Raw genomic sequence first — 110,354 nt, 5'->3', positions numbered from 1 at the left:
GGTTTGTTGCCGGCGCCACGTGATAGTGAGGCTAGGAATAGGGAGAGAGCACAGCTGAACACGTGGCTGCAGGAATGGTGTAGGAGAGAGGGCTTCCAGTTCTTGGATAATTGAACTGCATTCTGGGGAAGATGGGACCTGTTCAAACAGGACGGGCTGCATCTGAACCAGAGGGGCACCAATATCCTGGGAGGGAGGTTTGTTAGTACTGTTCGGGAGGGTTTAAACTAGTTTGGGAGGGGGATGGGAACCGGACTTGTAGTCCAGGGACCAGTGGGTCCACTCAGAAAGACAAAGAGTGTAGTGAGGTATTGGGGAAGGTCGCACTGTCGCAGAGGACAGATGGGCACGGAGAAGGGTTAAAGTGCGTATACTTCAACGCAAGAAGCATCAGGAATAAGGTGAGTGAATTGAAGGCGTGGATGGGCACTTGGGACTACGATGTTGTGGCCATCACTGAAACGTGGATAGGTGAGGGGGAGGAATGGTTCTTGGAGGTACCTGGTTATAGATGTTTTCATAAGATTAGGAATGGTGGTAAAAGAGGTGGGGGGGTGGCATTGTTAGTTAGAAATAGTGTAACAACTGCTGAAAGAATTTTCGAGGAGGATCTGCCGACTGAGGCACTGTGGGTTGAGGTCAGGAACAGGAAAGGAGCAGTCACCTTGATGGGAGTTTTCTATCGGCCCCCCAATAGCAGCAGGGAGGTGGAAGAGCAGATTGGGAAACAGATTTTGGAAAGGAGCAGAAGTCACAGGGTAGTAATTATGGGGGATTTCAACTTCCCAAATATTGATTGGCAACTCTTTAGATCGAATAGTTTGGATGGGGTAGTGTTTGTGCAGTATGTCCAGGAAGCTTTTCTGACTCAGTATGTAGACTGCCCGACCAGAGGGGAGGCAATATTGGATTTGGTACTAGGTAATGAACCAGGGCAAGTGATAGAGCTGTTGGTGGGCGAGCACTTTGGAGATAGTGATCACAATTCTGTAGCATTCACTGTGGTAATGGAGAGGGATAGGTATGTGCAACAGGGCAAGGTTTACAATTGGGGGAAGGGTAGATATGATGCTGTCAGGCAGGAACTGAGGAGCATAAGTTGGGAGCATATGCTGGCAGGGAAGGGCACGGTCGAAATGTGGAACTTTTTCAAGGAGCAGATAGTAGGGGCCATTGATAAGCATGTCCCTGTCAGACAGGGAAGGGATGGTCATGTGAGGGAACCGTGGTTGACAAGAGAGGTTGAGAGTCTTGTTAGGAAGAAGAAGGATGCGTATATAAGGTTGAGGAAAAAGGGCACAGGCATAGCTCTGGAGGGATACAAGATGGCCAGGAAGGATCTGAAGAAAGGGATTAGGAGAGCTAAGAGATGGCATGAAAAATGCTTGGCGGGTAGGATAAAAGAAAACCCCAAGGCCTTTTACGCGTATGTCAGAAATATGAGGATGACTAGGGGGACCGTAGGTCCGGTCAAGGACAATAGCGGGAGACTGTGTGTTGAGCCGGAAGAGATAAGTGAGGTTTTGAATGAGTACTTCTCTTCGGTATTTACGAATGAGAAGGGGTGTATTACTGAAGAGGACGGTGTGAAACAGACTGGTAAGCTCGAGGAAGTGCTCGTTAGGAGGGAAGATGTGTTGGGGTTTTTGAATAACTTGAAGATAGACAAGTCTCCCGGGCCTGACGGGGTATATCCAAGGATGTTATGGGAAGCAAGGGATGAAATTGCAGAGCCACTGGCAATGATCTTTTCATCTTCTCTGTTGACGGGGGTGGTACCAGGTGATTGGAGGGTGGCAAATGTTGTGCCCCTGTTCAAGAAAGGGAATAGGAACAACCCTGGGAATTACAGGCCAGTTAGTCTTACTTCGGTGGTAGGCAAGTTGATGGAAAAGGTGCTGAGGGATAGGATTTCTGAGCATCTGGAAAGACACTGCTTGATTCGGGACAGTCAGCACGGTTTTGTGAGGGGTAGGTCTTGCCTCACAAGCCTGATTGAATTCTTTGAGCAGGTGACCAAGCAAGTGGATGAGGGTAAACCAGTGGATGTGGTGTACATGGATTTTAGTAAGGCATTTGATAAGGTCCCCCATGGTAGACTTATGGAGAAAGTCAGGAGGCATGGGATAGTGGGGGATGTGGCCAGTTGGATTAATAATTGGCTAACTGATAGAAGGCAGAGAGTGGTCTTAGATGGTAAATACTCAGCCTGGAGCCCAGTTACCAGTGGCGTGCCACAGGGATCAGTTCTGGGTCCTCTCCTGTTTGTGATTTTTATTAACGACTTGGATGAGGAAGTCGAAGGGTGGGTCAGTAAATTTGCAGATGATACAAAGGTTGGTGGAGTTGTGGATACCGAGGAGGGCTATTGTCGTCTGCAAAGGGACTTGGATAGGTTGCAGTGCTGGGCTGAAAAGTGGCAGATGGAGTTTAACCCTGAAAAGTGTGAGGTCGTCCATTTTGGAAGGACAAACACGAATGCAAAATACTGGGTTAACGGTAGGGTTCTTGGGCATGTGGAGGAGCAGAGAGACCTTGGGGTCTATGTGCATAAATCGTTGAAAGTTGCAACTCAAGTGGATAGGGCTGTGAAGAAGGCATATGGGGTGTTAGCGTTCATTAGCAGAGGGATTGAATTTAAGAGCCGTGAGGTGATGATGCAGCTGTACAGGACCTTGGTAAGGCCTCATTTGGAGTACTGTGTGCAGTTCTGGTCGCCTCATTTTAGGAAGGATGTGGAAGCCTTGGAGAGGGTGCAGAGGAGATTTACCAGGATGTTGCCTGGAATGGAGAATAAGTCTTACGAGGAAAGGCTGAACATTCTAGGCCTCTTCTCATTAGAACGGAGAAGGATGAGGGGTGACATGATAGAGGTTTATAAGATGATCAGGGGAATAGATAGGGTAGACAGTCAGAAACTTTTTCCCCGGGTGGAGCAAAGCGTTACAAGGGGTCATAAATTTAAGGTGAAGGGTGGGAGATATAAGGGGGATGTCAGGGGAAGGTTCTTTACCCAGAGAGTGGTCGGGGCATGGAATGCCTTGCCTGGGGAAGTTGTTGAGTCAGAAACTTTAGGGACTTTCAAACGGCTTTTAGATAGGTATATGGATAAAGGAGAATGATGGGGTATAGATTAAATTGTCCTTGACAGAGGACAAAGGATCGGCACAACATCGTGGGCCGAAGGGCCTGTTCTGTGCTGTATTTTTCTATGTTCTATGTTCTATCCCGTCTGGCCCCGGGGACTTATCTATCCTCATATCATTCAAAATTTCCAGCATATCCTCCCTCTTAACCTCAACCTGTTCAAGCATATCAGCCTGTTCCACGCTGTCCTCACAAACGACCAGGTCCCTCTCACTAGTGAATACTGAAGCAAAGTATTCATTTAGGACCTCCCCTACCTCCTCCGACTCCAGGCACAAGTTCCCTCCACTATCCCTGATCGGCCCTACCCTCACTCTGGCCATCCTCTTGTTCCTCACATAAGTGTAGAACGCCTTGGGATTTTCCTTAATCCTACCCGCCAAGACTTTTTCATGTCCCCTTCTAGCTCTCCTAAGTCCATTCTTCAGTTCCTTCCTGGCTACCTTGTAACCCTCTAGAGTCCTGTCTGATCCTTGCTTCCTCAACCTTAAATAAGCTTCTATTGTTTGGTGAAATATACCCATTTCTTAATTCAAGAATTATTTTGAAATATGATTTTCATGGTAAATAAAATTTCATATACAAATATTAGTGAAAGAATTTACAGAATCACAGAATCGTTGCAGTGCAGAAGGCGGCCGTTCGGCCCATCGTGTCCGCACTAGCTATTGGAAAGAGAAATTCACTAAGTGCCACTCCACACCCGCCTTCTCCCAGTGACCCTACACATTCTTCCTTTTCAGAAAGCAGTCTAATTCCCTTTTGAATGCCTCAATCGAACCTGCCGCCATCACAGGCAGCGCATTCCAGATCCTAACCACTCGCTGCGTGAAGAAGTCTTTCCTCGTGTCACATTTTCTTCTTTTGCCAATTATTTTAAAACTGTGCCCTCTCATTCTCGATCCTTTCATGAGTGGGAACAGTTTTTTCCCTCTCCACTCTGTCCAGATCCCTCATGATTTTGAATACCTCTATCAAATCTCCTCTCAGCTTTTGCCTCTCCAAGGAAAACAGTCCCAACTTCTCCAATCTATCTTCATAACTGACGTTCCTCATCCCTGGAACCATTCACATGAATCTTTTCTGTACTCGCTCCAATGCCTTCACACCTTTCCTAAAGTGCAGCACCCAGACGTGGATGCAGTACTCCAGTTGAGGCCAGACTAGTATCTTATGCAAGTTCGACATAACTTCCTTGCTCTTGTACGCTATGCCCATATTTATAAAGCCTGGGATACTGTATGCATTGTTAACTGCGATCTCAACCTATCCTGCCACCTTCAATGACTTATGCACATATACCGCCAGGTCTCTCTGCTCTAGCATCCCCATTAGAGTTGTACCCTTTATGTTAGATTGTCTCTCCATGTTCTTCCTACAAAATGAATCACTTTACATTTCTCCATATTGAACTTCATCTGTCACCTTTCTGCTCATTCCACCAATTTATCTAAGTGCTTTTGAAGTTCTACAGTATCCTCCTCATAGTTCACAATGCTTCCAAATTTAGAAATTTTGCCCTGTACACCAAGGTCTAGGTCATTAATATGCATCAGGAACAGCAGAGGTCCCAACACTTATCCAAGGGAATTCTACTATAAACCTTCCTCCAGCCCGGAAAAAAAATCCATTAATAACCACTATTCTGTTTCCTGTCATTCAGCCAATTTCGCATCCATGTTGTTACCATCCCTTTTATTCCATGAGCCACAACTTTGCTCACAAGTCTCCTGTCTGGCACTGTATCAAATGCCTTCTGGAAGCCCTCTGTTACCTCTACGAAAAACTATAGGAAGTAAGTTAAACACGATTTTCCCCTTTACGAATTCATGCTGCCGTTCCTTAATTAACCTGCCTTTCTCCAAGCGACTATTAATTTGGTCTCGAATTATTATTTCGAGAAGTTTCCCCAACACTGAAGTTAAACTGTCTGGCCTGTAGTTGCTGGGTTTATCTTTTTTGAACAAGGGTGTAATATTTGCAATTTTCCAGTCCTCTGGCACCACCCCTGAGTCTAAGGAAGACTGGAAAATTATGGCCAGTGTCTCTGCAATTTCCACTCTCACTTCCCGCAATATCATCACATCCAGTCCTGGTGCTTTATCAACTTTACATACAGGCAGCCTATCCATTAACTCCTCCTTATCAATTTTAAATCCTTCTAGTGTACTAATTCCCTCCTCTTTCACTCAGGCCTGGGTTGCATCTTCTTCCTTGGCAAAGACAGATGCAAAATATTCATTTAATATTTAATTCAGCTTTTTCTCCCCTGCCTCCATGCGAAGATTATTGATGTTATTAAAAGCATTATATATTTGGTTTAAAATTTGATTCAAATCATACTTCAACTCTGCCCCAAATATAAGAAGTATTTTACTTCTGAGCATTTGTGAACAAATGATGTTTTTAAATAATGTTATGTCATTACTTGCCTTTTCAAGAAGGCCGTATAGCCACATGACCGTGTGCTAGGTGTTATCACAACCTTAATCCTTTGACTGTTTAAGGAGGCTTGCCTTGTGACAATGAGGTCTAGCTGGTGCCAACGACGTGATCTTGGGTGCCTCCATGAAACCTGGTGACAGGGTTTAGTGTGAAAGAACGAGTTGGTGATGCAGAGGTTATGATAGGTACACAACTCAAGCAGTCTCTGCCCGTTCTCATTCATCCTTCCAACGCCATAGCGCCCAAGGCAGGAGGGCCATGAGTCATGGTCGGCCCCAACCCTGGCATTAAAGTCCCCCAGCAGGAATAGGTGTTCGGTGTTGGGGATGCTGCTAATGATGTTATGGAGTTGCTCGTAGAACTGGTCTGTAGCTTCAGGTGGGGAGCAGAGTGTTGGAGCATAGATGCTGAGCAGGTGTACTGGACCAGAGGTGGTGAGCAGTCGGATGGACAGGATGTGTTCCGAGCCATTTGAGGGAGGCTCGATCATGCTGAACAAGGAGTTTCTGATGGCGAAGCCCACTCCATGCTGTCTTGGTTCTTCAGGATCCCTGCCCTGCCAGAAGAAGGTGTAGTCTTGCTCTGCTAGAGATCCACTCGCGGGGAGGCGAGTCTCCTGAAGTGCTGCAATGTCTACATTGAGTCTCCACAGTGCGGACTGCGACACCGACCACTCCCTGGTGTGCAGCAAGGTTAGACTCAGACCAAAGACGTTGCATCATTCCAAGCAGAAGGGCCACCCGCGCATCAACACGAGCAGAATTTCTCACCCACAGCTGTTACAAAAATTTCTAAATTTACTTGTAACAGCCCTTCAAAACACTCCCACAGGGGATGCTGAGACCAAGTGGGCCCACATCAGAGATGCCATCTATGAGTCAGCTTTGACCACCTACGGCAAAAGTGCGAAGAAAAATGCAGACTGGTTTCAATCTCACTTCGAAGAGCTAGAACCTGTCATAGCCGCTAAGTGCATTGCACTGTTGAACTACAAGAAAGCCCCCAGCGATTTAACATCCGTAACACTTAAAGCAGCCAGAAGCACTGCACAAAGAACAGCCAGGCGCTGCGCAAATGACTACTGGCAACACCTATGCAGTCACCGGAAACATCAGAGGAATGTATGATGGCATGAAGAGAGCTTTTGGGCCAACCATCAAGAAGATCGCCCCCTTCAAATCTAAATCAGGGGACATACTGACCAACGCAAACAAATGGACCGCTGAGTTGAGCACTACCCAGAACTGTACTCCAGGGAGAATATTGTCACTGAGACTGCCCTCAATGCAGCCCCGCCTCGACCAGTCATGGATGAGCTGGACATACAGCCAACCAAATCGGAACTCAGTGATGCCATTGATTCTCTAGCCAGCGGAAAAGCCCCTGGGAAGGACAGCATTACCCCTGAAATAATCAAGAGTGCCAAGCCTGCTATACTTTCGGCACTACATGAACTGCTTTGCCTGTGCTGGGACGAGGGAGCAATACCTCTGGACATGCACGATGCCAATATCATCACCCTCTATAAAAACAAAGGTGACCGCAGTGACTGCAACAACTACCGTGGAATCTCCCTGCTCAGCATAGTGGGGAAAGTCTTTGCTCGAGTCGCTCTGAACAGGCTCCAGAAGCTGGCCGAGCGCGTCTACCCTGAGGCACAGTGTGGCTTTCATGCAGAGAGATCGACCGTTGACATGCTGTTCTCCCTTCGTCAGATACAGGAGAAATGCCGTGAACAACAGATGCCCCTCTACATTGCTTTCATTTCTCACCAAAGCCTTTAACCTCGTCAGCAGACGTGGTCTCTTCAGACTACTAGAAAAGATTGGATGCCCACCAAAGCTACTAAGTATCATCACCTCATTCCATGACAATATGAAAGGCACAATTCAACATGGTGGCTCCTCATCAGAGCCCTTTCCTATCCTGAGTGGTGTGAAACAGGGCTGTGTTCTCGCACCCACACTTTTTGGGATTTTCTTCTCCCTGCTGTTTTCACATGCGTTCAAGTCTTCAGAAGAAGGAATTTTCCTCCACACAAGATCAGGGGGCAAGTTGTTCAACCTTGCCCGTCTAAGAGCGAAGTCCAAAGTACGGAAAGTCCTCATCAGGGAACTCCTCTTTGCTGACGATGCTGCTTTAACATCTCACACTGAAGAGTGGCTGCAGAGTGTCATCAACAGGTTTGCGGTTGCCTGCAATGAATTTGGCCTAACCATCAGCCTCAAGAAAACGAACATCATGGGGCAGGACGTCAGAAATGCTACATCCATTAATATTGGCGACCACGCTCTGGAAGTGGTTCAAGAGTTCACCTACCTAGGCTCAACTATCACCAGTAACCTGTCTCTAGATGCAGAAATCAACAAGCACATGGGAAAGGCTTCCACTGCTATGTCCAGACTGGCCAAGAGAGTGTGGGAAAATGGCGCACTGACACGGAACACAAAAGTCCGAGTGTATCAGGCCTGTGTCCTCAGTACCTTGCTCTATGGCAGCGAGGCCTGGACAACGGTTGTCAGCCAAGAGCGATGTCTCAATTCACTCCATCTTCGCTGCCTCCGGAGAATACTTGGCATCAGGTGGCAGGACCGTATCTCAACACAGAAGTCCTCGAGGCGACCAGCATCCCCAGCTTATACACACTACTGAGTCAGCGGCGCTTGAGATGCCTTGGCCATGTGAGTCGCATGGAAGATGGCAGGATCCCCAAACACACATTGTACAGCGAGCTCGCCACTGGTATCAGACCCACCGGCCGTCCATGTCTCCGCTTTAAAGACGTCTGCAAACGCGACATGAAATCGTGTGACATTGATCACAAGTCGTGGGAGTCAGTTGCCAGCATTCGCCAGAGCTGGCGGGCAGCCATAAAGACAGGGCTAAATTGTGGCGAGTCGAAGAGACTTAGTAGTTGGCAGGAAAAAAGACAGAGGCGCAAGGGGAGAGCCAACTCTGCCACAGCCCCGACAAACAAATTTCTCTGCGGCACCTGTGGAAGAGCCTGTCACTCCAGAATTGGCCTTTATAGCCACTCCAGGCGCTGCTTCACAAACCACTGACCACCTCCAGGCGCTTACCCATTGTCTCTCGAGATAAGGAGGCCCAAAAGAAAAAGAAAGAAGAATCCTTTGACTATGATTCATCGTTTGTACTCATAGGACATCAATATCAGTTTAACAGATCAGTCCCTTGTGGACTGAGCAGAGTGTTTGAATCCTCATTACCCGATATAGACAGTGTCTTGTACCTGCAGCTGCCGCCACTCCTCGCCCTCCTGGCTCTGCCGCTCAGTCTGTGCGTTGATGGATGTGACGTCGGGCCTGAAGATGTTACTTTCATTGCTAGGAGACGGAGTCACATGACGACCCGCGCCGCGCTCTCGCCATGGGAACCGAACAAACGCTACAAAAACCGCGCCGTCCGCCTGCCGCAGCGGTGAATGCGGAGCTGCTGCTTCTCCCTGCCCCAGGACCTGAGGCTTGATCCTGCCCCAGGAGCCGGAGGTTGGACAGTGCGACTCGGACCTTGAAAATTACCACCAAACTTTTTAACCCACGAACACGTTGCTCAAAGCCCAGACTTCACCTTCAACTCGGCGAGATGTCCGGAAACTGACCTTCATTTGTGGCCTCGGGATCCTGGCAGTTTCCTCCTCTGGGCAGTTGAGGATTCCTCATTCGCTCTCCATGACCTGGGGCCCCTCGTGTTCTTTCAATATCCTCACTGATGTTATTTAATTTCCTCTCCTGGCACATGCAAGGGAGTAAGAAAAGGCACGCAAGTGGGAAGGTGCAGACATTGCATTCACCATGGCTGGTGTTTACTCAGTCGGTCAAGTAAGGCACTTTTCCTCTTTATCGCCAACAATCACTTCGTTATTACACCTCCAGGATCAACAGAGGAGGAGAGCGGAAATACGAGGAATGAGCGACAACTGTCCACTCGAGACTAAGAAAACAGAGGAGGTAGAAGGCCAGATGTGTGTGTGTGAGTGTGCGCAGATTTACAAGGATGCCAGGGAGAGAATTCAGGTGCTCAGTCACTGCCGATCACAATGCTGAACATGTCACTGCTGATACCCCCACTCCCAAACTGCCGACACCCTCAGTCACAAAACTCTCACTGCCAGTAATTGCAAATCCAGCTTTGCTAACAAAATCACAGCCAATGCACTTATCGATAAATGCCCCGCAATTCTCAACGCTTATTACATTCCTGTCACAGCAAACCCAGCGACGAGGCTCACTGCTTTTCAACCTGTCATTCTCAAATTCCCCACTGACAAAATCCTCACTGACAACCGGCACAGCACAAACATTCAATGTTAATAAAATCAATTCTAATCCCTGCACGGGAAGAGGTCATGGTCAAAACCCTCACATATTACATTTTTACTGCTGATCCCCTCGCAGCTGAAACCTTGACCGCCGGTCCCCTCGCTGCTGAAACCTTGACCGCCGGTCCCCTCACTGCTGAAACCTTGACCGCCGGTCCCCTCAGTGCTGAAACCTTGACAGCCGGTCCCCTCGCTGCTGAAACCTTGACCGCCGGCCCTCACTGCTGAACCCTTGACCGCCGGCCCTCACTGCTGAAACATTGACCGCCAATGCCCTCACTGCTGAACCCTTGACCGCCGGTCCCCTCACTGCTGAACCCTTGACCGCCGGCCCTCACTGCTGAAACATTGACCGCCAATGCCCTCACTGCTGAACCCTTGACCGCCGGTCCCCTCGCTGCTGAACCCTTGACCGCCGGCCCTCACTGCTGAAACATTGACCGCCAATGCCCTCGCTGCTGAACCCTTGACCGCCGGTCCCCTCGCTGCTGAAACCTTGACCGCCGGTCCCCTCGCTGCTGAACCCTTGACCGCTGGCCCTCACTGCTGAACCCTTGACCGCCGGTCCCCTCGCTGCTGAAACCTTGACCGCCGGTCCCCTCGCTGCTGAAACCTTGACCGCCGGTCCCCTCGCTGCTGAAACCTTGACCGCCAATCCCCTCGCTGCTGAAACCTTGACCGCCAGTCCCCTCGCTGCTGAAACCTTGACCGCCAGTCCCCTCGCTGCTGAACCCTTGACCGCCAATCCCCTCGCTGCTGAAACCTTGACCGCCAGTCCCCTCGCTGCTGTACCCTTGACCGCCAGTCCCCTCGCTGCTGAAACCTTGACCGCCAGTCCCCTCGCTGCTGAAACCTTGACCGCCAGCCCCCTCGCTGTTGAACCCTTGACCGCCAATCCCCTCGCTGCTGAAACCTTGACCGCCGGTCCCCTCGCTGCTGAACCCTTGACCGCCAATCCCCTCGCTGCTGAACCCTTGACCGCCGGTCCCCTCGCTGCTGAACCCTTGACCGCCAATCCCCTCGCTGCTGAAACCTTGACCGCCAATCCCCTCGCTGCTGAACCCTTGACCGCCGGTCCCCTCGCTGCTGAACCCTTGACCGCCAATCCCCTCGCTGCTGAAACCTTGACCGCCGGTCCCCTCACTGCTGAACCCTTGACCGCCGGCCCTCACTGCTGAACCCTTGACCGCCGGTCCCCTCACTGCTGAACCCTTGACCGCCGGTCCCCTCACTGCTGAAACCTTGACCGCCGGTCCCCTCACTGCTGAACCCTTGACCATCGGTCCCCTCACTGCTGAAACATTGACCGCCGGTCCCGCCAATGCTGAAACCTTGACCGCCGGTCCCCTCACTGCTGAAACCTTGACCGCCGGTCCCCTCACTGCTGAACCCTTGACCGCCGGTCCCCTCACTGCTGAACCCTTGACCGCCGGTCCCCTCAATGCTGAACCCTTGACCGCCGGTCCCCTCACTGCTGAACCCTTGACCGCCGGTCCCCTCACTGCTGAAACCTTGACCGCCGGTCCCCTCACTGCTGAAACCTTGACCGCCGGTCCCCTCACTGCTGAACCCTTGACCGCCGGTCCCGTCACTGCTGAAACCTTGACCGCCGGTCCGCTCACTGCTGAAACCTTTATTGCAGACTCCCTCACTGCTGAAACCTTGACCGCCGGCCCTCACTGCTGAAACCTTGACCGCCGGCCCTCACTGCTGAAACCTTGACCGCCGGCCCTCACTGCTGAAACCTTGACCGCCGGCCCTCACTGCTGAAACCTTGACCGCCGGCCCTCACTGCTGAAACCTTGACCGCCGGCCTTCACTGCTGAAACCTTGACCGCCGGCCCTCACTGCTGAAACCTTGACCGCCGGCCCTCACTGCTGAACCCTTGACTGCCGGTCCCCTCAATTCTGAAACCTTGACAGCCGGTCCCCTCAATTCTGAAACCTTGACAGCCGGTCCCCTCACTGCTGAACCCTTGACCGCTGGTCCCCTCGCTGTCGAAACCTTGACCGCCGGTCCCCTCGCTGCTGAAACCTTGACCGCCAATCCCCTCGCTGCTGAAACCTTGACTGCCGGTCCCCTCACTGCTGAACCCTTGACCGCCAGTCCGCTCACTGCTGAAACCTTTATTGCAGATTCCCTCACTGCTGAAACATTGACCGCCAATGCCCTCACTGCTGAACCCTTGACCGCCGGTCCCCTCAATTCTGAACCCTTGACCGCCGGTCCCCTCGCTGTCGAAACCTTGACCGCCGGTCCCCTCGCTGCTGAAACCTTGACCGCCAATCCCCTCGCTGCTGAAACCTTGACCGCCGGTCCCCTCGCTGCTGAAACCTTGACCGCCGGTCCCCTCGCTGCTGAACCCTTGACCGCCGGTCCCCTCGCTGCTGAACCCTTGACCGCCGGTCCCCTCGCTGCTGAACCCTTGACCGCCGGTCCCCTCGCTGCTGAACCCTTGACCGCCGGTCCCCTCGCTGCTGAACCATTGACCGCCAATCCCCTCAATTCTGAAACCTTGACCGCCGGTCCCCTCGCTGCTGAACCCTTGACCGCCAATCCCCTCAATTCTGAAACCTTGACTGCCGGTCCCCTCGCTGCTGAAACCTTGACCAATCCCTTCGCTGCTGAAACCTTGACCGCCGGTCCCCTCGCTGCTGAACCCTTGACCGCCGGTCCCCTCGCTGCTGAACCCTTGACCGCCAATCCCCTCAATTCTGAAACCTTGACCGCCGGTCCCCTCAATTCTGAAACCTTGACCGCCGGTCCCCTCACTGCTGAAACCTTGACCGCCGGTCCCCTCAATGCTGAAACATTGACCGCCGGTCCCCTCGCTGCTGAACCCTTGACCGCCGGTCCCCTCGCTGCTGAACCCTTGACCGCCGGTCCCCTCGCTGCTGAAACCTTGACCGCCGGTCCCCTCACTGCTGAACCCTTGACCGCCGGTCCCCTCACTGCTTAACCCTTGACCCCCAATCCCCTCACTGCTGAAACCTTGACCGCCAATCCCCTCACTGCTGAAACATTGACCGCCGGTCACCTCACTGCTGAAACATTGACCGCCGGTCCCCTCACTGCTGAAACATTGACCGCCGGTCCCCTCACTGCTGAACCCTTGACCATCGGTCCCCTCACTGCTGAAACATTGACCGCCGGTCCCGCCAATGCTGAAACCTTAACCGCCGGTCCCCTCACTGCTGAAACCTTGACCGCCGGTCCCCTCACTGCTGAACCCTTGACCGCCGGTCCCCTCACTGCTGAACCCTTGACCGCCGGTCCCCTCAATGCTGAACCCTTGACCGCCGGTCCCCTCACTGCTGAACCCTTGACCGCCGGTCCCCTCACTGCTGAAACCTTGACCGCCGGTCCCCTCACTGCTGAAACCTTGACCGCCGGTCCCCTCACTGCCGAAACCTTGACCGCCGGTCCCCTCAATGCTGAACCCTTGACCGCCGGTCCCCTCAATGCTGAACCCTTGACCGCTGGTCCCCTCAATGCTGAAACCTTGACCGCCGGTCCCCTCAATGCTGAAACATTGACCGCCGGTCCCCTCAATGCTGAAACATTGACCGCCGGTCCCCTCACTGCTGAAACATTGACCGCCGGTCCCCTCACTGCTGAAACATTGACCGCTGGTCCCCTCACTGCTGAAACATTGACCGCCAATCCCCTCAATGCTGAAACCTTGACCGCTGGTCCCCTCACTGCTGAAACATTGACCGCCAATCCCCTCAATGCTGAAACATTGACCGCCGGTCCCCTCACTGCTGAAACATTTACTGTTAATCCTTTCACTGCTGAAATCTTTACTTCTAATAGTGAGGATCAGTACTGCAGGAAGTGATGTCATACTGTATTTGACACAGTCGTTGGAGTTGTGTTGAGCCGTCATAAGATGTTCATGTTGAGCTCTCCTTACTCTTTAATAAATAGGAATGCAAAGTATTTGTTACCATTCATGAGTGCATGATTGGTAAGTTTATATCAAGAACCCAGTAATACAATATGGTGGCAGCGGTGCATTGTGGACAACCACGTGGCAGAAGAAAAGTCAAAGCGCAACAGTGAAGTTTGGATCCGAGGTGATTCCCTTCAATGCAGAGGTCATTGAGAAGAGCCAGTCTGAATGTCGGGAGACGTGAGAAAAGGAAATGGGGACATAATACAAAATTATGAGTGGCATTGATAGGTTAGATAGGAAGAGACTTTTTCCCTTAGTGGAGCTGTCAATAACCAGGGGGCATACATTTAAAGCAAGGGGCAAGAGGTTGAGAGGGGATTTGAGGAAAACCTTTTTCACCCAGTGGGTGGTTGGAATCTGGAATACACTGCCTGAAGGGGGTGGTAGAGGCAGGAACCTTCACAACATTTAAGAAGTATTTACATGAGCACTTGAAATGCCATAGCATACAAGGCTACAGGCCAAGTGCTGGAAAATTGGACTAGAATAGTTAGGTGCTTGATGGCCAGCACAGACACGATGGGCCGAAGGGCCTGTATAACTCTATGACAACACAAGTGATGTGCTACAGAAGCAGAAGCAATGCAGTGACATACGGACATTACCGAAAATGCTCCAGGTTGCATACGTATCGCAGATGACATGGGTACTGCTGAGCAACAACATGATTGAAATCTTCATGTGTCAATGGAAATGGTTAGAGGAGGTCTTGTTTTTAACAGCAAAAACTGAAAATTAAATGTAAGCCACAATTTCTTTGGTTCGATATATTGTAACACTGGGATAAGTCCTGATCTGAGCAAAATAAAAGACATATAATCTATGTCGATGCCCCAAGACCGAGAACATTCACAACGATGTCTAGGGTTATTTAATTTCTTAGCACCCTGTAGACGCAACTTTGTCGAGAGAGCATCATCATTGAGAACTGCTAAGAAAAGATGTTCCATTTGTTTGGCAAGGGGACCAATAAAATGTATTTGAATCATTTCAGCAGCCTTGTCGGAGAAGACAAGTCTTCTTCAACACGACAACCCAAGTACGGAAATAATCCCGGAGGTTGATGCATCACAGAAAGGGCTAGGAGCTTGCCATTTGCGGGACGGGAAACCGATAGCATTTGGTTGCAAGAGTCTCTCAACAACGCAAGCCAATTACTCAAACATACAGCGCGAGACCCTTGCTCTCGTGTTTGGCAGTACGAGGTTCCACACGTACCTTTTTGGTCAGTGGTTCATTGTGGAAATTGTTAGAGAAAATATGGTGTAAACCTCTGATCACTGCACCACCTAGATTACAAAGGTTACGAGTCAAAATCCAAGGGTATGACTGGTGAAATCTGTTATCAATCAGATAACAGGATGACCACATCAATTTATTGAGCCGATTGACGAATCCGAAGAAAGCAGCAGCTATTTCATTAGACCAACACGTGGACAGTATGAATAGAGGTCTAAGATGTACTTAATGTTGGCTTGATGAGCTTTAGACAATACAAGTGCAACTAACTCAGAGAAGAAACAGCTGAAGATCCACTGATGAAAGCATTGTTCAGAGTTATTGTCAATGGCCTGACACGATATTGGAGGTTCAAGACAACCCAATATTCTTTTGGTCAGATAGGGACGAGTTAGGTGTCTCAAGAGGCATAATATTTAAAGGAAGACAGCTGCTAATTCCTGAATCTCTTCTTCATGATATATTGTCACAATTACACCAGGGCCACATGGGCATCGAGCGAACAAGACGCCTGGAGAGGGAAACTGTGTACTGGCTTGGGATTAACTACAATATCGAGAGAGCCGGGAGGATGTGCGAAACGTACCGAACACATCAGCCAAACCAGCACAGGGAACCACTGCCCGTCTCACTCAACCTCTCTCCCACTATTCCGCCTCTCTAAACCCCAATACCCCCACCTTTCTCCCTCGAACCCCATCTCTCCTCTTTACTCTGCCTCTCTTCCTTGAACCACATCTCTTTTGTACTCCGCCCCTCTCCCCCATTCCAACTTCACTTTCCTGAACCCTCCTTCCTCCTAGAAACATAGAACCATAGAAAAGTTATGGCACAGAAGGAGGCTATTCAGCCCGTCGTATCAGTGCTGGCTGAAAAAACTATCCGCCCAGTCTAATTCCACATTTCGGCACCTGGTCCATAGCCTTGCCCATTACAGCACACCAGGTGCATGTCCAGGTATCTTTTAAAAGAATTGAGGGTTTCTGCCTCCACCACCGATCCACGCAGTGAATTCCAGACACCCACCAACTTCTGGGTGAAAGTTTTTCCTCATGTCCCCTCTAATCTTCCGACCAATCACCTTAAATCTGTGCCCCCTGGTAATTGACCTCTCCGCTAGGGGAAACAGGTACTTCCTGTCTAATCTATCAAGGCCCCTCATAATTTTATACACCTCAATTAAGTAACCCCTCTGCCTCCTCTGTTCTTAGGAAAACAACCCTAGCCAAATCAATCTTTCCTTATAGCTGCAACTTTTGTGCCCTGGCAACATTCTTGTAAACCTTCTCTGTACTCTCTCCAGAGCAATTATGTCCTTTCTGTAACGTGGTGTTCAGAACTGTATGCAATACTCCAGCTGTGGCCGAACCAGCATTTTATACAGTTCCAGCATTACATCCCTGCTTTTGAATTCTATACCTCGGCCAATAAAGGAAAGCATTCCATACGCCTTCTTCACCACTATCTACCTGTCCTGCCACCCTCAGGGATGAATCATAGAGAGATACAGCACTGAAACAGGCCCTTCGGCCCACCGAGTCTGTGCCGACCATCAACCACCCATTTATACTAATCCTACATTAATCCCATATCCCCTACCACATCCCCACCTTCCCTCAATTCTCCTACCACCTACTTAAACTAGGGGCAATTTACAATGGCCAATTTACTTATCAACCTGCAAGTCTTTGGCTGTGGGAAGAAACCGGAGCACCCAGCGGAAACCCACGCAGTCACAGGGAGAACTTGCAAACTCCACACAGGCAGTACCCAGAACTGAACCTAGGTCGCTGGAGCTGTGAGGCTGCGGTGCTAGCCACTGTGCCGATCTGTGGACGTGCACTCCAAGGTCTCTCACTTCTTCTACCCCTCTCAATATCCTCCCGTTTATTGTATATTCCCTCGCTTCATTTGCCCTCCCCAAATGCATCACCTCACACTTCTCTGGATTGAATTCCATTTGCCATTTTTCCACCCACTCAACCAAACCATTGATATCATTCTGGAGTCTAAGGCTAACCTCTTCACTGTCAACTACACGGCCAATTTTTGTGTCATCAGTAAATTTTCCAATCATGCCTCCCACATTTAGGTCCAAATCATTAACATATACCACAAACAGCAAGCCCTGTGGAACGCCACTGGAAACCCGCTTTCCATTCACAAAAACATCCGTCGACGACTACCCTTTGTTTCCTGTCACTGAGCCAATTCTGGATCCAACCTGCCACATTCCCCTGTATCCCATGGGCTTTCATTTTACTGACCAGGCTGCCATGCAGGACCTTGTCAAATGCCTTACTAAAATCCATATAGACCACATCCAATACAGTATCCTCATCAATCCTTGTTACTTCCACAAAAAACTCAGTTAAGTTAGTAAGACATGACCTGCCCTTAACAAATCTATGCTGACTATCCCTGATTAATCTGTGGCAGTTTATCCTGTCCCTCAGGATAGATTCTAACAATTGACCCACCATCGAGGTCAGACTGACCAGCCTATAATTATTTGGCCTACCCCTCGCACCCTTTTTAAACAATGGTACAACGGTCGCAGACCTCCAATCGTCTGGTACCTCTCCTGTATCTAGTGAGGATTTGAAGATGATCCTCTGCGCATCCGCTATTTCATCCCTGGCTTCCTTTAACAACCTGGGATGCAATCCATCCAGTCCTGGTGATTTATCCACTTTCAAGGATGTCAGGCCCTCCAGTACTTCCTCGCTCATGATGCTTATCGTATCTGATATCTCACAGTCCTCTTTAACTACAATGTCTGCATCATCCCTCTCCGTTGTGAAGATAGAGACAAAAAAAAACTCATTAAGAACCCTGCCCACTTCTTCTCAATCCACACATAAGTTCCCTTGTACATCTCTGATAGGCCCTACCCTTTCCTTAGTTATCCTCTTACTCTTTACGTGCTGATAAAATATTTTTGGGTTTTCCTTGATTTTACCTCCCAATAATTTTTCAGGTCCTCTCTTAGCTTTTCGAATTTCCTTTTTCACTTCACCCCTGCACTCTCTACACTCCTCTGGGCTTTCTAAAGTATTAAGATTTTTGTGATCGTCATAAGCCTTTTTTCTGCTTTAACTTACCCTGTAAGCTTCTAGATAACCAGGGGGCTCTAAATTTGGCAGTACCAGTCTTTATCTTAGTGGGGACATGCCTACACTGTGCCTGTAGTATCTCATTTTTGAATGCCTCCCACTGGTTTGCCACTGATTTTCCTTCCAGTAGCTGTATCCAGTCCGCTTTTGACAGGTCACCTCTTAGTTTTTAAAAATTTGCCTTCCCCCAATTTAGAACTTTTACTCCCGTTTTATCTTTGGCATTTTCCATGATTTTGCTAAAATCTACTGCATTATCGTCACTATCTCCAAAATGGTCACCCACTGTTACTTCCTCCACTTGCCAGCTTCATTACCGAAGACTAAATCTAGAATTGCTCTCCCTCTCGTTGGCTTGTTACGTGCTGGCTAAAAAAGTTCTCTTGCATGCAGTTCAAGAATTTTGTCCGCTCTGTGCCCATCACACTGTTTGTATCCCAGTTGACATTGGGGTAGTCGAAATCCCCAACTATTATTCCCTATAGTTTTTGCACTCAAATTTGCCTACATATTTGTTCTTCTACCTCCCTCTCACTATTTGGGGGTCTGCAGTGTATGCCTAGTAGTGTGGCTGCCCCTTTTTTTTTTAATTTCTGAGCTCCACCCATATGGCCTCATTTAATGATTCATTTAGGATATCATCCCTCCTCAAAGCTGTTACTGATTCATTAACCAATAATGCTATGTCCCCTCCTTTTTTATCTCCTTCTCTATCCCGCCTGAAAATTCTATATTGAGGGATGTTGAGTTGCCATTCTTGCCCCTCTTCATGCCAAGTTTCCATTATAGTAACAATATCATGTTACCGTGTCCTCAGCTCATCGGCTTTATTTACTACACTCCTTGCATTTAACACTGCCAAATTTCGTTGCTGCACACTTTTTAACCTTTGCTCCTGATGGCAGACTCGAGTGGGCCATGGACACTGGGAAGAGGTGGTACACAGGCCCCAGTGAAGGGGAAGTGCAGCCAGGTCCCCCATTCGCGCTGTACCAGTGCTACAAATGACTGGAGCCATTTGAGAAGGCTGGCCCTCTAGACTCTGCTCCCTGGAGGTAGCAGTGAAGAATGGGACATAAAGCCAGCTCCAATGAAGGGGCAGTGGCAGCACCAAGTCTTGAGGATTCAATATCCCGGCGACCGAAGGAAGGAAAGACTGAGGAGGAGGGGTGGAACTCCACAGGTCAGACGGCCTGGGAATGAGTGAGGCAGAGGAGGCAATGGAGTGATGGGACAGGAAAGAAATGGAGTAGGAGCAATGTACAGAAGGTGGTGTGCATCAACAAGGAAGAAAGAACTCAGGTTGGTTTACAGTCAGGATATTTTAACAGTCTATGAACAGTTTACTACAGCAGAATGGCACCTGCCACTCCGACAGACAATGCAGTGAAATGTGAATTATAGAGCGCGGCGTCACCGCAAACAAACCATCCTAGCACAATTTGCAGCTGGGCAGCACTGCTTCCCGATCCAGGGCTCGGACTAAAGGAGTGAAGCTTCTCCGCCTCTCGCTCTCTCTCTCTACCTGCTTAAAGACATTCCATAGAACCTCTCTGACCAAACATTGGCTCACCTGTCCCAATGCCTCCTCCTTATGTGGCTCATGGTCAATTTTTGTTTGATAATCGCTCCAGTGCAGGGCCTTGGATGTTTTACTACATTAAAGGTGCTAAGTAAATGCAAATTGATGTTTGTTGGGTTGGGCCCAGCACTCGGCCTGACCCGGCCCGGCCCAGCCCAGCCCGGCCCCGCAGTGTGATCAGCCCATGACGGGCTGACTGTTGAGGAAGACAGGGAGCTGCTCCCAGCGCCAGAGCTGTGTGTCGATCCAGTCTACACACGCGGTGAATCGGTTTCGGGCTCCGGTTTCAGTTCCAGCTGTTTCCTGTCCTTGCCGGGTGTCGCGGGACACTCGGGCGGGGCCGCAGCCACATTCACCGGGGTCTCGGGGTGACTCTTGCTCTTGTGAGCATTTACATTGTCCTTCTTCTCAAATTTCTTGCCGCAAATGTCACAGGAGAACTGGTAGCCGGGCTCGGCATCGTGTTTCTTCATGTGCCAGTTCAATGAGGCTCTCTGTCTGCAGATAATTCCACAGATCTCACACCTGGACAGAGAGAGAGAAAAAGTGAGAGAAAGTGAGACGATGTGACAAAGACCTTCTGGGGGATGGGATGTAGTGGGGGGTTGGGGGGGGGGGGGGGTGCAGCAAGAGTACGGAGGGGGAGGGGTCCAGAGACCAGTCAGGCATAAACACACAGGAGAGAGAGAGAGGGGACGTGAAAAAAAGAGTGTGAGGCCATTGCGGAGTGAGGGGGGAAAAGGGCACAGGAGAGGGAGAGAGACAGCGAGGGAGGAAGAAGAGGCGAGTGAAGGAGGGAGAGGGAGGGGGAGAGCGGGGAAAGCAAGAAGGGTGGGGGAGAGCCGGGGTGAGAGGGAGAGAAAGAGTTGAGAAAAAAAAAAGGGTATATGAGAGAGAGAATGAGAGAGAGAGAGAGAGAGAGAGAGAGAGAGGTGGGGCTAAGGAGGCTGGGGATTCCTGCTCCTGTACTTACTGCAATGAATCTGTGTCAGGCTCCGGTTTCAGTTCCAGCTGTTTCCTGTCCTTGCCGGGTGTCACGGGACACTCGGGCTGGGCCACAGCCATATTCACCGGGGTCTCGGGGTGACTCTTGCTCTTGTGAGCGTTTACATTGTCCTTCTTCTCAAACTTCTTCCCGCAAATGTCACAGGAGAACTGGTAGCCGGACTCGGCATCGTGTTTCTTCATGTGCCAGTTCAATGAGGCCTTCTGTCTGCAGGTAAATCCACAGATCTCACACCTGGACAGAGAGAGAGAGAGACAGACACAGAGACAGAAGGTGAAAGGATGTGAAAAAGACCTCCCAGGGAGGTGGGGGATGGGCATGAGCAGGGAGAGAACAGGAGTGCATGGGGAAGGGTTGCCGAAGCACAGGAGCAGGTAGACACAAGAGCACAGGGGTGCTAGGGCGAGGGAGGGGGGGGCAGGTGCAAGGAAGGGGGGGCGGGGGCAAGGGAGGTTGGGGTGAGGAGAAGGAGTGCAGGAAAGGAGAGGGGAGAAGGGGAGGGGGAAATGGGGGAACGAGGAAGGGAAAAGGGGAAGGGGAAGAGGAGGGTCTGCAGGCAGGAGACAAGCAAGATAGTGTGATGGGCGCCGTGGGGGGGGGGGGGGGGGGAGAAGAGGGGCGGGGAGGGCGAGTCTGCACGGAGGAAGATACAAGAAATCTCCCAGAGTGAGACATTCAGCGGACTAGTGTTATAAAAGGTTTTTTATTTTAGTACTAATATCTTGGACTTCTGTGTTTTATAAACCTGAGAAAAGAATTTTTCTTGCTCAGTTGAAGACACCTGTAAATAATTGGAATTCCTGCAATATTTTGAAAGCAAGTTCAGAACAAGAGTTGCAATTTATGGGGGTTTTTAAAGAAAGTTGAACTTGTGGAAGGTCAGGAAAGCCTGCAATTGAAATGAAACCACAGGGGTTTGACCTTCCTTCGGAGCAGCTTTTGAACCAGGGGGAGACACTGTGTCTGGACATGTGACCATGTTCAGGAAGGTTCTTTTTTCACTCTGGACCCTTTAAAAAGCCAGTGAATTGGACAATGGGCAGGCATTTAAAATCTTAGATTTGACCTGCCTGGAGCAAGGGAAGAAGACCCGAAAAAGTGTTACTTCTCTCAGTGAAGGAGACTCGCCTCTCTTGAAAAGGAATCCTGCATTTGAAAGGTGGCAGATTGCTGCTGCCTCCAGTCTCTGAAGAATTCCTGCATCCAGTGAGCTGCCTCCCGTGTGCTAAGAAAATCCTGAAATCTGAAGAATTCTTCGACTGCTGGACTGCTGCTTCAAAACCCAAGCAGACCTGTCGCCACACCCCTGATGAAAGACCTATGTGACAACTGCTGCAGTTAAATTGCCTAAAACACCTACCCATCATAGACTGTTCATCAACCTCGCCTGGAGAGATTGAGTGGCATCTGACTATTCGACTCTGGGACACCTCACCATACCAAAAACAACCTAGCAGAACGTGAACCTCAATTATTTTTATTATTCCTTCTATTCCTAAGAAGCAGCTGTAAACCAAAAATCCTTTTTCCTCCGTTAACCAGTTTTATTTTTTAATGTATGTGTGTGCGCATGACGGTAAAGGAATTAAGGAGTTTTTTCATATATAGATTTATCTCGTTAGTAGTTAGGACCTATTAGTTCTTTTGGAATAAATAGTTAATGTTGTTTAAAGAAACCTGGTTTGATGTGCTTTATTCTGGGGGACAAGTAGTGTGTTTAATTTGGCTACTTTCCAGTAGGTGGGGAACTTTATTTGATATGCTATGACCTGTGGAATAGTGGGACTGAATTAACAGTGCATTACTCCCAACTTGGTCGTAACACTAGGGAGAATGAAAAATTGAAGGAAATTAGTATTAGTAAGAAGGTTGTATTGGAGAAATTAATGGGGCTGAAGGTTGATAAGCCCCCAGGACCTGATATTCTACATCCCAGAGTGTTGACAGATGTCGCTATGGAGATGATGGATGCATTGATCATCTTCCAAAACACTCTAGATTCTGGAATGGTCCCTGTAGACTGGAAGGTAGCAAATGTCATGCTACTATTTAAGGAAGGAGGGATGGAGAAAACAGGGAATTACAGACCTGTTAGACTTACATCAGTAGTAGGAAAAATGCTAGAATCTATTGTAAAGTATGCGATAAATGGACACTTGGATAATAAAGATCTGATCGGGCATAGTCAACATGGATTTATGAATGGGAAGTCGTGTTTGACGAACCTGTTGGAATTTTTTCAGGATGTTACTAACAATTGATAAAGGGAGTCGGTGGACGTGGTATACTTGGATTTTCAGAATGCTTTTGATAAAGTTCCCCACAGGAGATTGGTTAGCGAAACTAAAGCACATGGGATAGGAGGTAACATTTGGCATGGATTAAGGATTGGTTAACAGGCAGAAACCAGAGAGTAGGAAAAAAATGGGTCAGTGCTTGGGCCCCAGCTGTTCACAATATATATCAACGATTTGAATCTGGGGACCAAATGTAATATTTCCAAGTTTGCGCATGACACAAACTAGATGGGAATGTGTGTTGTGAGGAAGATGCAAACCAGCTTCATGAGGATTTGGACAGACTTAGTGAGTGGGCAAGAGTGTGGCAGATGGAATGTAATGTGGAAAAATGTGGGGTTATCCATTTTGGTAGGAGGCACACTGTGCAGAGTATTTCTTAAATGGTAAGAGATTAGAAAGTGTAGATATACAAACTCACTGAAAACTAACATGCAGGTGCAGCAAGCAATTATGAAGGCTAATGGTATGTTAGCCTTTATCACAAGAGGATTTGAGTACAGGAATAGTGAAGTCTTGCTTCAATTGCATAGAACCTTGGTTAGACCGCACTTGGAGTACTGTGTGTAGTTTTGGTCCCCTTACCTGAGGAAGGATATTATTGCCATAGAGGGAGTGCAACAAAGGTTCACCAGACTTGTTCCACGGATGGCGGGACTGTCCTATGAAGAGAGATTGGGGAAACTGGGCCTGTATTCTCTAGAGTTTTGAAGAATGAGAGGTGATCTCATTGAAACCTACAAAATACTTAAAGGGACAAACAGGGTAGATGCAGCCAAGATGTTTTCCCTGGTTGGGGAGTCTAGAACCAGGGACACAATTGCAAAATAAGGGGGAAACCACTTAGGACAGAGATGAGGAGAAATTTCTTTCCTCAGAGGGTTGTGAATCTTTGGAATTCTCTACCCCAGAGGGCTGTGGAAGCTTAGTCATTGAGTATGTTTATAGCAGAGATTGACAAATTTCTAAATACAAATGACATAAGGGGATATGGGGATAATGTGGGGAAAAGTCATTGAATGGCAGAGTTGGCTCGATGGGCTGAATGGCCTACTCCTATTCCTATGTAGGTAAGACCGAGGGGCGAGAGGGGGGATGGGGGTGCGAGGGCAGGGGCGAGGGGGCGGTTGCGAAGGGGCGAGGGAGAGAGAGAGAATATATAAAAAGATAAAGGGTGTGAAAGAGAGAGAGAGAGCACGAGGGGGTGGGGGGGGGGGGAGGGGGCGGGTGCCAAGCAGGCAGGGAATTCCTGTTCCTGTACTTACTGTAGTGGTTTTTCTCCGGTGTGGATCCTCCGGTGGATGATCAGGTTGCTTGTTGTTCGGAATGCTCGGGCACAAAACTCACAAATATAATCCCGTTTGTCTAGGGAAAACAATTGAGATGAGGAGAAATTAGTTCACTCAAAGGGTTGTGAATCTTTGGAATTCTCTATCCCATGGGGTTGTCGATGCTCCACATTGAATACATTTAGGGCAAGGATAGATTGATTTCTGGTCTCGCATGGATTCAAGGGAAATGCGGAGCTGGCAGGAAAGTGGAATGGAAGCCCAAGATCAGCCATGATCGCACTGAATGGCGGAACAAGCTCGATCGGCCAGACGATCTACTTCTAGTTCTTCTGAGTTGCTGCATGCGGGGAGGCCGATGGTCGAGTTGCTGCATGCGGGGAGGCAGAGGTTCGAGTTGCTGCATGCGGGGTGGCCGAGGGTCGAGTTGATGCATGCGGGGAGGCAGAGGTTCGAGTTGCTGCATGCGGGGTGGCCGAGGGTCGAGTTGCTGCATGCGGGGTGGCCGAGGGTCCCGTCGGATGGGCACTTGAGGGAAATAAATTTGGAGGGATACGGGAATAGAGCGGAGGAGCACGACTAACTGGATTGCTCTACAGTGAACCAGCATGGATTCAACTGGCCGAGTGGCCTCCTTATGTGCTCTAATGACAATGACCTCACAGGGAGTGATTGCAGAGAGATTCGTGAGAGGGAAGAGACCAGGAGGAAGAGGAGGGGGCGGAGGGGGGAGGGGGCGGAGGGGGGAGGGGGCGGAGGGGGGAGGGGGCGGGGGGGGGGGAGGGGGACACCAGGAGGGGACGGGGGAGGGGGAGTGGGAGACCGGGAGGAGGAGGGGGCGGGGGGAGGAGACCGGGGGGAGGAGGAGGAGGGGGCGGGGGGGGGGGGGGGGTGGAGGTGACCGGGGGGGAGGAGGCGGGGGGGAGACCGGGGGGAGGAGACCGGGAGGACTGGGTGGAGGGAGGGGGGAGGACTGGGTGGAGGGAGGGGGGAGGACTGGGTGGAGGGAGGGGGGAGGACTGGGTGGAGGGAGGGGGGAGGACTGGGTGGAGGGAGGGGGGAGGACTGGGTGGAGGGAGGGGGGAGGACTGGGTGGAGGGAGGGGGGAGGACTGGGTGGAGGGAGGGGGGAGGACTGGGTGGAGGGAGGGGGGAGGACTGGGTGGAGGGAGGGGGGAGGACTGGGTGGAGGGAGGGGGGAGGACTGGGTGGAGGGAGGGGGGAGGACTGGGTGGAGGGAGGGGGGAGGACTGGGTGGAGGGAGGGGGGAGGACTGGGTGGAGGGAGGGGGGAGGACTGGGTGGAGGGAGGGGGGAGGACTGGGTGGAGGGAGGGGGGAGGACTGGGTGGAGGGAGGGGGGAGGACTGGGTGGAGGGAGGGGGGAGGACTGGGTGGAGGGGAGGGGGGAGGACTGGGTGGAGGGAGGGGGGAGGACTGGGTGGAGGGAGGGGGGAGGACTGGGTGGAGGGAGGGGGGAGGACTGGGTGGAGGGAGGGGGGAGGACTGGGTGGAGGGAGGGGGGAGGACTGGGTGGAGGGAGGGGGGAGGACTGGGTGGAGGGAGGGGGGAAGACTGGGTGGAGGGAGGGGGGAAGACTGGGTGGAGGGAGGGGGGAAGACTGGGTGGAGGGAGGGGGGAAGACTGGGTGGAGGGAGGGGGGAAGACTGGGTGGAGGGACGGGCGGTCACTGGGTGGAGGGACGGGCGGTCACTGGGTGGAGGGACGGGCGGTCACTGGGTGGAGGGACGGGCGGTCACTGGGTGGAGGGACGGGCGGTCACTGGGTGGAGGGACGGGCGGTCACTGGGTGGAGGGACGGGCGGTCACTGGGTGGAGGGACGGGCGGTCACTGGGTGGAGGGACGGGGAGAGAAATTGGAAAAGAAATTGAAAGAGAAATCGAGAGGAATAGAGTCAGAGCACTACAGCGAGAGCGACAGAACAATCGGACAGATGAAGGTGAGAATGAGACAGAGGACGAAGGACAGTGAAAGTGACAAAGATGCAGACACAGGGGAAGAGAAAGAGACACAATAAGAACGGGTCAGTCCATCTGTGTGACTCTCTGTCCAATTTTCTCTTTCGGCCGCACTTTCTCTCTTTTTGTCTCCCAACGCCCTGGTCCTCCACGTTCACCACATGAGCCCCAGACTATCGGCTGTCAGTAGAACTTACCACTGTGCAGCTTCTCATGTTCCTTCAAATGCTTCTTGAAGTTGAAAGATCGACCACAGGAGGGGTGGGAGCAGGCGAAGGTTTTCTGCAGCAAGTGCTGGTACTTCATGTGGTGCTGAGAGAGAGAGGGAGAGAGTATCAGTAGAGCTTTCCACTCATTCCCACCATGATATTCCAGGCAGTACTGAGCAAGAAAGAGACAAATGATGGAGGCACACAGTGTGTGAGAATCAGAGAGTGAGAGACGTGGAGCGAGGGAGGGAGGGAAGGAGGGAGGGAGGGGCGTGGAGGGGGGAGGGAGGGGCGGGGGGGCAGGCGGGGGAGAGGGGAGCTAAGCGGGGAGAGGGGGGGGCTAAGCGGGGGAGAGGGGGGGGGCTAAGCGGGGGAGGGGAGAGGGGGGCGATGGGGAGGGGAGTGGGGGGCGATGGGGAGGGGAGAGGGGGGCGATGGGGAGGGGAGAGGGGGGCGATGGGGAGGGGGGCGATGGGGAGGGGAGCGGGGGGCGATGGGGAGGGGAGAGGGGGCGATGGGGAGGGGGCGATGGGGAGGGGGCGATGGGGAGGGGGCGATGGGGAGGGGGCGATGGGGAGGGGGCGATGGGGAGGGGGCGATGGGGAGGGGGCGATGGGGAGGGGGCGATGGGGAGGGGGGGGGGGAAGAGACAAAGGAAGGATGCAGAGAAATGCACGAGAGAGAGACACAGACACAGTCAGCGCAAGAGAAAGAGCTAGCTGGAGAGGGAACAAGTGTTCGGAGGCTCAGCACTCACTGTCACTGAGATACCCAGGACAGTACTGAGGACAGTTACTAGAATCTGTTGTTAGGGAATGAGAGTGAGAGAGAACTTGGGACAAATATGAGTAGATCAGAGAGAGTCAGCATGGATCTGTAAAGGGTAATTCATTGCTCATAAACCTTTTTGTATTTTTTGAGGAGGTAACTAAAGTGCTGGATAAGGGAAGATCAATGGATATTATTTATCGGGACTTTAACAGAAATTAATTGACAGAATGTGGGTGTCGCTGGCAAGAAAGCATTTGTTGCCCATTCCTAATTGCCCTTGAGAAGGTGGCGGTGAGCTGTTTCTTGAACTGCTGCAGCCAATCTGGTGCGGGCACACCCACAATACTGTTTGGGAGGGATTTCCAGGATCCAGCGACAGTGAAGGAACGGCGATATATTTCCAAGTCAGGGTGGTGTATGACTTGGAAGAGAACTTGCATGTACCCATGAGTCTGCTGCCCTTGTTTTACTGGGTGGAAAAGACCGCAGGTTCAGAAGGTGCTGTCAAAGGTGGCGTGTGGTGAGCTTGTAGATGGTATACACTGCTACCACTGTGCATCAGTTGGAAGGAGTGAATGTTTAAGGTGGTGGATGCATTGCCGATCAAGTGGGCTGCTTTGCCCTGCATGGCGTTGAACGGTTTGAGTGATATTGGAGCCACACTCATCTGGACAAGTGGAGAGCGTTCTATCACACTCCTGACTTGTGCTTTGTAGATGGTGAACAGGCTTTGGGGAGTCAGGAAGTGCAGAAATCCCAACCTCTGACCTGCTCTTATATCCAGCATTCATGTGGCCGGTACAGTTTAACTTCATGGTAACCCACCCGGAAGTTGATAGTGGGGGATTCAGCGATGGCAATGCCGTTGATTATCAACAGGAGGTGATTAGACTCTCTCTTGTTGGAGATGGTCATTGCCTGGCCCTTGTGTGGCACTAATGCTACTCACCACTTATCAGCTCGAGCCTGAATGCTCCCCAGGTCTCGCTACATATGGGCATGGACTGTTTCAGTATCTGAGGAATTGCGAATGGAACCGTACACTGTGCAACCATCAGCAAACTTCCAGAAGGCATTCGACAAGGTTCCACACAAGACACTGTTGAGCAACACGAGAGTGCACTCGCGACTCCTCACATACTGAAATGCGACAAGACCTGGACAATATCCAGGCTTGGGCTGCTAAGTGGCAAGTAACATTCGCGCCACACAAATGCCGGGCAATGACTATCTCCAACAAGAGAGAAAGAATCTAACCATCTCCCCCCCTTGACATTCAATGGCATTACCATCGCTGAATCCCCCACCATCAACATTCTAGGGGTTACCATTGACCAGAAACTGAACTGGAGTAGCCATATAAATACCATGGCTACAAGAGCAGGTCAGAGGCTAGGAATCCTGAGGCGAGTAACTCACCTCCTGACTCCCCAAAGCCTGTCCACCATCTACAAGGCACAAGTCAGGAGTGTGATGGAATACTCTCCACTTGCCTGGATGGGTGCAGCTCCAACACGCAAGAAGCTCGACACCATCGAAGACAAAGCAGCCCGCTTGATTGACACCCCATCTATAAACATTCACTCCCTCCACCACCGATGCACAGTGACAGCAGTGTGTACCATCTCCAAGATGCACTGCAGCAATGCACCAGGCCCATTAAACAGCACCTTCCAAACCCATGACCTCTACCAACTGGAAGGACAAGGGCAGCAAATGCATGGGAACACCACCACCTGCAAGTTCCCCTCCAAGTCACACACTATCCTGACTTGGAACTATATCGCTGTTCTTTCACTGTCGCTGGGTCAAAATCCTGGAACTCGCTTCCCAACAGCACTGTGGGTGTACCTACCCCACATGAACTGCAGTGGTTCAAGGCAGCAGCTCACCACCACCTTCTCAAGGGCAATTAGGCATGGGAAATAAATGCTGGCCTGGCCAGCGACGCCCACATCCCATGAATGAATTTTTAAAAATGATTCCTCCAATCTATATGGAAATTAATATCACCCATGATTATTGGAGTATCTTTCTTACAAACCCCCATTATTTCTTCCCACATACTTTGTCCTGCAGTCTAACTACTGTCTGGGGGCCTGGAAACTGCTCCCACAAGTGACTTCTTACCTTTGCCATTTCTTCTCACTACCCAAACTGATTCTACATCGTGATCTTTTGAACTAAGGTCATCTCTCACTACAGTACTAATGTCACCCTTAATTAACAGAGCTACCCCACCACCTTTTCCTAGCTTCCTGTCCTTCCATAATGCCAAGCACCCTTGAATATTCAGGTCCCAGCCATGGTCAGCTTGCAATGTCTCGGTAATGGCTATTAGGTCGTACATATAGTTCTATTTATGCTATCAATTCATCTGTTTTGTTACAAATGCGGTGCGCATTCTGATACAGAGCACTCAGTTCTGTCTTTTTACCATTTTTGCAAACTGGCCTTATCTGCGGGTGCACTCTGAAGTTTGTACTCTCTGTCCCACCTTGCCATACTCTGGTTATCACTACCCATGTCGCTACCCTGCACTATTGCCTTGTCTTTTCCCTTTACTTCACCACATTTCCTCTCACTTGATCCCTCACCCACCAGCGCCACCACCACCCACCACCCCCCCACCCCCACACTATTTAGTTTAAAACCCTCTCTACTGGCCTAGAGTCAGAGTCACAAAGTTTTACAGCACAGAAACAGGCACATCGTGTTATACAAATCGCCAGAACACCAATCCCAGCATGGCTGAGGTGATGACCATCCCAACGGGACAGCTCCCACTTTCCCCAGTACTGGTGCCAGTGTCCCATGAATCGAAACTCATTTCTCCCATACCAATGTTTGAACCTTATTTATCCAACGCCAACTCGCTTGTGGCTCAGGCAGTAATTCATAAATGATTACCTTTGTGGTTCTGCTTTTTACTTTAGCCCCTAGTGGCTCATAATCCCCAAGCAGAAACTCTCTCTCAGTCCTATTTATTTATTTATTTTTTTATTTAGAGATACAGCACTGAAATAGGCCCTTCGGCCCACCGAGTCTGTGCCGACCATCAACCACCCATTTATACTAATCCTACATTAACCCCATATTCCTACCACATCCCCACAATTCCCCTACCACCTACCTATACTAGGGGCAGTTTACAATGGCCAATTTACCTATCAACCTGCAAGTCTTTTGGATGTGGGAGGAAACCGGAGCACCCGGCGAAAACCCACGCAGTCACAGGGAGAACTTGCAAACTCCGCACAGGCAGTACCCAGAATCGAACCCGGGTCGCTGGAGCTGTGTGGCTGCGGTGCTAACCACTGCGCCGCCATTGATACCCACGTGGACCACGAGAACTGGATCCTCCCCTTCCCACTGCAAGTTCCTCTCCAACCCCGAGCAGATATCCCGAACCCTGGCACTGAGCAGGCAGCACAACCTTCGGAACTCACGCTCTCGGCTGCAGATATCAGTGTCCATCTCCCTGACTATACCGTCGCCTGTTACCACAGCATTCATATTTCCTCCCACAAGCTGAATGGCTTCCTGCACCACGGTGCCACAGCCAGTCTGCTCATCCAGCCGATAGCCCCCATTCTCATCCATACAAGCTGCAAGAACCTCAAACCCGTTGAACAATTGCAAGGGCTAAGACTCCTCCACCTGTACCTCTTGATCCCCTTGCTTGTCCCCTTAATCTTCTGGCACTTTATCCTCCTTTGAACATCTCGCCTTGTGCTATCCATCTCACCGCTCATTCAAAATCCTTGTTCTCTACCACCAACACAAGCACCATAATAGTTCTCTCACCGAGACAGCTTCACTGTTTTCCTCCCTCAGCCTCTGCACCGTGCGACTTCCCAACTTTGGTTATTTCAACCGCCATCTCAATTCGTTATGCTCTCTCTCTCAGCTCACTGCCCTCTTATCCTCCCTTATAAGCCCTCCGACATCTTCACAGCCACCTGCTTGACTTTGCTATCTCGCGTGGCCTCGCTACTCCCGCTGTGTCAATCAAAGGGAAGGCCATCTCCCCCTTCTCCCTCCAAACCCTACTTCCTCCTGCATCTACCCCTGGAAAAAATCTCTCTCCCAGTTCACTTACAACACTACTTCCAAATTTCCATCTGTCTAGCTTTTGAACCTTCTTTCACCACAACATTTCTGCAGCTAAAGATCTGTCGACACACCCTCACCTCCACCTTTGACGCCCTCATCCCCAATAAAACCATTACTCTCTCTCACCCTGGCCATTCCTCTGGTACAGCCCTCATCTCCGTTCCCTTAAGCCCAAGGGATGCAGACTTGAAAGGATATGGCAGACAAGTGACTTAGCCGTCCACTGCCAGATCTGGCTGCACCATATATAGAACGATTGAGTTCTGCCCTCAACTGCTAAAACCGCTCACTATTCCAGATTCACCCTGCAAGGCAAAGGTAACCCTCAGCTTCTTTATCCTACTGCAAGCCATCTTCTTAAACCCCTCTCTCCTGCCTCTTGCACCCTCACCTCCACCAATAAGCAGAAGGAGCTCATGGATTTCTTCGTCACTAATATTGGATCAGCTGCCACTGTCACTTCCCTCTTTTGCACTAGTCCACCGGGAAAAACTTCCTCTAAGGCTCCCCCTTGCCCTAACCATTATTTCACATCTTTTTTTAATTTCTCTCCTCATGCCCTCTCCGAGCTCATCTTATCAATGAGACACATATCCGGCTTCCTCTTCCCACTAAACTGCTGACCATCAAACTTCCTTTCCTGGCTCCCAAGTTAGCTGGCATTGTTATTGGTGTTCTCACTTCAGCTACCGTCTCCCTCTCCAAAGGTCTGCTGTCATCACCCCACTCCCCAAAGGACCAACCCTTGGCCTCTCCAACTTTGCAAACACCAAAGTCCTTGAACGTGTTGTCGCCTCCCAAATCCTGGCCCACGCATCCCTCCAGTCAGGTTTCTGCCCCTGCCACAGTACCGAAACAGCTCTTATCAAAGTCACAAATGACATCCGATGTAACTGTGACAAACACGATCAACAACTTATATTTTTTAGCGCCTTTAACTTAATAAAACATCCCAAGGCTCTTCAAAGGAGCAATATAAAACAAAATACGACACAAGGAAATATTAGGTCAGATGACCAAAAGCTTGGTCAAAGAGCTAAGTTCTAAGGAGCGTTTTAAAGGAGGAATGCGAGGTAGAGAGGTGGAGAGATTTAGGGAGGGAATTCCAGAGATTAAGGCCCAGATAACTGAAGACATGACAGCCATTAAAATCGGGGAGGCTTCTTGACCTGTCTGCAGCCTTTGACACAGTTGACCACACCATCCTCCTCCAGTGTTTCTCCACTGTCATCCAGCTGGGTGGGACGACTCCCACCTGGTTCCATTCGTATCTATCTAATCACAGCCAGAGTATCACTCGCAGTGGTTTCTCTTCCTGCCCCAAGATCTACCCTTGGCCCCATCCTATTTCTCATTTGCACGTTGCCCCTCAGCGAGATCATCCAAAAAGAGTGTTGGTTCCCACGTGTACACCGACAACCCCACCCAGCTCAACCGCACAAATCACCTCACTAGACCTGTCCATTATCTCTGAAGCGTCTGTCCTGCTTGTCTGACATCCAGTACTGCATCAGCAGAAATTTCCTCCAACTAAGCATGGGAAGACTGAGGCCACTGGCTTTGGTCGCTGCCACAAAGGTCCTTCTCTAGCGACAAACTTCATCGCTCTCCCTGCCTTTCTGAGGCTGAATCAGACAGTTCATAACCTTGGAATCATATTTGGTCTCACGATGAGATTCTGACCACATATTCCTGCCATCACTAGGACCTATTTTTACCTCCATAACATTGCCCCTGTCTCAGCTCATCTGCTGCTGAAACCCTCACTCATGCCTTCCTCACCTCGAGACTTGACTATTCCAACGCACTCCTGGTTGATCTCCCACATTCTACCTACCATAAACTTTCGGTAATCCAAAGCTCTGCTGCCTCACACCACATCCCATTCACCCATCACCCTCTGCTTGGTTATCTGCATTAGCTGCTGGTTAAGCAACACTTGGATTTTAAGATTCACATCCTTGTTTTCAAATCCCTCCATGGCCTCGCCCCCTCCCTATCTCTGGAATCTCCTCCAGCCTCAAAAACTCTCAAGAGATGTCTGCACTCATCTAATCCTGGCTGCTTGAGCATCGCCAATGTTATTTGCTTTACCAGTGGTGACTGTCCCTTTAGCTGCCTGAGCCCGAAAGCTCTGGAGTACACCCACCACCCCCCCGCCCCCCACAACACCTCTCTTTCCTTCTTAAAACAAAGCTTTTGGTCGTCTGCCCTAATATCTCATGTGGCTCAGTGTCTCATAACAGTGCTCCTGTTAAATAGCGCTTTGGGACCTCTTATTACATTAAATGAGCCTTATTAATATGTTGTTGCTCTTGCAGAACAGAAACGATGAAGAGGAGATTTGATAGAGGTGGTCATAATCATGAATGGTTTGATAGAGGAAGTAATGAAAAAATGCTTCAGGAGGATCAGTAACCAGAGGGCACAGATTGAAGACGATGGCAAAGGAACCAGAGGCAAGTTGAGGGAACACTTTTTCTACGCAGCAGGTTGTGATCTGGAATGAACTGCCTGGACAGGTGGTAGATGCAGATTCAGTGATAACTTTTAAGCTAGAATTGGATAAACAACTGAAGCAAAAAAATTTACTGGACTCTGGGGCAAGAGCCAGTGCAGACATGATGGGCTGAAAGGCATCCTGTCGTGTTGTGCTGTTCTCTGATTCAATGAATACAAGATTCTGGGGTGATCTAAATGAGGTGTTTAAGATAATTAAAGAATTTGACAGGGGAGATAAAGAGGTGAGTGAATCCAGAACAAGAGGGCATCACCTTAAAACTAGAGCTAGGTCTTGCAGGGATGGTGGTGGAGCAGGCTTGAGGGGCCAAATGGCCTACTTCTGCTCCTAATTCGTATGTCAGGATACGCTTCTTCACACAAAAAGTAGTGAAAATCTGGAACTCTCTCCTTTAAAAAGCTGTTGTGGCTAATTGAACATTGCAAAACGGAAACCGATGGATTGTTGCTCGGCAAAGGTATTAAGGGTTATGCAACCAAGGCGGGGAGATGTAGTTAACACACAAATCAGTCATGATCTAACTGAATTACAGAAAAGGCTCGAGGGGCCAAACTGCCTCCTCCTGTTCATATGAATGAAGTTTAGTGGAAATGTCTTGGGCCTTGGGACTCACCCCACTCTCCCAGCTTGCATGTCCCACCCACCTTCAGATACTGCCGATTGGAGACAATCTTCCCACACCCCTCAAACTCGCAGCGCAGAATCTCCTTCGGAGCCTTCTTCCTGCAGGAAAAACAATACAGAACAGTGACGGAAGTAGAGAGCAGTCAGTGAGAGAAGAGGGAGAGGAGTGAGTGTGACCGAGGCCGAGAGATAGAGAACAGAGAGAGGGAGGAGACAGAGCACCGAGAGAAAGATTCAGAGGAGAAGGGAGAGAGATGATTTGGGGGAGGGGGGAGGGGAGGGAGAGAAAGAGACACGGGGGAACGCAAGAGCGTGCGGGAATGATGATGGGCTGGAGGTGAGGGGGGTGGGCGAGGGCGCGGAGGGCGGGTGCACCGCACAGGGGAGAGAGCGTGCACGAGAAGGAGCTGAAGAGAGGGGACAGAGAATAAGAGGGAGGGCCAGTGCGGGGGAGAGTGGGACAGACGTAGTGAGCAAGCGAGCGAATGAGTGAGAGACAGAGAGAAAGCGAGATTGAGAGAGAAAGAGAATGGGTGAGATAGCGAGAGTGCAGAGAGCGAGAGAGAGCAACAGCGCACACGAGAGCACAAACGAGAAAGACAGCGAGCAGTAGACAGAGCCCAGGGCGGGGTGTGGAAAGGGGGAGGGAAGGCAGATCGTGGGGTGAGGGAGTGGTGCAGCAAGCAAAATGGCTGGGGAGGGGAGGAGGGGAAACGGGGAGACATAAGGGGACCAAAAGAGAAGGGGAGTGAGAGTGGATGAGGAAGGAAGTGGGAGATTGAGACTGAAACTGGGCCTGGGAGCGAGACCAAGCGAGGGAGGACGACTGAGAGTGAGATAGGAAGAGAACTGAGACCGTCAGGGGGAGGGAGAGGGTGATGGGGACCGAGAGGAGGAGGAGTAGGGTGAGGGTGATCGAGCAGGGAGAGTGGGTGTGGGAGATGGGGAAAGAGACAGAGGGGAAGGGGGAGCAGAAACCAAGATGGGGAGGGTAAGGGTGAGGGCAACCAAAGGTGGGTGTGGTGGTGGTGGGGGGGGGGGTAAGGTTGGGTGACAGAGTGAGGGAAAGGAGGATTGAGAGGGGAAGGGAGAGTGGAATGGAGCGGGGGAATGAGAGTAAAGGGGTCAGAGAGAACTAGAGAATCAGAGTGAGAGAGAGAGAGAGACAGAGATGAAGAGGGAGCGTGGGCGAGACACAGAGAGCCGGGGAGAGAGCGCGAACGAGAGAGACATGCACAAACACATACACGGGGAGAGGAAGAGCATCGGCAAAGGGGAAGGTCCCAAGGATCTAAACAAAAGTGAGCCAGAGAAGCAGCCGAGGGAGGTGAATGGTACATAGGAAAATGGCAAACGCAAAGCCAAGTCACATTACATTTATAGGTAAACATTTTCATTTAATCTACCCATATCTTAAACAAGGCCATATAAGTCATTAAAAACTAAGAAGTAAGCGAAGTTGACTAAATACATCAAAAGAAAGACTTGCAATTATATAGTGCTTTTCATGATCACTTGACGTCTCAGTGCTTTACAGCCAATGAAATACTTTTGAAGTGCAGTCACTGTTGTCATGCAGGAAATGCAGCAGCCAAGTTGTGCACGGCAAACTACAACAAACAGCAACGTGACAATGACCATAATTTGTTTTGTGATGTTGGTTGAGTAATAAATAATATTGGCCAGGACACCAGGGTGTGTGCTCTTCTTCAAAATAGTGCGATGGGATCTTTTATATCCAGCTGAGCAGGCAGACGGGGACCTGATTTACCGTCTCATCTGAAAGACGGCACCTCCGACAGTGTGGCACTCCCTCAGCGTCAGCCTTGATTTTTGAACTCAAGCCCTGGAGTGGGACTTGAAACTGGGACCTTGTGATTCAGAGCCGAGAGCGCGACCAACTGAGCCACGGCTGACGCACAGAAACTTCAATGAATTAAATAAATAAAGCAAGGTTAGATAAAATGGCAGAACAGCTGGCATGTGGGAGTGTGGGGAGAGCATTCCCAAACCTGGACAACCATATCTGCGGTAAGTGACTGCATTTCAAGGGAACTGAGCTGGAGTCTGAGGTGCGAACTTTGCGGGCTATCAAGGAGGGGAAAGGGTTACCTGAGCACTTGGATTCAGGAGGCAGTCACACATCTCAGGTTAGCTTTTGGTGCAGGTCTGGTTAATGGTCAGGGACAGGAGGCTGTGACTATGAGTCAGGCCGGTAAAGGGACTTCAGGTGCAGTGCTGGCGGAGCCTCGGCCTTTGCCCTTACCCAACAGGTACAAGGTTCATGCTGCTAGTGTGGATGAGGTCAAAGTCTGCAGGGTGGATGGGAAAACTGACCACAGCACGAAACAGGAAGCCATTCAAGAAAGGGGAATGAAAAGCAATGTGGCAGTGATAGGGTACAGTGCAGTCAGAGGGACAAATACTGTTCTCTCCGGCTGCGACTGGGAGATCCGAAGGTTGTGTTGCCTGCCTGGTGCCAGGGTTAAGGATATCTCCTCGCAGCTGGAGAAGAACTCGAAGTGGGAAGGGGAGGATCCATTTGTCATGGTGCACGTAGGAACCGAAGACATAGGTAAATCGAGAAATGATGTTAAGCGGAGAGAGTTTGAGGTGTTGAGATTCAAATTAAACAGCAGAACCTCAAAAAGTATTAACCTCTTCCACATGAAAAATTGGCACAGGGACAAACAGATTCGGAAGTTCGTTGCATGGCTCGAAGAGTGGTGTGGGACGCAGGGACTTATATGGGCCCCTGGCACGAGTACTGGGGAGAAAGGGAGCAGTTCTGTTGGATGAAAGGTCATAGGTCTGAAACGTTAACTCTGCTTCTCTCTCCACAGATGCTGCCAGACCTGCTGAGTATTTCCAACACTTTCTGTTTTTATTAGCAGTTCTGTTGGGACAGGCTCCACATAAACTGGACTGGGACCAGCATCCTGGCGAATTGGAGAACTAGGGCTGTGGACAGGGCTTTAAACGAATGAGGGAGGTGGGAGGAGGGAGGATTCAGCAAAGGGTAAATTCAAAAGCAGCACAGCAGCATTTTGAGTAAAATGATACTGCAAGTGTGGGTCAGGAAGGGACAGTGAGAGTAAAAAAAAAGTAATGGGGCATTAGTGACTTGGGTGACATCAGAGAAAAATAGCAATAAATTGAACATAAAAATATTTGCAGAAAGCATTGAAGGGAAAATAGATGAATCAATAACACTGATGGATAGTAATCGGTTTGATCTAATGTCTATTACGCAGTCGTGGCTGCGGAGTGACTAAGGTTGGAACAAAGAACAAAGAGCAAAGAAAATTACAGCACAGGAACAGGCCCTTCGGCCCTCCAAGCCTGCGCCGATCCAGATCCTCTATCTAAACATGTCGCCTATTTTCTAAGGGTCTGTATCTCTTTTCTTCCTGCCCATTCATGTATCTGTCTAGATACATCTTAAAAGATGCCATCGTGCCCGCATCTACCACCTCCGCTGGCAACGCGTTCCAGGCACCCACCACCCTCTGCGTAAAGAACTTTCCACGCATATCCCCCCTAAACTTTTTCCCTTTCACTTTGAACTCGTGTCCTCTAGTAATTGAATCCCCCACTCTGGGAAAAAGCCTCTTGCTATCCACCCTGTCTATACCTCTCATGATTTTGTACACCTCAATCAGGTCCCCCCTCAACCTCCGTCTTTCTAATGAAAATAATCCTAATCTACTCAACCTCTCTTCATAGCTAGCGCCCTCCATACCAGGCAACATCCTGGTGAACCTCCTCTGCACCCTCTCCAAAGCATCCACATCCTTTTGGTAATGTGGCGACCAGAACTGCACGCAGTATTCCAAATGTGGCCGAACCAAAGTCCTATACAACTGTAACATGACCTGCCAACTCTTGTACTTAATACCCCGTCCGATGAAGGAAAGCATGCCGTATGCCTTCTTGACCACTCTATTGACCTGCGTTGCCACCTTCAGGGAACAGTGGACCTGAACACCCAAATCTCTCTAGACATCAATTTTCCCCAGGACTTTTCCATTTACTGTATAGTTCACTCTTGAATTGGATCTTCCAAAATGCAGCACCTCGCATTTGCCCTGATTGAACTCCATCTGCCATTTCTCTGCCCAACTCTCCAATCTATCTATATTCTGTTGTATTCTCTGACAGTCCCCTTCACTATCTGCTACTCCACCAATCTTACTGTCGTCTGCAAACTTGCTAATCAGTCCACCTATACTTTCCTCCAAATCATTCAATATTCTGGCATACCTGACCTTTAGAAGTGATAAACAAAATGGAAAACAAGGAGGAGTGCTCATGATAACAAAGGATGGGATCAAGATAAAGGATCTAAGCTCAAAGAATCAAGAAGTAGAATCAGGTTGGGTGGTGCAAAGCAACAGCAAGGGGCAGAAAATGTTCACGAGAGTTGTTCATAAGCTCTCGAGCTGTGGTTGTCGTGTTGGATAGAGTATAGATCAGGAAATTAGAGGCAAATGTAACATTGGTAATATAGCAACGCCAGTAAATGAAATGGCAGAACGCAAAGCAGCAAAGGGTCCAGCTCATCCCAACCCCAAAGCGCTGAGTGTAGTGAGATGCCCAGCACTCCCCAGCTCCTGGAAGCCTGGAGCTGCAACTAGACTAATACCTGGAATGGGCAGGTTGTCTTATGAGGAAAGACTGGACAGGCTAGGCTTGTATCGGATGGAGTTTAGAAGAGTAGGAGGTGACTTGATTGAAACATACAAGATTCTGAGGGGTCTTGACAGGGTGGATGTGGAAAAGATGTTTCCTCTTGTGGGAGAATCTAGAGCTAGGAGCCACTGTTTAAACGTAAGGCATCGCCCATTTAAGACAGAGATGAGGAGACATTTTTTTCTCCCCGAGGGTAGTGAGCCTTTGGAATTCTCTTCCTCAAAAGGCGATGGAAGGAGAATTTTTGAATATGTTCAAGGCAGAGGTAGATAGATTCTTGATAAGCCAAGGGGGCGAAAGGTTATCGGGGGTAGGGGTAATGTGGAGAAATCAGTTCAGCCATGAGCATATTGAATGGTGGAGCAGGCTCAAGGGGCCGAGTGGCCTACTCCTGCTCCAAAATTGTATGTTTGTACGTTGTGGACAGCGAGTTCCAGGTCATTACCACTCACTGCATAAAAAGGTTCTTCCTCATATTCCTTCCCCTTGCTTGCCTTGCTCAAAACCTTCAATCTGTGCTCCCTAATCCTTGTACCATTAGTTATTGGGAACAGTTTTTCCTCAATCTCCTTTGTTCTAAGTAGAGCACCCTCAGTTTTTCCAAACTAACCTTGCAACTAAAATCCTGCATCTCTGGAAGAATCCTGGTCGGTGGGCTGAAGTGCCTGTTTCAGTGCTGTATCTCTCTATGACTATGACTCTAAATCTCTTCTGTACCCTCTCAAGGGCCCTCACATCCATCCTAAAGTGGGGTGACCAAAACTGGACACAAAATTGCAGTTGGGGCCTAACCAGAACTTTATAAAGGTTCAGCACAACTTCCCTGCTTTTGTACTCTATGTCTCTATTTATGAAGCTCCAGGTACCAAATGCTTTACTAACCACTCTCTCAATATGTCCTGCCACCTTCAAAGATCTACACACTTCCACCCCAGATCCCTCTGTTCCTGCACTCTCTGTAGAACTGTGCCACTAAGTATATATTGCCTCTCCCTATTCCTTCTGCTAAAATGCATCACCTCACATTTGTCAGTATTAAATTCTGCCCGTTCTGCTGGCCTATATATGTTCTGTTGTAGGTGGTTCCGATCATGCTCACCGACTGCCACACCTCCAATTCTGGTGCCATTGGCAAATTTTGAGATTCTACTCTATTCCAAGACCCTTGGGGAACACCCTGTCTACCATCCTCCAGTCTGAGAAACAACCAATCACCACGACTCACTGTTTTCTGTCTTTAAGCCAATTTTCTTTATCCAATTGGACACTGACCCTCCTAATCCATGAGCCTCAATTTTGTTAACTCAGCCTTTTGAGTGGTATCTCATCAAATCCATATAAACAACATCCACCACATTCCCCTCGTCAGTCTTCTCTGTTAATCCATCAAAAAATCAATTACATTAGTCAAACATGATCTGCCTTTTACAAATCCATGCTGGATCTCCTTCATTAACTTGACCCTCTCCAAGTGTCGGTCGATTGTTTTTCCCTGATGATTGTTTCTAAAACCTTACCCACCACTGATGTTATACCAACTGGCCTATAGTTTCTAGAACTGTCCTTACACTCTTTCTTGAATAAGGGTGTCGCATTTGCCACTCTCCAATCATCTGGCGCCTTCCCCATATCCAGGGAATATTGGAAGATTCTGGAAAGCCCTTTTGCTATCCCCATCCCCACTTCCTTTAGCAACCTGGGATGCAAGCCATCCAGACCAGGCGACTTATCAACCCTAAGCATAGTCAACTTTTTCAGTACCTCTACCCCTCTCACTTTTTACTCCTATCCATTGCCTCCACTCTCTCTGCTTCTACCGATGTTTTGTCAGATTTCATTTCCTTAGCGAACACTGATACAAAGTACTCATTAAGTATATTAGCCTTGCCCTGAGGCTCTAGGCATATATTACCCCCTTGCCTCTTACTACTCACTTACTTGTTTAGAAGATTTTTGGGCTCCCTTTTATATTAACTGCCATTCTATTCTCATTCTTTCTTTGCCAGTCTTATTTTCCTCTTCACCTCCCCTCTTAACTTATTGTATATGGCCTGGTTCTCACCTGACATGCATCATACGCCCTCTTTTTTTTGTTTCGTCATATTCTCCAGGTCCCTCATCATCCAAGGAGGACCTGCATTTGGTTCCCTTCCCTTTCACCTGTGTCGGAACATACCTAGTCCATATCTGAAGCATCGCTTCCTTAAAGATAAACCATTGTTCCGAGACAGCTCTTCCCGTCAGTCTTTGGTTCCATTCTACCCTGGCTAGATCCATTCTACCCTGGCTAGATCCCTTCTCATAGTGTTGAAATTAGCTCTATTCCAATCTAGAAATTCTACCTTTATTTTGTTCCTTGCTTTTCTGCATTACCAGTCTAAACCTTATGATGCAATGATCACTCTTACCCAAGTGCTCCCCCACAGACACTTGGTTTACTTGGTCCACCTCATTCTCCAGCACCAGATCCAGCAATGCCTCCTTTCTAGTTGGTCTGAGAACATACTGATTAAGGGAATTCTCACGAACACATTTCAGAAATTCCTCCCCCTCCTTACCCTTTACTCCAAAATTATCCCAATCGAAATTCAGGTAATTAAGATCCCCCAATATTACCACTCCATAGTTGTTGCACACCTTTGTGATTTCCCTGCAGATTTGCTCCTCTCTCCCCCTCTCTCACTATTGGCAAGACTATGGAATGCCCCCAGTAGCATGATCATACCCTTTTTGCTTCTCAACTCTAACCAAATAGATTCTGTCCTTCCCCCCGCCCGTCAAGGACCTCCTCCCTTTTGAACACTACAATGCCTTCCCTAATCAGTACTGCCAACCCAGTTCCTTTCTTTCCTTCTGTCTTTTCTGAATGCTTTATGTTCTTGTATATTAAGTGCACAGTCCTTGCCATTTTTAAGATACATTTTTGTTGCTGCCACCAACCTTATTCGCCATTTTGTGCAAAGAGATATAGGGAGGGAGGGAGAGCGCACGGGAGGGAGGGAGAGCGCGTGAGGGGGAGGGAGAGCGCGCGAGGGGGAGCCAAAGATGGGTTTTCACCATCTGAAACTGGTGATGTGACACTGACCTGATTTTCTTCATTGGAATCTGTGGTTCTTCACTCAACTCCCTGCGGGCTCGCCTGAAACAGAGAAGACTATCAGCTCCGGGTCTCTGGGGGAGAAAGAGAGACCTCCTGTCCCTGATCCCCCTCCTTCACGGGAGGGAGAGACACCATGTCTGTCACCCACTCCTCCCCCTCACTTCCCCCAGGAGGGGGAGACAGCCTATCCGTGACTACACCTCTCCACCCTGGGAGGCAGACACACTGTCCGTGAACCCTCCAACCCCCAGGAAGGAAAGACACCCTTGCCAATTACTCAACCCCCATCACCTGCCCTTTCTTGGCTCTGGTGGAGGTGGTGGAGTCTTCACATTGTTCAGGGGCTCCTTCGGTGGTCTCCCTCGTAACCGGGGCTGCAACTTCCTCTTGGTCCTGTCTGGGCTGTAACAAGATGGAGGGTCAGGCTGACAGGTTCACAGAAGAATTAATATCATGCCAGCCCCAACACACTAACTCTCCAGCCGCCCCATCCCCCCGCCACCCACACCCTCCGCCCTCCCTCCACACACTCCTCACACCTCGCAAACTCCCCCGCCACCTTCCAGCCCCTGTATATTTCTCCAACACCATCAGCCTAACCTTTCCAAAAACACGCCGCCTCACACAGCCCACCCCACCCTCTCCTGCCCCGCTCTCCCCCAGCCTTGCTCTGACTTTGCCATCTGTGCTTCTTCTCCCTCTGCCCTGCCCCTTCCCCTGCTCCAGCCTTTCCTCCTGCTCCCGTTACCCAGACCGCTCCCCATATTAATCTATACTGACCTGTCTGATGAAGGGCTGTAATTCTGATCCTTCAGATCGTCTGCGTAGCTCAGATCATCATCTGTCGACTCTTCAATTCCCCCAACGTTGACCCCGTCACTGAATGAAGTAAAGCAAGAGTGTCACGGGCGCAGATTGCATCAAGAAAACTACTCCCTAAGGGGAATGTCACCAGAGCAGATACAGCAATGTAAACGGGGGGGGCCAGGGCATTGGGGGAGGGGGGGGGGGGGGGGGGGGAGAACGTCAGGGCACTGGGGGTGGGGGGGGGGGGGGGGCGCGCGCGCATCAGGGCATTGGAGGAGGGGGAGGGTTCAGTATCGGATCTGCAAGCAGAGGCAGGGGTGTCGTGGTTGGGTTGAACCCAGGATCACCACATGGGGGGGGACGATATATAGAGTCATAGAGCAACGGCACAAGAGGAGGCCATTCACCCTATAGCATCTATGTCGGCTCTCTCTGGAACAAATCAGCCCCATTCCCCTGCTCTAACCCCCTGGCCCCGCAAATTTATTTTTTTCAAGTGCCCATCCATTTTGCTTTTGAAATCATTGATCACCCCTGTTTCCACCATGTCATAGGCAGTGAACTCCATGTCATTCCCACTTGCTTCATAAAAATGTCCTTTTTCACATCCCCCCTGCATTTCTTGCCCAAAACCTTAAATCGGTCCCCCCGGTCCTTGTAGCATCAGCTAACCCGAACAGCTCTTCCTTGATGACCTTATCTAAACCTGTGATAATCTTCTACACCTCTGTCAAATCTCCCCTCAACCTCTTCAGCCTCATCTTGTTGCTACTATACTCCATCCCTGGAACCATTCTGATAAATCTCCTCTGCATCCTCTCAAGGACCCTCACATCCCAGCTGAAGGACTGGATGCAATATTCTAACTGTGGTCCAACCGGAGCTTTATCAAGGTTCAGCATAACCTCCCTGCTTTTGTACTCAATACTTCTATCTATGAAGCCCAAAATCCCATATGCTTTGCGAACCACTCTCTCCTACCATCTTCAAAGATTAATACACATGCACCCCCAAGTCCTCCACACTCTTTAGAACTGTGCCATTAAGTCTATATTGTTTCTCCCTAACCCTTCTGCCAAAATGCATCATCTCACACTTGTCTGTATTAAATTCCATTTGTCACTTGCCTGCCCATTCTGCTCGCCTATGCCCTGCAATGTACTTGCAAGTAAGTCACTGGTACTGGGAGTTGGCGCATGATTTGAGGATCCGCAAGGAGAGTAAGACAGTCCAGGACACAGCAGAGCCCAAAGAGAAGTGAGAACATAGCTCAAAGAATAAAAATCTTTAAAATAGCCAATGACCTGAAGAGCATTCTTGAGATTCTCAACGCGATCTCACCTTTCATCCCAAACCTCCAACTCCCCATCATTCCTGTCTGCAGCCTGGGTTTCTGAAATAGGAGCAAAGGCAAGAAATAATCAGACACTGTTTCAAACTCTACCAATCCCATGGAGGCTGAAATCCTATTCTTATCTGCAAAAAATAAAATTCCATAATCAGTCAACTAAGATGTGAAACCACCTCAGCAACTAAGATGTGAAACCACCTCAGTAGTGGGTGCTCGTACAGTCATAAATACTTCAATCCATGCAGTGTCATTTGAAACACTCCCAGGGCTGAGACAGCACAGGTAAGATACAGAGTAAAGCTCTCTATACACTGTGCTTTCAAACAATCCCAGGGGAGCTACAGCACAGGGTTACTCAAACTCAGAATCAAAGTCATAATGGCACAGGCAGCGACCATTCGGCCCATCGGGTGCACGCCAGCTCTCTGCAGAGCAATCCAGTCAGACCCATTCTCCTGCCCTAACCCGGGTGCCCTCCAAGTCTATTTCATCCAACTTCCTCTTGAAGTCACTGACTGTCTCCACTTCCACCACACTCGTAGGCAGCGAGTTCCAAGTCGTTCCCACCCGCTGCATAAAAATCTTCTTTCTCACATCCCTCCTGCATCTCTGGCCCAAAACCTTAAACCCGTGTCCCCTAGTCCTTGTACAACCAACTAATGGGAACCACTTTTCTTTGTCTACCCTATCCAAACCTGTCAGAATCTTGTACGCTTCTATCAAATCTCCCCTCAACCACCTTTGCTCCAAGGACAACAACCCCAGCTTCTCCAACCAAACCAAAATCCCCCAACCCTGGAGCCATTCTGGTAAATCTCCTCTGCACGCTCTCAAGACACTCACTTCCATCCTAAAGTTTGGCGACCAGAACTGGACACAACACCCCAGTTGGGGCCTAACCAGAGCTTTATAAAGGTTCCCTGCTTTTGTACTCGATACCTCTATTTATGAAGGCCAAGATCGCATACGCTCTGCAAACTACTCTCTCACCATGACCTGCCACTTTCAAAGATCTACGCACAAGAACCCCCAGGTCCCTCTGTCCCTGTACACTCTTTAGATCTGGATCATTAAGTCTATATTGCCTATCCCTATCCGTTTTGCCAAAATGCATCGTCTCACATTTCCCTTTATTAAATTCAATTTGCCACTAGTTTGTCTGTTATGCTAGCCTATGGCCTGTTGCAATTGATTTGTATCATTCTCACTGCCTGCCACACGTCCAAGTTTAGTGTCATTGGTAAATTTTGAAATTTTACTCTGTATTCCAATATCCAAGCCATTTACCTATATCAAAAAAGCAGTGGTCCCAGCACTGACTCTTGGGGAATACCAATGTCTACCATCCTCCAGCCTGAAAAACAACCATTTATAATGACTCACTATTTTCTCTCTTTAAGTCAGTTTTTTATCCGAGCTGACACAGACCCTCCTACTCCATGAGCCTCAATTTTGTTCATCAGCCTGTTAGGTGGTACTTTGTCAAATTCCATATAAGCAACATCCGTTGCATTCCCTTCGTCAATCTTTTCTGTTATTTAATCAAAAAAATAAGTTAGATAAATGATCTGCCTATTTCAAATCGATGCTGGATCTACCTCATTCACTCAAACCTCTCCAAGTGCCTGTTGATTTTTTCCCCCTAATTATTGTTTCTAAAACCTTACTCACCACTGATGTTAAACTAAATGGCCTGTAGTTACCAGGAATGTCCTTACACCCTTTCTTGAATACAGGTGTCACATTCGCATCTCTCCAATCCTCTGCCACCTCCCCCGTATCCAGGGAAGATTGGAAGATTATGGCAAACCCTTCTGCTATCTCCACCCACATTTCCTTTAGCAACCTGAGATGCAAGCTATCCAGGCCAAGCAACTTATTCACTCTAAGCATAGCCAGCCTTTCCAGTACATCCTGCCTATCAATTTGCATTTGCATCCATCTTCAGCCAGAAGTGCCGAGTTGATGATCCACCTCAGCCTCCTCCCAAGATCCCCAGCAACACAGATGCCAGTCTTCAGCCAATCCGATTTACTCCACATGATATCAAGAAACAACTGAAGGCACTGGATACTGCAAAGGTTGTGGGCCCTGTCGACATTCCAGCAATAGTACTGAAGACTTGAGCTCCAGAAATTGCCTCGCCTCTAGCCAAGCTGTTCCAGTACAGCTAGAGCACTGGCATCTACCCGACAATGTGGCAAATTGCCCAGTTTTGTCCTGTGCACAAAAAAACCAGGACAAATCCAACCTTTCCAATTACCTCCCCATCAGTCTACTCACGGTCTTCAGCAAAGTGATGGAAGGGTCATCGACAGTGCTATAAAGAGGCACTTACTCAGCAATAACCTGCTCAGTGATGCTCAGTTTGGGTTCCACCAGGGCCATTCAGCTCCTGACTTCATTACAACCTTGGTTCAAACATGGACAAAAGAGCTGAACTCAAGAGGTGAGGTGGGAGTGACTGCCCTCGACATCAAGGCAGCATTTGACCAAGTATGGCATCAAGGAGCCCGAGCAAAATTGCAGTCAATGAGAATCAGGGGGGAAATTCTCTGCTGGCAGGAGTCATACCTAGCGCAAAGGAAGATGGCTGTGGTTGTTGGAGGTCAATCATCTGAGCTCCAGGGCATCACTGCAGGAGCTCCTCAGGGTAGTGTCCTTGGCCCAACCATCTTCAGCTGCTTCATCAATTACCTTCCTTCAATCATAAGGTCAGAAGTGGGGGTGTTCACTGATGATTGCACAATATTCAGCAACATTCGTGACTCCTCAGATACTGAAGCAGTCCAAGTCCACATGCAGAAAGACCTGGACAGCATCCAGGCTTGGGCGGATAATGGCAAGTAACATTCGCGCTACACAAGTACCAGGTAATGACCAATTCAAACAAGAGAAAATCTAACCAATTCCTCTTGACATTCAATGGCATTACAATCGCTGAATCCCCCACTATCAACATTTTGGGGGTCACCATTGACCAAAAACTGAACAGGACCAGCCACATAAATGCTGTTGCTACAAGAGCAGATCAGAGGCTGGGAATTCTGTGGCAAGCAACTCACTTCCTGTCTCCCCAAAGCCTGTCCATCATGTACTTGGCACAAGTCAGGAGTGTGATGAAATACTCTCCACTTGCCTGGATGGGTGCAGCTCCAACAACACTCAAGAAGCTCGACACCATCCAGGACAAAGCAGCCCGCTTGATTGGCAACCTATCCACCACCTTCACAATTCACTCCCTTCACCACCAACGCACAGTGGCAGCAGCATGTACCATCTACAAGATGCACTGCAGCAACTCACCAAGGCTCCTGCAACAGCACCTTCCAAACCCATGACCTCTACCACCTAGGACAAGAGAAGCAGATGCATGGGAACATCACCACCTGCAAGTTCCCCTCCAAGCCACACAACATGCTGACTTGGAACTATATCGCTGTTCCTTCACTATTGCTGGGTCAAAATCCTGGAACTCCCTTCCTAACAGCACTGTGGGTGTACCTACCCCAAATGGACTGCAGCAGTTCAAGAAGGCAGCTCACCACCACCTTCTCAAGGGCAACTGGGAATGGGAAATAAATGCTGTCCTAGCCAATGATGCCCACATCCCACAAACAAATAAAAAGAAAATTGTCACCTCATCCACTCTTATACTGATATTTTGACAGCATTGTCTTCCTTAGTAAACACAGATACGAGGTACTCATTAAGTATCCTTGCCTTGCCCATCACCTTTAAACATATATCACTGTCTTTGTCACTAATAGGCCCCACCCCACCTCTTTCTACCAGTTTACTATTTATATGCCGGTAAAAGACTTTCGGGTTTTTTTTTTATGTTGACTGCCATTCTATTCTTATATTCTCTTTGGCAATTGTATTTTTCTTTCCCCTTCCCCTCTTAACTTAGTGTATTTGGCCTGGTCCTCACTTCAAATCCACTTTTGTGCCCACTCCCCATATCCCTCGATTTCCTGAGGCACCAAAAATCTACCTCAGCCTTAAATATATTCAACGACGGAGCATCCACAATCCTCTGGGGTAGAGAATTCCAAAGATTCCCAACCCTTAGAGTGAAGACATTTCTGCTCATCTCAGACCTAAATGATCGGCCCCTTGCCCTGAAAATGTGTCCCCCGTGTTCTCGATTCCCCAGCCAGGGAAAACCATGTCTCAATTTCTACTCTGTCAAGCCCCTTCAGAACCTGTTTCAATGTTATCGCCTCTCATTCTTCTAAATTTCAGAGAGTACCGACCAAATTTGCTCAGCCTCTCATCATAGGACAAACGCCTCAATCTAGGGGCCATTCTAGTGAACTTTCACTGTACAGCCTCCAATGCAAATATATCCTTCCTTAAATCTGGAAACCAAAACTGCACACAGTATTCCAGGTGTGGTCTCATCAAAGCCCCATACAATTGTAGCAAGACTTCTTTTAGTCTTGCAGTCCAATCCTCTTGCGATAAAGGTCAAAATGCCATTTGTTTTCCTAATTGCTTACTGTAGTTCTGAAGAAGGGTCTCTGACCTGAAACGTTAACTTTGCTTCTCTCTGCACAGATGCTGCCAGACCTGCTGAGTATTTCCAGCATTTTTTGTTTTTATTACTAACTTTTTGTGTTCCTTGTATGAGTACATCCAAGTCTCTATGGAAATTAACGTTTTCAAGTATCACGCCTTTTAAAAAATATTCTGCTTTTCTATCCTTACAACCAAAATGAATAACCTCACATTTTCCCATATTATACTGTATCTGCCACCTTGTTGCCTACTCACTCAACCTGTCTATATCTGTAGCCTTTCTGTGTCCTCCTCACCCACCTAGCTTTGTAATGTCAGCAAACCTAGATGCATTACTCTGTGTCTGTTCATCCAAGTCATTAATATAGATTGTAAATAGTTGAGGCCCCAGCACTGACCCTTGCGGCACTCCACTAGTCACAGCCTGCCAACTTGAAAATGCCCTATTTATCCCTACTCTCTGTCCGTTAACCAATCCTCTTTCCAAGCTAATTTATCACCCCCCACTCCTTGAGCCCTTATCTTATGTATTAAAATTGTGTGGCACCTTATCAAATGCATTTTGGAAATCCAAGTATACTACATTTACTGGTTCCCCTTTATCTACCCGACTAGCTACATTGCCAAAAAAAACTTTTTAAAAATTGTCAAACAGGATCTTCAACTTTCCAAAACTTCCCTCACATGAACCCTTGCCCCAAATATTTATCTTAAAGCCCTCTCTGGTGCCACAGTTATACGACTCGCCAGGGCACTGATCCCAGCACGTCAGGTGAAAGCCATCCGAACGGCACAGCTCCCACTTTCCCCAGTACTCGTGCCAGTGCCCCAAGAATCACAGAATCACAACCCATTTCTCCCACTCCAATCTTTGAGCCACGCATTTAACTCTCTAATCTTATTTACCCTACCCCAATTTGCTTGTGGCTATGTAGTGATCCAGAGATAATTGCCTTTGTGGTTCTGCTTTTTAAATTTAACCCAAAGCTGCTCATACTCCCTCAGCAGAACCTCTTTCTCAGTCCTACCTATGTCACTGGTACCCATATGCACCACGACAACTAGATCGTTTCCCCCACCCCCCCAACTCCAAGTTCCTTTCCAGCACCAAGGAGATGTCCTCAACCCTGGCACCAGGCAGGCAACACAGCCTTCAGAACTCATGCTCTTGGCTGCAGAGAACTGTATCTATGCCCCTAAATATACTGTCCCAATTACAACTACATTCCTTTTACACCCCTGACTTAAATGGCCCCCTGCACCACAGTTCCGTGGTCAGTTTGATCAGTCACCCTGCAGTCCCTGCACTTGTCCACACAAGCTACAAGAATCTCGAAGGACAAATGCAGGGGCTGAGGCTCCTCCACTGCTACTTTCTCAATCCCCATACCTGCCTCTCTTGCAGTCAGAGCCTCCTGTCTCTGACCAAATCAGAAGTACCTAGACTAAGAGGTGTGACAACCTTCGGAATAAAGTGCCCAGGTAACTTTCCTCCTATTTAATGCATCGCACTGTCCAAAGCTTGGACCCCAGCTCATCAACTCTGAGCCGAAGTTCCTCGAGCTGCAGACAATTACTGCAGATGTGGTTGCCATGGATCACACTGGTGTCTACCAGCTCTCCCACATGCTACAACTGCAACACATCACCTGCCCTGCCATCCTTATTGTGTTTTATTTGACTAATTAGGTTCCAAGTTTAGAAATATCACTCAACTGTTATCTGTAGTTACATTAAGTAGTTGAACGAGTTAACCTATAAATTTAATGCAAATGCTTTAAAGAAGAGATATTTCAGGTACAAGCTAGGTGCATTCTAACAAGAGGCAAAGGCTAGGGAACCAAAGTCAGGGCTCCTTGGTCTAAGACCTGTCAGGTGAATTCTTCAAATGAGAACCAGGCCAAATACAATTAGTTGAGAAGGTAAGTGAAGATGAAAATAAGACCGGCAAAGAAAGAATACGAGAGTAGGATGGTAGTTAACCAAAAAGGTAACCCAAAAACAGGTAGTAAGAGGTTGGGTGGGGCCTAGTAGGGACAAGGATAGAGATGTATGCTTTGAGGTGCAGGGCAAGGCTAGAATACTCAATGAGTACTTTGAATTGATGTTTACTAAGGAAGAGGATGCTGACAAAATATCGGAGATGGTCGAGGCAATGGATGAGGTGAACATTGATAGGAAGGAAGTACTGGAGAGGCTTGCTAAGCTTCCAATAGATAAGTCACCTGGTCCAGATAACTGGCATCTCAGATTGATAAGGAAAGTGGGGGTAGGAGGATAGCAGAAGGGCGTGCCATAATCTTCCAATTTTACCTAGATATGGGGGAGATGTCAGAGGATTGGAAAGTGGCAAAGGTGATATCCTTCTTCAAGGGTTTAAGGGCATTCCTGAAAATTATCAGCCAGTTTAACAACCGTGGTGGGTAAAAGTTTCAGAAACAATAATCAGGGGGGAAAAAAAATCAACAGGTACTTGGAGGGGTTTGAGCTAATTAAGGAGAGCCAGCACGGATTTGTAAAAGGAAGACTGTGTTTGACTAATCTAATTGACATTTTTGAGGTAGTTACAGGGAAGGTTGATGAAGGGAATGCAACAGATACGGTCTATACAGATTTTCAGAAAGCAATTGAGAAGTACCACATAAAAGGCTGGTTAACAAAATTGAAGCGCCTGACTCATTGTCAGCTTGGATAAAAATTTGGCGTAAGGACAAAAACAGTAAGACATGATAAATGGTTGTTTTTCAGACTGGAGGATGGTAGCCAGTGGAGTTCTAAAGAGTGTACAGGGACAGAGAGATCTGGTGGCTCTGCGCATCTATCTTTGAAGGTGGCAGAACATAGTGAGAGAGTAGTTCGCCAAGCATATGGTATCTTGGACTTCATAAATAGAGTTTCTGAGTATAAAAGCAGGGAAGTTATGTTGAATCTTTATACAGCTCTGGTTAGACCCCAACTGGAGTACTGCATCCAGTTCTGCTCACCACACTTCACATACGAACATACAAATTAGGAGCAGGAGTCGGCCACTCGGCCCCTCGAGCCTGCTCCGCCATTCAACAAGTTCATGGCTGAACTGATTACTCCACATTTCCAACTCCCCCCGATAACCTTCCACTGCCTTGATTATCAAGAATCTACCTAACTCTGCCTTAGAAATATTCAAAGGCTCTGCTTCCACTGCCTTTTGAGGAAGAGAATTCCAAAGATTCACGACCTTCAGAGAAAAAATTTCTCCTCATCTCCGTGTTAAATGGGTGTCCCCGTATTTTTAAACAGTGACCCCTAGTTCTAGATTCTCCCACAAGGGGAAACATCCTTTCCACATCCACCCTGTCAAGACCCCTCAGGATCGTATATGTTTCAATCAAGTCGCCTCTTACTCTTCTAAACTCCAGCAGATAGAAGCCTAGCCTGTCCAATCTTTCCTCGTAAGACAGCCCGTCCATTCCCGGTGAGTCTAGTAAACCTTCTCTGTACTACTTCCAATGCATTTACATGCTTTAGAAAGGACGTGAGAGGGTGCAGAGGAGATTTACCAGGTTGGCTCCAGGGAAGGGGGAATTTTAGTTAAAAGGTTACTTGGCGTTTTCTACTTGAAGCAAAGGAGGTTGAGGGGAGATTTGGAGAGGTATACAGGATTATGAGAGTATTGCTGAAAATGGAGACATGTTGTCGATGACATGCTGTCAACGTGTGTCTCTATTTTCAGCAATACTCAAGTTCTATACTACCAAAAGATTGAGAGAGGTTTAGATAAGGTGGAGAAGGAAAAGCTCTTCCCATTAGCTGATGGCACAAGGACGAGGGGACACAGATTTAAGGATTTGGGCAAGAGATGCAGGGTGGATGTGATGAAGTTTTTTTTATGCAACGACTGGTATGACTTGGAACTTGCTGCTGACAAGGTGGTGGAAGCAGGGACAATTAACGATTGCAAAAGGAGACTGGACTGGAACTTGAGGGAAATAAACTTGTAGAGCTACAGGGATACAGCAGGGGAATGGGACTGACTGGACTTCTCTAAACAGAGGCGACATGGACTAAATGGCCTCCTTCTGTTCCGTAATGACTCTACGACTCTAGATCTTCCTCCATGCTGTTCCATCAAACACTTGCAGAACAGGTACAACATGGGTTTCTACACACTAAAGTTCCCTCAATACTATGCCATCACACATTCACAGAACAGGCTACTACATGAATAGAAAAAGAGCAAGCACTAAAGATCACGCTATTCCGTGCAACCAAACTCAAATCGGGCAGGTTCTGCACGGTTTAGACATAGCGTGAAACTCCCATCTACACTGTCCCATCAAACATTTCCAGGGAAGCTGCAGCATAGGTTAGATACAGAGTAAAGCTCCCTCTGCACTTTGCATCAAACACCCCCAGGGCAGATACAGCATGGGTTAGATACAGAGTAAAGCTCCCTCTGCACTTTGCATCAAACAATCCCAGTTGGTAGAGCACAGGTTTGGCATGGCAGTCTTCTCTATTGATGAAATCAGTATGGGTGGAGATTAGGAATAAAAAGTGTCAGAAAACGCTGGTGGGAGTAGTTTCTGCACCCCCTAATACTAGTTACACTGTTGGGCAGAGGATAAAGCAAAAAATAATTAGAGCTTGTAACAAATGAAATGTAAAAATTGTGGGGGACTTTAAGTTTCATATAGACTGGACAATCATATTGGCAAAGGTATTCTGGAAAATGGACTTAAAGAATGCTTTTGCGATAGATTCCTGGAACAATAAGTTTTAGAACCAATTAGGAATAAGGCTATTTTAGATTTAGTATTGTGCAATGAGGCAGGCTAAACTAGTAATCTCATTGTAAAAGATCCTCTGGGCTAAAAGAGTGATCATAATACAACTGAATTCCATATTAAGTTTGAAAGTGACATACTCCAGACCCAAACAGGAATTTTGAACTGAGGTATGCAGCTACGGTTGATTCAGTAAATCAACTAAAAGATATGGCAATAAATAAACAGTGGATAGCATTTAAAGTAACAACTCAAGATGTTCAACAAAAATACATCCCATTAAAAAAATCGAAGACCCAGCAAGAAAAATCCATCCGTGGCTCACTAAAGAAGTTACGGATAATATTAGATTCAAAGAAGAGGCTTGTAATGTTATAAAGAATAGTAGTAAGACTGAGGATGCTAGAAACCAGCAAAGGCTGACCAGAAAGTTAATAAAAAGGGAAAAAAATAGAATTAGAGTAAACTAGCCAGGAATATAAAAACAGATTGTTAGAGCTTTTACAATATAGAAAAAGCACAGAAGCTAAAATAAACATTGGCCCCTTAGAGGTAGAGACCGGAGAAATTATCATGAGGAAATGGCAGAGACGTTGAAAAGATATATTTTGTGTGTCTTCAGAATAGAAGAAACAAATTATGCACCAGAAATAGAGGGTAACCAAGGGGCTAATAAGAGTGAGGAAGTTAAGGCAATTAATATCAGGATAGAAAAAGTATTGGAGAAACTTAAGGGACCTGATGGCTCACATCCTCGAGTTTTAAAAGAGGTAGCCGCAGAGATAGTGAATGAACTGGTTATGATTTTCCAAAATTCCCTAGACTCTAGAATAGTTCCAGCTGATTGGAAGCTAGCAAATCTGACAATGCTATTCAAGAAATGAGGGAGAAAGAAAATGGGGAACTACAGGCCAGTTAGCCTGGCATCAGTCATCGGGAATGCTGGAATCTATCATTAAGGAAGTCTTACCAATGCACTTGGAAAATCATAGCATGACCAGACAAAGTCAACATGGTTTCATGAAAGGGAAACCGTATTTGACAAATTTATGAAGAGTGTTTTGAGGATGTAAACCATAGGGTAGGTAAAGGGCAACCAGTAGATGTGATCTACTTCACCACCATCTCTCGCGACCATTGCTAAACTATCAGACTGCTTATCCGACATCCAGTACTGGATGAGCAGAAATCTCCTCCAATTAAACATTGGGAAGCCATCGCTTTTGGTCTCCACACCAAACTTCATTTCCTAGCTACTGACTCCATAGTCTGAGAACAAAACAGTCTGTTTGCAACCTTGGTGTCACATTTGACCCTGAGATGAGCTTCTGACCTCATATTCACGCCATCACTAAGACCGCCTAGTTTCACTTCAGTAACATTGCCTGACTTTGCCCCTGTTTAAGCTCATCTGCTGCTGAAACTCTCATACATGCCTTCGTTACCTCTAGACTTGACTATTCCAATACACTCCTGTCTGATCTCCCACATTCTACCCTCCGTAGCTTTGAGGTCATCCAAATCTCTGCTGCCCGTGTCTTAACTTGCACCACTCCCGTTCATTGATTACCCACTCCCCGCAACCCCACCCTGTGCTCGCTGACCTGCACTGGCTCCCGGTCAAGCACCATCTTGATTTTACAATTCTCACCCTTGAATTCAAATACCTCATGGTTTCACCCCTCCTCATCTCTTTCAGCCATGCAAGCCTCCCAAGATAGCTACTCTCCTCTAATTCTGGCCTCTTGAGCATGCCTGATTTTAATCACTCCTTCATTGGTGGCCACACTTTCAGTTGCCTAGGCCCTAAGCGCTGGAGTTCCCTCCCTATACCTCTCTGGCTCTCTATCTCACTTTCCTCCTTTAAGACACTCCTTCAAACCTACTTATTTGACCAAGCTTTGGTCATCTGACCCAATATCTCCTCATGTGGCTTGGTGTCAAATTTTGTTTTATAATACTCCTGCAAAGTGCCTTGGGACATTTTATTACATTAAAGTGCTGTGTAAATACAAGTTGTTCTTCTTGTTGGTATATTTGGATTTCCAAAAGGCATTCGATAAGATGCCACATAAAAGGCTACTACGCAAGGGCTCATGGAATTGGAGGTAATATATTAGCATGGATAGAGGACTGGTTAACTAACCGGAAGCAGAGAGGAGGGCTAAACAGGGCACTTTCAAGTTGGCAAGCTGTGATAAGTGGAATGTCACAAGGATCAGTGCTGGGGCCTCAGCTAGTTACAATCTATATTAATGACTTAGGCGAAAAGAAGAATAATATATCCAAATTTGCTGACGATATAAGGCTAGATGGGAATGTAAACTGTGAGGAGGACACAAAGATGCTGCAAAAAGATAGAGACAGGTTATGTGATTGGGCAAGAAGTTTGCAGATGGAGTCTCATGTGGGGAACTGTGAAGTAATTCACTTTGGTAAGAACAGAAAAGCAGTACTTTTTTTTAAAAAAGGTGTGAAACTTATAAATGTTCATGTTCAGAGAGACTTGGCTATACTTGTACAGGGAACACAAAGTTAGCAGGCAGGTACAGCAAGCAATTAGGAAGACAAATGACATGTCAGCCTTCATTGCAAGAGGACTGGAGTACGGGAATAAAGAAATCTTTCTACAATTGTACGGGGCTTTGGAGAGACTACACCTGGAGTACTGTGTGCAGTTTTGGTCTCAATATCTATGGAAAGATATATGGTACGGTGCAAGGTCACTAGACTGGTTCCTGGGATGAGAGGCTGTGTAAATTTGGTCTATACTCACTGTATTTAGAAGAATGAGAGGTGTTCTCATTGAAACATACAAGATTCTCAAGGGGCTTGACATGGTACACACTGTCTGGGGAATCTAAAACATGGACACACTGTCTCAGGATAAGGGGCCAATCATTTAGGACTGAGTTGAGGTGAAATTTCTTCACTCAGAAGGTTGTGAATCTTTGGATTCTCAACGCCAGGGGGTTGTGGATGCTCAATCATTGAATATACATCAGGCTGAGATAGACAGATTTTTGGGCTCTCAGGAAATAAAGGGATATGGGGAGCAGGCAGGAAAGCGAGTTGAAGCTGAAGCTTAGCCATGATCGTACCGAATGGCAGAGCAGGCTCGAGGGGCCACATGGTCTACTCCTGTGCCTATTTCCTATGTTATGTTATGATGGGAATGAGCATGGTGCTGCTTCCTGTTTCGCGATTCCGCCCTTACCCGGTAATGCTCCTGCTTTCCTGGATCCCGGTCGCAGTTCCTCATCTGTGGCCGAGTCTGACTCACACACGAGCTGCATGGTGTCCAGGCCGCTCGCAGGGCCCATGTCAGTGCGTTTCCTTCGAGCAGAGTGCTTTCTGTTTGGCCCAGTGTCTCCAAGCATTGCCAGCTCCTTCACAGGGGGCTCGCAGCTCCCCGATTGGCTGCACTCTTGTGCCTTGTTCCTTCTTCTCCTGCTGCCCAGTGTCGGCGACGTTGAATTATGACCATGTGCAGGTGATGGATGCTGGGATGTGCGGGGACCGCTTGGGCCCAATGCTGCAGAGTTTTCACAGTCATCCTCTGCCTCGTCACCAATACCCTTTGACCCGTGTGGCAGCCTCTCATGATCCGACGCTGCCTTCCTCTGGCTCGAATCGCTCTCGCTGCTCAGCTCCGACCCACCGCTGCTCTCCGAAGCCAAGTCCCGTGGAACCTGCTGCATCTTTATGGTCCTCTCCAGAGGGACCCCGGTAGGCGCTCGGAGGTAGTGCCCACCCTCAGGAGGATCCCCATGTTCAGCGGAGCTGCTCTGAGCCCGCTCACGGTTCCTGGTCCTGCTCCTGGTCCTTGCCTTGGTACCGCAGTCTGGGACGGCCGCAGCACTTGCGAGCAGTAACCACGGGTAAGAGTGGCCTGCGATACACTCCCAAACTGCCGTCAGCGAGCCTCCCGTACGCTCCAATACAACAGACTTCAGGTCGGGGATGAAGCCACACTCTTGGCTGTGGTCATGTGCCCAGACCACAAGCTGGCGCAAGGCATCGCTCGAGGTACGAAGCACATTCAAGTCCTCGCCAGTGACACCGGGTCCTGTACAGAGACAGGGAGTCAGTACACAGTCAAACACATGGTACACACACACCGACATATACAAAGAGAGAGGTACACAGGCAGACGCATGCTCAGACAGACAAAGTCTTTATCTTCACACTGAGGACACCCTCCCTCCATCATGGTCTGTGGCACTACCATCATGCTAAATGGGATAGATTCAGAACAGATCTAGGAACTCCAAACTGGATAACCATGAGGTGCTGTGGGCCATCAACGGCAACAGAATTGCATTCAATCACAGTCTGCAACCTCAAGGCCCGGTGTGTATCCCTCACTCTACCATCACAATCAAGCCAGGAACCAACCTTGGTTCAATGAGGAGTGTAGGAGTGCAGTCAGGATCAGCATCAGGCAAACCTAAAAATGAGGTGCAACCTGGTGAAGCTACAATACAGGACTACGCACATGCTATGGACAGAACTAAGTGATCCCACTACTAACAGATGAGAATAAAGCTCTGCAATCCTGCCACATCCACATGTGAATGGTGGTGGACATAAACAACTAACTGGAGGAGGCGACTCCACAAACATCCAAATCCACAATGATCGGGAGCACAGTATGTCAGTGCAAAAGAAAAGGCTGAAGCATTTGCAACCATCTTCAGCCAAAAGTGCAGAGTGGATGATCAATCCCATCCTCTACCTAAGCATCACAGGTGCCAATCTTCAGCCAATTCAATTCACTCCACGTGTTATCAAGTGGGTCCATTACAGGCAGAGTCAGGAGAATTTATAATGGGGAATAGAGAAATGGCAGAGAAGCTAAATGATTACTTTGTGTCGGTCTTCACTGATGAAGATATAAGAAATCTCCCAGAATTAGAGATCCAAGGGATCAGGGCGAATGAGGAATTGAAGGAAATTAGTATTAGTAAGAAGGTTGTATCGGGGAAATTAATGGGGCTGAAGTTTGATAAGTCCCCAAGACCTGATATTCTACATCCCAGAGTGTTGAAATAGGTAGCTATGGAGATAGTGGATGCATTGGTGATCATCTTCCTAATTCGATAGATTCTGGAGCGGTTCCTGCAGATTGGAAGGTCACAAATGTCATCCCACTATTTAAGAAGGGAGGGAGAGAGAAAACAGGGAATTACAGACCTGTTAGCCTTACATCAGTCATTGGAAAAATGCTAGAATCTATTCTAAAGGATGTGATAAATGGACACTTGGATAATAAAGATCTGACTGGGCACAGTCAGCATGGATTTATGAATGGGAAATCATGTTTGACGAACCTGTTGGAGATTTTTGAGGATGCTATTAACGGAATTGATAAAGGGGAGTTGGTGGATGTGTTATGCTTGGATTTTCAGAAGGCTTTTGATAAAGTCCCCCACAGGTGGTTGGTTAGCAAAATTAAAGCACGTGGGATAGGAGGTAACATGCTGGCATGGATTAAGGATTGGTGAACAGGCAGAGAGCAGAGAGTAGGAATAAAGCGGCCATTCTCGCGTTGGCAGACTGTGACTGGTGGTGTACTCCAGGGATCAGTGCTTGGGCCCCAGCTGTTCACAATATATATCAATGATTTGAATGTGGGGACCAAATGTAGTATTTCCAAGTTCACGGATGACACAAAACTAGGTGGGAATGTGTGTCGTGAGGAAGATGCAAAGTGGCTTCAAGGGGATTTGAACAGACTTAGTGAGTGTGCAAGAATGTGGCAGATGGAATATAAAGTGGAAAAATGTGAAGTCATCCACATTGGTAGGAAGAACAGACGTGCAGAGTATTTCTTTAATGGTAAGAGATTAGAAAGTGTAGATGTACAAAAGGACCGGGGTGTCTTTGTCAATAAGTCACTGAAAGCTAACATGCAGGTGCAGCAAGCAATTAAGGTGGCTAATGGTATGTTAGCCTTTATCACAAGAGGATTTGAGTACAGGAGTAGTGAAGTCTTGCTTCAATTGTATACAACCTTGGTTAGACCGCACCTGGAGCACCATGTGCAGGTTTGGTCCCCTTACCTTAGGAAGGATATTATTGCCATCGGGGGAGTGCAATGAAGATTCACCAGACTTGTTCCCGGGATGGCCTATGAAGAGAAATTGGGGAAACTGGGCCTGTATTCTCTGGAGTTTTGAAGAATGACAGGTGATCTCATTGAAACCTACAAAATACTTAAAAGGACAGTCAGGGTAGATGCAGCTAAGACGTTTCCCCTGGTTGGAGAGTCTAGAACCAGGGAACACACTTTCAAAATAAGGGGGAAACCACTCAGGATAGAGATGAGGAGAAATTTCTTTACTCAGTGGGTTGTGAATCTTTGGAATTCTCTACCCCAGAGGGCTGTGGAAGCTCAGTCATTGAGTATGTTTAAAGCAGAGATTGACAGATTTCTAAATACAAATGACCCAAGGGGATATGGGGATAATGTGGGGAAAAGTCATTGAAGTAGATGATCAGCCATGTTCATATTGATTGGGGAGGCAGGCTCGATGGGCTGAATGGTCTGCTCCTGCTCCTACGTTTCTATGTTCCTGAGCTGATTACGCTGGATACAGGAAAAGCTACTGGCCCCGACAACATCCTGTCTGTCGCACTGAAAGCTTGTGCTCCAGAACTGACTGCACCCCTAGCCCCAAGATGTTCCAGTACAGCTACAACACCAACAGCTGCCCAGCAATGTAAAAAATTGCCCAGGTATGTCCTGTACACAAAAAAGCAGGACAAATCCAATCCGGCCAATTACTGCCCTATCAGTCTACTCTTGATCATCAGCACAGCGATGGAAGGTGCCGTTGGCAGTGCTGTCAAGCAGCACTTTCTCAGCAATAACCTGCTCACCGATGCTCAGTTTTGGTTCAGCCAAGGCCACTTGGCTCCAGACCTTCTAAAAGCCTTGTTCCAAACATGGACAAAAGAGCTGAATTCAAGAGGTGAGGTGAGAGTGACTGTCCTTGACATCAAGGCAGCATTTGACCAAGTGTGGCACCAAGGAGCCCTGGCAAAAATTGGAGTCAATGGGAATCAGGGGGAAAACTCTCCACTGTTTGGAGTCATATCTAATGCAAAGGAAAATGATTGTGGTTCTTGGAAGCCAATCATCTCAGCCCCAGAATAACGCTGCAGGAATTCCTCAGGGTAGTGTCCTAAACCCAAACATCTTCAGCTGCATCACCAATAATCTTCAACATAAGATCAGAAGTAGGGATGCTTGCTGTTGATTGCACAATGTTTAATATCATTCGTAATTCCTCAGATAATGAAGCAGTCCATTCCCACAAATAGCAAGAGCTGGACAACAGTCAGGCTTGGGCTGATCAGTGCCAAGTAGCATCAGTGTCACACAAGTGCCAGGCAATGACCACCTCCCCTTGACATTCAACAGCATTACCACCAATGTATCCCCTATTATCAACATCCTGGGGGTTACCATTGACCAGAAAATAACTGAACCAGCCGGATAATACTGTGGCAACAATAGCAGGTCAGAAGCTGGGAATTTTGAAGCGAGTAACTCACCTCCTGGCTCCCCAAAACCTGGAACTCCCTCCCTAACAGCTCTGTGAATGTAACTAAACCAGACGGACTGCAGCCGTTCAAGACGGCAACTCACCACCACCTTCTCAAAGGCAAATAGAGATGGACAATAAATGCTGGCCTAGGCAGCGATAGCCACATCCCATGAAAGAATTTTAAAAAAACAATCACACGCAGTCACGCAGTAGCGATGAGAGAAGGACAGAGAGAAAGACACACATTCAAAGAAAGAGGAACTGACAGCGAGATAGAGGGAGAGAGTAAGACAGTATGAGGGAACTAGAGAAAGAGACAGAGACAGGCAGAGGAAGACAGGAACAGCAGGAGGCCATTCAGCCCCTCAAGCCTGTTCTGCCATTCAATAAGATCATCACTCTTCTGCGACCTAACTCCATATACCATTTTCCCCATATCCCTTAATACCTCTGGATAACAAAAAACTATCAATATCAGATTTTAAATGACCAATGGTTTTAGCATTAATTGCCATTTGCAGAAGAGAGTTCCAAATTTCTATCACCCTTCACACGTAGAAGCGTTCCCCACTTTCATTCCGAAAAGGTTAGGATTTAATTATGAGCCTGGGCCCCCTCGTCCAAGAATCCCCAACTAGCAAAATAGCTTCTGTTCATCTACCCTATCTGTTCCCGTTAATATCTTGAAATCTTGGATCAAATCACCCTTCTCCTTCTAAGTTCCAGGGAACACAACCCTAGTTTGTAAAATTATTCTCATAACTGAAACCCCTAGAATCCAGCTATCATTCTCGTAAATCTGCGCTGCACTCTCTCCGAGGCCAATATATCCTTCCCAAGGTGTGGTGTCCAGAACTGCTCTCAGTACGCAAGGTGTGGTGTAACCAGGGCTTTGTGTCGCTGAAACATGACTTCCAACCACTGCCCACCACCACCTTGTATTCCCCCAGATATGAAGTCCAGCATTCCACTCCAAAATTCCCTCGATTCTAGAATGGTCCTTGACAATTGGATGCTAGCAAATAGAGTCATAGAGAGATACAGCACTGAAACAGGCCCTTCGGCCCACCGAGTCTGTGCTGAACATCAACCACCCAGTTATACTAATCCTACATTAATCCCATATTCCCTATACTAGGGGCAATTTACAATGGCCAATTTACCTATCACCCTGCAAGTCTTTGGCTGTGGGAGGAAACCGGAGCACCCGGAGGAAACCCATGCGGTCACACGGAGAACTTGCAAACTCCACACAGGCAGTACCCAGAACCGAACCCGGGTCACTGGAGTTGTGAGGCTGCGGTGCTAACCACTGCGCCACTGTGCCATCATGTAACAACGCGATTCAAGAAAGGATGGAGAGAGGAAACAGAACTACAGGCAGTGAGCCTGACATCAGTTGTTGGGAAATTGCCGGAATTTATTATTAAGGAAGTCTTAGCAATGCACTTGGAAAATCATAGTATGATCAGACAAAGTCAACATGATTTTACAAAAGGGAAATTGTGTTTGCCAAATTTATTACTTTTTTGAGGATCTAACTAGTAGGGTAGCTAAGAGAGAACCAGTAGATGTAGTATACTTGGACTTCCAAAAGGCAATCGATGAGATACCACACCAAAGGTTAATATGCAAGATAAGGATTTATGGATTGGGGGGTAATATATTAGCATGGAGAGAGGATTGGTTAATGGACAAGAAGAAGAACGTAGGGATAAATAGGGCACTTGCAAGTTGGCAAGATGTGACTAGTGGAGTGCTGAAAGGATCAGTGCTGGGGCCTCGGCTATTTACAGTCTATATTGATGACTTAGACATAGAGACTGAGAGTAATGTGTTTAGGTTTGTTGATGATACAAAGCTAGGTGGGAATGTAAGCAGTGAGGAGGACACAATGAGGCTGCAAAGAGATATAGACAGGTTAAGTGAGTGGGCAACAAGGTGGCAGATGGAGTATAATGTGGGGAAGTGTGAGGTTATTCACTTTGGTCGTCAGAATAGAAAAGCAGAATATTTTTTAAAAGGCGTGAAACATATAAATGTTGATGTTCAGAGGGAGTTGGGTGTACTCAGACAAGGGACATAGAAAGTTAGCATGAAGGTACAGCAAGCAATTAGGAAGGCAAATGGCATGTTGGCCCTAATTGTAAGGGGATTGGAGTACAAGAATAAGGAAGTCTTGCTGCAGTTGTATAGGGATTTGGTGAGACCACACCTGAAATACTGGGCGCAGTATTGGTCTCCATATTCATGGAAGGATATACTTACATTGAGTTCACTAGATTGGTTCCTGGAATGAGAGGGTTGTCCTATGAAGAGAGGGGGAGTAAATTGGGCCTATACTCCCTGGAGTCCAGAAGAATGAGGGGTGAAACATACAAGATTTTGAAGGGGCTTGACAGGGTAGACACTGAGAGGTTGTACAAGAAGGCGCAGTCTCAGGATAAGGAGCTTATCATGTAGGACTGAGATGAGGAGAAACTTCCTCACTCAGAGGGGTGTGAATCTATGGAATTCGCTACCCCAGAGGATTGTGGATACTCCATCACTGAATATATTTAAGGCTGAGACAGACAGATTTTTGATCTCTCAGGGAATCAAGGGATATGGGGAGTGGGCGGGAAACAGGAGTTGAGGTCGAGGATCAGCAATGATCGCACTGAATGGTGAAGTCGGCTCAAGGTACCCTATGGTGTACTCCTGCCTATTTCTTATGTTATTAGCCTTTTTGATTATTTTCTGTGCCTGTTCATGACATTTTAGTGATATATGTAGCTAAGCCCCCAAGTCTCTTCGAACCTCTACCAGTTCTAGTTTTCCCCATTTACAAAGGACAAAGATTTACTCGTTTTAGGTCCGAAATGGATGACCTCACATTTGCCTACATTGAAATCCATTTGCCACAGATTTTGCCATTCAGTTAATCTATTAATCTCTCTTTGTAATGTTATGCTTCCAAATATACTGCTTACAATGCCACCTCTCTTTGCGTCATCACAAAACTTAGATCTTTGGATTTCTACCCCATCATCTAATTCATTATTCATACAGTTGTAGTCGAGGGACCAACACAGATTCTTGTGAGATACCACCAGTAATATTCTGCTGATTAGAGTACCTGTTCATTATCCCCTCTCTCTGTTTCCTGCCACTCAGTCAATTTCCTGACCAGGTCAACAATTTGCCTTCAATTCCATGAGCTTCAGCTATCAGTCTCTTATGAAGGACTTTATCAAATGCATTCTGGATGTCTATATAAATAACATCCACAGTCATTCCCGTCACCTCTTCAAAAAATCCAATCACGCTCATCATATATTCCCTACCCTTTATAAATTTATGCTGGTTCTCTCTGATCAGGTGAACATTTTCAAGGTGCTCAGTCACCATATCCTTAATTATAGAATCTAGTCCCAACAACTGATGTTAGGCTAACATATAATTCCCTGGTTTCCCTCACTCAACTTCTTTTTAAATAGAGGAGTGACATGAGCAATTTTCCAATCTAAAGGATGGTTCCTGAATCGCAGCATAGAACGAGGCCATTTAGCCGATGGTTTCCATGCCGGCTCTGTGCAACACCAAATCAGCTAGTCCCACTTGTACACCCTTTCCCGTAGCCCTGCACGTTTTTTCCCTTCAGATCATTATCCAATTCCCATTGGAGGGCCACGATTAAATCTGCCTCCACAACACTTTCAGGCACTACATTCCAGATCCTGACCAATCGCTGTGTAAAAAAGTTTTTCCTCCTGGCACCATTGCATCTTTTGCCAAACACCTTAAATCAGCATCCTCTAGTTCCCGATCCTTTCACCAAGGGGAACAGTTTCTCTCTATCTACTATGTCCAGACCCCTCATGATTTGAAACACCTCTATCAAACCTCGCAATCTCTTGTCGAAGGAGAATAACCCCAAATTCACCAATCTACCGACATAGCTCATCCCTGGAACTATTCTCATGAATCTTTGCTGCACCCTCTCCAATGCCTTCACTTCCTTCCCAAAACTGGGCACAATACTCCAGCTGAGGCCGAACCAGGGTTTCATAAATGTTCACCATAACTTCTTTGTTTTTGTACTCTGTGCTTCTATATATAAAGCCCAGGTTCCCGTATGCCTTGTTAAAAACCTACTCAACCTGCTCGGCCACCTTCTGCTCTTGCACTCGCTTTAGAATTGTATCCATCATTTTATATTGCCTCTCTTCATTCTCCCTACCAAAATCTATCACTTCACATTTCTCTGCATTAAATTTAATTTGCTACATGTCCGCCCATTCTACCAGTCAGTCTGTGTCCTCTTGAAGTCTATTACTATCCTCCTCACTGTTCACATTACATCCAAGTTTGGTATGATCTGTAAATTTTGAAATTCTGCCCTGCACACCCACGTCTAGGTTACTAAGATAGATCAAGAAAAAGTTGTGGTCCTTGTAGCAAACTCTAAGGAATCGCACGAGATACCTTTCTTCCAGTTTGAAAAGCAACCATTCACCATACTCTCTGGGTCCTGTCACTCAGCCAACTTCATACCTATCCTCACGGCCAATGACCCTTTTATTCCATGGGCTTTAACTTTTACGAGAAGCCTGCTAGGTGGCACTTCATCAAATGTCTTTTGGTGTTACTTGTCCATCAATTGTGTTTAATTATAAATTATAATATTCTAAATTATAATTGTGAATTAATTCATTGGAGTTTTGCGAGAGCACATCAAAAGAGACACTTATTGTGACTGTGTGGTGGTTGAGTTAGGAGGTATCTGCTTGTAAGGTTTCACTCAGTAAATAAATGTAAGACTGAGTGAAGATGGACTCCAGCATCATCCTTCACCAACTGGCACTTGGAAGTCCATGAACACCACATCACCGCATTAGCCTCATCAGCCCTTCCTGTTACTTCATCAAAAAACACAATCAAATTAGTTAAACACGATTTGCCCTTAAAAAATCTGTGCTGGCTTTTCTTAATTGATTCACATTTGTCCAACTTCGTGCTCATTTTGTCCCAGATTATCGTTTCTAAAAGCTTTCCCACCACCAAGGTTAAGCTGACTGGCCTTTAGTTGCTGGGCTTATCCTAACAACCTTTGTTGAACATGAGAGAATTGAGAGAACTTGGGAAGGTTATAGTTCGGGCGTCTGCAATGACTTCAGCTACTTCCTTTAAAATGTTGAGATGGAAACCATCTGGCTCTGGGAATGTCACTTTTTAGTGCCACTATTTGTTTCATGACAGTTATTTTTCATTGGTTAATTTTTATGAGCTCCTATCCCATTTAAATTTCAATCCCCTTAGAGCTTCAGACAGGCTGACCTCTTCATTTGTTGTAAATACTGATGCAAAGTAATTATTCAACATGTCCACCATTGCCTTATTTTCATTGACAATATCACTATCAGTTTTTAATCGGCACACATTGCTCCCAGACTTCCTCTTTTTCCTAATATATTGTAAAAATATCTGTGATGATTTTAACATCCCTTGTAAATTTCTACTCCAACTCCCTCCCTGTAGCTGTCACTATCTGTTTTGTCAACATTTGTCATTCTTTTCTCACAGGCAGGACACAGACAGACAGAGGGAGAGAGACAGATGGAGAGAGAAAGACAGTCAGAGACTGAGACAGATAAACAACACGTGTACAGTGTCACTTTCCTCAGGATCACTGATACCCACCTGAACCACTCTCAGGGGATTTGGAGGTATAACTGTAGGAACAAGAAGAAAAATATACCATCAGCAGCATCAATAAAAACAGGAAAGGGTGGAAACAAAGACAAAGACTTCCTGCACAGAGAAACAGACAGTATAACGATTACCATCCTGTACTCCTTCAGAATTCAGTAATTTAAAAGTAGGTACTCCACAATGAACAGTGTCCCAATATACACTGCTGAACCTCACTGTCTCAGTCCCATCATTCACTGCTGTGTCTCACTGTCTCAGTCCCATCATTCACTGCTGTATCTCACTGTCTCAGTCCCGATACACACTGTTGTACCTCACTGTCTCACTCCCAATATACACTGTTGCACCAGACTGTCTCACTCCCAATATACACTGTTGCACCAGACTGTCTCACTCCCAATATACACTGTTGCACCAGACTGTCTCACTCCCAATAGACATTGTTGCACCAGACTGTCTCACTCCCAATATACACTGTTGCACCAGACTGTCTCACTCCCAATATACACTGTTGCACCAGACTGTCTCACTCCCAATATACACTGTTGCACCAGACTGTCTCACTCCCAATATACACTGTTGCACCAGACTGTCTCACTCCCAATATACACTGTTGCACCAGACTGTCTCACTCCCAATAGACATTGTTGCACCAGACTGTCTCACTCCCAATATACACTGTTGCACCAGACTGTCTCACTCCCAATATACACTGCTGTACCAGACAGTCTCACTCCCAATATACACTGCTGTACCTCACTATCTCAGTCCCAATATACACTGTTGCAATCCCCATAGATACTGCTGTACATCACTGTCTCAGTCCCAATAAACACTGCCAAACATCACTGTCTCAGACCCCATATATACTGCCATACATCACTGTCTCAGACCCCATATACACTGCCGTACATCACTGTCTCAGACCCCATATACACAGCCATACGTCAATGTCGCAATCCCCAAAAACACTGCCATACATCACTGTCGCAGTCCCCAGATGCACTGCCATACATCACTGTCGCAGCACCCATACACACTGCCAGATATCACTGTCTCAGACCCCATAAACACTGCCATACATCAAAGTCGCAGTCCCCATATACACTGCCGCACATCACTGTCTCAGACCCCAGATATGCTGCCATACATCACTGTCTCAGTCGCCATATACACTGCTGTACATCACTGTCTCAGCACCCACATGTACTGCCGTACATTACTGTCTCAGATCCCATATACACTGCCATACATCACTGTCGCAGCACCCATACACACTGCCGTCCATCACTGTCTCAGACCCCATATACACTGCCGTACATCGCTGTCTCAGACCCCATATACACTGCCGTACATCACTGTCGCAGTCCCCATATACACTGCCGTACATCACTGTCGCAGTCCCCATATACACTGCCGTACATCACTGTCTCAGTCGCAATGTACACTGCCATACATCACTGTCTCAGTCCCAATGTACACTGCCATACACCATTGTCTCAGTCCCAATGTACACTGCCATACATCACTGTCTCAGTCGCAATGTACACTGCCATACACCACTGTCTCAGTCCCAATGTACACTGCCATACACCACTGTCTCAGTCCCAATGTACACTGGCATACATTACTGTCTCAGTCCCAATGTACACTGCCATACATTACTGTCTCAGTCCCAATGTACACTGCCATACATTACTGTCTCAGTCCCAATGTACACTGCCATACATTACTGTCTCAGTCGCAATGTACACTGCCATACACCACTGTCTCAGTCCCAATGTACACTGCCATACACCACTGTCTCAGTCCCAATGTACACTGGCATACATCACTGTCTCAGTCCCTATATGCACGGCCACACATTACTGTCTCAGTCCCAATATACACTGCCATACATCACTGTCTCAGTCGCAATATACACTGGCATACATCACTGTCTCAGTCCCTATATGCACGGCCACACATTACTGTCTCAGTCCCAATGTACACTGCCATACACCATTGTCTCAGTCCCAATGTACACTGGCATACACCACTGTCTCAGTCCCAATGTACACTGCCATACACCACTGTCTCAGTCCCAATATACACTGGCATACATCACTGTCTCAGTCCCTATATGCACGGCCACACATTACTGTCTCAGTCCCAATATACACTGCCATACATCACTGTCTCAGTCGCAATATACACTGGCATACATCACTGTCTCAGTCCCTATATGCATGGCCACACATTACTGTCTCAGTCCCAATGTACACTGCCATACACCACTGTCTCAGTCCTAATATACACTGGCATACATCACTGTCTCAGTCCCTATATGCACGGCCACACATTACTGTCTCAGTCCCAATATACACTGCCATACATCACTGTGTCAGTCGCAATATACACTGCCATACATCACTGTCTCAGTCCCTATATGCACGGCCACACATTACTGTCTCAGTCCCAATATATACTGCCGTACCTCACTGTCTCAGACCCTATATACACGGCCATACATCAATGTCGCAGTCCCCATATACACTGCCAAACATCACTGTCGCAGTCCCCATATACACTGCCAGACATCACAGTCTCAGTCCCAATATACACTGCCGTACATCCCTGTCGCAGTCCAATATACACAACCGCACATCACTGTCGCAGTCCCCATATACATTGCCGTACAACACTGTCGCAGTCCCAATATTCACTGCCATCCATTACTGTTGCAGCCTCAATATTCACTGCCGTCCATCACTGTCGCAGTCCCCATATACACTGCCGTACATAACAGTCTCAGTCCCCATATACACTGCCGTACATAACCGTCTCAATCCAAATATACAATGCCATACAACCCTGTCGCAGTCCAATATACAATGCCGTACATCACTGTCGCACTCCCCATATACACTGCCGTACATCTCTGTCGCAGGCCAATATACACTGCCGTACATCACTGACGCAGTAACCATATACACTGCCAGACATCACTGTCGCAGTCCAATTTATACTGCCGTACATCACTGTCGCAGTCCCCATATACACTGCTGCACATCCCTGTCGCAGTCCCAATATACACTGCCGTACATCACTGTCTCAGACCCAACATACACTGCTAAACAACACTGTCGCAGTCCCCATTTTCACTGCCGTACATCACTGTCGCAGTCCCCATATACACTGCTGCACATCCCTGACGCAGTCCCAATATACACTGCCGTACATCACTGTCTCAGACCCAACATACACTGCTAAACAACACTGTCGCAGTCCCCATTTTCACTGCCATACATCTCTGTCGCAGTCCCCATATACACTACCGTACATCACTGTCGCAGTCCCCATATACACTGCCAAACTTCCCTGTCACAGTACCCATACACAGTGCCATACATCACTTGTCGCAATCCAAATATACACTGCCATACATCACTGTCTCAGACCCCATAAACACTGCCATACATCACTGTCTCAGACCCCATATACACGGCCATACATCAATGTCGCAGTCCCCATATACATGGCTTTACATCAATGTCGCAGTCCCCATATACACTGCCATACGTCAATGTCGCAGTCCCCAAAAACACTGCCATATATCACTGTCGCAGTCCCCAGATGCACTGCCATACATCACTGTCGCAGTCCCCATAAACACTGCCGTACATCACTGTCTCAGACCCCAGATATGCTGCCATACATCACTGTCACAGTCCCATACACACTGCCATCCATCCATTTCGAAGTCCAATATACACTGCCGAACATCACCGTCTCAGACCCCATATACACTGCCATACATCACTGTCATACATCACTGTCGCAGTCCCCATATACACTGCCGTACATCACTGTCTCAGACCCCATATACACTGCCATACATCACTGTCTCAGACCCCATATACACTGCCGTACATCACTGTCTCAGACCCCATATACACTGCCATACATCACTGTCTCAGACCCCATATACACTGCCATACATCACTGTCTCAGACCCCATATACACTGCCGTACATCACTATCGCAGACCCCATATACACTGCCGTACATCACTGTCTCAGACCCCATATACACTGCCGTACATCACTGTCTCAGACCCCATATACACTGCCGTACATCACTGTCTCAGACCCCATATACACTGCCATACATCACTGTCTCAGACCCCATATACACTGCCATACATCACTGTCTCAGACCCCATATACACTGCCGGACATCACTATCGCAGACCCCATATACACTGCCGTACATCACTTTCGCAGTCCCAATGTACACTGCCATACATTACTGTCTCAGTCGCAATGTACACTGCCGTACATAACAGTCTCAGTCCCCATATACACTGCCGTACATAACCGTCTCAGTCCCCATATACACTGCTGTACATCGCTGTCGCAGACCCCATACACACTGCCATACATCACTGTCTCAGACCCCATATACACTGCCATACATCACTGTCTCAGTCCCAATATACTCTGCCATACATCACTGTCTCAATCCAAATATACAATGCCATACAACCCTGTCGCAGTCCAATATACAATGCCGTACATCACTGTCGCAGTCCCCATATACACTGCCGTACATCTCTGTCGCAGGCCAATATACACTGCCGTACATCACTGACGCAGTAACCATATACACTGCCAGACATCACTGTCGCAGTCCAATTTATACTGCCGTACATCACTGTCGCATTCCAATATATACTGCCGTACATCACTGTCGCAGTCCCCATATACACTGCCAAACTTCCCTGTCACAGTACCCATATACAGTGCCATACATCACTTGTCGCAATCCAAATAAACACTGTCGTACATCACTGTCTCAGACCCAACATACACTGCTAAACAACACTGTCGCAGTCCCCATTTTCACTGCCGTACATCACTGTCGCAGTCCCCATATACACTGCCGTACATCACTGTCGCAGTCCCCATATACACTGCCAAACTTCCCTGTCACAGTACCCCTATACAGTGCCATACATCACTTGTCGCAATCCAAATATACACTGCCATACATCACTGTCGCAGTACCCATATACACTGCCAAACATCACTGTCGCAGTCTAATATACAATGCCATACATCACTGTCGCAATCCAAATATACACTGCCATACATCCCTGTCGCAGTCCAATGTACACTGCCGGACATCACTGTCGCAGTCCCCATATACACTGCTGTACATCACTGTCGCAGTCCCCATATACACTGCCGTATATTACTGTCGCAGTCACCATCTCACATGGACTGCAGCGGTTCAAGAAGGCAGCTCACCACCACCTTCTCAAGGGCAATTAGGGATGGGCAACAAATGCTGGCCTAGCCAGTGACGCCCACATCCCAATAAGGAATTTTTTTAAATATACACTGCCGTACATCATTGTCGCATTCGCCATAGACACTACCAGACATCACTGTCTCAGTTCCCATATACACTGCCGTACATCACTGTCGCAGTACCCATATACACTGCCATACATCACTGTCACAGTCACCTTCTCACATAGACTGCAGCCGTTCAAGAAGGCAGCTCACCACCACCTTCTCAAGGGCAATTAGGGATGGGTAATAAATGCTGGCATAGCCAGTGACGCCCATATCCCAAGAATGAATTTATAAAAATGTACATTGCCATACATCATGGTCGCAGTCACCATATACACTGCTGCACCTCACTGTCTCAGTCCCCATATACACTGCCGTACAGCACCGTCCCGGTCCCAATATACACTGCCGTACATCACCGTCTCAGACCCTACATACACTGCCAAACATCAATGTCGCAGACCCCAGATATACTGCCGTACATCACTTCCTCAGACCCCAAATACACTGTCATGCATCACTGCCTCAGACCCCATATACACTGCCGCACATCAGTGTCGCAGTCCCCATATACACTGCTGTACATTACCGTCTTAGTCGCCATATACACTGCCTTACATCACTGTCGCAGTCCTCACATATACTGCCGTACATCACTGTCTCAGACCCTATATACACTGCCATACATCACTGTCTCAGACCCCAGATACACTGCCATACATCACTGCCTCAGACCACATATACACTGCCGTACATCACTGTCACTGTCCCCACATATACTGCCCTACATCACTGTCTCAAACCCCATATACACTGCCATACATCACTGCCTCAGACCCCAAATACACTGCCGTACATCCCTGTCGCAGTCCAATGTACACAACCGCACATCACTGTCGCAGACCCCATATACAGTGCCGTACATCACTGTCGCAGACCCCATATACACCGCCATACACCACTGTCGCAGTCCCCATATACACTGCCATACATCACTGTCTCAGTCCCAATATACACTGCCATACATCACTGTCTCAATCCAAATATACAATGCCATACAACCCTGTCGCAGTCCAATATACAATGCCGTACATCACTGTCACAGTCCCCATATACACTGCCGTCCATCTCTGTCGCAGGCCAATATACACTGCCGTACATCACTGACGCAGTAACCATATGCACTGCCGTACATCACTGTCGCATTCCAATATATACTGCCGTACATCACTGTCGCAGTCCCCATATACACTGCTGTACATCCCTGTCGCAGTCCCAATATACACTGCCGTACATCACTGTCGCAGTCCCCATATACACTGCCAAACTTCCCTGTCACAGTACCCATATACAGTGCCATACATCACTTGTCGCAATCCAAATATACACTGCCATACATCACTGTCGCAGTACCCATATACACTGCCAAACATCACTGTCGCAGTCTAATATACAATGCCATACATCACTGTCGCAATCCAAATATACACTGCCATACATCCCTGTCGCAGTTCAATATACACTGCCGTACATCACTGTCGCAGTCCCCATATACACTGCCGTACATCACCGTCTCAGCCCCCATATACACTGCCGTATATTACTGTCGCAGTCACCATCTCACATGGACTGCAGCGGTTCAAGAAGGCAGCTCACCACCACCTTCTCAAGGGCAATTAGGGATGGGCAACAAATGCTGGCCGAGCCAGTGACGCCCACATCCCAATAAGGAATTTTTAAAAATATACACTGCCGTACATCATTGTCGCATTCGCCATAGACACTACCAGACATCACTGTCTCAGTTCCCACATACACTGCCACACATCACTGTCGCAGTACCCATATACACTGCCGTACATCACCATCTCAGTCCCCATATACACTGCCATACATCACTGTCACAGTCACCTTCTCACATAGACTGCAGCCGTTCAAGAAGGCAGCTCACCACCACCTTCTCAAGGGCAATTAGGGATGGGTAATAAATGCTGGCATAGCCAGTGACGCTCATATCCCAAGAATGAATTTATAAAAATGTACATTGCCGTACATCATGGTCGCAGTCACCATATACACTGCTGCACCTCACTGTCTCAGTCCCAAAATACACTGCCGGACAGCACCGTCCCGGTCCCAATATACACTGCCGTACATCACCATCTCAGACCTGACATACACTGCCAAACATCAATGTCGCAGACCCCAGATATACTGCCGTACATCACTTCCTCAGACCCCATATACACTGCCATGCATCACTGCCTCAGACCCCATATACACTGCTGCACATCAGTGTCACAGTCCCCACATACACTGCTGTACATCACTGTCGCAGTCCTCACATATACTGCCGTACATCACTGTCTCAGACCCTATATACACTGCCATACATCACTGTCTCAGACCCCAGATACACTGCCATACATCACTGCCTCAGCCCCCATATACACTGCCATACATCACTGTCTCAGACCCCATATACAGTGCCATACATCACTGCCTCAGACCCCATATACACTGCCATACATCACTGTCGCATTCCCCACATAAAGTGCCGTACATCACTGTCTCAGACCCTATATACACTGCCATACATCACTGTCTCAGACCCCATATACACTGCCAAACATCACTGCCTCAGACCCCATATACACTGCCATACATCACTGTCTCAGACCCCATATACACTGCCATACATCAATGTTGCAGTCCCCATATACACTGCCATATATCACTGTCTCAGACCCAATATACACTGCCGTACATCACAGTCTCAGACCCCACATACACGGCCATACATCAATGTCGCAGTCCCCAGATGCACTGCCAAACAGCACTGTCTCAGTCCTAATATACACTGCCATACATCACTGTCTCAGACCCCATATACACTGCCATATATCACTGTCTCAGACCCCATATATACTGCCGTACATCACTGTCTCAGACCCCATATACACTGCCATATATCACTGTCTCAGACCCCAGATACACTGCCATACATCACTGTCTCAGACCCCAAAAACACTGCCATATATCACCGTCTCAGTCCCCATACACAATGCCATACATCACTGTCGCAGTCCCCAGATGCACTGCCATACATCACTGTCGCAGTCCCCATATACACTGCCATACATCACTGTCGCAGTCCCCATATACACTGCCGTACATCCCTGTCGCAGTCCCCAGATGCACTGCCATTCATCACTGTCACAGTACCCACATATACTGCCAAACATCACTGTCTCAGTCCTAATATACACTGCTGTACATCCCTGTCGCAGCCCAATATACACTGCCGCACATCAATGTCTCAGTCCCCAAAAACACTGCTGTACACCACTGTCGCAGTCCCATATACACTGCCGCACATCACTGCCTCAGACCCCATATGCACCGCCATACATCACTGTCGCAGTCCCATTATTCACTGCCGTCCATCACTGTTGCAGCCCCCATATACACTGCCATACATCACTGCCTCAGACCCCAGACACTGCCATACATCACTGTCTCAGACCCCAGACACTGCCATACATCACTGTCTCAGACCCCATATACACTGCCATACAGCACTGTCTCAGACCCCATATACACTGCCGTCCATCACTGTTGCAGCCCCCATATACACTGCCATACATCACTGCCTCAGACCCCAGACACTGCCATACATCACTGTCTCAGACCCCAGACACTGCGATACAGCACTCTCTCAGACCCCATATACACTGCCAGACATCACTGTCTCAGACCCCAGATAGTCTGCCGTACATCACTGTCTCAGACCCCATATACACTGCCATACAGCACTGTCGCAGTCCCCATATACACTGCCATACAGCACTGTCGCAGTCCCCATGTACACTGCCGTACATCACCGTCTCAGTCCCCATATACACTGCCGTACATCACCGTCTCAGTCCCCATATACACTGCCGTACATCACCGTCTCAGTCCCCATATACACTGCCATACATCAGTGTCGCAGTCCCCATATACACTGCCATACATCACTGTCTCAGACCCCATATATACCGCCATACATCACTGTCGCAGTCCCCATATACACTGCCATATATCACTGTCTCAGACCCCATATACACGGCCATACATCAATGTCGCAGTCCCCAGATGCACTGCCAAACAGCACTGTCTCAGTCCTAATATACACTGCCATACATCACTGTCTCAGACCCCATATACACTGCCATACATCACTGTCTCAGACCCCGTATACACTGCCATATATCACTGTCTCAGACCCAATATACACTGCCATACATCACTGTTGCAGTCCACATATACACTGCTATACATCACTGTCTCAGACCCAATATGCACTGCCATACATCACTGCCTCAGACCCCATATACACTGCCATACATCACTGTCGCATTCCCCACATAAAGTGCCGTACATCACAGTCTCAGACCCTATATACACTGCCATACATCACTGTCTCAGACCCCATATACACTGCCATACATCACTGCCTCAGACCCCATATACACTGCCATACATCACTGTCTCAGACCCCATATACACTGCCATACATCAATGTTGCAGTCCCCATATACACTGCCATATATCACTGTCTCAGACCCAATATACACTGCCGTACATCACAGTCTCAGACCCCATATACACGGCCATACATCAATGTCGCAGTCCCCAGATGCACTGCCAAACAGCACTGTCTCAGTTCTAATATACACTGCCATACATCACTGTCTCAGACCCCATATACACTGCCATATATCACTGTCTCAGACCCCATATATACTGCCGTACATCACTGTCTCAGACCCCAGATACACTGCCATACATCACTGTCTCAGACCCCAAAAACACTGCCATATATCACCGTCTCAGTCCCCATGTACACTGCCATACATCACTGTCGCAGTCCCCATATACACTGCCATACATCACTGTCGCGGTCCCCATATACACTGCCGTACATCCCTGTCGCAGTCCCCAGATGCACTGCCATTCATCACTGTCACAGTACCCACATATACTGCCAAACATCACTGTCTCAGTCCTAATATACACTGCTGTACATCCCTGTCGCAGCCCAATATACACTGCCGCACATCAATGTCTCAGTCCCCAAAAACACTGCTGTACACCACTGTCGCAGTCCCATATACACTGCCGCACATCACTGCCTCAGACCCCATATGCACCGCCATACATCACTGTCGCAGTCCCCATATACGCTGCCGTACATCACCGTCTCAGTCCTCTTACACAGTGCCATACATCACTGTCTCAGACCCCAGACACTGCCATACATCACTGTCTCAGACCACAGACACTGCCATACATCACTGTCTCAGACCCCAGACACTGCCATACATCACTGTCTCAGACCCCAGACACTGCCATACATCACTGTCTCAGACCCCAGACACTGCCATACATCACTGTCTCAGTCCCCATATACACTGCGATACAGCACTGTCTCAGACCCCATATACACTGCCAGACATCACTGTCTCAGACCCCAGATAGTCTGCCGTACATCACTGTCTCAGACCCCATATCCACTGCCAAACATCACTGTCTCAGACCCCGTATACACTGCCATACATCACTGTTGCAGTCCCCATATACACTGCTATATATCACTGTCTCAGACCCAATATGCACTGCCATACATCACTGCCTCAGACCCCATATACACTGCCATACATCACTGTCGCATTCCCCACATAAAGTGCCGTACATCACTGTCTCAGACCCCATATACACTGCCATACATCACTGTCTCAGACCCCATATACACTGCCATACATCACTGTCTCAGACCCTATATACACTGCCATACATCACTGTCTCAGACCCCATATACACGGCCATACATCAATGTCGCAGTGCCCAGATGCACTGCCAAACAGCACTGTCTCAGTCCTAATATACACTGCCATACATCACTGTCTCAGACCCCATATACACTGCCATATATCACTGTCTCAGACCCCAAAAACACTGCCATATATCACCGTCTCAGACCCCAAAAACACTGCCATATATCACCGTCTCAGTCCCCATACACAATGCCATACATCACTGTCGCAGTCCCCAGATGCACTGCCATACATCACTGTCGCAGTCCCCATATACACTGCCATACATCACTGTCGCGGTCCCCATATACACTGCCGTACATCCCTGTCGCAGTCCCCAGATGCACTGCCATTCATCACTGTCACAGTACCCACATATACTGCCAAACATCACTGTCTCAGTCCTAATATACACTGCTGTACATCCCTGTCGCAGCCCAATATACACTGCCGCACATCAATGTCTCAGTCCCCAAAAACACTGCTGTACACCACTGTCGCAGTCCCATATACACTGCCGCACATCACTGCCTCAGACCCCATATGCACCGCCATACATCACTGTCGCAGTCCCCATATACGCTGCCGTACATCACCGTCTCAGTCCTCTTACACAGTGCCATACATCACTGTCTCAGACCCCAGACACTGCCATACATCACTGTCTCAGACCCCAGACACTGCCATACATCACTGTCTCAGACCCCATATACACTGCCATACAGCACTGTCGCAGTCCCCATATACACTGCGATACAGCACTGTCTCAGACCCCATATACACTGCCAGACATCACTGTCTCAGACCCCAGATAGTCTGCCGTACATCACTGTCTCAGACCCCATATCCACTGCCAAACATCACTGTCTCAGACCCCATATACACTGCCATACATCACTGTCTCAGACCCCATATACACTGCCATACAGCACTGTCGCAGTCCCCATATACACTGCCATACAGCACTGTCGCAGTCCCCATGTACACTGCCATACAGCACTGTCGCAGTCCCCATATACACTGCCGTACATCACCGTCTCAGTCCCCATATACACTGCCGTACATCACCGTCTCAGTCCCCAGATGCACTGCCAAACAGCACTGTCTCAGTCCTAATATACACTGCCATACATCACTGTCTCAGACCCCATATATACTGCCATACATCACTGTCGCAGTCCCCATATACACTGCCATATATCACTGTCTCAGACCCAATATACACTGCCGTACATCACAGTCTCAGACCCCATATACACGGCCATACATCAATGTCGCAGTCCCCAGATGCACTGCCAAACAGCACTGTCTCAGTCCTAATATACACTGCCATACATCACTGTCTCAGACCCCATATATACTGCCATACATCACTGTCTCAGACCCCATATATACTGCCATACATCACTGTCGCAGTCCCCATATACACTGCCATACATCACTGTCGCAGTCCCCATATACACTGCCATATATCACTGTCTCAGACCCAATATACACTGCCGTACATCACAGTCTCAGACCCCATATACACGGCCATACATCAATGTCGCAGTCCCCAGATGCACTGCCAAACAGCACTGTCTCAGTCCACATATACACTGCCATACATCACTGTCTCAGACCCCATATACACTGCCATACATCAATGTCGCAGTCCAATATACACTGCTATATATCACTGTCTCAGACCCAATATACACTGCCATACATCACTGTTGCAGTCCCCATATACACTGCCGTATATTACTGTCGCAGTCACCATCTCACATGGACTGCAGCGGTTCAAGAAGGCAGCTCACCACCACCTTCTCAAGGGCAATTAGGGATGGGCAACAAATGCTGGCCTAGCCAGTGACGCCCACATCCCAATAAGGAATTTTTTAAAATATACACTGCCGTACATCATTGTCGCATTCGCCATAGACACTACCAGACATCACTGTCTCAGTTCCCATATACACTGCCGTACATCACTGTCGCAGTACCCATATACACTGCCATACATCACTGTCACAGTCACCTTCTCACATAGACTGCAGCCGTTCAAGAAGGCAGCTCACCACCACCTTCTCAAGGGCAATTAGGGATGGGTAATAAATGCTGGCATAGCCAGTGACGCCCATATCCCAAGAATGAATTTATAAAAATGTACATTGCCATACATCATGGTCGCAGTCACCATATACACTGCTGCACCTCACTGTCTCAGTCCCCATATACACTGCCGTACAGCACCGTCCCGGTCCCAATATACACTGCCGTACATCACTTCCTCAGACCCCAAATACACTGTCATGCATCACTGCCTCAGACCCCATATACACTGCCGCACATCAGTGTCGCAGTCCCCATATACACTGCTGTACATTACCGTCTTAGTCGCCATATACACTGCCTTACATCACTGTCGCAGTCCTCACATATACTGCCGTACATCACTGTCTCAGACCCTATATACACTGCCATACATCACTGTCTCAGACCCCAGATACACTGCCATACATCACTGCCTCAGACCACATATACACTGCCGTACATCACTGTCACTGTCCCCACATATACTGCCCTACATCACTGTCTCAAACCCCATATACACTGCCATACATCACTGCCTCAGACCCCAAATACACTGCCGTACATCCCTGTCGCAGTCCAATGTACACAACCGCACATCACTGTCGCAGACCCCATATACAGTGCCGTACATCACTGTCGCAGACCCCATATACACCGCCATACACCACTGTCGCAGTCCCCATATACACTGCCATACATCACTGTCTCAGTCCCAATATACACTGCCATACATCACTGTCTCAATCCAAATATACAATGCCATACAACCCTGTCGCAGTCCAATATACAATGCCGTACATCACTGTCACAGTCCCCATATACACTGCCGTCCATCTCTGTCGCAGGCCAATATACACTGCCGTACATCACTGACGCAGTAACCATATGCACTGCCGTACATCACTGTCGCATTCCAATATATACTGCCGTACATCACTGTCGCAGTCCCCATATACACTGCTGTACATCCCTGTCGCAGTCCCAATATACACTGCCGTACATCACTGTCGCAGTCCCCATATACACTGCCAAACTTCCCTGTCACAGTACCCATATACAGTGCCATACATCACTTGTCGCAATCCAAATATACACTGCCATACATCACTGTCGCAGTACCCATATACACTGCCAAACATCACTGTCGCAGTCTAATATACAATGCCATACATCACTGTCGCAATCCAAATATACACTGCCATACATCCCTGTCGCAGTTCAATATACACTGCCGTACATCACTGTCGCAGTCCCCATATACACTGCCGTACATCACCGTCTCAGCCCCCATATACACTGCCGTATATTACTGTCGCAGTCACCATCTCACATGGACTGCAGCGGTTCAAGAAGGCAGCTCACCACCACCTTCTCAAGGGCAATTAGGGATGGGCAACAAATGCTGGCCGAGCCAGTGACGCCCACATCCCAATAAGGAATTTTTAAAAATATACACTGCCGTACATCATTGTCGCATTCGCCATAGACACTACCAGACATCACTGTCTCAGTTCCCACATACACTGCCACACATCACTGTCGCAGTACCCATATACACTGCCGTACATCACCATCTCAGTCCCCATATACACTGCCATACATCACTGTCACAGTCACCTTCTCACATAGACTGCAGCCGTTCAAGAAGGCAGCTCACCACCACCTTCTCAAGGGCAATTAGGGATGGGTAATAAATGCTGGCATAGCCAGTGACGCTCATATCCCAAGAATGAATTTATAAAAATGTACATTGCCGTACATCATGGTCGCAGTCACCATATACACTGCTGCACCTCACTGTCTCAGTCCCAAAATACACTGCCGGACAGCACCGTCCCGGTCCCAATATACACTGCCGTACATCACCATCTCAGACCTGACATACACTGCCAAACATCAATGTCGCAGACCCCAGATATACTGCCGTACATCACTTCCTCAGACCCCATATACACTGCCATGCATCACTGCCTCAGACCCCATATACACTGCCGCACATCAGTGTCACAGTCCTCACATATACTGCCGTACATCACTGTCTCAGACCCTATATACACTGCCATACATCACTGTCTCAGACCCCAGATACACTGCCATACATCACTGCCTCAGACCCCATATACACTGCCATACATCACTGTCTCAGACCCCATATACAGTGCCATACATCACTGCCTCAGACCCCATATACACTGCCATACATCACTGTCGCATTCCCCACATAAAGTGCCGTACATCACTGTCTCAGACCCTATATACACTGCCATACATCACTGTCTCAGACCCCATATACACTGCCAAACATCACTGCCTCAGACCCCATATACACTGCCATACATCACTGTCTCAGACCCCATGTACACTGCCATACATCAATGTTGCAGTCCCCATATACACTGCCATATATCACTGTCTCAGACCCAATATACACTGCCGTACATCACAGTCTCAGACCCCACATACACGGCCATACATCAATGTCGCAGTCCCCAGATGCACTGCCAAACAGCACTGTCTCAGTCCTAATATACACTGCCATACATCACTGTCTCAGACCCCATATACACTGCCATATATCACTGTCTCAGACCCCATATATACTGCCGTACATCACTGTCTCAGACCCCATATACACTGCCATATATCACTGTCTCAGACCCCAGATACACTGCCATACATCACTGTCTCAGACCCCAAAAACACTGCCATATATCACCGTCTCAGTCCCCATACACAATGCCATACATCACTGTCGCAGTCCCCAGATGCACTGCCATACATCACTGTCGCAGTCCCCATATACACTGCCGTACATCCCTGTCGCAGTCCCCAGATGCACTGCCATTCATCACTGTCACAGTACCCACATATACTGCCAAACATCACTGTCTCAGTCCTAATATACACTGCTGTACATCCCTGTCGCAGCCCAATATACACTGCCGCACATCAATGTCTCAGTCCCCAAAAACACTGCTGTACACCACTGTCGCAGTCCCATATACACTGCCGCACATCACTGCCTCAGACCCCATATGCACCGCCATACATCACTGTCGCAGTCCCATTATTCACTGCCGTCCATCACTGTTGCAGCCCCCATATACACTGCCATACATCACTGCCTCAGACCCCAGACACTGCCATACATCACTGTCTCAGACCCCAGACACTGCCATACATCACTGTCTCAGACCCCATATACACTGCCATACAGCACTGTCTCAGACCCCATATACACTGCCGTCCATCACTGTTGCAGCCCCCATATACACTGCCATACATCACTGCCTCAGACCCCAGACACTGCCATACATCACTGTCTCAGACCCCAGACACTGCGATACAGCACTCTCTCAGACCCCATATACACTGCCAGACATCACTGTCTCAGACCCCAGATAGTCTGCCGTACATCACTGTCTCAGACCCCATATACACTGCCATACAGCACTGTCGCAGTCCCCATATACACTGCCATACAGCACTGTCGCAGTCCCCATGTACACTGCCGTACATCACCGTCTCAGTCCCCATATACACTGCCGTACATCACCGTCTCAGTCCCCATATACACTGCCGTACATCACCGTCTCAGTCCCCATATACACTGCCATACATCAGTGTCGCAGTCCCCATATACACTGCCATACATCACTGTCTCAGACCCCATATATACCGCCATACATCACTGTCGCAGTCCCCATATACACTGCCATATATCACTGTCTCAGACCCCATATACACGGCCATACATCAATGTCGCAGTCCCCAGATGCACTGCCAAACAGCACTGTCTCAGTCCTAATATACACTGCCATACATCACTGTCTCAGACCCCATATACACTGCCATACATCACTGTCTCAGACCCCGTATACACTGCCATATATCACTGTCTCAGACCCAATATACACTGCCATACATCACTGTTGCAGTCCCCATATACACTGCTATACATCACTGTCTCAGACCCAATATGCACTGCCATACATCACTGCCTCAGACCCCATATACACTGCCATACATCACTGTCGCATTCCCCACATAAAGTGCCGTACATCACTGTCTCAGACCCTATATACACTGCCATACATCACTGTCTCAGACCCCATATACACTGCCATACATCACTGCCTCAGACCCCATATACACTGCCATACATCACTGTCTCAGACCCCATATACACTGCCATACATCAATGTTGCAGTCCCCATATACACTGCCATATATCACTGTCTCAGACCCAATATACACTGCCGTACATCACAGTCTCAGACCCCATATACACGGCCATACATCAATGTCGCAGTCCCCAGATGCACTGCCAAACAGCACTGTCTCAGTTCTAATATACACTGCCATACATCACTGTCTCAGACCCCATATACACTGCCATATATCACTGTCTCAGACCCCATATATACTGCCGTACATCACTGTCTCAGACCCCAGATACACTGCCATACATCACTGTCTCAGACCCCAAAAACACTGCCATATATCACCGTCTCAGTCCCCATGTACACTGCCATACATCACTGTCGCAGTCCCCATATACACTGCCATACATCACTGTCGCGGTCCCCATATACACTGCCGTACATCCCTGTCGCAGTCCCCAGATGCACTGCCATTCATCACTGTCACAGTACCCACATATACTGCCAAACATCACTGTCTCAGTCCTAATATACACTGCTGTACATCCCTGTCGCAGCCTAATATACACTGCCGCACATCAATGTCTCAGTCCCCAAAAACACTGCTGTACACCACTGTCGCAGTCCCATATACACTGCCGCACATCACTGCCTCAGACCCCATATGCACCGCCATACATCACTGTCGCAGTCCCCATATACGCTGCCATACATCACCGTCTCAGTCCTCTTACACAGTGCCATACATCACTGTCTCAGACCCCAGACACTGCCATACATCACTGTCTCAGACCCCAGACACTGCCATACATCACTGTCTCAGACCCCAGACACTGCCATACATCACTGTCTCAGACCCCAGACACTGCCATACATCACTGTCTCAGTCCCCATATACACTGCGATACAGCACTGTCTCAGACCCCATATACACTGCCAGACATCACTGTCTCAGACCCCAGATAGTCTGCCGTACATCACTGTCTCAGACCCCATATCCACTGCCAAACATCACTGTCTCAGACCCCGTATGCACTGCCATACATCACTGTTGCAGTCCCCATATACACTGCTATATATCACTGTCTCAGACCCAATATGCACTGCCATACATCACTGCCTCAGACCCCATATACACTGCCATACATCACTGTCGCATTCCCCACATAAAGTGCCGTACATCACTGTCTCAGACCCCATATACACTGCCATACATCACTGTCTCAGACCCCATATACACTGCCATACATCACTGTCTCAGACCCTATATACACTGCCATACATCACTGTCTCAGACCCCATATCCACGGCCATACATCAATGTCGCAGTCCCCAGATGCACTGCCAAACAGCACTGTCTCAGTCCTAATATACACTGCCATACATCACTGTCTCAGACCCCATATACACTGCCATATATCACTGTCTCAGACCCCAAAAACACTGCCATATATCACCGTCTCAGACCCCAAAAACACTGCCATATATCACCGTCTCAGTCCCCATACACAATGCCATACATCACTGTCGCAGTCCCCAGATGCACTGCCATACATCACTGTCGCAGTCCCCATATACACTGCCATACATCACTGTCGCGGTCCCCATATACACTGCCGTACATCCCTGTCGCAGTCCCCAGATGCACTGCCATTCATCACTGTCACAGTACCCACATATACTGCCAAACATCACTGTCTCAGTCCTAATATACACTGCTGTACATCCCTGTCGCAGCCCAATATACACTGCCGCACATCAATGTCTCAGTCCCCAAAAACACTGCTGTACACCACTGTCGCAGTCCCATATACACTGCCGCACATCACTGCCTCAGACCCCATATGCACCGCCATACATCACTGTCGCAGTCCCCATATACGCTGCCGTACATCACCGTCTCAGTCCTCTTACACAGTGCCATACATCACTGTCTCAGACCCCAGACACTGCCAGACATCACTGTCTCAGACCCCAGATATTCTGCCGTACATCACTGTCTCAGACCCCATATCCACTGCCAAACATCACTGTCTCAGACCCCATATACACTGCCATACATCACTGTCTCAGACCCCATATACACTGCCATACATCACTGTCTCAGACCCCATATACACTGCCATACAGCACTGTCGCAGTCCCCATATACACTGCCATACAGCACTGTCGCAGTCCCCATGTACACTGCCATACAGCACTGTCGCAGTCCCCATATACACTGCCGTACATCACCGTCTCAGTCCCCATATACACTGCCGTACATCACCGTCTCAGTCCCCAGATGCACTGCCAAACAGCACTGTCTCAGTCCTAATATACACTGCCATACATCACTGTCTCAGACCCCATATATACTGCCATACATCACTGTCGCAGTCCCCATATACACTGCCATATATCACTGTCTCAGACCCAATATACACTGCCGTACATCACAGTCTCAGACCCCATATACACGGCCATACATCAATGTCGCAGTCCCCAGATGCACTGCCAAACAGCACTGTCTCAGTCCTAATATACACTGCCATACATCACTGTCTCAGACCCCATATATACTGCCATACATCACTGTCTCAGACCCCATATATACTGCCATACATCACTGTCGCAGTCCCCATATACACTGCCATACATCACTGTCGCAGTCCCCATATACACTGCCATATATCACTGTCTCAGACCCAATATACACTGCCGTACATCACAGTCTCAGACCCCATATACACGGCCATACATCAATGTCGCAGTCCCCAGATGCACTGCCAAACAGCACTGTCTCAGTCCACATATACACTGCCATACATCACTGTCTCAGACCCCATATACACTGCCATACATCAATGTCGCAGTCCCCATATACACTGCTATATATCACTGTCTCAGACCCAATATACACTGCCATACATCACTGTTGCAGTCCCCATATACACTGCCGTATATTACTGTCGCAGTCACCATCTCACATGGACTGCAGCGGTTCAAGAAGGCAGCTCACCACCACCTTCTCAAGGGCAATTAGGGATGGGCAACAAATGCTGGCCTAGCCAGTGACGCCCACATCCCAATAAGGAATTTTTTAAAATATACACTGCCGTACATCATTGTCGCATTCGCCATAGACACTACCAGACATCACTGTCTCAGTTCCCATATACACTGCCGTACATCACTGTCGCAGTACCCATATACACTGCCATACATCACTGTCACAGTCACCTTCTCACATAGACTGCAGCCGTTCAAGAAGGCAGCTCACCACCACCTTCTCAAGGGCAATTAGGGATGGGTAATAAATGCTGGCATAGCCAGTGACGCTCATATCCCAAGAATGAATTTATAAAAATGTACATTGCCGTACATCATGGTCGCAGTCACCATATACACTGCTGCACCTCACTGTCTCAGTCCCCATATACACTGCCGTACAGCACCGTCCCGGTCCCAATATACACTGCCGTACATCACCGTCTCAGACCCTACATACACTGCCAAACATCAATGTCGCAGACCCCAGATATACTGCCGTACATCACTTCCTCAGACCCCAAATACACTGTCATGCATCACTGCCTCAGACCCCATATACACTGCCGCACATCAGTGTCGCAGTCCCCATATACACTGCTGTACATTACCGTCTTAGTCGCCATATACACTGCCTTACATCACTGTCGCAGTCCTCACATATACTGCCGTACATCACTGTCTCAGACCCTATATACACTGCCATACATCACTGTCTCAGACCCCAGATACACTGCCATACATCACTGCCTCAGACCACATATACACTGCCGTACATCACTGTCACTGTCCCCACATATACTGCCCTACATCACTGTCTCAAACCCCATATACACTGCCATACATCACTGCCTCAGACCCCAAATACACTGCCGTACATCCCTGTCGCAGTCCAATGTACACAACCGCACATCACTGTCGCAGACCCCATATACAGTGCCGTACATCACTGTCGCAGTCCCCATATACACTGCCATACATCACTGTCTCAGTCCCAATATGCACTGCCATACATCACTGTCTCAATCCAAATATACAATGCCATACAACCCTGTCGCAGTCCAATATACAATGCCGTACATCACTGTCACAGTCCCCATATACACTGCCGTCCATCTCTGTCGCAGGCCAATATACACTGCCGTACATCACTGACGCAGTAACCATATGCACTGCCGTACATCACTGTCGCATTCCAATATATACTGCCGTACATCACTGTCGCAGTCCCCATATACACTGCTGTACATCCCTGTCGCAGTCCCAATATACACTGCCGTACATCACTGTCGCAGTCCCCATATACACTGCCAAACTTCCCTGTCACAGTACCCATATACAGTGCCATACATCACTTGTCGCAATCCAAATATACACTGCCATACATCACTGTCGCAGTACCCATATACACTGCCAAACATCACTGTCGCAGTCTAATATACAATGCCATACATCACTGTCGCAATCCAAATATACACTGCCATACATCCCTGTCGCAGTTCAATATACACTGCCGTACATCACTGTCGCAGTCCCCATATACACTGCCGTACATCACCGTCTCAGCCCCCATATACACTGCCGTATATTACTGTCGCAGTCACCATCTCACATGGACTGCAGCGGTTCAAGAAGGCAGCTCACCACAACCTTCTCAAGGGCAATTAGGGATGGGCAACAAATGCTGGCCGAGCCAGTGACGCCCACATCCCAATAAGGAATTTTTAAAAATATACACTGCCGTACATCATTGTCGCATTCGCCATAGACACTACCAGACATCACTGTCTCAGTTCCCACATACACTGCCGTACATCACCATCTCAGTCCCCATATACACTGCCATACATCACTGTCACAGTCACCTTCTCACATAGACTGCAGCCGTTCAAGAAGGCAGCTCACCACCACCTTCTCAAGGGCAATTAGGGATGGGTAATAAATGCTGGCATAGCCAGTGACGCTCATATCCCAAGAATGAATTTATAAAAATGTACATTGCCGTACATCATGGTCGCAGTCACCATATACACTGCTGCACCTCACTGTCTCAGTCCCAAAATACACTGCCGGACAGCACCGTCCCGGTCCCAATATACACTGCCGTACATCACCATCTCAGACCTGACATACACTGCCAAACATCAATGTCGCAGACCCCAGATATACTGCCGTACATCACTTCCTCAGACCCCATATACACTGCCATGCATCACTGCCTCAGACCCCATATACACTGCCGCACATCAGTGTCACAGTCCCCACATACACTGCTGTACATCACTGTCGCAGTCCTCACATATACTGCCGTACATCACTGTCTCAGACCCTATATACACTGCCATACATCACTGTCTCAGACCCCAGATACACTGCCATACATCACTGCCTCAGACCCCATATACACTGCCATACATCACTGTCTCAGACCCCATATACAGTGCCATACATCACTGCCTCAGACCCCATATACACTGCCATACATCACTGTCGCATTCCCCACATAAAGTGCCGTACATCACTGTCTCAGACCCTATATACACTGCCATACATCACTGTCTCAGACCCCATATACACTGCCAAACATCACTGCCTCAGACCCCATATACACTGCCATACATCAATGTTGCAGTCCCCATATACACTGCCATATATCACTGTCTCAGACCCAATATACACTGCCGTACATCACAGTCTCAGACCCCACATACACGGCCATACATCAATGTCGCAGTCCCCAGATGCACTGCCAAACAGCACTGTCTCAGTCCTAATATACACTGCCATACATCACTGTCTCAGACCCCATATACACTGCCATATATCACTGTCTCAGACCCCATATATACTGCCGTACATCACTGTCTCAGACCCCATATACACTGCCATATATCACTGTCTCAGACCCCAGATACACTGCCATACATCACTGTCTCAGACCCCAAAAACACTGCCATATATCACCGTCTCAGTCCCCATACACAATGCCATACATCACTGTCGCAGTCCCCAGATGCACTGCCATACATCACTGTCGCAGTCCCCATATACACTGCCATACATCACTGTCGCAGTCCCCATATACACTGCCGTACATCCCTGTCGCAGTCCCCAGATGCACTGCCATTCATCACTGTCACAGTACCCACATATACTGCCAAACATCACTGTCTCAGTCCTAATATACACTGCTGTACATCCCTGTCGCAGCCCAATATACACTGCCGCACATCAATGTCTCAGTCCCCAAAAACACTGCTGTACACCACTGTCGCAGTCCCATATACACTGCCGCACATCACTGCCTCAGACCCCATATGCACCGCCATACATCACTGTCGCAGTCCCATTATTCACTGCCGTCCATCACTGTTGCAGCCCCCATATACACTGCCATACATCACTGCCTCAGACCCCAGACACTGCCATACATCACTGTCTCAGACCCCAGACACTGCCATACATCACTGTCTCAGACCCCATATACACTGCCATACAGCACTGTCTCAGACCCCATATACACTGCCGTCCATCACTGTTGCAGCCCCCATATACACTGCCATACATCACTGCCTCAGACCCCAGACACTGCCATACATCACTGTCTCAGACCCCAGACACTGCGATACAGCACTCTCTCAGACCCCATATACACTGCCAGACATCACTGTCTCAGACCCCAGATAGTCTGCCGTACATCACTGTCTCAGACCCCATATACACTGCCATACAGCACTGTCGCAGTCCCCATATACACTGCCATACAGCACTGTCGCAGTCCCCATGTACACTGCCGTACATCACCGTCTCAGTCCCCATATACACTGCCGTACATCACCGTCTCAGTCCCCATATACACTGCCGTACATCACCGTCTCAGTCCCCATATACACTGCCATACATCAGTGTCGCAGTCCCCATATACACTGCCATACATCACTGTCTCAGACCCCATATATACCGCCATACATCACTGTCGCAGTCCCCATATACACTGCCATATATCACTGTCTCAGACCCCATATACACGGCCATACATCAATGTCGCAGTCCCCAGATGCACTGCCAAACAGCACTGTCTCAGTCCTAATATACACTGCCATACATCACTGTCTCAGACCCCATATACACTGCCATACATCACTGTCTCAGACCCCGTATACACTGCCATATATCACTGTCTCAGACCCAATATACACTGCCATACATCACTGTTGCAGTCCCCATATACACTGCTATACATCACTGTCTCAGACCCAATATGCACTGCCATACATCACTGCCTCAGACCCCATATACACTGCCATACATCACTGTCGCATTCCCCACATAAAGTGCCGTACATCACTGTCTCAGACCCTATATACACTGCCATACATCACTGTCTCAGACCCCATATACACTGCCATACATCACTGCCTCAGACCCCATATACACTGCCATACATCACTGTCTCAGACCCCATATACACTGCCATACATCAATGTTGCAGTCCCCATATACACTGCCATATATCACTGTCTCAGACCCAATATACACTGCCGTACATCACAGTCTCAGACCCCATATACACGGCCATACATCAATGTCGCAGTCCCCAGATGCACTGCCAAACAGCACTGTCTCAGTTCTAATATACACTGCCATACATCACTGTCTCAGACCCCATATACACTGCCATATATCACTGTCTCAGACCCCATATATACTGCCGTACATCACTGTCTCAGACCCCAGATACACTGCCATACATCACTGTCTCAGACCCCAAAAACACTGCCATATATCACCGTCTCAGTCCCCATGTACACTGCCATACATCACTGTCACAGTCCCCATATACACTGCCATACATCACTGTCGCGGTCCCCATATACACTGCCGTACATCCCTGTCGCAGTCCCCAGATGCACTGCCATTCATCACTGTCACAGTACCCACATATACTGCCAAACATCACTGTCTCAGTCCTAATATACACTGCTGTACATCCCTGTCGCAGCCCAATATACACTGCCGCACATCAATGTCTCAGTCCCCAAAAACACTGCTGTACACCACTGTCGCAGTCCCATATACACTGCCGCACATCACTGCCTCAGACCCCATATGCACCGCCATACATCACTGTCGCAGTCCCCATATACGCTGCCGTACATCACCGTCTCAGTCCTCTTACACAGTGCCATACATCACTGTCTCAGACCCCAGACACTGCCATACAGCACTCTCTCAGACCCCATATACACTGCCAGACATCACTGTCTCAGACCCCAGACACTGCCATACATCACTGTCTCAGACCCCAGACACTGCCATACATCACTGTCTCAGTCCCCATATACACTGCGATACAGCACTGTCTCAGACCCCATATACACTGCCAGACATCACTGTCTCAGACCCCAGATAGTCTGCCGTACATCACTGTCTCAGACCCCATATCCACTGCCAAACATCACTGTCTCAGACCCCGTATACACTGCCATACATCACTGTTGCAGTCCCCATATACACTGCTATATATCACTGTCTCAGACCCAATATGCACTGCCATACATCACTGCCTCAGACCCCATATACACTGCCATACATCACTGTCGCATTCCCCACATAAAGTGCCGTACATCACTGTCTCAGACCCCATATACACTGCCATACATCACTGTCTCAGACCCCATATACACTGCCATACATCACTGTCTCAGACCCTATATACACTGCCATACATCACTGTCTCAGACCCCATATACACGGCCATACATCAATGTCGCAGTCCCCAGATGCACTGCCAAACAGCACTGTCTCAGTCCTAATATACACTGCCATACATCACTGTCTCAGACCCCATATACACTGCCATATATCACTGTCTCAGACCCCAAAAACACTGCCATATATCACCGTCTCAGACCCCAAAAACACTGCCATATATCACCGTCTCAGTCCCCATACACAATGCCATACATCACTGTCGCAGTCCCCAGATGCACTGCCATACATCACTGTCGCAGTCCCCATATACACTGCCATACATCACTGTCGCGGTCCCCATATACACTGCCGTACATCCCTGTCGCAGTCCCCAGATGCACTGCCATTCATCACTGTCACAGTACCCACATATACTGCCAAACATCACTGTCTCAGTCCTAATATACACTGCTGTACATCCCTGTCGCAGCCCAATATACACTGCCGCACATCAATGTCTCAGTCCCCAAAAACACTGCTGTACACCACTGTCGCAGTCCCATATACACTGCCGCACATCACTGCCTCAGACCCCATATGCACCGCCATACATCACTGTCGCAGTCCCCATATACGCTGCCGTACATCACCGTCTCAGTCCTCTTACACAGTGCCATACATCACTGTCTCAGACCCCAGACACTGCCATACATCACTGTCTCAGACCCCAGACACTGCCATACATCACTGTCTCAGACCCCATATACACTGCCATACAGCACTGTCGCAGTCCCCATATACACTGCGATACAGCACTGTCTCAGACCCCATATACAATGCCAGACATCACTGTCTCAGACCCCAGATAGTCTGCCGTACATCACTGTCTCAGACCCCATATCCACTGCCAAACATCACTGTCTCAGACCCCATATACACTGCCATACATCACTGTCTCAGACCCCATATACACTGCCATACAGCACTGTCGCAGTCCCCATATACACTGCCATACAGCACTGTCGCAGTCCCCATGTACACTGCCATACATCACTGTCGCAGTCCCCATATACACTGCCGTACATCACCGTCTCAGTCCCCATATACACTGCCGTACATCACCGTCTCAGTCCCCAGATGCACTGCCAAACAGCACTGTCTCAGTCCTAATATACACTGCCATACATCACTGTCTCAGACCCCATATATACTGCCATACATCACTGTCGCAGTCCCCATATACACTGCCATATATCACTGTCTCAGACCCAATATACACTGCCGTACATCACAGTCTCAGACCCCATATACACGGCCATACATCAATGTCGCAGTCCCCAGATGCACTGCCAAACAGCACTGTCTCAGTCCTAATATACACTGCCATACATCACTGTCTCAGACCCCATATATACTGCCATACATCACTGTCTCAGACCCCATATATACTGCCATACATCACTGTCGCAGTCCCCATATACACTGCCATACATCACTGTCGCAGTCCCCATATACACTGCCATATATCACTGTCTCAGACCCAATATACACTGCCGTACATCACAGTCTCAGACCCCATATACACGGCCATACATCAATGTCGCAGTCCCCAGATGCACTGCCAAACAGCACTGTCTCAGTCCACATATACACTGCCATACATCACTGTCTCAGACCCCATATACACTGCCATACATCACTGTTGCAGTCCCCATATACACTGCTATATATCACTGTCTCAGACCCAATATACACTGCCATACATCACTGCCTCAGACCCCATATACACTGCCATACATCACTGTCGCATTCCCCACATAAAGTGCCGTACATCACTGTCTCAGACCCTATATACACTGCCATACATCACTGTCTCAGACCCCATATACACTGCCATACATCACTGCCTCAGACCCCATATACACTGCCATACATCACTGTCTCAGACCCCATATACACTGCCATACATCAATGTTGCAGTCCCCATATACACTGCCATATATCACTGTCTCAGTCCTAATATACACTGCCATACATCACTGTCTCAGACCCCATATATACTGCCGTACATCACTGTCTCAGACCCCAGATACACTGCCATACATCACTGTCTCAGACCCCAAAAACACTGCCACATATCACCGTCTCAGACCCCATATATACTGCCGTACATCACTGTCTCAGACCCCAGATACACTGCCATACATCACTGTCTCAGACCCCAAAAACACTGCCACATATCACCGTCTCAGACCCCATATACACTGCCATACATCACTGTCTCAGACCCCAAAAACACTGCCATATATCACCGTCTCAGTCCCCATACACAATGCCGTACATCACTGTCGCAGTCCCCAGATGCACTGCCATACATCACTGTCGCGGTCCCCATATACACTGCCGTACATCCCTGTCGCAGTCCCCAGATGCACTGCCATTCATCAATGTCATTCATCACTGTCACAGTACCCACATATACTGCCAAACATCACTGTCTCAGTCCTAATATACACTGCTGTACATCCCTGTCGCAGCCCAATATACACTGCCGCACATCAATGTCTCAGTCCCCAAAAACACTGCTGTACACCACTGTCGCAGTCCCATATACACTGCCGCACATCAATGTCTCAGTCCCCAAAAACACTGCTGTACACCACTGTCGCAGTCCCATATACACTGCCGCACATCACTGCCTCAGACCCCATATGCACCGCCATACTTCACTGTCGCAGTCCCATTATTCACTGCCGTCCATCACTGTCGCAGTCCCCATATACACTGCCGTACATCACCGTCTCAGTCCCCATATACACTGCCATACATCACTGTCGCAGTCCTAATATACACTGCCGTACATCCCTGTCGCAGCCCAATATACACTGCCGCACATCAATGTCTCAGTCCCCAAAAACACTGCTGTACACCACTGTCGCAGTCCCATATACACTGCCGCACATCAATGTCTCAGTCCCCAAAAACACTGCTGTACACCACTGTCGCAGTCCCATATACACTGCCGCACATCACTGCCTCAGACCCCATATGCACCGCCATACTTCACTGTCGCAGTCCCATTATTCACTGCCGTCCATCACTGTCGCAGTCCCCATATACACTGCCGTACATCACCGTCTCAGTCCCCATATACACTGCCATACATCACTGTCGCAGTCCCCATATACACTGCCATACATCACCGTCTCAGTCCTCTTATACACTGCCAGACATCACTGTCTCAGACCCCAGACACTGCCAGACATCACTGTCTCAGACCCCAGACACTGCCAGACATCACTGTCTCAGACCCCAGACACTGCCAGACATCACTGTCTCAGACCCCAGACACTGCCAGACATCACTGTCTCAGACCCCAGACACTGCCAGACATCACTGTCTCAGACCCCAGACACTGCCAGACATCACTGTCTCAGACCCCAGACACTGCCAGACATCACTGTCTCAGACCCCAGACACTGCCAGACATCACTGTCTCAGACCCCAGACACTGCCAGACATCACTGTCTCAGACCCCAGACACTGCCAGACATCACTGTCTCAGACCCCAGACACTGCCAGACATCACTGTCTCAGACCCCAGACACTGCCAGACATCACTGTCTCAGACCCCAGACACTGCCAGACATCACTGTCTCAGACCCCAGACACTGCCAGACATCACTGTCTCAGACCCCAGACACTGCCAGACATCACTGTCTCAGACCCCAGACACTGCCAGACATCACTGTCTCAGACCCCAGACACTGCCAGACATCACTGTCTCAGACCCCAGACACTGCCAGACATCACTGTCTCAGACCCCAGACACTGCCAGACATCACTGTCTCAGACCCCAGACACTGCCAGACATCACTGTCTCAGACCCCAGACACTGCCAGACATCACTGTCTCAGACCCCAGACACTGCCAGACATCACTGTCTCAGACCCCAGACACTGCCAGACATCACTGTCTCAGACCCCAGACACTGCCAGACATCACTGTCTCAGACCCCAGACACTGCCAGACATCACTGTCTCAGACCCCATATACACTGCCATACAGCACTGTCGCAGTCCCCATATACACTGCGATACAGCACTGTCTCAGACCCCACATACACTGCCAGACATCACTGTCTCAGACCCCATATACACTGCCGTACATCACTGTCTCAGACCCCATATCCACTGCCATACATCACTGTCTCAGACTCCATATACACTGCCATACAGCACTGTCGCAGTCCCCATGTACACTGCCGTACATCACCGTCTCAGTCCCCATATACACTGCCGTACATCACTGTCTCAGACCCCATATACACTGCCATACATCACTGTCTCAGACCCCATATACACTGCCATACATCACTGCCTCAGACCCCAGATATACTGCCGTACATCACTGTCTCAGACCCCATATACACTGCCATACATCACTGTCTCAGACCCCATATACACTGCCATACATCACTGTCTCAGACCCCAGATATACTGCCGTACATCACTTTCTCAGACCCCATATACACTGCCATACATCACTGCCTCAGACCCCATATACACTGCCATACATCACTGTCTCAGACCCCATATACACTGCCATACATCACTGTCTCAGTCCTCTTATACACTGCCATACATCACTGTCTCAGACCCCAGACACTGCCAGACATCACTGTCTCAGACCCCAGACACTGCCAGACATCACTGTCTCAGACCCCAGACACTGCCAGACATCACTGTCTCAGACCCCAGACACTGTCAGACATCACTGTCTCAGACCCCAGACACTGCCAGACATCACTGTCTCAGACCCCATATACACTGCCAGACATCACTGCAGACCCCATATACACTGCCATACAGCACTGTCGCAGTCCCCATATACACTGCGATACAGCACTGTCTCAGACCCCATATACACTGCCAGACATCACTGTCTCAGACCCCATATACACTGCCGTACATCACCGTCTCAGTCCCCATATACACTGCCATACATCACTGTCTCAGACCCCAGATATACTGCCGTACATCACTGTCTCAGACCCCATATACACTGCCATACATCACTGTCTCAGACCCCATATACACTGCCATACATCACTGTCTCAGACCCCAGATATACTGCCGTACATCACTTTCTCAGACCCCATATACACTGCCATACATCACTGCCTCAGACCCCATATGCACTGCCATACATCACTGTCTCAGACCCCATATACACTGCCATACATCACTGTCTCAGACCCCATATACACTGCCGGACATCACTGTCTCAGACCCCATATACACTGCCGTACATCACTGCCTCAGACCCCATATACACTGCCATACATCACTGCCTCAGACCCCATATACACTGCCATACATCACTGCCTCAGACCCCATATACACTGCCATACATCACTGCCTCAGACCCCATATACACTGCCATACATCACTGTCGCAGTCCCTATATATACTGTCCTACATCACTGTTTCATTCCCATATGCACTGTGGTAGATCACTGTCTCTGTCCCAATATACACTGCTGTACGTCGCTGTCTCAGTCCCAATATACACTGTGGACACAACCCAACATCACATCCACAACCCCAATATTCAGTGCAGTACATCATTGTCACCATATGCACTACCGTACATCACCAACTTAGTTCCTAATGCATCGCGGTACATCGCTGTCTCAGTCCCAATACACACTGTCGGAGCTTTACTCTTTATCTAACACCGGTGCCGTACCTTTCCTGTGAGTGTTTGATGGTACAGTGCAGAGGGAGCTTTACATGTGTCTATTTTATGTTGTGTTTGATGGAAAGACAGGATAATCCAACACTGTCAGTAACAGTAGCATAAATCTTCAGGAATGGAAGCTCAGAGAGATCACTGGAAATGTTTTTGAGGGTGGGAGCAGCCCTTTGCCCGCTGATCCTACCTGTCGAGGAGGAACTTTGCGAAGTCGGAATGCAAGTGGAATCCCAGCTGGTCCTTGATGTTGCACCACTGGTCCAGGTGAGTGCCCAGGCGGATGCGTGACTTGCTCCTCCGGGCATCCAGCTCCTTGCGTTTCTGCCGCCTCACGTCCTCGGGCGTCCGGTGTCGCGACAGCTTCCGGTCCTCCATCCTGTAGGGAAAGGAGACACACTGGCAACAGGCCATTGCTCTGGGCCAATCACAATCGTCAGACCCGTGTACACATACTGGAACACAAAGGAGGGAGGCGACCTCGGCCCTCGAGTCGGGTCTCCCAGTGTCAAAGGTAATAAGAAGCCCTGAACACTCACCCAGAGCCTAGCCTCTAAGCATCAGCTGCAGCTCAGAAAGCCGTGCGTTCAACAACCATTGCAGCGACCGAGCACACAATTCATGCTCACAACCCTAAACCTGTCCTGAGAAAGGTGCAATTTACCAGACGAGATATTCAACCAAGGCCCGTCTCTCCACTCAGGTGAGAGGAAAAAGTTCTGTTATGAAGAGGGGCAAGTGTGTCCGGCCAATTGGATCTCAACAGATAATCAAGAAAATAGATGATTTGCTCTTTGTTCAGAGCGCAATTTGTGGGGTGTTTTTGCAGTCAAGGGCCCACAGATATCCTGCAAACGGTTCTAGTCCGGGCAAGAGTCAGGAATGCACATACTACAGTCTGACAAAGCAACTGCACTCACCGGCCCAGACAAGAACACCAACCAGCCAGTAGGTCAGCCACATAGTTCCCTGGCAACAGGGAAAACTCACAATCCCCTCCCTCACTGTGTCGCTCATCACAGGGAAAACTCCCAATCCCCTCAGTCACTGTGTGCCTGATCACAGGGTAAACTCCCAATCCCCTCAGTCACTGCGTCCCTGATCACAGGGTAAACTCCCAATCCCTCAGTCACTGTGCCCCTGATCACAGGGTAAACTCCCAATCCCCTCCCTCACTGTGTCCCTGATCACAGGGTAAACTCCCAATCCCCTCAGTCACTATGCCCCTGATCACAGGGTAAACTCCCAATCCCCTCAGTCACTGTGTGCCTGATCACAGGGTAAACTCCCAATCCCCTCAGTCACTGCGTCCCTGATCACAGGGTAAACTCCCAATCCCTCAGTCACTGTGCCCCTGATCACAGGGTAAACTCCCAATCCCCTCAGTCACTGTGTCCCTGATCACAGGGTAAACTCCCAATCCCCTCAGTCACTATGCCCCTGATCACAGGGTAAACTCCCAATCCCCTCAGTCACTGTGTCCCTGATCACAGGGTAAACTCCCAATCCCCTCAGTCACTGTGTCCCTGATCACAGGGTAAACTCCCAATCTCCTCAGTCACTGTGTCCCTGATCACAGGGTAAACTCCCAATCCCCACCCTCACAGTGTCCCTGATCACAGGGTAAACTCCCAATCCCCTTCCTCACGGTGTCCCTCATCACAGGGTAAAGTCCCAATCCCCTCAGTCACTGTGTCCCTGATGACAGGGTAAACTCCCAATCCCATCAGTCACTGTGTCCCTGATCACAGGGTAAACTCCCAATCCCCTCAGTCACTGTGTCCCTGATCACAGGGTAAACTCCCAATCCCCTCAGTCACTGTGTCCCTGATCACAGGGTAAACTCCCAATCCCCTCAGTCACTGTGTCCCTCATCACAGGGTAAACTCCCAATCTCCTGAGTCACTGTGTCCCTGATCACAGGGTAAACTCCCAATCCCCTCAGTCACTGTGTCCCTGATCACAGGGTAAACTCCCAATCCCCTCAGTCACTGTGTCCCTGATCACAGGGTAAACTCCCAATCCCCTCAGTCACTGTGTCCCTCATCACAGGGTAAACTCCCAATCCCCTCAGTCACTGTGCCCCTGATCACAGGGTAAACTCCCAATCCCCTCAGTCACTGTGTCCCTGATCACAGGGTAAACTCCCAATCCCCTCAGTCACTGTGTCCCTGATGACAGGGTAAACTCCCAATCCCCTCAGTCACTGTGTCCCTGATCACAGGGTAAACTCCCAATCTCCTCAGTCACTCTGTCCCTCATCACAGGGTAAACTCCCAATCCTCTCCCTCACTGTGTCCCTGATCACAGGGTAAACTCCCAATCCCCTCCCTCACTGTGTCCCTGATCACAGGATAAACTCCGAATCCCCTCAGTCACTGTGTCCCTGATCACAGGGTAAACTCCCAATCTCCTCAGTCACTGTGTCCCTGATCACAGGGTAAACTCCAAATCCCCTCAGTCACTGTGTCCCTGATCACAGGGTAAACTCCCAATCCCCTTCCTCACTGTGTCCCTGATCACAGGGTAAACTCCCAATCCCCTTCCTCACTGTGTCCCTGATCACAGGGTAAACTCCCAATCCCCTTCCTCACTGTGTCCCTGATCACAGGGTAAACTCCCAATCCCCTCAGTCACTGTGTCCCTCATCACAGGGTAAACTCCCAATCTCCTCAGTCACTGTGCCCCTGATCACAGGGTAAACTCCCAATCCCCTTCCTCACTGTGTCCCTGATCACAGGGTAAACTCCCAATCTCCTCAGTCACTGTGCCCCTGATCACAGGGTAAACTCCCAATCCCCTCAGTCACTGTGCCCCTGATCACAGGGTAAACTCCCAATTCCCTCAGTCACTGTGTCCCTGATCACAGGGTAAACTCCCAATCCCCACCCTCACTGTGTCCCTGATCACAGGGTAAACTCCCAATCCCCTCAGTCACTGTGTCCCTGATCACAGGGTAAACTCCCAATCCCCTCAGTCACTGTGTGCCTGATCACAGGGTAAACTCCCAATCCCCTCCCTCACTGTGTCCCTCATCACAGGGTAAACTCCCAATCCCCTCAGTCACTGTGTCCCTGATCACAGGGTAAACTCCCAATCCACTCCGTTATCCAAGCGCACTGGAAGATGTGAAATAGCAGCGGGAGAAGAGCCCTTTCTGCCTACTCCAGCTCTTAACACGACAATGGCTGATCTTCCACCTCAATTCCACCTTCCACCCCATTCCACTTATCGCTCATTCTCTTTTTATTTAAAAATCGATCAATATCTGTCTGAGCGTTCCTCAGTTTTGGGGTTGGTCATTGCCAAAGCTTCACAATCCTGTCAATGAAGAACTTTCTCCTCATCTCAGTTTTAAATGGCCACCCCCTTATTCTGAAACTCCGTGCTCTGGATTCCCCAGCCAGGAATAACATTTTCTCAGCGACTCCCCAGTCAAGCCCTTTCAGGATTTTATGAGTTTCAATTTGATCACCTCTCATTCTTCTAAACTCTAGGGAATAGTCCTAGTCTACTCAATCACTCCTCACAGGACACTCCCTTCATCCCAGGGACCAGTCTAGTGAATATTTGTTGTAATTCCTCAGTGGTAGGTATATTATTCCTCAGGTAAGGAGACAAAGACTGCACCAGTGCTCCAGGTGTGGCCTCACTAACATCCTGTTTAATTGCACGAAGACATTTTTACTGTAAGACTTCAACCCCTTCGTAACAAAAGCTGACGCAACATTTGCCCTTCTCATTGCTTTCTGTACCTTCATGTTATCTTTCTACGATTCATGTACAAGGACAGCTAGGTCCCTCTGAATGCAAACATTCCCAGTCTCACTGTTCAAAAAAATATTCCACTTTTTTATTTTCCCTACAAAACTTGACCATGTTGCGTTTGATCTGCCATGTTCTTTCTCATTCATCCAACCTGTCTCTATCCCTCTTTAGCATCTACGCATCCTCTTCACTGCTTACCTTCCCCAACTAGCCTTGTATAATCACCAAACTTGGATACATTTCACTCAGTCCCTTCATCCAAGTCATTAACATAGACTGTAAATAGCTGAGGCCCCAATAGTGATTCTTGTTATACTCCACTAGTTACAACCTGCCAATCCAAAAATGTCCGATTTAGTTCTACTGTTCATTAACCATTCCTCAATCCCATGAGCCCTAATATAGTATATCATCTCGTGTGGCATCTTATCAAACGCTTTTTGAAAATCCTAATACACCATTGACAGAGGCCCCGCCTTATCCATCCTACAATTACACCCCCTCAAATCTCTCAACAAATTTGTCATGGCACCTGGTAACCACTCCATTACCACCCCCCCAAACCACAGGGCGAAGAGTAACCGCTCCATTCTCCGCCCCTTCCCTTCCTCCCCCCACCGGTAACCTGGTAACTGCTGCATTCACACCCGTCCCCACCACCACCCCTGCACAGTTACCTCGTAACCACTCCATTCCACTCCCCACCTCTACCCCCCCCCCAATTACTTGGCAACTGCTCCATTCCATTCCACGCCAACCCCCACCCCTCCCACTGGGTTACCTAGAAACTGCTCTATTGCATCCCACCCAAACACCCACCTCCTGGTCCCCGGTTACCAAGTAACTGCTCCATTCCACCTCCCACCACCCCCTCCTCAGATTACCTAGTAACCGCACTATTCCCCCCGGTTACCTAGTAACCACACTATTCCTCCTCCCTCCCAGGTTACCCAGTAACCACTCTATTCCTCCCCCTCCCCGGGTTACCTAATAACCACTCTTTCCCCCCCCCTGGTTACCTAGTAACCACTCTATTCCTCCCCCTCCCCGGGTTACCTAATAACCACTCTTTCCCCCCCCTGGTTACCTAGTAACCACACTATTCCTCCTCCCTCCCAGGTTACCTAGTAACCACTCTATTCCCCCCCCCTCCTCCCCGGGTTACCTAATAACCACTCTTTCCCCCCTCTGGTTACCTAGTAACCACTCTATTCCTCCCCCTCCCCGGGTTACCTAATAACCACTCTTTCCCCCCCCCCGGTTACCTAGTAACCACACTATTCCTCCTCCCTCCCAGGTTACCTAGTAACCACTCTATTCCTCCCCCCCGGCCACCTAATAACCACTCTTTCCCCCCCCCCCGGTTACCTAGTAACCACACTATTCCTCCTCCCTCCCAGGTTACCTAGTAACCACTCTATTCCTCCCCCCCCCCCCGGCCACCTAATAACCACTCTTTCCCCCCCCCCCCCCCGGTTACCCAGTAACCACACTATTCCTCCTCCCTCCCAGGTTACCTAGTAACCACTCTATTCCCCCCCCCTCCCCGGGTTACCTAATAACCACTCTTTTCCCCCCCCCCGGTTACCTAGTAACCACACTATTCCTCCTCCCTCCCAGGTTACCTAGTAACCACTCTATTCCTCCCCCCCCCCACCCCCCGGCCACCTAATAACCACTCTGTTCCTCCCCCTCCCCCGGTTACCTAGTAACCACACTATTCCTCCTCCCTCCCAGGTTACCTAGTGACCGCTCCATTCCACATCCCGCCCTCACCACGTATCTAGTAACCGCTCCATTCCACCACCACCTCTGCCCCTCGGATAACTTAGTAACCACTCCATTCTCCCGCCCCCCCCCCCCAAAACGGGTTACCTGGTAACCGCTCCGGCCTACGCCGGATTCCAGAAGCCTCGGGCCGGCCGAGACTCCGCCGCACGTCATCCGCTCCCGCAGCGTGCTCCGTCACCGGGCTCGCAGTGACGTCAACGCGTTAGCGAGCGGCCCAGCGAGGTCACCATCTTTGTGCGGGGCACATTGACCGGGAGGGGCAAAGGCAGAGAGGGGGAAGAGGACGGGAATGGGTGGGAATAAGAGAAAGTTGTCAGAGGGAGAGGGAAGTGAGTGGAAGAGAGAGAATGGAAGTGGAAATAGGGACAAAAAGTGGGAATAGAAAATGAGCGAATGTAGGAATAGGGAGAGTGTGTGAAAGTGGGAATGGGAACAGAAAGTGTAGGAATGGGAGAGAAATAAAAGTAAGTGAGAATGGGGAGAGAGAGAAACAAAATGGGAATGAGCAGAGGGAGAGATTGGGAGAGAGAGAGAGATTGGGAAGAGGGAGAAGGAATGGGAAGAGATAATACTGAGAGATAGACAAACTGAAGGACAGAAAGAAAAGGGGATTTGGGACCGAGTGAGGCTGTGATTGGGAGAGACAAAACCAGGAGAGAGGGAGGGGAAATGGGTTGAGAGAGTGAGGGAATAGGGAGAGAAAGAGAGAATGTGAAGCGTGGGGAATGAAGGACAGAAAGGAGGAGTGAGAGAATGTGGGTGAAAGTGGTAAGGGGAGAGAAGGGAATGGGGAGAGAGTAGAAACATAGAAAATTAATTACACAGAAGGAGGCCATTTAGCCCATCACCATTAGCGACTCCTCAGATACTGAAGCAGTCCGTGTAGAAATGCAGCAAGACCTGGACAATATCCAGGCTTGGGCTGATAAGTGGCAAGTAACATTCACGCCACACAAGTGCCAGGCAATGGCCATCTGCAACAAGAGAGAATCTAACCATCTCCCCTTGACATTCAATGGCATTGCGATTGCTGAATCCCTCACTATTAACATCCTGGAGGTTACCATTGAATAGAAACTGAACTGGAGTAGCCATATAAATACCGTGGCTACAAGAGCAGGTCAGAGGCTAGGAATCCTGCAGCAAGTAACTGACGTCCTGACACCCCAAAGCCTGTTCACCATCTAAAAGGCACAAGTCAGGAGTGTGATGGAATACCCTTCACTTACCTGGATGGGTGCAACTCGAACAAGACTCAAGAAGCTCGACACCATCCAGGACAAAGCAGCCCGCTTGATTTGCACCCCGTCCACAAACATTCACTCCCTCCACCACCGACGCACAGTGGCAGCAGTGTGTACCATCTACAAGATACACTGCAGCAATGCACCAAGGCTCCTTAAACAGCACCTTCCAAACCCGTGATCACTACCACCTGGAAGGACAAGGGCAGCAGATACACACGAATATTACCACCTGCAAGTTCCCCTCCAAGCCACACACCATCCTGACTTGGAACTATATCGCCGTTCCTTCATTGTCGCTGGGTCAAAATCCTGGAACTCCCTTCCTAACAGCACTGTGGGTGTACCTACCTCACATGACTGCAGTGGTTCAAGAAGGCAGCTCACCACCACCTTCTCAAAGGCAGTTAGAGGGATGGGCAATAAATGCTGGCCTGGCCAGTGATGCCCCCATCCCATGAATGACTAAAAAAAAGTTTTTGCTGGCAGAAAAATGAGTTATCAAACCTGATTCTACAAATTACTTTAAATCTACGCTCCCTGGTTCTTGACTGTTCTGTTCATGGAAATAAGTCCTTCCCATCCGCCCGATCTTGGCCTCCTCAATTTTATACACCTCAATTAACTTTCACCTCAGCCTCCTGTTTCCCAATGAAAGCAAGCCCAGCCTATTGCTCATGGCTAAAAATATCCATTTCTGGTAACATTCTTTTAGTTTCGGTGACTGCAGCGTTGATAGCAACGGAGGTGCGTGAACGGGCTTACAGCTGTGAAGTCAATTTCAGCGTAAGTTTAAAAGTGAATTCCCTTTTGTTTTCGGAGGACCAGGGGACTGCTGAGTAAGGAAAAAGGTATATATTTGTGTGGTGGCTGTACCTGAGACACTACACGTGTAGTGTCTCCCACCCACCCTCCTCCTCTAACCATAAAAAAAAGGACTCTGGTGTGTTGATAAGGTAAGCTTTTTATTTAGGAAGTTCTGTCCGTTGGATTGCTAACCTAACAAGTTTTGACTTTTTGTTTTTTTTGGTTTTTCAGTAGATTTGTTGGGAATTTGGAATAGTGGGAATGGAGGTTAAGGCAGTTGCATGTTCCTCCTGCAGAATGTGGGAGGTAAGGGTCGCCAAGAGTGTCCCTGCTGACTGCATCTGTGGGAAGTGCACCCAACTCCAGCTCCTCGAGAACCGCGTCAGGGAACTGGAGCTGGAGCTGGATGAACTTCGGATCATTCGGGAGGCGGAGGAGGTTATTGAGAGGAGTTATGGGGAGGTAGTCACACCTCAGGTAAAAGAAGTAGGTAGATGGGTTACCGTCAGGGGAAGGAGAGGGAACCAGCAGGCAGTGCAGGGATCCCCTGTGGCCGTTTCCCTCAACAACAGGTATACCGTTTTGGATACTGTTGCGGGGGACGACTTACCAGGGGTAAGCAATGGGGTACAGATATCTGGCACAGAGTCTGTCCCTGTTGCTCAGAAGGGAAGGGGGAAGAGGAGCAGAACATTAGTCATTGGGGACTCTATAGTTAGGGGAACAGATAGGAGGTTCTGTGGGAACGAGAGAGACTCACGGTTGGTATGTTGCCTCCCAGGTGCCAGGGTTCGTGATGTCTCGGATCGTGTTTTTGGGATCCTTAATGGGGAGGGGGAGCAGCCCCAAGTCGTGGTCCACATAGGCACCAACGACATAGGTAGGAAGAGAGATGGGGATTTAAGACAGAAATTTAGGGAGCTAGGATGGAAGCTTAGAGCGAGAACAAACAGAGTTGTTATCTCTGGGTTGTTGCCCGTGCCACGTGATAGCGAAGCGAGGAATAGGGAGAGAGAGGAGTTGAACACGTGGCTGCAGGGATGGTGCAGGAGGGAGGGTTTTGGTTTCCTGGATAATTGGGGCTCTTTCTGGGGTAGGTGGGACCTCTACAAACAGGATGGTCTTCACCTGAACCAGAGGGGTACCAATATCCTGGGGGGGGAGGTTTGCTAGTGCTCTTCGGGGGGGTTTAAACTAATTCAGCAGGGGAATGGGAACCTAAATTGTAGTGCCAGTGTACAGGATGTTGAGAGTAGTGAGGTCAGGGATATGGTTACAAGGACGCAAGAGGGCACTGGCAAGCAAGAACCTGGTTTAAAGTGTGTCTATTTCAACGCCAGGAGCATCCGGAATAAGGTGGGTGAGCTTGCAGCATGGGTTGGTACCTGGGATCTCGATGTAGAGGCCAATTCGGAGACATGGGTAGAGCAGGGGCAGGAATGGATGTTGCAGATTCCGGGATTTAGATGTTTCAGTAAGAACAGAGAAGATGGTAAAAGAGGGGGGGGGGGGTGTGGCATTGTTAATCAAGGAGAGTATTACAGCGACAGAAAGGACGTTTGAGGACTCGGCTACTGAGGTAGTATGGGCTGAGGTTAGAAACAGGAGAGGTGAGGTTACCCTGTTGGGAGTCTTTTATAGACCTCCGAATAGTTCCAGAGATGTAGAGGAAAGGATAGCGAAGATGATTCTCGACAGGGGTGAGAGTAACAGGGTAGTTGTTATGGGGGACTTTAACTTTCCAAATATCGACTGGAAATACTATAGTTCGAGTACTTTAGATGGGTCAGTTTTTGTCCAGTGTGTGCAGGAGGGTTTTCTGACACAGTATGTGGACAGGCCAACCAGGGGCGATGCCACATTGGATTTGGTACTGGGAAATGAACCCGGCCAGGTGTTCGATTTAGATGTAGGTGAGCACTTTGGTGACAGTGATCACAATTCGGTTAGGTTTACCTTAGCGATGGGCAGGGACAGGTATATACCGCAGGGCAAGAATTATAACTGGGGGAAAGGAAATTATGATGCGATTAGGCAAGATTTAGGATGCGTAGGATGGGGAAGGAAACTGCAGGGGATGGGCACAATCGAAATGTGGAGCTTATTCAAGGAGCAGCTACTGTGTGTCCTTGATAAGTATGTACCTGTGAGGCAGGGAGGAAGTTGTCGTGCGAGGGAGCCGTGGTTTACTAAAGAAGTTGAAGCGCTTGTCGAGGAAGAAGAAGGCTTATGTTTGGATGAGACGTGAAGGCTCAGTTAGGGCGCTTGAGAGCTACAAGCTAGCCGGGAAGGATCGAAAGGGAGAGCGAAGAAGAGCAAGGAGAGGACACGAGAAGTCATTGGTGGATCGGATCAGGGAAAACCCTAAGGCTTTCTATAGGTATATCAGGAATAAAAGAATGACTAGAGTTAGATTAGGGCCAATCAAGGATAGTAGTGGGAAGTTGTGTGTGGAATCAGAGGAGATAGGGGAAGTGTTAAATGAATATTTTGCGTCAGTATTTACTGTAGAGAAAGAAAATGTTGTTGAGAATACTGAGATTCAGGCTACGAGGCTAGATGGGATTGAGGTTCACAAGGAGGAGGTGTTAGCAATTTTGGAAAGTGTGAAAATAGATAAGTCCCCTGGGCCAGATGGGATTTATCCTAGGATTCTCTGGGAAGCTCGGGAGGAGATTGCAGAGCCTTTGTCCTTGATCTTTATGTCGTCATTGTCGACAGGAATAGTGCCGGAAGACTGGAGGATTGCAAATGTTGTCCCCTTGTTCAAGAAGGGGAGTAGAGACAGCCCTGGTAATTATAGACCTGTGAGCCTTACTTCGGCTGTGGGTAAAATGTTGGAAAAGGTTATAAGAGACAGGATTTATAATCATCTTGAAAAGAATAAGTACATTAGAGATAGTCAGCACGGTTTTGTGACGGGTAGGTCGTGCCTCACAAACCTTATTGAGTTTTTCGAGAAGGTGACCAAACAGGTGGATGAGGGTAAAACAGTGGATGTGGTGTATATGGATTTCAGTAAGGCGTTTGATAAGGTTCCCCACGGTAGGCTATTGCAGAAAATACGCAAGTATGGGGTTGAAGGTGATTTAGAGCTTTGGATCAGAAATTGGCTAGCTGAAAGAAGACAGAGGGTGGTGGTTGATGGCAAATGTTCATCCTGGAGTTTAGTTACTAGTGGTGTACCGCAAGGATCTGTTTTGGGGCCACTGCTGTTTGTCATTTTTATAAATGACCTGGAAGAGGGTGTAGAAGGGTGGGTTAGTAAATTTGCAGATGACACTAAGGTCGGTGGAGTTGTGGATAGTGCCGAAGGATGTTGTCGGGTACAGAGAGACATAGATAGGCTGCAGAGCTGGGCTGAGAGATGGCAAATGGAGTTTAATGCAGAAAAGTGTGAGGTGATTCACTTTGGAAGGAGTAACAGGAATGCAGAGTACTGGGCTCATGGGAGGATTCTTGGTAATGTAGATGAACAGAGAGATCTTGGTGTCCAGGTGCATAAATCCCTGAAGGTTGCTAACCAGGTTAATAGGGCTGTTAAGAAGGCATATGGTGTGTTAGCTTTTATTAGTAGGGGGGTCGAGTTTCGGAGCCACGAGGTCATGCTGCAGCTGTACAAAACTCTGGTGAGACCGCACCTGGAGTATTGCGTGCAGTTCTGGTCACCGCATTATAGGAAGGATGTGGAAGCTATGGAA

At 48.6% G+C, this 110,354-nt stretch overlaps 1 protein-coding gene across 1 annotated transcript; it reads right to left on the bottom strand.

Annotated features, from left to right (window-relative positions):
• Nucleotides 1–19,286: 19,286 nt before the first annotated feature.
• LOC137385105 (zinc finger protein 692-like) lies at nucleotides 19,287–104,775 on the bottom strand. Its single transcript, XM_068059874.1, has 13 exons — nucleotides 104,687–104,775; nucleotides 99,234–99,422; nucleotides 67,115–67,146; nucleotides 57,094–57,945; nucleotides 44,577–44,628; nucleotides 43,209–43,307; nucleotides 42,720–42,830; nucleotides 42,414–42,467; nucleotides 34,657–34,735; nucleotides 26,593–26,707; nucleotides 24,396–24,495; nucleotides 20,801–21,067; nucleotides 19,287–20,352 (listed from the first exon to the last, which is right to left on the bottom strand). Exons 2-13 carry the CDS (start codon nucleotides 99,419–99,421, stop codon nucleotides 20,079–20,081), a joined length of 2,223 nt encoding a protein of 740 aa, XP_067915975.1. The 5' UTR covers nucleotide 99,422; nucleotides 104,687–104,775; the 3' UTR covers nucleotides 19,287–20,078.
• Between the last annotated feature and the right edge of the window lie 5,579 nt (nucleotides 104,776–110,354).

Source organism: Heterodontus francisci, chromosome 28, assembly GCF_036365525.1.
Source record: "Heterodontus francisci isolate sHetFra1 chromosome 28, sHetFra1.hap1, whole genome shotgun sequence".
Taxonomy (NCBI): Eukaryota; Metazoa; Chordata; class Chondrichthyes; order Heterodontiformes; family Heterodontidae; genus Heterodontus; species Heterodontus francisci.
This window is presented reverse-complemented; position numbering and strand designations above follow the sequence as displayed.

Excerpts from the sequence above, each read along its gene's own strand:
- LOC137385105 (XM_068059874.1), bottom strand. The coding sequence starts at position 99,421 with ATGGAGGACCGGAAGCTGTCGCGACACCGGACGCCCGAGGACGTGAGG. Across the intron at positions 42,468-42,719 it reads CCAGAGCCAAGAAAGGGCAG|GCGAGCCCGCAGGGAGTTGA; the intron begins GTGATGGGGGTT and ends TCTCTGTTTCAG. Across the intron at positions 21,068-24,395 it reads ACCGGAGAAAAACCACTACA|GTGTGAGATCTGTGGATTTA; the intron begins GTAAGTACAGGA and ends CTCTCTGTCCAG.